The 125,938-nt window shown below is 37.4% G+C and overlaps 2 protein-coding genes and 1 long non-coding RNA gene across 3 annotated transcripts; 1 reads left to right on the forward strand and 2 right to left on the reverse strand.

Moving 5' to 3' along the window:
* Positions 1 to 4,045: 4,045 nt before the first annotated feature.
* Positions 4,046 to 65,934, reverse strand: LOC114313427 (DNA topoisomerase 3-alpha). Its single transcript, XM_082885674.1, is given in 26 exon segments — positions 4,046 to 4,453; positions 4,697 to 4,817; positions 5,272 to 5,436; positions 6,317 to 6,412; positions 7,273 to 7,338; positions 7,510 to 7,588; positions 16,165 to 16,203; positions 17,031 to 17,130; positions 21,669 to 21,721; positions 22,266 to 22,395; positions 23,567 to 23,601; positions 24,588 to 24,692; positions 24,842 to 24,931; positions 28,126 to 28,200; positions 50,610 to 50,738; positions 50,820 to 50,895; positions 50,897 to 50,994; positions 53,784 to 53,867; positions 54,935 to 55,051; positions 56,090 to 56,162; positions 56,249 to 56,370; positions 64,018 to 64,043; positions 64,046 to 64,139; positions 64,345 to 64,417; positions 64,507 to 64,685; positions 65,517 to 65,934. Coding segments are annotated over 26 exon segments (2,862 nt in total). The 5' UTR covers positions 65,919 to 65,934; the 3' UTR covers positions 4,046 to 4,218.
* Positions 32,757 to 36,334, forward strand: LOC114298249 (uncharacterized). The gene is made up of 4 exons (XM_028242777.2): positions 32,757 to 35,046; positions 35,145 to 35,201; positions 35,276 to 35,362; positions 35,445 to 36,334. The coding sequence occupies exons 1-4, from the start codon at positions 32,790 to 32,792 to the stop codon at positions 35,630 to 35,632; spliced, it is 2,589 nt and encodes an 862-aa protein (XP_028098578.2). The 5' UTR covers positions 32,757 to 32,789; the 3' UTR covers positions 35,633 to 36,334.
* Positions 65,935 to 120,099: 54,165 nt separating the features above from the next.
* On the reverse strand, positions 120,100 to 120,791 carry LOC145790018 (uncharacterized). Its single transcript, XR_014328574.1, has 3 exons — positions 120,624 to 120,791; positions 120,429 to 120,492; positions 120,100 to 120,340 (listed from the first exon to the last, which is right to left on the reverse strand). It is a non-coding gene; the product is annotated as an uncharacterized LOC145790018 (long non-coding RNA).
* Between the last annotated feature and the right edge of the window lie 5,147 nt (positions 120,792 to 125,938).

Raw genomic sequence — 125,938 nt, forward strand, 5'->3', positions numbered from 1 at the left:
GAAAATGATGGAGATGAAGATGTTGATGAGCTCAGATCTGTTGGAGGTGTTGATGTTTGAGCTCAGATTGTTGATGTTGTTGATGAATTGTTTTTTTTTTTTTTGTTTTGGCCGGGGATTTTCGGGTCGGGGAAACCCAATCCCCGTTAGGGGGCGGGGGTGGGGGCGGGGGCGGGGGCGGGGGCGGTAGTGGGTTCCCCGTCGGGGATCGGGGCCGGGGTCGGTGGAATTTCTACCATCGAGGATCAGGGACGGGAGGGTGATCCCGGCCCAGCCCCGCCCCGCCCCGTTGCCATTCCGAATTGGAATTAGGCCGCACGAGCAAAGGGCCAAGTAGAATGTACTCAAGGTTCGCCACACGTGCGCCAGCCTTGGTTGCACGTGCGATGGTTGGCCGCTCGTGCGGTGGCCTAGGACGTATGAATTGTGGCTCAAGTTAGGGTGAATTAGGTCCTGCAAGCTCATGTGGTCGATGGTGGCTGCTCGGGCGCCTAACAAGCAAAAATCTGGGTTGAAGGTGTTCTAAAGGTTCCTAACTTCAATTTCTTCACCTAAAAGCCTCAAAACATGATATATGATGTACTAAAACATAAATAAATGATGCATGATTCATAGAAACTCATTTGTATGCTAGGATTTCAAGAATACACTAACCAAAAATAAGATTTGATCCAAGAACTCTTTTAACTTTGTTCCTTCTCATACTTCCCTCATTTTCTTCATTCAAATCTTTCAAAACATGACGTTTGAGGCTTTAAAACATGAATATATGATGTGGATTTTGTAGAAAAACATTCATATGCAATGAATTCAATGCTAGAGCAAATCAAAACATGATTTTCTTGCAAATTCTTCCATCCTATTTCCCTTTTCCAAAACTTTCATCAAAACTCTAACTTTAATCCTTCAAAATCTGTCTTAAATGATTTTCTAACTATATTAGAACCACAATACATGAAAGGGGGTTGAATTCCTTATCTTGTAGTGAATTTTCATTAGTTTCTAGATTGAAAGCTTGAATTCTTTTTGATCTTTGTTGATTTCCTCTATTTTCTCCTTCAAGAACACTAAACTCCTCCAATTATCAAGAATTCTCTCCAAGTCTCTCTAAACTACTCTTTAATTGTAGGAATTGATTAGCTTAAGTCACTAATTGTCCCATCAGCTTAATTAACAAAATTTAGTTCTAATTAACCACACTTAATTCTTAATCTTCATTAGTCTAATTAATACTATTTAGATTTTAATTAATCCTACTTGACTTTTGCTAATCCCACTTAATTTTTAATTAAGTACTCATTAGATTTTGCTCGTTAGACTAAGACCATTAAGCTCCTCACTTGAGGTTTTTTAAGTCATCTAATTGTTCAATTTTCAAGTTTAAGACAGATTTTCCTAACTCTACATTGTCTTCCTAATTCTCAAGCCAAAGTTGCACATTCTAATTATTGTAGGCTTCTTAGGTTTTCTCTCAAGTACATGCTTTCTAAGGCATTCCTATTCTTATTCAATAATCTTAAGTCCTCTTCTAAACTAGCATATCACATATTCAACACAAGATAACATAATCAAATTCTCAATATGAATAAATGTACGAATGCAATGCATTGTCACAATTTGTGTCATTTGGATAAACTTTCAAATGAAAAATAAATATTTGGATAGAAATTTCCGAACGATACATATTGTCTGTATTGGGATTATGGTTCAATAGTGAAGGATATTAGATCCTTGGCAGGTAGAGCTTGTGTGTCCTTTAAATGGTGTCCCGGAGTAGCTAATATTGGACAGCTTGTGCGTGCTTAGATGAGGTTTTGCCATTGAATTGGGTTTCTTGCCTCCCAATGGCTCTTGTTAATACTATTTCTTTCAATTCTAAGTAATTGGAGTTGTTTCGATCCAAAAAACAAAAAAGAGAGAAAGTGTCCGGATAAAATAGAATTAATATAAAATCTGGTTATGGAAATTTGGAGAAAAATACCCCGTCTATTCCTTTCTTACTCGTCTCTATTTCTTTTCACTTAGCAAGTCTAGTCACCTATAACTCACCATTAGCTACCATTACCATACCCTCCCCTGCTATCTCCAACCCCTCCACTTTTGCCTCCTACCATGGTTACCACTTCAACCACTCTTTCCACCACACCCTTCACTTCTCGCTAGTCCAATCCCTTCCCACCCAACACAACAATCTCATCTCCACCTTAATCTCTATTGCAACCCCACACCCCTGCGTTGCTACTACAAGACGTGCTTGGTGCTAATGTCACACTTGTCACTTGCACCATAAATTATGTGGGGGTTGTCACACTTGTCACTTGCACCATATACATAATGCATTTGTACTGGGCACAAGTGGTACTTGCACCGAATTCATTTCACCAAAGTGGCTAAGGGATTTAGGTAGCTGTAATAGCTAGGGATTGAGTGGCCCAGGCTAAGAGTGGAAGTGAGTGTTGGGAAATGGTAGGGAAGATGGTAGTAGTGGTAGGGATGAAGGGAAGGGTTTAGGGAAAGGTTGGAGAGGAGCTGGGGATGGCAGGGAATGAATTAAGGGTGGCGGAAGAAGGTATGACAGTGCCGGCTAGTGGCAGGTGGTCAAGGACCTAAGATAAGGCAAAGAAGAGGGAAGTTGAGGGTAAATTTTATCACAGTTGCTCATTCCATATCCTTTCAATTAATTTTCAAGATTACATTTCTTGCGTAACTTTGAGAAAATATGACACCAATTTACAATTATTTTTTTGCTATTTTCTGCGGGGGGAAATGCATGGAAATTCCCATGAATCAAAAAGATTAGGGCAGAGCAAAGAAACAGAAAAATTCACAAACTAAACTGATCCAAAAGGTTTGGTTTGATTTTTTTAATTTATCGTTCGTTCCTAGTTTGAAAAATTGGAGAACCGGTCTTTGCAGATTGGTTTCGGATTTATGTTCATGGTTACAAATTGGTATTGAACCGGATCGTATAACTTAAATCATATATATTTATTTGTTAAATATTATGTTTATTTAAGTTAATGATAGAACAATATATATATATATATATATATGTTTATATTTTAAAAGTTTATGAGATTAATGAACTTAATGGACATATCATTATTTTTAAAATTTATTATAGCTTGATTTTTTTTTAAAATGTGATATGATTTTTTTTGTGAAGAGATTATCTGAAACAGTGATTCCAAACCAAACAAAATTGTGTTTAAATAATTTGGTTCGAATTGATTCCATAATTTTAATGGTATTGGCTCTGATTTCATCCCAAACCGCTACAAACCAGACTATGCTCATCACCCGTACAAAAGATCATATACATGCTCATCTCTACAATAGATCATATACATACTCATCTCTACAATTATTTCCGAAACTTGGGACGCTAATGCAGTACATAAAAGGAATGGATAATTGAAATTCAGAAGAAATTTTTATTGATAAGAACCTGTACGGAATAGTTATGTATCGGTATGTATTTTCTTTATGTCATGTCATTAGGAAAACAAAAAGTAAGATTCAAATTCAAGATTCATTCATGAACTCACAATCAGCAGTCAATAGTTAATGGTTCAAATTTCAAATTTGTAATGAATTCGGACTTCTGTGACTGAAAAATGTTTGATCTATCAATACAAGCAGAATCAACTAGACTTCTGCTAAAAAAGAATCAACTAGACTTGCAAGTTAGTATTGCATAATATCAAAAAAAGATACCCAAAAAAGAATATTTATATCAACAATGCTAGGTAGCTCAAAATTTTGTAACTCAAATAGCTCAAATCACTCAAAACGACGTCGTTTTGAGTATAAATGAGTGTAAAATGACGTCGTTTTGATATATTTGAGCCATTTGAGCCACAAAATAAAACGACGTCGTTTTGACATATTTGAGCCATTTGAGCCATAAAATTTTGAGCTACCAAACATTTTCCTATTTATATATGGAAAATGTCTCGTAGATCAAATTTTGTGGCTCAGAAATAGATCAAATTTGTGGCTCAAAAGTGGCTCAAATGGCCAAAACAACGTCGTTTTGGCCATTTTTATGTTGTTATGTACTCAAAACGACGTCGTTTTGGCCATTTGAGCCACTTTTGAGCCACAAAATTTGAACTACGTAGCATTGTCGTTTATATATTGTATTACAGCCCACAATCATTCTAAAATAAGCAGGTAAAAACATTTACTACTTTAAGGTAGGTGAGGGGTCATGAATCACGTATCACGATTTGCGCAAACATTCGCAAGGTGTGAAGGATCACCACAAACAAAGCACCTTCGACCAGATATTGGATCACCTGTTGCTGACACGAAAGTCGTGTCAACAGCACGTCCACTCCGGCCTCCTCTGCCACGGCCACCCCTTGCTATGGTATTGGATGCTGAGCTGCTGACATTTGCACGCAAAACACTTCTTCCCCTATTACTGTTGTTGAGGCTATCCTCCCATCTGCATTGTGAGGGACCAAATCAAAGTTTTAAATTGTGGAAGCAGACTTCTTCATCCCCATTAAAACAGATACAAATAAAGGAAAGTACTTTTGGCCAATTGGTATCTTTTTTAAAAACTGTTTTCATGACAGTTTTGCTTTGATTAAAAATGGGGGGATGGAAACATGGGAAGAAACATATAGTTCATATCAAGTAATATTTTATGCAAAAACTATGCAAATACAAGTCTAGATTGACCTACGCAAAGAAGTTGCAGCCCTGTGATTGACACGAGTAAAACTTTCTTCCTCTGTTACTTTCAGTATTCGCAGTACACAAAATGCATGGTGTACCACATGTATCACAAGGAATTGAAGATTCTCCTGCATTATCTGAAGGCACTATAAGATCAACCATGTATCGACCCCTCAATAGCGACGATGAAAAAGCTACTCAACACTATTCAACTCCCGCGTAGAGTAGTCAACCAGGGTTAGAAGCTTATGCGATAATTCAGTTCAGAATCTCTCTTAAAGAAGATAAGCTTTTGTGCCTTTGGGGGGGACGTGAGCAAAGCACAACTGGCACAAAGATACCCTAATCAGTCGTGTAACTCATTCTACAAGAAAGCAACGAGCCTCTTCAGGCATCAAAATATTAAAATTTTTGGTGCCAATTTCTGGTCCTGGTAATTTCTGTCTAAGCATGCATAAATATTTGGATGCCTGCTCACACATCTCCCTGGATGTATTTGTCGTGCAAGTCCTAATTTGATCATATAACGTGGAACATTAATTTTCTAGTGATAAGGGACAATCGAATTTACAGAGATCTTACCAGATTGCTGGTTCATTCCCTGAGATCGAGCCCTGGAAGAGCGAGAAGTCTGTGAAGGACAGTCATTTGAAGAATGCCCATATTGCCTGCAGTGTGTGCAAGCAATCTGCCTCGAATTACTACGTTGGACACTGCTGGAGGATGTAGCAGTTCCTTGACCACTTGCTGGAGAAAATATTACATTACTCAGAATTCAGATGGTGGTTGATTGCAAGAAAAGATATTAGAGTTTCTATAGATAGTCTCTCTTATGAGCACGTGAGTGCATAAGACAAGATTCAATTTGTAACATCTTTTGCTGTCTAACATTGTATAAATTTTTCTTGTAAAAATTCTTGGCAAAATATCAAATTAATGGGAAATGGGGGAACTAATTGCGCATCAATCTGAGTGCGAAGTTTTTATTGATTTGCAATTAGTTTCACATTTATCAAATATTCCCCCAAAATTTTTTCAAATCTTTTTTTTAAAAAGTGTTTTACCTGTATTGAAAACATGCAATATTTTTCTTAAGCCAAATTTATAATTTGTCTGAAACAGCATAGTTTCTATCCTGAATTTCTAACAAAATATCCTGCTATCAAGTTGCAATATTCATTCCAAAGAAAACAATGATAACCTTTGGTATACCATTCCGGCAGTCATACCACCATCTATTCATCCTTCACAAACTATATAGCACATGGAAATACTGTAATGTATGATTAGGATGGACTATGCAAACTATGAAGTATAATACAATATTACTTCCAAGTCAGCTAGTGTATATTATAATCAAATGTAGAAAAACATCTATTCCTTGTTTTTATCTCATAAAATTTGGAACTAGAAGGATCAGCATAGGAGTAGCATGTAGGGATGGTGTATTACTTTTAGACAATTGCATAATTTACTGGAACTATTCCTTTCAAGCATTTGTTATCAAAAGCAATATTGACGATAAAGACAGAAAATGAACATACAAACCATGAACTGGTTGTAAAATATAACATGCTTTCTTGCAATTTGTTCTAGTAATAACACTAAATAAGCATCTATTACACACCAGGTGTGATTGAAAGATTGCGGGAACCAGTTCCACAAATTTCTACCAACTGCTTCAGAATCTCATCACAGCCTCCAATGCAACCTGACAAGATATGTAGCAAAATCAGTGTTTATCATAACTACAAACAACAATTGCCAACTTAATTAATTGAAGACTCACCAGCTAAGAAACACAGACATGGACGCGAGATACTGTGATTTCAAAAAAATGGCATAGACACAGCAGGCTCATGGCAATAAATAAAAAAAATTACATATATTTTTATTTCCTATGTAAATTAATATTACGTCGAAAAGCAATCAAAATTAACAAAAGTCAACATTAATTCAATCTTGAAAAAAAAAAAAAAAAGAAGAAGAACTAGACTTAAATAATTAATAAATCATCAATGAAAAAGACAAAAACAATAAGAGTTTAACATAAGACAACGAACTTATCATCCAATGCATCGTCTGTTCATTACAATCTAAGCAAAAAGTGATTATACATTCAACACCCAACATCCATCAAAAGGACTAAAGAAGAGGGGGGAAAAGTTAGTTGGCGTGTCCCATATGTGTCCATGTTAATTCTTAATCACAAAGAGAGAATTAACTGCTCGCAATTTTGAAAATGAAATTGTTGTTCAACTACAACATCCCTGGTGACTGAAATAATTTTTAATAACAAAACTACTCATTTTGAAGAATATTCCCAACCCCAAGGTGAAGAAAGCAGCCACAACCATGAGTACACTGAAATGAAGTGTAAAAATGAAAACATTTATGTGAAGACTAAGTTCAAATAAAATTAAACGCACTATGTAACTGACAACAAGTTGAAGGGAAAATATCAATTAAATACATACAAAAAATTATGAGAAAAGAGTACTGCTTTATCATCATAAAATAAAGCCAATGCAACGATGAAATAAATCAAATCCCTATATGTCTTCGAATCCAGATATACCTAATGGTCAACATTGTAGTTTGGTGGTATCACCAGCCACCGAAACTTAAACTGAATCATGAAAACAGGACCTGTGAAACAATTGTCTACTATCAGAACATCAAGAAATATTAAATGAGTAAGTAAGCGCCTATGAATTATTAGTATTAATTGTCAAATAATTAAATATAACAAATGAAAAAAATGACCATACAAATCAACTAGGTTGCCGCATACAAAACACTAAGCAGAGTCTAGATAACCTGGAGAGCATACGATGCAAACATTAGTCGTAACAGTTGCTTCAGCTATAGATCCAGGAAGCCATACAACATTCCTACACTGCAAAGATGTGGTACAAAATAAATTTAAGTCACCAAAGGAAAAATAAATTCTCCAAAATTAGGCAGCATAAAATTTCTCAACTGGACTCACATTAGATTTCCATGAGAGAGAGAGAGTGTAATTTGAATTTCTCCTTAATCTTGATTATTCACCCTGTCACTTCACGCAGTAATTCAGAAGCATAGAGGGAAAAAATGATGTTTGAATATGGGGGGAAAATCACCAGCTGAAGATGATAATTCAGGTAACGACTGCAAGGGGCATGGTGGTGATAAATTATAGCAAAAGAGTAGCATCGGCTGTTGACTTGGTCTGGCCAAGGAAGGTCAAAACATCTATATAACTCATTCGTCAGCAAAAGTCTAGAAATTCAATCATTTGGAAGTTCGAGGATAACAAGATTGCTCAAGAAGTTGACAATCAAAATAACAAACATTAGCTAGTTCAATCTAGTTACCAGAACCCACTCAAAGTTGCTGAAAGTAAGTGACAGGCCTCTAGAGTTTGTGCAAATGCAGAAGGCTTAAAAAATTTAAGGGAAATTTTATAAGATAGCTCCAACACCAGCTTTATTTTAACTAATCCCAAGCTTCCTAACAATATTATGAAAGCTTTTTCCATTATATTTGCTAACTAACCAGTTAACCTCAGCCTGCCAAGAATGACAAGGCTTTCTGATATTGCACAAGCTTGAAACCTGCAGCCAGACAGACCTGCAAAAGGGGCCGGAGAGGAAGAGATGCTGCAAATTTTCCTCCTCTTGACTGCAAAGTAGACAGGTTGCATTGGCAATGACTCACCATTCAAAGAACTTGTCTTTGGTTCTGGGTTTGTCCTTAAATTCCATCCAGAGAATAAAACTGTGCATAGGAATGCATTCAGCAAACCAGACTAATATGTTTTTTTAGATTTATTTTGTTTGGTTGCACTTCAGATCTTCTCCTTTTGTAATGGAGGAAGGAATACCTTCTTAAACATGTACTTCTCTTATTTTTTTTGGTAATAAATACTCACAAAAAACAAACATTGTTTCCAAAAGAATACAAAAAGAAAAGGAAAAAGAAAGGTGTACAAAATGTTAGGCTGGATTATACAGGCTACAACAAACTAAAATTTAGAAATTAACACACTATTAGAAGTATATGAAGTACCAATCGAGGACAAGATAGAAGAATGATAATCTAAGATAAGGTTGTTTGGACACACTTCCAAGATCATTGAATGGACCAATAGGAGCAATCTGACTCAAATTTAAGGTGTCAAGAGCACAAGAGCAAAGCCAAAAAGGAAGATGATGAAGGAAAATAGATAGAGCCTATGATGCATGGACACGGACACGGGACACAACACGGACATGACACGGACACGGGAAAACGCAAATTTTCAAAAAATTGGGAACACGACACGCTAGGGACGCGTTCAATACATATAATATTATTTATTTATTATATGTAAAATTAAAAAATATAAATATGATTTATTTATTTTAATATCAACTATTATTCACAAATCAAAATTTTTCTATAAATAAAAATAATTTATTTAAGCAAATAATAATATCTAAAAAATAGGAAAAAAAAAAGAAAAGAGGAAAAAAAAAGATTTTTTTGTTCAAATATATATATCTATATTAGTATATAAATATATATTTATATATATTATCAGAAAAAGAAAATAGAAAAAAAAAAATAGAAGACAGAGAGAGAGAGAGAGGGATCAACATCACTCACTATATAAAGCAAAAATAAAAAATAAAAGAGCAAATAAAATCAGACAAAGAGAGAGAGAGGAAGAAGGAGAGAGAGAGAGACAGCGACTGAGAGAGATCGGAGAAAAAGGAGGACAAAGAAGAAGAAGAATGAAGAAGAGCAGCGTACCTCAACGAGTGACGACGAGACGAGCTACGACGACCGAGGACCGACGAGGACCGATGACAAGTGATGAGTGACGAGCGACGATAAGCGACGACAAGCGACGACAAGCAATGATAAGCGACGACAAGCGACGAGCAACCACTAAAAAGTGACCAGGTCCTCTCTTTCTCACCATTTCTCTTCTGTTCACCCTTTCTCTTCTGTTCTAATCGAATTAGGTAGATATTGCTCTATTTTTGTTTTTTACAAATCGACCCCAAAAAAAGTTTTATAAATTATGAAATTACCCCCGAACGTGTCCCCAAAGTGTCCAAACGTGTCCACAACGTGTCCGGATGTAAAAAAATAAAAATAAAATGGGACACTCTTTGCTGCGTGTCAGACACGTGTTCACCGCGTGTCTGACACGTGTCCGTGTCCGACACGTGTCCAACACTGGTACGGAGCCCTCGGAGAGGTGTCCGTGTTTCATAGGATAGAACTGAAACTAAAGGCAAGGTTGTTAAAATCGGGATCCTACGTTAGATCGTTAGAGATGTTTACAAGATCGGATCGTAAGATCCTACCGAAAAAGGCAAATTACGTAATAATTTAATTTAAATAAGCATTTCTTAAAAAGTATATACAAAATAAGCTTACATTCTATTAAAAAGAAGTGAAGATATTGTGAAAAATATAATACTCCATGTAAAATATACATAAAATATTATATAATAGAACACTCGATGGTAAAAGTTTTATATTTCATCAAAAAAGATGGTGAAGAAGAAGAATTCTATAAATACTTTACAATCTACAATAATGAATAAAAAGTAAAGAAAAAATATTTAACAAAGTTGGATATGAAAATAGATTTATAACTCAAAAGAGCGGCTTAACCGAATGATAAGGTTTGTCATCAGCATCCTAGTGGAACGGATTCGAGTCACAAAAATAGTCTCTCCAAAGATTGGGATAAAGTTGCAATCATCTTGCCCTCCTCAAACTCCACTAAAGTTAAGTTTGTTTTTCCAACTAGTTAGTTTTCTTAAATAATCGCAATATTTAAATGTTTGTTTCCTAATTTGTTTTTCTTAATCTATTGGATTCAATACTACTTAATTTTTATTATTTATTTTGATCACATAAATCAGTATTTAGACAACAAACATAAAATTTACAATAAAATATGTTATACAATACAAAACAAGGCTTGCAAATTGGATCGGATTTGGATCGAGATCCCATGATCCTATAAGATCCTAGGGTGACATACACTAACGGTCCCTATAGTTTGAGACTTGTGTCACTTTGGTCCCTGACTTTTCAATTGTGGCACATTTGACCCTGAATTTTGAATCTTGTTCCAAATAAGGACAATTGAAAATACCATTGGATTTTTCAAGGGCAAAATAGTCAATTTGATAAAATATAAACTAATTTGACAAAAATAAATGTCAAAAACATATTTTTGAATTTTTAAAAATTATTTCTATCCACTAAAGATAAAATTATGTAAAATCGATGAATCTTTTATACATTTATTTATTTAGGGGTTATTTGGGATGATCTAAATAAGTGCACTTTTTGACTTTTTATGAAATATAGGTTGGATTGGGTTGGATTTGAAGTGATGTGTTAGAGAGGTGATTTGACTTAAATAAGATGATGTGATTTGATAGGATACTGACTTTTTGACTTTTTAACTTTTTTCAAACATGCCAAACCAAGCCTTGTTTTAACAAGTTAATTTTCATTATGTGTTTGGATACTAATCATGTAAAATTAATTTTTAAAAATTAATCATGTAATTTTTATCAATTTTATCTTTGGTGGGTAGAAATAATTTTTAAAAATTTAAAACTATCTTTTTTATATTTATTTTTGTTAAATTAGTTTATATTTTATCAAATTGACAATTTTGCCCTTAAAATTAAGCAATGATATCTTTAATTGTCCTTATTTGGAACAAGATTCAAAATTTAAGATTAAATATATCACAATTGAAAAGTCAGAGACTAAAGTGACAAGAGCCCCAAACTATAGGGACTGTTAGTATAATTTGTCCAAGATCCTAATACCAAAATCGAAAAATCCTACCTATAAAGCATTTTTTACACGATCCGGATCAATTGTTCCCAAATGGATCGTAAAATAGTGAGATCCATATCAGGATTCTGGTAACCATGACTAAAGGGATAACACAAATTTATGTAGAAATCTTCATAACAAAAATAGAGATATTATTAACAAATTTTGATATGAAATTGTAAGAGATGCAACAGAGATGGCTATTTTACAAAGCAATGCCACAACTTGGGAGAAGCATGTACAATTACCCAATGCATCACTTGGTCATCCAACAAACCAGTGCAATCTTGACAATTGCAATACTCTTATGCAAAGAACCGAACCCTAAACTTAAAATTGCTAGTTTGTTCAAGTCAATTAAATAATACTCCCCCTGTCCCAAATTATTTGTTTGGCAAGGAAAACAAGAACTTAAAAATAATGTATTCTTATATTGAAATGTATTTCACTAATTAAAAGATCTCATTAAGTACTTTTAATTTGTGAAAAAAATTAAAAATTTTAAGACAAATGCATTATTTTTAAGTTCTTTAAGTGTTAGACAAACAATTTGGGATGGAGGTATTATCCTATAAGGTTTAAGGCCTGGTTTGGCATGTGTAAAAAAAGACAGTCAAAAATTTACTCAAAAAGTTAAAAAGTTATCACTATTCACCAAAAAAAAAATATTTAAAAATTAATTTTGTATTTTACATACAAAATTACAAGTCAATCTAACCGATTCAGATTTGTGGCTGCAATTTTTAAGAAAAATTGCACAGTTGAGGTGCAATTTTAACACACTGCTGTTCGGCCCGTGGGGCCATCACGAGTCTCGTTTTGATAATCTGAACCGTTCATTGTGTAGAACTCGTCGAGTACTATATGTCTATTAAAAAATCACATTGATCGGATATCGCTAACTACATGATCGAATCAGTTTTGTATAAAAAAAATAGATGGTGTTATAGTTAACGGTTGAAAAAAAAACTAATCTAATCAAATAGCTATCGATATCCGAAAAAAAAACTAATCTACTTGACGAGTTCTACAAATTGAACGGTTCAGATTATCAAAACAGGACCTGTGATGGCCCCCACGGGTCGAACAGCACCGTCCAGTGCAATGCCCGAAAAGTAGGCAATCATTTCTTAGTATCAATTCAGCTGCGCAGATAGTACGACCGTACAACTCACACTCCTAATCTTCTCCTACACTAATTTATACAATTTTTTAATATACATTTTTCCATGAAAAGTCAAAAAGTTAACTCAAACAACCATATTTTTTCCCTCAACCTTTTAGTCCAAAAAGTCAAAAAATGCACTTATTTAGGACATCCCAAACAATCCCTAAAGAGAGGGCCTTCTAAAATTTGTTATGCAAATATTGATTATCATTGTCACATGTTCTCGTTGACACTATTCCAAGTAAAGCTCCATTGCTTCTATTTTATTGTTAACCACTAGAATTTTTGGAGACATCCAACTCAAAATCAATTGGCTATAAGTTGAGGGGCCTTCAGATTATACAAAGCAAGCTTGGATGACTCAGAGAAGCGATGCAGGACACGTATCTAACACTTTCCCGCACATACAACCCGTTCGCATGTGGAGGTGACAAACAAATGCAAGGAAACAGACCCTAGGTCGGAGATTTAGCCCGAGAGACCACCGAAGACTAACTCTGATACCATGTTAGAATTTTGAAGGCATCCAACTCAAAACCAATTGGCTATAGGTGGAGGGGCCTTTAAACTATATAAACCAATAGCAACCCAAGCTTGCTTCATATAGTTTAGAGGCCTCATCACTTAATGCCAACTAATTTTGGATTAGATGCATCAAAGAATTCTAACATGGTATCAAAGCTAGGTTTTCAATGGCCTCACAACCCAAGTATCTGTCCTGGGTCTATTTCTCTCATCTCTTTATCACCTCCACATACACCCGAGTCACATGTGTGGGGGAGTGTTAGAGACTTGTCCCACATTGCCTCTCTAAGCCAACAAAGCTTACTTCATATAGTCTAGAGACCTCTTCACTTAATGCTAGTTGGTTTTGGGTTGAATGCCTCCAATAATTATAACATTAGCTTTAATATTTTCTTAGTCATTCTCTAAATTACTTCTATTTTATAGTTTTTCGTTTTTTTTTTTTTATTCTTGTGCTTGAGCATATGGTGCAAGTATCTCAAACACCATGCTCTAAGAGTCTTAGAGCATGAATTGATCTAATAGTCTTATAGCATGAATTGATCATCTTCAAGCCTTCATCCCATCATTTCTTCATCTATGGTGAAGTCCTTTGATGGATTGCCAAGGCATTTGTGAAGACCTTTAGTGGATTCTAGAGGTGGTGGTCATCTCGTAAATTTGGCACTTTGGAGATTGATCCCGAGAGAGCAATGAACGTGGTTTCAGCAAGAGTAACTTAAGTCCATAGAGCGTGGGTTCACCGAGGATTGTAAGAAACTCTCGTAATTGTTCATTTGATTAGTGGATTGACTTTCTGGCCTTAGGCCCATTGGTTTTCATCTCAATTGGAGGCTCTCCAATTGAGGTTTTCCATATTAAAATCATCACTCTCTTAATTGTTTAGATTGTGATCTAGCTATGGCTTGTTCATTTGATTGGTTGAATTGATCAAGTAGTTGATGACTTGACTAGTAGATCCATAATTGTGAATCAACCTCGTTAAGGAATTTCAGGCTTTCCCAAGAAGTCTCTTGACTTTCTATGAAAAAGGGTTGATCTGTAGGGGAAGGGCACATTTTGCTGAAGAGAATTCATACTTGAGAGGGTTTTGAGGATTTGGAGGACAAGATTTGAGGATTCAAACCCCGTGGCGCCTACCAATCACTTCATCACTGCTGCATCTGCAAAGAGGCTAGCATCTAAGCTGTTATTTTCCTTGTTGTCTAGAACTAGAAGACTACCATATTCCGGTATTGTCCCTTGGATTTCAAGAACAAACATCATTTGGTGCTTAATATTGGTTCTAGTTGAAATGTTATGCTAGAAAATTATGTTTCTTGGTTCTAGTGTCCTTAGGGGTTGTTTGGCGTGTCCTAAATAAGTGCACTTTTTGAACTAAAAAGTTGAGGAAAAAAAGATTGTTATTTGGGTTAACTTTTTGACTTTTTATGAAAAAATGTGTATTAAAAACTTATATAAATTAGTGTGTAGGAGAAGATTAAGAGTGTGAGTTGTACGGCCGTACCATCTGCACAGCTAAATTGATGCTAAGAAATGATTGGCTACTTTTCGGGCATTACACTGGACGGTGTTGTTCGGCCCATGGGGGCCATCACGGGTCCCGTTTTGATAATCTGAACCATTCAATGTGTAGAACTCGTCGAGTACTATATGCCTGTAAAAAATCACGTTGATCGGATATCGATAGCTATCTGATCAGATTAGTTTTTTTTCAACCGTTAAGTATAACACCATCCATTTTTTTATACAAAACTGATTTGATCATGTAGTTAGCGATATCCAATCAATGTGATTTTTTACAGACATATAGTACTCGACGAGTTCTACACATTGAATGATTTAGATTATCAAAACGGGACCCGTAATGGACCCCCACGGGCCGAACAGCAGTGTGTTAAAACTACACCCCAACTACGTAATTTTTCTAAAAAAACGCAGCCACAGACTCTGAACCTGTCAAACTGAGTTGTAATTTTGTGGGTAATTTTTTTTTTTTTTTTTTTTTTAATGAATAGTGATAACTTTTTAACTTTTTGACTAACTTTTTAGCTTTTTAACTTTTTCTAGGTATCCCAAACCGGCCCTTAATATCAGATTGTAGAAGCTGTTTGTGCTCAGTTTTTGCTATTTCTGATTTCAAGTGTCCAGGACTTCGTTGGCTGCATCCATTGCCTATTTGTTGCATCCATTTGCGTCAACTTGGTAGAAGGGCCCAATCTATTTGCATCAAACATTCTGCTTGATTTACATGATGCTACATCATATCCCTAAAAATAGTAGAGCCTTTTTTTATTGGCTAAAATAGTAGACCTTATACACCAATATTCAAAACAGCCTTGAATCCTAAAACCACCAAGTTTCATATTTATGTTTACTCCTTTGCACGCAAGCTCTTTTTTCTGACAATTCCCTACATTATTAGACCAGCATGTTTTTTTCATCTCTTTACCCAGAAAAATGAAGTATTTTTCATCCACAGTACATCATATTAATTTGGATACAGCAAAATCGAAAACATTCAGCTTACGTGAGTGGATTAGACTTTTTGCTATTCATAGTCGTGGATGGTACAAAGCCGTATGAAGTGATTGATAGGATATAGAGAACATAAATAAAGTACTACATAATCTACACAAGAAATGAAGCAATTCTATTTCACATTTCCAGATTTGCATAATGAAAATACAGTAATGTATTGCTTCATGCATGCAATTAGTAAATACAAAGTATTCAAAAGATCATCAGATGGACAACCCAACTTCAAGTCAACAATAACAACATTTTGCACAGATCAAGTTTATTTTAAGAAAAGAATAATTCATCTCATTCTCAAAGGTTCAGTGCAACATTGAATAGCTTGTCTAATATGTTAAACAGAATTCCAAATGTAGGATTTTTAATAAGTTAACAATATTAATGGCAAAAACACCTACTTGTGGATAACCCAAGCACCCAACCATGAAATTTCCATCCTGCATAGAGGGAGCAGATTGCTTAATATTTTTTTTTTTTATCAGCAAAAGAAATCTTTATTGATGAATTAGAAACCCGTACAATACAAGAGTTAAACATCAATAAAGGAGGGTGCAAAAAACATCATAGAAAGAAAAATGCCACAAGATCTAAGTTCAAAGAAAGAAAATTTCAATTTATGAAACCACAATCATATTCAAAAAAAAAAAAAGCAACCAAACAAAACAAAACAAAAAGACAAATTTCTTATTATATGACCGCGGGGGGGGGGGGGGGGGGGGGGGGTGTTCGGAGGGGAGAAAGAATGAGGTAGTAGCTCGAATTTGAATAGTAAGTTGCCTGGTGATATATGAATTAGAACCTAGCAGACCAATGCCCCACAAGCCCATGGTTTGTCTTTTTCCGATAGTTTACAGGAAAGGCAGAAATAAATATCAAAGTTCATCCATAAAATGCTTTGTTGATAAACAGACTAAAAGAAATAAGAGACTTTGTACCCTAAGAAAGACGAACCAAAATGTTCAATTAGCAGCACACTTCGCATGGTACTTCAAGATATTGATCCATCTAAAATAATAAAACGAACAGTTGATTATTCCAGAAATTGACCAGAAGCATATCAGATGTATTTCAGAAAAGAAACTGCATAGCAGTGTTATCTGTTAACAATATCTATTTATGCTACATAAATATACGTCATTTCAACTTCAATACATCTTCGCAAAACTTTTAGCAGAAATAGAACTACCCACTGCAAAACAAAGATAGTGACAAACATTTTAATTGTTTATTTACATCAACAAAAATCTAACATACAAATAGTTACCGGTTTCCGCTTAAGCACCATATCTGATTCCTGGCAAACACCACATCGCCGAACAGCATCTCCAACTGCATGCTGCTCATCTGCACCTGATCTACTATTGCTACAAACATAGCAGAAGAATTTAAATAAACTATATACTATTACGGCTGCAAATGAGCCAAGGCATGCCAAGCGGAGCTTTTTTGTGATTATGTTCAGCTCGCCTAAGTTGAAAGGGTGTTTGTGCTCGGCTCAACATTTTTCAATGAGCTCGAGCTTGGCTCGTTACAAAACACACAACAGCAGCTATGAAGGACAAAGAAGAAGAACAAGCCTTCATAACAAACCTTAAGCAAACATAAATTCTTTTAGTTAAGTAAAGACCAATCCAAACATAAATAGATAGATCATAGTAGAAAATATCAAAAAACTAAGGCCTTGTTTGGTTTGTATTTGAGAAACATGTTTTGAGATAAAAAGTACGAAAATTTGTTTGGTTTGATTTTTTTTCAAAAGATGTTTTGAAAAATTATTTTGAGAGAAAGTTTTAGAAAAAGTGATTGATTTGATGTGTATAAGAGAGAGATTTGTTTGGAAAATTTGTAAACCAAACAAGTTTTGGAAAAAAAATTTGGAAAAATTTGTTTGGTTTGATTACTTTTGAAAACTTATTTGTAGAGAATTTTTCCCAAAATTTTTTGAGAAACACAAACCAAACAAGGCCTAAATCTCTCTCCAAATACAAAAGGAAGGATCCTTTCGAGATTAAAAAAACTTCGAGATTTAGTGAACTTGTGCAGATTGATTTACACATATAAAAGAAAAAAGTAAAGATGAATACCAAGGAAAAGGAGAAAGAGAGATGAAGTAACTCCGCTGTGAATTGAATGAAAAAGGAGACAGTGGAATAGATAGCCAAAGAATACATAATCATCCTTCTTTCGTCTCTGCTCTCTCACTCTCTTAGTAGTGTTGACTACAAAGAGAATGCATCTCTTTTTGTTGCCTAAGACAGGTCGTAGGAAATTAGACATTTGGGGGTCAAAGATAATGATTAAACATAATTATTTTTAAGTTCAAATTCAAAGGCACCATAGATATATATCAACTCCAAGGGTATGAGTTATAACATGAAGCATATATATTATCCGTATGTTGAGACACGAACTTCCAAAAAATATCTTACGTACATTGAGAAACTAAACAATGGCATGTTTGGAAGACCCTTTGTTGTTAGTTAGCAAGCCAAGTCTAACCGAGCTGAGCTCAATCTTGCTCAAGCTCGGATCATATAACAAACGAACCTAAATGTTGAAATTGATGTATTTATTGATTGATTGTTGTTGATGTTATATTATGTATTACAAATCAGAGTGGCATTATATAGGATTATATAGGAGAGGGTTTGGGTAGTAGGTGAGGAGTAGTGGAGTGTAGTAGGTGAGTGTGAGTAGTGGAGTGTAGTAGGTGAGTGTGAATGGTAAATTCTAACAGCCTCCCGCAAACTCAAGGAGGATAGAAACTAACCAACTTGAGTTTGAAAAGAGGAACAAAACAAGAAAATACATAAAAATAAAAATAAAGATAGGAGACACTGTATGGTCGTGTCAGACCGTTGGTGAAGACACTGAAAGGTGGTGCCATAACGTGGTAGAGGACACTGGATGGTGGTGTCTGACCGATGTAGAAGACAGTTTATGGGGTCATGGCGGACCGTTGTAGAAGACAGTTTATGGGGTCATGTCGGACCGTTGTAGAAGACAGTTTATGGGGTCATGTCGGACCGTTGTAGAAGACAGTTTATGGGGTCATGTCGGACCGTTAGAGAAACTAACCGGAATCAATGTCGGGACAGTTTACAGAGTCTTGTCGGACCATTGTAGAAACTAACCGGAATCTATGTCGGGACAGTTTACAGAGTCTTGTCGGACCCATAAAGGAGCTAACCGGAATCAATGTCGGGACAGTTTACAGAGTCTTGTCGGACCCATAAAGGAGCTAACCGGAATCAATGTCGGGACAGTTTACAGAGTCTTGTCGGACCCATAAAAAATCGCATCCTCAAAAGGTGCGCTCAATTTTTCAAAAGGCGTGCCATCAAAAGGCGTGCCCAATCCATAAAAAGGCGTGCCATCAAAAGGCGTGCCCAATTCATCAAAAGGTGTGCCGGACATGATGGCGAGGCACGTGGGCGCCTTGGCTTGCGTGCCCGTTTGTCGGCTTGTGGCAAGAGGCGCGCGATGCGCGTGGCTGCCTCGGCTATTTAACCAAGTAGGAGCCTGAGGCCGAGGCAGAGGCAAAAAAACCTGCGAAAACCTCTGAAAAGTTCTGCCGTGTCTGAGAGAGATTTCTGAGAGAGATTCTGTAACACTCTGTTGTCTGAGAGAATGGCTTCATCGTCTTCCCGCGGGCTGCTCACCCTCTTTCCCGACCTCAACGAGTCAACGAGAGAGAGAACTGGTGCGGTGGCACTGGAAACTCAACCAAGCGCCCCGGAGTTTACTCCGTTGAACTTTCCGATGCGGTCTGTGGAGCAAAGAATGGCAGTGCTGTCAGATGTGGAGGCCAATCAGTATACTCTGAAGGCATGTGTGGAAAGCATGACGGCGGTCACAAATTTGTCGAACCGGCTGCAGAGTAGGGCAAATGAGGTGCAGCATGTAAACTCCCAGCTGGCTCTGCTCCAACGCATGTATAAGGATGCGCGAGCAGAAATAAGCGTGCTAAGGGCAGAAAACAAGGAGCTGAAGCGGAAGGCCACCGTGATGTTCCGATTTGGAGGACCGCCATATGCGGCAGTGGAGGAGCAGGGAGTAAATGTGCTCGGTGGCGTGGGAAATCCGGAGGCAACATCGTCAAGGGCCGGCCAAGACGGAGGCAAGAAGAAGAGACCGGCGGCAGAGTAGGTCGGTGGGTGGCCGTCTGCAGAAAAGAAAACAAGGCTGCTGTTGTTGTGATTTTTTTTTTTTTTTTTTTTTTTTTGGTGTAAAATGTGGATCAGGGTTGATCCTGATATGAATAAAATGAGTGTATTGTGCAAATCTGTATTTTTTGTTTTTTTTTTTTTTTTGTTTGTTTTTTTTTTTTTTTTTTTTTTTTTTTTTTAAATAAAAAAAGAAAGATAAAAAAAAAAAATAAAGAAAGTGGAGCAGACAACTGGCCCATTACTTTAGTGAAAACCAAAAAAGCAGACGAGCACGCGGTGGTGGTGTGATATAATTTTAATATGTCAGTGAGTGGGAGGCATGATGGGTTAGTATAAAAAAAAAAAAATGGATATAAAAATAAAAGAAAGGTGAAGAGTGATGATGTAAAGTAAAAAAAAACAGAAAATAAACTAAAAAGGAAAATTGGGTAGGTGTGCTTGGAATCTGCTGGGGGTAAAGGTTCGTGCGTGTGATGAGTGGGTTGTGGGAAAAAAATAAAGAAAAGAAAAGAAAGTAAAGTGAGAGACAGAGAGTGAATAAGAAAATAAAAGAAAACAGCAGTAAACACTCAAAAAAAAATAAAAAAATAAAAAAAAAGGAAAAGAGGGCAAGGGCAACTGCCCTGTCGTGGGCTGCCGTTGTAATAATCCACAGACGTGTAGGGGTTCGAGCTATTCCGAGTTTTTCAAGCACGCGTGTCCTGCTACTGTCACGTATGCGCATGATAGCCCGTCTATGATGCATGAGTGCTCTGCGCCGCGTGAGCTCAAGGTTATTTTAAGATCTGGGTACCAAATCCCCAACACCCTTTTCAAAACCGATCAGCACTGGTAAACAAAGAGATTGGATCAGATTCAGGATCAACAAAAGGTGGTGGTGCTGTTGTCAAGGGCTTCGAGGGAACGACCCGGTACGAGCTTCTTGGTGGTGGTGCCAACTCTGTCAACCATGGTTACACTAAAGGCGACGAGGAAGAGTCCGGCGAGAATGCCGGCGGGCCTCATTGCCGGAAGTTTTGAATTTTCCGGGGAAGAAGGAAGGGTTTATTATCGTGATTGGAAAGAGTGGAACAAACTTGGTGGGTGTGTAGAAACAGCCTACGAAACCACTGAGAAAGTCCACAGCATCGGCATCAACGATGATGACTGCGTTGAATGGGCCTGGGTTCTTGAGGAGCATAGCGTTTATGGTGACGGGCTGTGACGGTGACCCACTGAGCGACCGTCAGATGGAGTTTGCGAAGATGTTAGAAAAGAAGGGAGTGGAAGTAAGCTAGGGATTGAGCCATACTCTGTGGAGGTGTTGAAAAATTCCAGCGGGCAGCGAAGGCATGGTTGCCGGACGGCTGCCCGCCGGAAAGAAATGAATATAGGCCTAAATCTTATTGCTCTGATACCATGTTGAAATTGATGTATTTATTGATTGATTGTTGTTGATGTTATATTATGTATTACAAATCAGAGTGGCATTATATAGGATTATATAGGAGAGGGTTTGGGTAGTAGGTGAGGAGTAGTGGAGTGTAGTAGGTGAGTGTGAGTAGTGGAGTGTAGTAGGTGAGTGTGAATGGTAAATTCTAACACTAAAATTCAAGTTCAAGCTTGGTTCATCTATTTAGTGAACGAGCTTGAGTAATCCTCATAGCGAGCCAAGCACAAGTTGTTCATGAACAGCTCAGCTCATTTGTAGGTCAATATATTATTAAGGCCACTTGGGAAAGGTAAAGAACCACCTCTCAAAAAAAATTCCCATGGCTTCAAACAATTTTACTTTATTCAACCTTGCCTGCAAAAAACATCCAGTATAATCATCCGAAGGCATAATTATACATAATATGGAACGCATGGAAAAATTTAGAGAGTCATACATATTAGGAAAGAGAATTACAAAGAGATGATATTTGTTACAAAGCATATACCAAAACAAATATGTATCTGATTAACCATTGTGATTGTTACATGCAAAGTTTTCATTGGTCATAAAGAGATTTTATACTGTTGGAAAGATTTGGTTGTATGACCAATGCATGTCATGGTACACACACCATTGTAATTATTCAAGCACAAGATAATAGCAATCAACACAGTAAATCTATAGCACAATTACATTTCATACACTAACTAAGAATATAATGAGGCCAAGAATCAAAACTCACTTCAGGGGCTCACAATGTCATCTTATTATGAGTTTTTTTTTTTTTTTTTTAATAAATAAAGAACTTGCAAACAATATTGAGGCCATATTTGCATGGAAGAAATCAAGGCTACAGCATGATTTTGTTGAAATATATCAGGCATGGGTCTTCTCAAGAGGTCATGCATTAACTTACATCTAAGAAGCAAGCTTTCATCTGCTCCAAGCATGTTGACAAAACCTCAGCTTTTCTCTTTGTCCCTATGCTAACTGCTTTCATGTCATTCTCCATCATAGCTCGAAGATATGGTTTCCAAAGTTCATAACTGACAAGAAGAAAACAAAATAATTTATAATTCCTCATATTACCAGTAACAGTAGTATATGAATATAACCTACATTATGTACAGATTTGTTGCACTTGTTCTTCAATTAAAATAATACATGCTTGTGCTCTCCTTGCATGCCAATTATTTAGGCATTGTTGTGTGACATGAGGATTCACCATATCATTATAGCATGATCAATTCATTCACCACTTCTCAAAATGTTTAACTCACTGAATAATTCTTTTTCAGGACACAACAAATGTATAGGTAGTACACAATTTTTTTGTGACAGATTCATCAACAGAACCATTTCACATCAGGCAGAAACACCACAACCACTACTATGTGAAGGTATACAGCCTTTATGCCAAATCAGATGCATTCCGCCATGATATCCATATCCTTACAAGGATGTTGTAATGGCTATTAATATACAATTAAGACACTTCTCAATTTATGGTTGTACCAACTAAAAAATAATGGCTTCTATTTTCAATTAATTTCATCACGCAGCCATTATTTAATTACTTTGATTTATTTAAAAATTAAATAATAATTTCACTTCCATCCTTAAAATATTTTTAAAAAACCAATGGAATTTTAGAGGCAAAAACTGCCGAGCTTCAAACAGCATAATGAATGATGGTTGATAGTTGAGCAAGCAGTGCCATTATAACAGCTAATTATATTATTAATAATATGAAAATTTTGGAATAAATTCCTCAGGAGCAAATTGCAGTTTAAAAAATAATAATATACCAAACTATTTTTTAATGGGGCGTTTGGGAATTGGCTTTTTCAGTGAGTTTTGACTTTTTACAGAGCAGGAAAAAAGTAGAGAGAATGATTTGAACTTGTAGTGGCTTTTTGGAAAAAAACTCAAAAAACTCTACTTCCCAAACAAGGCCTAAGTATTGAAATAAAAATCTTAACCAGTTCATGCCACAAGTGTCCACAGATTTACATAATATTTGTGATCACCTTTTTTAATATAATATCCACAAAAAGCAAATTGCTAATTGCATTTGCACTTTCCTGAAGCAAAGAACTAACATGCCATCTAAAATCATTAGTCAGGTAAGTTTAATATCTCTATACACCCATAGAAGGGTGATATTGTGCAGAAAACAAAAAACACTACTAAAAGAAATTAAGCTTAAATAATTACCCCATGTCATCATATCCCATAACTAGTGCCTCACCCTGAAACCAAATCAGATTCATAATCAGTTAAAAAAAGAAACAATATTTTGTAGGAAGCAGCACAAAGTTTAATTGCACCAAATTATCAATGCTAAAGCTCACCCACACACATCTATAACAATGGAAGAGGGTAGCATATAAGGTACTCAAAGGACAATAATGATAAATCTGAACAAAAACTACATCCAATCATTGCCCACAAGAAATCAATGGCTTGTATGACAAACTAAAAATACTTCCATTTTGTTTGGTGTCTTGACATTTTTAACATGGTGAACTGATGTAGACGGTTTGTATAGATACAACTCACTAAGAAACGATGATCACTGAAGTCCAAAGAGAGTCTCATGCACCCTTAGTTTACCCATTCATCTTTATGATGAGAATAACCCAAGTCAAGTAGCCACTTGAGAGCAACAATGGGTTGTGGTGAGACACTAATAAGAACAAAAGAACTAAGAATAGTTTGGTCCATGCTCGATGGTATATGACACGGTCTTGGGTAGAACTCAACTGCAAAAGCTAGCTTGTGAAGTAAGGGTGTTCTCACGTTTATACACTGCACACCCTCTTTGTACCCAGGCAACGTGGGACTTTTTCGCACATCTACATCTTGATTTCTTGATAAATTCAATTCAACATGTCATATTCATGTCCCATGTCCATATTTGTGCCTTTTGGACAAGAGAGAGAGAGAGAGACAGAGACAGAGACAGAGAGGAGGAGGGAGCAAGTGGGGTACATGCTCTGATGCAAATAAAGCCACAGTTTTCATTTGCACAAAAGCACAGATCCACTTACACCTCCATGTTTTTAAATTACTTTCGCATCTTCCCACTGATTTGCAATTCCCCAACAAAAAAGAAGCATGTAATTATGGGGGAAGGGATGGGGGGTTTGAAACTACAATTAGCAGGATGAAGAAATATAATGCACAAAGAATGGTTAATAATATTTCATATATAGTTGAACTTGTATGAACATACAAGATTGGTTGGTGAGAAACGAGTGTTGAAGTCTTTGGTGGCATAAAATCGATCAAGCAGCTTTTTTATGTGATCATGCATTGTGGCATCTGCGCCAATGCCCACCTAAAAAAATAAGGGGGGGAAAAAAGTATTTGTTAAACCATAATAACCAACATATGAAAACTCATGACTAGTGAATTTAAACTACAAAACAAAGCACAGAATCAAAAGCAAATCAATTTAAGTTTAAATATCCTATAAGATTTCCTCACCTTGTCCATACAATTTAGTAAATCAGTTTCACTTAAAAGTGATGGTGGCCTCGTAACTCCTGAATCAAGAGTCAATGTTGTTGGAATAAACTGCAATATTACCAGAAACAGAAAATAGGAAATTAACATTTATTCCTCAATCTCTCTCTATATCATCATGGAGATGCATTAATGAACCAACCCAAACTAGTGCAATTCAAACAAAAGAGCATAAATTTGCTTCCTTATCTCAATTTCATCTTTTCTTTTTTCATCTCTTTTTCTATCTTAAATGAATTCTTCTAAATAAGAGAAGCATTTGTGCCAAACAATTGACATTTGGATAAAGGTATGGAAAATGTGTTCGACATGTATTTGGATATTCACCCAACAAGCTTGTTGAACAATTCGAGTTTTCCACATAGCTACGCATAAATCTCCCATATTATGCATGAAATGTTTTAGGTCACCTTGTAAACCCCATTTTATCCTGTAAAATTAAAGAATAATAATGAGAAATATAAAAGATTTTTGTATCCTTGAGTCTTTGGACATAGTAATTAAATGAATCTGACATAAAACATACTCGTACCCAATGCTCATACCTGAGTCCACGTAACACAGCAAGCAGTTAACACATTCTAATGTATTTTTCAAAAGGCTTCCTCAAACTGATGCTTATAATATCCGACATTGTTAAGGAGTCAACCAAATCTTTCAATTTCTAGCAATAAACCTGATGCAGTAGGATTTTATAATGAATAAGGGTTTGTTGTTGTATTACTTCAGCTCCAGCTCTTACACAGCTGTTCTACAACTGTCCTAGTGGTGGTTGTGTTAGTGGATGGCCAGAAGCTATAGATAAGGGGCTAATTGTCACTAGCACTCAGTTTTGATCATTTTGAGATTGCAATTTCAAAGCCCTAGCTCTTGTACCCTAGATTTGGGGATTATCTCTATCTAATACATTCAGTTTCTAGATTTGGTTGCATCAAAACCACTAAACTTTTTCCCCAAACAAAGTACTTTCACAATGATCAGAGTTCACTTTTCTTGAGCACATCACATCTCTTCTATTTTTACTTTATTTATAACTTGATCACAAAGCATCAAATGACAGCACTGGTGGTGAGGAATGTGGCAATGTTGATTGCAATGTAATGGTGATGACCACGGTGGCAGTGGTTGTGATCGGATAGTAAAATGGACAGTTGTGGCATGGTTGTAGTTGCAGAATAATGCTGTCAGAAACTATTGGCAGTAGAGGGTAGTGATTTTACAAAGCAGAAGTGACAGGCTGGCAATTACAGTGAAGTGGCAGTGTTCATGTTGGTAATACTGACATGATGGTTTTTCATTAAATATTAAAAGCTTATAGAACAAATTAGATGGAATTCTACTTAAATTAGATCTTAGTTGCACGAAGCGGGAGCGGGAGCGGGGAAGCGTGGCCATCTAAAGGAGTCGTAATTTGGGAGCGTTTATATATTTTTTTTATTGAAATATTTTTAATTTATCTATATAAACATTTTTTTTAAAAAAATTAATTAACATATATATGCTAGAAATTTTTTATTTTTATGTAATATTTAATTAATTAAATACAACATAAAAAATATTTTTTAAAAATGAATAACAAATAAAAGTAGTGGAGTGAGATTTTTTAGAACTCTTGTCATTATTTTTGAATAAAATTTATTATATTTTATTTAATAAACAACATTTATGTTTTATTTAAATATACTTTTATTTTTTTATCTTATATATTATTTTTATTGATAATACTTTTAATTTATATATAATTTTTAAATAATATATATAAAAATATTGTGAGATATAATTTTTTTCCTCCAATTAATATTTGAAATATATTATAACTATCATAAACTGTTATAAATTATATTTTATTTTGTGTTTTTACTTAGAATTAAAATCTATTTATTTTGTGGATATAAAAATTAATATTAACTTAATATATATATATAACCCATTACATTTATTTATATTTATAAAGGTAAAATAAATAAATAGAAAATATATTAGAATAATTATAAATACATTTAATATTTATATAAAATATAAAATAAAATAAAATAAACAAAAACAAGAGAGAAGAGAGAAGAGAGGCTCAGACAGAGGCGAGACAGAGAGTGAAGAGGAGGAGGCGATCGATCGATCGATCGAGAGGAGGACGAGACGAGATCGAGGGAGAGAGGAGACGAGATCGATCGATCTAGAGAAGACGAGTCATGAGATCGAGATCGAGAGAAGAGGGAGGGACAGACCGATCGAGAGGAAGAGAAGACGACAGATCCGCGATCAGATTCGCGTTTCTCTATCATCAAACTCATGATTCTTCTGCGAATCTGAGTCAGAAGCGCAGAATCGCGCTTTTGAGGAAGAATCGTGAGCAAGTTGAACGATTCCTGCTACTAAGAATTAGATTTGATTAGTTCATTTTTATTTTTTTCCTTCAATGTTATGACTTGTGAAAAAGGAATATTACTGGAATAGAGCATTCAGCTTAGCTAATGTTCTTTATAGAATAATAAAGAAGACGAGAGAATTTTGAGTATGCTATCATATTGAAATTGTCTTTAAGTAATCCAAGAACATGGGATCTGTTAATTACTGTGAATCAAAATACTCTTTTCTACTTAGGAATCAAGTTATACAGTCGTTTATGTGTTTATTTTAACGATAAAAGCACATACAAGCATGTATAACATTCCAATTCTGTGTGACAAGAATATATCAATGTTTGACTAAAGACTTGACAGATGATTTCATTTATACCCGAGCAAAAATACAAATTACTTCTCACTAAAGAATAAGCAGGCCACAACTTCATATTATACATGTGGCAACACAGGCTAATGTCACCAGCTATATTTAGAAATAGAATAATGGAGAAAAAGAAATCCATTCTCTCATCTCTTTGCTGTTCTACTAACCCCAAAATAATTTATTCTCCATTTCAACTTCCAGCCATTTCAAAAGCCAAAATCATGTGTTCTCTCCAGTAATTTAAAAGGATATTTGACGACTGAATGAAACCTTTTTTATTAGCATTAAAAGCTAAGTATATAGATATAATTTACAGATCAATTAGATATTTAGCATGGACGATGGAAGAAATAAAATGTTGCAGAAATAAGTCATCAAACAAATAAGAGATCATCAATCCAAATCCCCATAGGTTATCAAAAAAGTGATGAAGCATATACAGGTAAATTGAGAAATAATTAGTAACATCTAACTAGAAAATGCAATACAAGGCAACGAGAGATGATTTTGTAGCAAACCTGCTGCCCAAAAGTATATGTTGGGATCATTGAACCTCCCCATGATTCAAACCTGTAGACGTCCAAGTAATTTTTCTGGCCAACATGAAACGGAGATGTCAAAATAACAATAAAAGCATTTAATAGCATATTTAGTAAGCATAAAGATATTATCTCTACCTTCCCACATCTAAACAAAAATTTGAAACTGAATTTGGGGATACAACATGTAGGCAACATATTAAATGACATCTTAGATTGACATAAATTTTAAAAAAAATGTCAGTAACAGTAGACACAAATTTTAAAACATGAAGTGTTTAAACACATTTCAAAATTTATGTTACAAATGTCCACTGTTTAGTTTTTGGACTAAACAGTGTTGATTATTTGAATAGCAGGTTCTTATTTCCGAGCTGTATTTCAGATCGTTAATTACACATTTCATACAAATGAAACCTCCGATTAATGAAGAACAAAATAAACAACAAATGACAAATTAAAAAAAAGAAATATTTTATTGAGATTGTTATGGGTTTTGAACCCTTGAATACAAAATACAGTTTGGGTTTGGAACCCTTTACCTATTCATCGCCATTAGCGTAGGCTCTTCAGTTCTCTAGGCTTCTCTTCTTCTTTTTTTTGTAATGACTTCTTTAGCTCTCAATTTCTTTCTCTCTCTCTCTCTGATCTTTTCCCTTTTGATTTTCCAATCCCCGGTCTTGTGTGATGGTCCTCATATTTATGGAGGGCCATCAGGTGATAGGAACGCTTCATCTTCATTTTGAATTTCAAATTGAATGATATGATAACGCCATTTGAATAATAGTGCTATCTGATTAATCGTATATCTGATTAACCGAATTGATCTTTGGGGTTTCATCCTGTGTGGTGTCTTTGCGGTAGGCTCTACAGGTGTCATCTTTCGTAGGCTCCACGTGTCATTTGAGCATCTTGAATAACGTCATTAAGATACGACGTCGTTTTATTTATACACTTCAACGGAGCAAATTAATCATTTTGGGAAGTGATTGCCTACAACAATCTTATTGTAGGCTCTATGTGTGTCATTGACTGTATTTGAAATTTAAACATAAATTTGGTTTAAAATTTATGTGCCAACAAATGCCCCTCGTGACTTGCACAAGTGAATTTTCTTAACTGTGCGAGTCACGACAATTTGGCACTTTTATGTGGATGATCTTTAGGTCTTGGATGGGATTATTTCTTTGCTTTCGTCCCTAGCCTCTTTTTTTTTTTTTTTTTTTAAATAAAGGGTTAATTGCCCTTTATAGTCCATGGGCCATTTACTTCTGTTGCATGGGTCCTTTTTGTGGACTTGATTTATTTTTTTTTAATTTTTTTTTATTTTTTTAAGGGTCATGAGTAAGGTCCAAGATTTAATTGGACGTTTCCTTTTGTGGACCTCCAACTTGCCACCATTTCTTCTTCTTTTTTTTTTTTAAGGCTATAATGGACCTTTCCTTTTCTAGGCCACCATTTTAATTGGGCCTTTTCTTTTGTGGGCCTCCAACTTGCCACTATTTTTTTTGCAGTAAATTGTTTTCTAGGCCACCATTTTTTTTAAATTGGGCCTTTTCTTTTGTGGGCCTCCAACTTGCCACAATTTTTTTTACAGCAGATTTTTTTTCTAGGCCATCATGGATTTTTCTAGATCATCATGGACTTTTCCTTTTCTAGGCCACCATTTTTTAATGGGCCCTTTTCTTTTGTGGGCCTCCAACTTGCCACTATTTTTTTTGCAGTAAATTGTTTTCTAGGCCATCATGGATTTTTCTAAACCACCATCGACCTTTTCTTTTCTAGACCACCATTTTTTAATTGGGCCTTTTCTTTTGTGGGCCTCCAACTTGCCACATTTTTATTTTTTTTACAATAGATTTTTTTTTAGGCCATCATGGATTTTTTTTTTTTTTTTTTTTTTTTGTTGTATGGGCTTTTTTTGTAGACTTCACCTTTGTAAGCTCCACAATCTCAAAAATATACAACCTCTTTTTATATATATATATATATTTTTAGAATCCTTGTGGGATAGGGCTTTACACAAAACTGTTTTTGCATAAACCTGGAACTCTTGGAACAAGACTTCTATCCTATATAAACTATCCTTCTTAGAGAGACACATTCAAGCAAAACCCCTTTGCTCTACAAATACTCTGCCTTGCACACGTTATTGTGCACATAGTTTGGTAAGTCCAGCCATTCTCTCTCCTCTCCTTCTAGCAAAAAGAGTACCTTAAGGATCTTTTCATATTAGGTATGTTTTTTTTTTTTTTTATCTAATCTAATCAAAACCAGAAAAATATAAACAGACTTGTTTGTTTCTTCTTTTTTTTTTTTTTTTTTTAATCTAATCTAATCAAAGCCTAAAAAAATATAAACAGACTTGTTTAGATTTTGCCCATTCATAATAACTCCAATACGAAGTACTGGTTCTTTTCAACCGTTTTTTAAGTCTATGCCATTGAAATTCAATTAACAGGCAAATACAGCAGGACTTCACCCTTTGCCCTTTTTAGGTGAACCCCAATATAAATCTGCATGAATATAAAGATAGTTAAGATATAAAAGCACTCTTCTCCAAGTTAAGAAAAACTCACAGATGCATAAACCGAGAATCTTTACAGAAGAAAGTGAAACATTTATACCAGCACCTGAATCAACATATTCTCTCTTTTTTTTTTTTTTTTTTTTTTTTTTTTTTTAGATCTAATCTAATCAAAGCCAAAAATATATAAACGGACTTGTTTGTTTTTTTGTTTCTTTTTTTTTACTTAGTTTTTTTTTTTTTTTTTTTCTTTTTTTTTAGTTAGTTTTTTTTTTTTAATCTAATCTAATCAAAGCCTAAAAAAAATATATATATAAACAGACTTGTTTAGATTTTGCCCATTCATAATAACTCCAATACGAAGTACTGGTTCTTTTCAACCGTTTTTCAAGTCTATGCCATTGAAATTCAATTAACAGACAAATACAGCAGGACTTCACCCTTTGCCCTTTTTAGGTGAACCCCAATATAAATCTGTATGAATATAAAGATAGTTAAGATATAAAAGCACTCTTCTCCAAGTTAAGAAAAACTCACAGATGCATAAACTGAGAATCTCTACAGAAGAAAGTGAAACATTTATACCAGCACCTGAATCAACATATTCTTTCTTTTTTTTTTTTTTGATCTCTTTTTTTTTTTTTTTTTTTTTTTAAATCTAATCTAATCAAAGCCTAAAAAATATAAACAGACTTGTTTGTTTCTTTTTTTTCTTTTTTTCTTTTTTTTTTTAAATCTAATCTAATCAAAGCCTTAAAAAAAATATAAACAGACTTGTTTGTTTATTTTTTTCTTTTTTTTTTTTTTTTTTTGGTTCTTTTTTTTTAATCTAATCTAATCAAAGCCTGCCCCCTCGTGATTCGTGCAAGTGAACTTTAATTGTACGAATTACGATTTTTTTATTTTTTTATTTTTTTTTATTTATTTATTTTTTGTGTGGCAATTAGTTCACGTCTTTTTCCCTCTTTTACAGGCGACACGCAAGGCGTCAGAGTTTGTTTGCAGGTATCATTGCCCCTTCTAGCCTAATGGCAATAAGTGGCTTGAATCCTTGGCAGTGATTGTGTCTTTTCACCCCAATGGCTTGAATCCTTGGCAGTGATTGTGTCCTTCACCCCAATGGGTTAAATCCTTGGCAGTGATTGTGTCCTTCACCCCAATGGCTTGAATCCTTGGCAGTGGTTGTGTCCCTTCACCCCAACGGCTTGAAACCTTGGCAGTGAATGTGTCCGTCACCCCAACGGCTTGAAACCTTGGCAGTGAATGTGTCCGTCACCCCAACGGCTTGAGTCCTTGGCAGTGATTATGTCCTTTCACCCCAACGGCTTGAGTCCTTGGCAGTGATTATGTCCTTTCACCCCAACGGCTTGAGTCCTTGGCAGTGATTGTGTCCTTCACCCCAACGGCTTGAATCCTTGGCAGTGACCGTGTCCTTCACCCCAACGGCTTGAAACCTTGGCAGTGACCGTGTCCTTCACCCTAACGGCTTGAGACCTTGGCAGTGACCGTGTCCTTCACCCCAACGGCTTGAGACCTTGGCAGTGATCGTGCCCGTCACCCCAACGGCTTGAGACCTTGGCAGTGATCGTGCCCGTCACCCCAACGGCTTGAGACCTTGGCAGTGATCGTGCCCGTCACCCCAACGGCTTGAGACCTTGGCAGTGATTGTGCCCGTCACCCCAACGGCTTGAGACCTTGGCAGTGATTGTGTCCGTCACCCCAACGGCTTGAGTCCTTGGCAGTGAGTGTGTCCGTCACCCCAACGGCTTGAGTCCTTGGGAGTGATTGTGTCCGTGACCCCAACGGCTTGAGTCCTTGGCAGTGATTGTGTCCGTCACCCCAACGGCTTGAGTTCTTGGCAGTGACTGTGTCCGTCACCCCAACGGCTTGAAACCTTGGCAGTGACTGTGTCCGTCACTCCAACGGCTTGAGTCCTTGGCAGTGATTGTGTCCATCACCCCAACGGCTTGAAACCATGGCAGTGATTGTGTCCGTCACCCCAACGGCTTGAAACCTTGGCAAGGGGCTTTCGTCACTTTCGTTATATTAGGACATTTTGCCTCAACTAAACCCCCCCTTTTTCTTTTCTTTTTTTATTATTTTTTTTTTAGGAAGCATGGAAAAGACACTCGAATATCTTCGACGTGACGAGAGGAATGTATTGGATAAATCTGGTCCGAAAATAATTCGGCACAAACCTATCACTGCTTTATTGTCACCTACCGAATTAGACCCCTACATCCCTTTACATACGGCTTCTGAAGACTTGATCTATACAGGAATTCGAAATTGCTGTGAGATTCTCGAGAAAGGGCACTCCAAATCAATTGGTTCATTCCCTGTCTCAATCCTTCGTCCATTTTCTGAAGACCTTCACTGCTCCGAATTTAATACTCTTCTTAAGAGAATGAAGCATGAAAAACTGAAGTGGGATAATTCTTTTAATGTTCGTGGCATTTCTACCCATTTGCAATCCCCTATATGGATTTTTTGGTTGAATGACGTTCTTTCCACATTTGCCCCTATTTTGAAGAAGTGTGGGATTTATGTTGCAATCTATGTATCCCAATTTGCTTATGCTAGGAATGTTTCCCTCCTCAAAGGATTCTTAGAGCGATGGTCACCCGACACCAACACTTTCCACACTATTTACGACGAACTTGGGATCTTTCTATGGGACCTTCATCGCATTAGCGGGCTCCCCATTTGTGGCGAGTTTTATGAAGAGTTCACCCCCTCCAATGACATTTTATATTCGTCCCAGACATCCAAGGCGTGCCGTGGGCTTTTCAACATTTATGCCAGCTCTTGTCAATCCAAGAAGTTTAACCATTGGACTTTCAAATTCATTGACGAATCCCCAACTTCAATTAGTGGTTTTCAACGAAAAAACAGGATCCCTGATGATGTGTATCTTTCTGGTTTTTTGGCGAGCTGGCTTAGCGGATTTGTCTTCCCTCACTCTTCCGGGAAGATTCGTCCGACGACCTTTTATGTAGCCACCAAAATGGCAGGTGGAACCTTATTTAGCCTGGCCATCCCCGTCCATGCATACCTCTATCATTGTCTTGGCAAAATGGCATCATCATCTTCACCTGGGAAGGAAAATATTCAGGGTCCTTTACATTACCTTTTTGGATGGATTTCACTATATTTTGTCAAGACTTACTCTCATGGGGATCCACAGTCGATTTGTCCGATTCCTGATATTCATTTCATGCCATATCTTGGGTTTATTGGAAACCAATCGGCTGCCCAGTTTTTTACTGATAAATTTCCATTTGTGGACTCTCTCCTAACTTATCGTACGGAGTGTCAGTTTAGGGCTCTTACTCATGAAAGTGAACCTTCAGGCATTCTGGTCGACTCTGAAAGGATATCACCTTTCCACCTTGGATATCTTATATCTTTGAGGCAAGGGATTTTAATTTTTAAAATGGGATTTAATTTCATTTCTGAACCGTACTCCCCTAACCGATACGGTCGTCAATTTGGGTTTGCTCAAGCATGCCCTATACCGCTTAATGTATCTTGTCGGCGGCCCTCTGAATGGTCTAAATTTTATTACAACTGGCGCCATATGTTACGCTACGGTACAAAAGTCTCATTGGAGTTACCAGGCTCCCGATCTACTTCTCACGTAACCATGCCTTATGCCAATTGGTGGTTGGGAACTTCCTTTACCATGCTCCAATATGTTACTCATTCCCAGCCGAAATCTTCACGCAAGAGAAAATTGGATATGCCAATTAAAGACCGAAAGACGAAGAATCCTTCTTACTCTAGAGCTAGGTCATCATCTTCACCTATTGCTCTGGAAGCATCATCACTTCAAAGAATGGATAATAGTCGACCACTTATTGCTCCTTCTCGGTCTAGTTACTCGGTTTCAGATTTCCTTCATCTTTTCGAGGATTTGTGTAATTCTCAATTTAAAATGAGATTTAGCTTTGAGCAAGTAGATTCTGGCCCTCAATTTGCTTGTCTCGCAAAGCTTTTTCCAGAGACTATGTCTATCAGTGATTGCACAGGAACTTCCCAACCCACCGTAGCGACCAAAACCCCAATGGATCAATTTCGCACATACTTGTACTCTTTTCTTGAAGATAAAGATGAGAATATGATTCAAGAACTCTTTGAGGGAGATGGGTATGAATTAACTGCCTTGGGTCGTATTCGCATTAAGAGTGTTGAAATTTCTTCTCCTACCAAATCTTTTGATTGTTCTCTCAATGGAAGTAGCGAGAGTGAAGATGAGTTTTATGACTACACCCCTCTTTTAGATGGCACACCGACTAAGATGAGTAAATCGCCTTCAGCAAACGTAGCTTTTTCTTCTCCTTCGAACGAGTCATCCAAGCTATTAGAGAAAGGTATAAAAAAAATTTATTTTATATTCTTTTTTTTATTTTTTATTTTTTATTTTTTTATTTTTTTTATTTTTTATTTTTAATACCTTTCATTTTCTTAGGCACTGCGCCTCAAACTTCCCCAGCTGCCTCGCATATGCCATTGGCTACCTTTAAGGGTATTCTTATTCATTCCTTGTACCTCATTTTATTTCATCATGTATAGATACTCAAGGAACTCTTTTCTCTTTAGATCATGCCACATTGCAAAATCCATGGTCCACTTGTGGGAATCACAATTTGTCTCATCCATCTAAGTCTCTTCAAGCCGTACACCAAGGTATACTTCATTCATCTATATATATATATATATTGCTTTTGCCTTCTGCGTTTTCATTGAGTATCTCCTTCTATTTTCACAGAAAATACTTCTGACACATTGGAAGAGACAGACGAAATTACTTCTGATACCTCGGAAGAGGCCCAAATTCTTGCAGACTTACTTGAAGCAAATGGGGTTAACAAATTATTTGACAAACTTGAAGCACCCTTTGCTCCATCTAACCTTCTTTTGGGAACTTCTTCTAACGAAGCAGCCACCCATATTTAGAAAGGTCTTACTATTTCCCTCCAATCAATGTCGGATGTTAATGGCATGATTGCTGTAGCAAACAACGTTTTCATGATTTTGAAGAGTTTGGGTGTAGACTTCATCTCCTTTTATGAGAAGGTTAAGATATTCCTTGAGTGCTTTGCTTTGAAAACCCAACTTGCAGATTCTTCAAACTTGTCTACTGCAGAATTTGAGGCCCAATATTATGAGAAGAAGCTTCATTTCGACAAAGTTTCTAGCGAACATGAACAATTGTCTGCATCAATTATCAAGTCGGATGAGCACATTGCGGGTCTTAATCAAAGGATTATTCAAACTAAAGAGTTACTCAAACAACTTGAAGAGGAATTGTCATCCACCCAAGCGGAACATGCATCCTTTATGTGTGATTTTGCACAAGCTTCCGAGAGTGTTTCTAAATCAGAAGAAGACGTGCAAATTGCTCTGAATGTTTTGAGCCAACACAAGAAGAAGAATGGACAACACAGTGTTGTGGAACGTGCTTTTGAAAGGGCTAAGGCTTCTCTTAATGAATGAATGCACTTTTATTTTTTTATTCATCCAAACATAATGTATTTATGAAATTTCGCTAAATGATAGATTTATTTGTTACATGAAATTTCTCAATACAATACATTGATTTGTCTTATTTTAGCCATACACAATAGATTTATTTGTTTATATGAAATTTCTCAATACAATACATTGATTTATCTTATTTTGGCCGTACACAGTTTATACTCTTGCGGGCCAGGAGTATCCAATGTTTTATCACCTTAGATTTCGGTGAGGTATTTTAGCAGTTTAACCACATACAATACCGTTGGTGGTGTTTGACTTTTGTTTGGCCGTACAAAGTTTATACTCTTGCGGTCCAGGAGTATCTAACGTTCTAATGTTTTATCACCTTAGATTTCGGTGAGGTATTTTAGCAGTTTAACCACATACAATACCGTTGGTGGGGTTTGACTTTTGTTTGGCCGTACACAGTTTATTCTCTTGCGGGCCAGGAGTATCTAATGTTTTATCACCTTAGATTTCGGTGAGGTATTTTAGCAGTTTAACCACATACAATACCGTTGGTGGGGTTTGACTTTTGTTTGACCGTACACAGTTTATACTCTTGCGGGCCAGGAGTATCTAATGTTTTATCACCTTAGATTTCAGTGAGGTATTTTAGCAGTTTAACCACATACAATACCGTTGGTGGGGTTTGACTTTTGTTTGGCCGTCCACAGTTTATACTCTTGCGGGTCAGGAGTATCTAATGTTTTATCACCTTAGATTTCAGTGAGGTATTTTAGCAGTTTAACCACATACAATACCGTTGGTGGGTTTTTTTTTTTTTTTTTTTTTTTTTTTTTGCCCTAACTTTTGCCTAGGCCGCCCTTTCGGGTTTTCAACCTAGCAGGCTTTCTTAAGCGTAATATCTTTTCAAGAACCTTGCATTGGTCGGGGGAATGATTCTGTCACCATCCATCGTTATCAACAAATAGGCCCCATTAGAATAAACCTTCTCAATCACATAAGGTCCTTCCCATTTTGGCTCAAGCTTTCCTTTGGTTCTTCGTGAGACTACTATGGGTGTTCTAACCATTAGTACCAAGTCTCCCTTTTTAAAGGAACGAAGCCTCACTCTTTTATTGAATGCATTTGCCATCCTTTGTTGGTAGATTTCCAAGTTCTGTTGAGCATACAATCTTCTTTCATCCAGGGTCTCCAGCTCAGCCAACCTCACTCTTGCACTTTCATCTTCTGTTAAGGACTCTTGTATTGCCACTCGTAATGATGGTATTTGAACCTCAAGTGGTAACACTGCTTCTCCTCCAAAAACCAACGAATAAGGGGTTGCTTGAGTAGGAGTTCTGTGCGAAGTTCGATAAGCCCACAAAGCTTCTTGTAACTTTTCGTGCCAAGCTTTTTTGTTCTTATCCACCATCTTCTTAAGAATTGGCAGGTGCATGATATCTTGATGAATGGTTGTTTTTGATTTTGTACTTGGCAAATAACTTGTTCAAAGCATCACTCCTGAATGGCTGTCCATTATCCATGATGATACTTTCTGGAATCCCAAACCTGTAAATGATATGGGTTCGGATGAACTCGGAAACAACTGTGCTTTTTATATCCTTTAAAGCCACAGCCTCTGCCCATTTTGAAAAATAGTCAGTTGCAGCTAGGATGTATCGATATCCTGCTGAAGATGGAGGTACAAAAGGACCAATAATGTCCATACCCCATGCTGCAAATGGCCAAGAACAAGTTGTTAAATGTAAAGGCTCTGGGGGTTGGTGGAGAAAGTTCCCATGGAATTGGCAGACTTGGCATCTTCGAGCATAATTTATGCAATCTGCAATCATAGTCGGCCAATAGTATCCCAACCGTTTTAGCTACATATGTAATTTAGGACCACTTTGGTGTGCCCCACATACACCTGCATGTATTTCTTCCATTACCTATTGAATACGCTCCTTAGCTATACACCGCATGAACATTCCATCCAAAGACCTTTTGTATAACGTTCCATCTTTCCACAGGACGAATTTGGTAGCCCTGCGTCTCACTTCAATTCTTTTTACTTAATCTTCAGGTAGCCTACCATGTTAGAGGTAAGCTATGAATGGTTCCCGCCAATCCTTCTCGCTTTCTCCTTTTGTGGTGACAACCAAGATTGGAACCAAGTCAGAAACCTCTTTTAAAGGTTGTAACACCCTTCTTTCACCTACCGTGATAGTAATTGTTTTACTATCTGGTAGGGTGAGTGATGCAGCCAAACTTGCAAGTGAATCAGCTCGAGCATTTGTTCTTCTCTTCACATGGAAAATATGTGTTTTTCTGAATTGCGAAAGCAATTGATCAGCCCTTTCATGATACGGGATGAGACTTGTTTTCTTAACAATGTATTCTCCACGAAGTTGCTTTACCACCAGTTCCGAATCTCCATAAATTGAGAGTTCTTCAATAGGAATTTGTAATGCCAATTCTAATCCAGCAATTACAGCTTCATATTCTGCCTCATTATTGGAGCATCCTTCACTTAAGGCGAAAGAATGGGTGATTATAGCATTGTCTGGAGTCACAAACACAATTCCAATTCCAGCTTTATTGTTTTTAGGACTTTTTTGCTTTTTGCCATCTGGACTCCTTGAAGCTCCATCAAAATACATCTCCCATCCTTTCTAAATTTTTACTTGCATAACCTCTTCATCTGGTAAATCAATTACTAGAGGTGAGTCATCAGGTATAGGATGTGCTGCCAAAAAATCTGCTAGAGCCTGCCCCTTTACAGCTCTTTGGGGAACATATTCAACTGTGAATTGTTGGAGAATTACAACCCATTTTGCAATTTTCCCTGAAAGTATGGGCCGTGAAAGTATATATTTCAAGGGGTCTGCTCTTGATATCAACTTGACTTCATGTTCCAAGACATAGTGCTTTAGTTTTTGCAAGGCGAACACCAAGGCAAGACATGTCTTTTCGATAGGAGAGTAATTGACCTCTACCCCAACCAAAGTACGACTCAAGTAATACAAGGCATTTTCCATCCCATGCTCATTATGTTGTGCCAACAATGCCCCTAACGAACCATCCAAGGCTGTTATGTACAACAAAAGTGGTTTTCCTTTTATTGGGCTCATAAGTACTGGAGGCTTCAAAAGATACTCCTTAATACTATTAAAAGCATTTTGGCATTGCTGATCGCATTCAAATGGAACACCCTTTTTCATCAATCTTGAGAACGGCAAACATCGACTTGCCAAGTTAGAAATAAATCTTCTAATATAGGCCAATCTCCCTTGTAGCCCCTTCAATTCCCTTAAATTTCGTGGAGGAGGCATTTCGGCAATAGCTTTAATCTTGGTAGGGTCAATTTCAATCCCTTTGTTTCGAACCACAAACCCAAGAAATTTCCCTGATAAAACTCCAAATGCACATTTTAGTGGGTTCATCTTGAGTTTGTACCTCCTTAAACGTTCGAAGATTTTTCTTAAATCTTCCACATGGTTTTCCTTTTCCTTTGTCTTGACGACAAGATCATCAACATAGCATTCGATGGTGTCATGGAGCATATCGCCAAAAATTATAGTCATCGCCCTTTGATACGTGGCCCCAGCATTTTTCAGACCAAAAGGCATTACCTTATAGCAAAAGACTCCTCTCGGAGTCCTGAATGCAGTCATTTCTTCATCTTCAGGTGCCATTCGGATTTGATTTTATCCTGAATATCCATCCATAAAAGACAAGGTTTCATACCCAGTAGTTGCATCTACAAGAAGCTCAGTGATGGGCAAGGGAAAGTCATCTTTAGGACAAGCCTCATTGAGATCACGGAAATCAATGCAGACCCTTATTTGACCATTCTTTTTCTTGACCGGCACTATGTTTGCTAGCCAGGTTGGATATTGGACTTCCCTAATGAATCCTGCATTAATAAGCTTGTCGACTTCGGCTTCAATTTGGGCTGTAAGCTCTGGTCGAGTTCGCCTCTGAGGCTGTTTAATGGCTGTTTCTCAGGGTGAATTGCAAGCTTATGGACTGCAATCTCTGGATTAAGACCAGGCATCTCACTATAGTTCCATACAAATATGTCACGATACTCCCTTAAAAAGGAAATATATTGCCGAGCTTCTTCTTCCTTTAAATTTGCACTAATGAAGGTTGGTTTGTTTTCTCCTTCATCACCCAGATTTATTTCACAAAGGTCATCCACGGTGGCTTGGCCTCCTGCTTCAAATTCTGTTGGTGCAGGTTGAGCTTCATCTTGGTCAACATCTTCCAATACATCTTGAGTGATAGTCATGTTTACTGGAAATTTTTCCTCATTCCCCTGATAGCCTAACCCCTCTGTCCTAGCGGTGATAATACCGCCTTGCTGGATAGCCTGCCTCTGTGAAAGTGTTAATGCAAAGTCAAAGGGTGTCATTGTTCCTGGTATTTTTTCAGGATCTAAACCAACTTTTACCAACATCTGTGTGATTTCTGCACTGAAGGTAGGCTTCTCAAAACTCGAGATGTTTTCTTCTGGCATTTGTTCAACTTTCACTTTCTGTTCAACATCTCCAAGTGAGTGGAATATGATGGGTTTCGACCCTTTTCCTTTAGAAGGGACCACAATTTTATTATATTTCTCCACATAAGTACATTCTGTCTTCCTTAATGGCAACGTGAACTCACCCTTGAGATCCAAAATTGGATTTATTGGGGCTAGAGCCTTTGCCCCCAATTTCCTTTCGGACTTTGGCACATATCGAAAAGTTCTTTTTGTTGAAACTGGAATAGACTCTAGAGCGTCTTTGACATTCGGATTATCTTCAGACTTCTTCACATCTTTTCCCTTTCTTTGTGAAGTCTTTGTATAGAAGCGAGCATCAGCGTAGTAGGCCTCTACTTCTCCAAACGGATCATTGTCAGCCACAATTGTCCCCTCTTTTTTAGGTGAAGGCAATGGGTACTTAATACATTGGTGATAAGTTGATGGCACTGCATGATGATTATGCATCCATGGTCTCCCAAGCAAAGCATTGTAAGAGGTGTCTACATCAATGACCAAGAACTCAGTGCTTTCTTCAATATCCCCAAACTTGGTTCGCAATTCAATCTTTCCCATTGGGCGTTGTTCATTCTGATTAAATCCTTGAATGACCAAACGACTTGGGCGAAGTTGTGAAATTCGAACCCCTAATAAGTTTAAGGCCCTCCGAGGCAAGAGGTTTACCGCAGATCCTCCATCAACCAGAATTCGAGAAATTTTCACATCGTGGATAAGCCCAGTGATAAACAAAGGCCGATTATGGTCTGTCATTTCAGCACACATGCCTTTGTCACCAAAGGTTACCATGGCCATGCATGTAGTTGCCTTCTCTTGATTTCTACCCTCGATTTCTTTGTGGAAATCCTCTGGCTTGGACAGGGCATATATTAGAGACTTTCGAAGCTCTGGAGACATTTTCAGTGCATCATATACACTCAACAATACTGGAATTTTCTTTAGATGAGCTAGCACATCATATTTCACTTGCTCCTCCTCCAGCAAAACCTGTGGAACTTCTGACGTTTGAGGGTTTTGAGGATTTCGAAATTTCCTCCGGTAGGTCAAATAAGTCTGGCATACTTCGGCAACCGCCTTTTCGTTGACATCAACTTCTTTTATTCCCTCATTTATTTGGACCATGTTAACTGGTCCAGCTGCAGGGTGATCATCATCATCAGTCATTTCTCCATCTTCTTGGAGCTGCATTCTTCTCCCATTTCTTAGGTACCGGGAGTCACGCCTATAAAAGCATTGAGATTCTTCAAAACCATTCTTCATGGCCACCCAACTAGGCACCATGACTCCATCGAGGGAGCAATACCAGTCAAAGGCGATCCCCTCTAAGGAAAGAGGGAATTGTTTTAGGCAAAGTGCTTCATTTTGAGCTGTTTCCCCACACTGTTTCAAAAAACGCCTAATATGTTTTTGAGGATCTCCATACCCCTCATATAGGACAAAATTTGGAAGTTCATATCCTTCAGGAAATGGTGTTTGCTCTACCCATAAAGGGAACAAATCCCTTGGGCGATAAGTGCCCATCTCTCGAAGGTCAAGGGCAGTTTCAATCTTCTCCTCAATTGTGCCTTCTATGAAATCATATGTTTGAGAAGATGTACCTTCGTCATCCAAATGTTCTGACATCTCAATTTCTATTGGCCATGGTTTATAAAATGTCCTATAGAATCGATCAGTCATGGTGTCCCAATCTGGGATTGAATTAGGTGGCAGGCTAAAGTACCAATCCGCTGCCCATCCTTCCAAAGAAAGAACGAACTGCCGTAGAAGTAATGCCTGGCTTTTCACTGTGTTTCCACATTGTGCAAGGAAACGAACCAAATGGCGCCTTGGACAACCTATCCCATTATATAAAGGAAAACGAGGTACTGCATATCCTCGTGGAAACTGAACCCATTCGACCCAATTAGGGAAAGGGTGTCCAGAAATTTGACTTCTTTCAATACTCAAATTTTGATGGGCTTCAAAACCCTCATCTTTCAAAGAGACAGTTACTTTCGCCTGATGTTCCGTTTCCCTTCTAGCTTCAATTTTTGCTTTCTCATCATCACCTGGATTGCGAATGATATGTATTTCTCGCTCTTCAAAATTTACGTCCACAGTGATGACATTACAAGGAAAGTCAAAGTGGTCACTTGATACACTTTCTCCATCGTATGTCCTAGCTGGGGATGTGTATGGTGAACCATCAGGCGAAAAGTCAAGTTCCCAATCTTCATTAGGATCCTCAACTTGAGATGACTTTGCTTGTTTACTTGAATGCTTCCATACTTCATCATCTGACATACACCCGCTATTCACCTTATCATCCTTGAAGTGTAGTCGTTTTTTCGCCTTTTTCACAAGCTCAGAGTCGGACCTACACCCGGTGTCTCCTTGTTCTGCCCCCCTTACATATTCTGGAGTGCTTTGATAGTACATTGGTGGTACTGGCGAATATTTTGGAGAAAAGGCTTCTGTTGTGTTTTCCGGAGAAGCTGGTGTATACTCTGGTGAGGCTGGTGTGTATTCTGGAGAAGTTGGTGTATACTCTGGTGAGTCAGGTATACAGATAGGAGATGTAATGCAATCTCCTTCCCTAACTTTTGAACGAACTTCACCTTCATCTTCCTCGTCATCACTCAAAACAATGATGGTTAGGCAAGGGGCCAATGTAAACTTTTCCTCCCTTCTTTTATCAAAGTATGCCTGCAACTCCACAGATTGAAATTTTGAAGGTAGAAATTCCTCCAATGTGACTGGGACAAGAGGACCTTGCTCTAACTGCTCATCAGGGACCAATTTTTCCCCTTTTTCTTGCTTTGGATTCTTCTTTCGTTTTCTCTTACTTACTTTGGCTTTTTTCTGTTTCCTAGAAACTTTTGATTTTTGCTTTTTGGAAACTTTTGGCCCTTGTGTTGTTGAATCAACCACACTTCTAACTTTCACTGTGGCATTTTGTTTTTTCTTCATGCTTTTTGACTGATAAACAACCCATTCACCTTCATTATCATTGTCGATAGTGATTGGGTTAACAGATGCTTTCTCTTGAGGAGGGAGCTCGATGATCTTAGAGTCCAAAAGTTCTTGAATTTTATCTTTCAGAACAAAGCACTCTTTTATCGGATGACTAATCAAACGATGGTAGGGGCAATACTTTGGATCATTGGTCTTTCCTACCTCATGTGGTCTTTTCACCTCAGGGAGAGCAATCAACTTTTGCTCCAACAGATCTTCAAATAGGTCTTCGACCAGATCATCCATGAAAGAATATTTTTTCTCCAACCTCTCTTTCATAGTCACCTTTTTAAATTCCTTGGGCTTTTTAGCCCCTACTACAACGGGACCCTTCTTTCTGGTTTCGATTGTAGCTGCAGTCGAGGACTCAACCTTTTCAACGGCCCTAGACCTCCTTCGTTTAGCTAAATGCAGCTCCATATCATGAGCTTTAGTGCATAGATCATTGAATCCTTCAAAAGTTTGAGCCATAAGAGCCGTAGAGAGCTCATGTCGGAAGTTGTTAAGGCACATCCGAATTAACTCTAATTGTGTAAACTTTTGAGGACAAGCAAATATCAAAGCTCGCCATCTTGCAATGAAATCTGTAACAGACTCATTGTCACGTTGCTTGGTCTCAATCAGTTCTGGTACTCCAACTCGTCTTTGTGTGTTGCAGAACTGTTTAAGGAACTCCTTCACCATGGAATCCCAATTTAGGATTGATCCCTCAGGAAGATTAGCATACCAAGTAAATGCAGAACTTTCAAGCGATTGGACAAATAGTTGCAGGCACAGGGCCTCATTCTGGGCTATTGGCCCGCATCTTGAAAGGAAATGAGCCACATGTTGTCTTGGATCTCCTGTTCCATCAAACATTTTGAAATCTGGTTAGGAAAAACCAGAAGGGAATGGAACAGCATCTACCCATGCTGGGTAAGGTTTTGTAATTATTCGAAAATTCTCATCATCTTTTTCTTTGACTTTCTTTACTTGTCTCCTCACCATATCATCAATCATGGCCATGAGCATTGGATTCATACCACCACTGGTTAGATCAGAGTAACAAGGACCATTGCCCCCTGGGGCTAGTGTACTTTGTATGCCTACAGATGTCCCCACAATAGGTTGTGTCATTTGTTTGGGTGCACTTCCTGGTCCTGTCATTTGGGCCTGCAGCTGTTGCATTTGCTCCAACATAGCAGCCATTTCCCGTTCTTTTCTCTCGAGTTCTTGTAGGGCCACCACTTTTTCCTTGAGACTTTGGTCCTGTTGGACCTGCGAACTTTCACCTTCTTTCTCAACCTCAGTCATCATAACCACGACTTTGTTGATATCTTTCAATTCATTGTTTCCAATATTTGTTGAAACAAACGAGATAGAATCATCTTGTTCGTATAAAGGATTATCAACCCCCACAACATTACTCATATTTGAAGCATCTGATGCTTTGTTTTGAGCCTGACGGGTTATGGACCTTGTCACAGGCCCTTTTCTTATTCCCTCCATAGATAGTTCAACCAAAGTAGAAATATTTCCCAAGGGTTGCTTACCCTCCTCCACCTTAGATTTTCCAACAAAGACAGGACTTTCAATTTGTTTTTGGGGTTCATCTTTCGAGAGAGCCCTTTCAATAGCTCCTATAACATTTGTTGCCACTATTCTTAGTTCCAGTTTCTTTAAGGCCTTATTTCTTCTTCACCTTTGTCTTTTCGAAACTGGACCGGATGACATATCAAGTCGAGCCCCTAAGGGCATAGAAGGAACCGTTTGTGCCTTTGTAAATTCCTCGTGAATTTTCAAAACAGTCCCTACATTTTTAAAGCTGGTCAATTGATGTTGATTCAAATCCCGTCAGGCCAACAGGTGTTCCTTATCCGAAGCTTGTCGGGCCAACGGGTGTTCCTTATTCTGTCGGGCCAACGGGTGTTTCTCATTCGAACCCTGTCGAGCCAACGAGTGTTCCTTATTCTGTTGAGCCAACGGGTGTTCCTTATTTGAACCCTGTCGAGCCAACGGGTGTTCCTTATTCAAACCTTGTCGAGCCAACGAGTGTTCCTTTGGCTCCTGAGAGTTGACTGAGATTTGGTTTGACCGATTTTGTGTTCTGAACAGAACTATCGGTTCGTAGGCAGCAACTGTTTTTTCAACAACAGGGGCCTTTTTTCCATCAACAGGAGTTTGGGTCATTACCCTCCTCCCAATGGCCCTAATGATGGCCATGTTTTCAACAGAAGCTTTCTTCTGGGCAAACTCCACCATTTTAATGGAGTCTTCTACCCTTTCGAGTAGTTGGGCCACAACATTTTTTGTTGCCCCCCTTGAAGCTGCAACAAAAGTCGCAGTTGCAAACTGATTAGCCTCCTTTGCCTGAATTAGAAAGTTCTTCGTTCGGGCTGTGGCCCTCACAATTGCGTACTGCTTGGACGCTTTCACATAATCTTCAGTACTCTTTCTCAAACTTTCAGCTTTCTGGAGAAGTGTGACTTTCTTCGTCACACCAGTTACCTTCGGGACAGCCAAGAGCTTTCGCTCCGGAGCCCCTTGGGTGGCAGGGGAAAGAAGTGCATCTTTCCAGGATTTCGTTGGCTCTACCTTTGGGACAGCCAAGAGCATTCGCTCCGGAGCCCCTTGGGTGATGGGTGTTATCTCCAACCTTGGTGATTTCAGAACCACTGGAGTGTAGGTTTGTCTCCTAACAGTTGCTTCAGCATTCCTATAACAAAAGAATACGTCAGTAAGTTTTAACTATATATATATATATATATATATTTTTTTTTTTTTTTTGTTCTTCAAAAGATGGGAGGAGAAATAAGGTCCCACTGGGCGTGCCAGAATTTGTAGACACAAATTTTAAAACATGAAGTGTTTAAACACATTTCAAAATTTATGTTACAAATGTCCACTGATTAGTTTTTGGACTAAACAGTGTTGATTATTTGAATAGCAGGTTCTTATTTCCGATCTGTATTTCAGATCGTTAATTACACATTTTATACAAATGAAATCTCCGATTAATGAAGAACAAAATAAACAACAAACGACAAATTAAAAAAAAGAAATATTTTATTGAGATTGTTATGGGTTTTGAACCCTCGAATACAAAATACAGTTTGGGTTTGGAACCCTTTACCTATTCATCGCCATTAGCGTAGGCTCTTCAGTTCTCTAGGCTTCTCTTCTTCTTTTTTTTGTAATGACTTCTTTAGCTCTCAATTTCTTTCTCTCTCTCTCTCTGATCTTTTCCCTTTTGATTTTCCAATCCCCGGTCTTGTGTGATGGTCCTCATATTTATGGAGGGCCATCAGGTGATAAGAACGCTTCATCTTCATTTTGAATTTCAAATTGAATGATATGATAACGCCATTTGAATAATAGCGCTATCTGATTAATCGTATATCTGATTAACCAAATTGATCTTTGGGGTTTCATCCTGTGTGGTGTCTTTGCTGTAGGCTCTACAGGTGTCATCTTTCGTAGGCTCCACGTGTCATTTGAGCATCTTGAATAACATCGTTAAGATACGACATTGTTTTATTTATACACTTCAACAGAGCAAATTAATCATTTTGGGAAGTGATTGCCTACAACAATCTTATTGTAGGCTCTATGTGTGTCATTGACTGTATTTGAAATTTAAACATAAATTTGGTTTAAAATTTATGTGCCAACAGTAACCTGCATAGCATATCTTCTTCTTCTTCTTCTTTTTCTTTTTCTTTTTCTTTTTTTTTTTTTTTTTTTTTGATAAATAAACAAACTTTATTAGAAAAACATCAAGATGATGCAAAGAATACAAAAATCAAGCCTATCAACAACCCAAAAATCTAACTAATCAATTCCTCAACAAAATCTATAAAAGCCAACACATCCGGATCAACCATAACCGTGACCCAACCAGTGTTGTTAAAAGCGCGCCTAGGCGCAAGGCGCATCGAGGCGCAGCCTGTGCGCCTGAACTGGTCCCAGGCGAGGCGCTTTGCAGAAGTCGCACGCCTTAGGCGCAACTTGAAGCATACGAGAGAGGCGCAAGGCTTGCGCCTAGGCGTGACTGATGCTTACGCCCTAATTTTTGATCTAACGGCTGTGGTGTGTGTTCGGAATGGCTCTAACCACAGAGGATTACAACTTATATACACAACCCCAATACGACTGAAACGAAAACCCTAATCTGTGTCGTCTCTTCATCTCTCGACTTCGACTTGGACTAGGCTACAACTTCGACTTCGACTTCCAGGTGCGCTACAACTTCCAGGTGTGTGTTCGAATCCCTAATCTGCGCCATCTATTTTTTTTTTTTTTTTTTTTTCGGCTTCTTCTTCTTCTTCTTCTTCGACTTCGACTTCGACTTCGTCTCTCTCTCTCTCTCTCTCCCTCCTTCGACTTCAATCGTCTGATCTAATGGTTTTTCTTTTTTTTTTTCTTCTTCTTCTTCTCTCCTTCTTCTCTATTCTTCGCTGATTCAGTCTACTCTGCTCTGTTTTTTTTTTTTTTTCAATTATTTATGCCTTTGAGTCTATGTTAAAAACAAAAAATATAAAACAAAATAAATAGAAATACAAAATAAGACTTATCTTATTGATTGATTAACTAAAAAAACACACTAAATTTTTTTTTACAAATAATTAATTAACACACTGCTATTGGTCTCTGTTTTTTTTACATTGCATTATTTTCTAAATTGAAACATTACATTACATTAATTATTTTTTAAATTGACACATTACATTACATTATTTTCCATTACATTACATTACACGAAGTGTAATTTTCCATTACATTATTTTCCATTACATTGTATTAATTAATTTTCCATTAATTAATACACTATGCTAATGTGTAATTTTCCATTACACATTATTTTCCATTACATTACACAATTAATCACACTTACATGACACTGAAATTATTTTCCATTTATTAAATTTGTTGTGTAGAAAATGACATCATCGGAAAGTAATAAAAAAGATCCGGCATGGCAACATGCCCATTTGGTAGAGGAGAATAATTTAAACAAGTTTGAGTGTAATTTTTGTGGTAAAGTATCAAATGGAGGTGTTTATCGGGTGAAACAACACCTCGCGGGAGGTTATAGGAATGTCACTGCTTGCCCGAAGTGTCCAGCTCATGTAAGAGAAGAGATTAGAGAGTTCATGTCAAAAAAGAAGACACAAAAAGAAGAAATGAACATGTTACCTGATTTTGATGACATGGACATGGGAGATGAAAATGAAGATGAAGATGAAGATGTTGTTGAGATCAATGTCAATCAACGCAGTAAGTTGACAAGTAGCGGCCAAGGTTCATCCAAATCCAAAACCAACTTAAAAATGCCAAAGAGAAAAGGGCCTATGAATGTTTACTTCACACCCAATCCTAAATCAGTAGTGAAAAATCGAAGAGACCAAGCAAAAGGGAAGCAAACCAAAATTGGTGCGAATGACCCTTACAAAAAAGAAATGAGAGCTCGGGCAGTGCAAAGATTTGCAAGGTGGATGTATGATGCTGGTATTCCTTTTAATGCAGTAAATTATGAGAGTTTTGGACCAATGATTGAAGCCATTGGGCAATATGGTCCCGATATGAAGCCACCAACTTACCATGAAATGCGGGTTACCCAACTCAAAAAAGAGGTGAAACATACTGAAGATTTGATGAAGAATCATATAGAAGATTGTGCAAAATACGAGTGTTCCATAATGGCTAATGGCCGGACTGACAAGAGAGAAAGGACATTGATTAACTTTTTAGTTAATTGTCCAAGAGGAACCATGTTTGTTGAGTCAGTTGATGCTTCTAGCTATTCAAAGGATGAGCAGAAGCTATTTGAATTACTAGACAAATTTGTGGAGAAAGTTGGAAAAGAAAATTTTTCTATTTTTTACTAAGACTGTGCGCCTTACTTCAATAAAGCCCGCGCCTCGCCTTGCGCCTAGGCTCCGAGAGACCTTCAGCGCCTTAATGCACCTTGAGCTTTTAAAAACACTGGACCCAACTATGCAGCACTGTGCGCAGCCGCCGCTCCAGCCACGGAACCAAGCAAGACACCCCCTGAAAAATGCGCCTATTCCGCTCTAACCAAATCAACCACATCAAGCAATGACCCACAAGCATCCACCCCTTTCGGCACCTCTTCCTAACCCTCCCCCCAGCCCAACTTTGCAACACCACCAACACCTAACCCAGCGAAACCCACACCAAACCAAAAGTAGCAACAATGAGCATCCAAAGACAACAAGCTACCGGACAATGAACAAGCAAATGATCCACCGACCTCGCATCCCCACAATACATGCAGCACCAATTAACTAAAATGTGCCAACACTGAATCAAATTATCAATAGTCAGAATTCGCCCTAAAGCCGCTGTCCACACAAAGAAAGCAACTTTGGACAGACTCCCCACCGCCCAAACACTCTTCCATAGAATATCTTATATGAGTATGAGAACATGAAATTATTAGCATATAGGAATCAGACACTTTTTGAAATATGAAATTTTTCTCTTTTCCATTCTCACACTCGTATTTGCTAAATGAGTTTTAAAATCCGAAATTGTGTGAAATTTGAGGGAGGGAGTGAAAACTTGTTTTCAAAACAAAATAAAACACCCTTTTTCGGAGGTTTGAAAATTTTGAAAATAAAAGCAATCACCGATCGTGCTTTGTTTTCAATTTCCAAAAATTTTGAAAATGAAAATAGAAAAGAAGCAACTGAAAATGCTACTGAACGAGGCCTTAGTGATTGACTCATACAAAAACATTTCCTCAAACATTTTCATGACAAAATTGTACTCTCAAGATGCTTCTTTTTACAATGGACTGGAATTCAATGCTATGGTAATCATAATATTGAGAAACAAGTATACTCCCAGTTAATCAAATTCCAATAACAAGTTTGATATTACTTCAAATGGCTAAGGAAAAACGGAGAAACATGGTAGAAAACTTACTTCAAGTATTACTTTCCCAGATGCAGAAAACATTTCACCAGCAATGTCAATTTCAACTGTAGTTTCAGCTCCTACAGCTGGTTTGGAAACACAGGCCAGGAAATGGCGAACAACCAGCTCATACAATCTCTGTTATAGAGAAACAAATTTCATACGGTTATCCGAGTGATTAATTCCAATATTGCTAAGTTCCATAATAACTGTACTTACATGGTGATCCTGACTCCATCCAGATTGTCCACCAGAAAACTTTGTCGGGCGGATTGGAGGATGGGCTTTGTCATCATCCATTACCAGCGTTCCTCCAAAGTCCTTCTCCAGGGTCCAATAAGCGTTGAGCCTATGAACCCCATACAGGATGCCCCCCCTGTTCTTGCACAATTGCCTACAACAAATCAAGAGAACAGAAGTCCTTAACACAGCAAAAGCAGCCAATGCAATCATACAAGAGGTATTATCCAACATGAAATAAACTTAAAGGGTATATTAGCAACTCATAAACTTAAAATCCATATATCCCTCAAAATCTAGATTTTCGTCCACCTTTTTATCCATAAAACCCACAGGCTGTCCAAAATTTTAGCCCACCAGATAATTAACTGCAGACAGAATGACTCTTGCTTTTAGTTTTAGTATACTACGCCATCCATAACAGTGGTATTTCACCTATAGCATCTACCAACTAAAAAAATAATTCTCTGAGAAAGGAAAGAAGTGCATCCAATCGTTTTCTCTGTCCATTGCTGATGACAAGAAAGAGAATCCAAGTGACAAGTGTCATTTGAAGAAAGATGAAAAGGAGAAATGCCACAAGAAAGAACAAAAAATATCCGGTTACAAACACAAAGTATTCTCGAAATCAGAGAAATCAGCTTCCTTACTACTCAAGCCTAGCATTTCATGCATAAGGTGAGAATTCCAGAGGCCATGAAATCTAAACTTAACCAGGTTAGCATGACTTATTACTTTTATCAGGAACCCACCATTTGTGCTATAGTTTGAATCAAGCCAGACTATGCATGGATCCTTTAAAAGAACATTATGCAGGATTGCTCCCTATTAACACAGGACGTTAGAAGTGGAAAGACTGGAGCAAACCTGATCTTTGGTATTATTTGCTCAAAGTGGCTGCTCTCAAACTCACCCATGTTCTCATGCTTAGAAGCTCTCGCTTCTACCATTGCACCAAACAATGCCCCTATGCATGGAACTGCTCTCTTATGTTTTTTTATATATTTTACCCTTTTGTTTTCTTTCATTCTTCTCACCCTCATCTCTCACTCTAATCCAATGCTTTGGCACCTCTTCATTCTTCTTTCTGAAAAATAGATAACAAAAAAGACTAGATAGGTGCAATCTCAAATAATAATTTTTTTTTTCTTGAATGATAACAATACATTAAATTCACTCAAACTGCTAATTGTAAATAATTTCACAGTTAGTATCTGATTTATGGAGTGAGAAAATGGGAGCGAATGAGCTTTTTGTGAAAATATCTTGAGCATGGAAGCACCTCCAAAGCATGCATATGCATATAAAAATACATGTACATGTAACCTATGAAGCACGGACACGGACACGGACACGCATACGGACACGGACACGGACACGGGACACGGCAATTTCTAAAAAATGAGGACACGGACACGGACACGGCAGGGGACACGGCAAATTTTTTAATTTTTTTATAATTATTTTTATTTTAATGCACATTAATTATTTTATTTATTTATTATATTTTTAAATAATGTGTTCTAATTAATTTTTTTATTTTATTTTACATATGTATTTATTTATTTATTTATTAATAAGTATATATTATTTTATAATATGTATTATATATTATCTTATAAGTATATTTATGTTATATAATAACTATTATATAATATATAACCATTGTATTATATATTATCTTCTAAGTATATTTATGTTATATAATAACTATTATATAATATATAACCATTGTATTATATATTATCCTCTAAGTATATTTATGTTATATAATAACTATTATATAATATATAATTATAATAGTTATTAGTTATAATATATAATAATAATAATAGTTATTATAATAAATAATAGTTACATATATTATACTACTATATAGATAAAGACGGGGGAGACAGAAGAGACAGAGGGAGACAGAAACAAAAACGAGAGAGAGAGGGACCACCGATCGTGATCAGCGAGAGAGAGGAGCCCAGCGATTGCGCGATCGCGATCAGCGAGAGAGAGGGAGACAGAAGCGATCGCGATCGCAAGGGAGGGAGAGAGAGAGAAGGCGAGAGAAAGAGAGCTCTGCAAATGCGAAGCCGAAGGCGAGAGAGAAGCTCTGAGTTGAAGTGGACTGGATCGTCGAAATGGACTGGATGGAGGTCGATTGGCTCGAGATCAAAGGCTGAGAAGTCGCTGACCAGGTTTGTACTCACTTTCTCTTTCATTTACTCTTCTCCCGTGTCCCATGGCGTGTCCAGATTTGGACACGCGTGTCTCTGCCGTGTCTCCGCCGTGTCCCTCGCAAAAAAATTAATTAAATTAAGGGGACAAGCCAGATGCCGTGTCCCGTACGTGTCCCCGGCTTGTCCCCGTGTCCCCGGCGTGTCCCCGTATCCGACACCGCCACGGCTTCCATTTTGGCGTGTCCATGCTTCATAGCATGTAACACTTACTGAATTAATTCTAATTTTTTGCATCAGGTCTATGTAAAATTAATTAAATATACTATAAATATAATAGGCATGCAATATTTGAATACATTCATATAGTACAAAAAACAACTAATAAAATACATAAGAATAATTAGACGATGGAGCAATGGTCCAGCAGCAGGAATCCATTCCCCGCATTCTTGTGCTCTATGGTTCAAATCTTCTGAAATATGGTTTCATTATGTTTTCCCCTAATTGGAGGGTAATCTTCTTTGTGTGCCACTCATCATAACAAATACACATAGCAGGCAACTATCAATCGAAAACACGATTCACATTCGATCTGTGCAGTTGACAATGATAATCTAAGAATTTGACTGGTTTAGGCTCCCAACTCAGCAATCTGCAAATTGGAGCCCAGTCCGTCTGCCTAAGTTGACATAAATTCCACGTTGAGCATTTATAATTTCTATATAGCCAGGAAGTTAGTCATAGTTGTCAATGAACAAATGAAGTTACTCACACGCAAATCAGTCCTCTCTGAAAAGCTGTCAGTCTCTGTACGAGGATAACTGATGAAACCAGTTTGGTAAAGGTCTTCTGCCACCTACCAAAATCAATAAAAGAATCAATAATTTATGTAGTTAATAATATTAAAAATACCAGTTTCTAGAAGAAAAAAAGGAAAACCAAAATTCTAAGAGGAATAGTTTAGCCAACATCTTGAAATGGTATGACAGATTTAATGAGATATCCACCCCTAAAACCATCTGAACGCAAAGGAATTCCAACAAGGCAATAACGGTCACAATACATGACAAAGTGAATAATTTATCGAGACCTTGGTGATACTTTTGAGGGCGGTGAAGTGGCTTCCAGAATGAAAAAATCAGGATAGATCCAATGAATTTACACGAGCAACAAAAAGGAACAAATCAGCAAGGAAAAGCAAACACATAATCATGACATATAGCAGCCCTAAAATATTTTGATATCCACACCCACTGCAATCCACGTGCACATGCCTACTGTCAATCTGACATCGCAAGAATATAGAGAAATAGTGCCAAATGATAACTAAAGAGAGCCAGCTATGACAACTGTTTGATGTGCAACAACAAAAAATATGGCGACATTAGAAATATATTGAATGCTAAACCTTGAATAAAACGGATTTACAGACAACAAGCAAAACAGGTGAGTGCAAGAAGAAAAAATTAAGGATTTTGATTGTCAACATCTAAAAATATGTAGTTTCAAAAACCAAAAAGAAAAAGGATATAAAGCAACAACCAACGTCTTGGAAAAAATAAAAAAAATTGATAATGAGAAGAGAGAATCGAAGGAGAAGAGAAAAGAAACAAATTTCCATGGATAGTACTTCAAAAGCATTCGAAGGATGAATTCAAGAGCCAAAAACTTGTGCCCTAAACCTAATGCTTTTTGTTTAAAAATATAGAAACATCAACAGGCAAACTTCATTACTATGAATGACAATGTCCAAGCATAAGTCCAGGCTTAAAAACATCCAAAAATAAATAAAATGATTTTGGCCTTCTTGAAATATACATGTAATGAATTAGAATTCAAGGAATCAGTTTAATAAAGTGAAGATAATATTAAGAAACAGCCAGAAATCTGATGAAGCATCATTGCTGAGCTCCTACAACTGACCTTCATGGTTTGTTCGGAACTCATCCGGAAGTAGCGAGATGCACGTTTCTCAAGCTCAATAGTATTTAAAGGATGAGGAGGATACTTCAGTTTCTCCTGCTGTCTAACTTTTGTAACCTGAACAGAAATTATAACTGTGAATACCAAACTATGAAGATGAGATGCAGAAATGAAGTTGGTGTTAATATAATTCTCAAATAATTCAATTAATTGGCAATTGAAACCCATGTTAAGTATGATGGTAAACTTATTTATCATTCACCTTTGCCATCATTATTTGTTTTCTTTCCTCTTAATTATAATTTAAGCCCTGTTTGGTAGGGCTTATTTCTATCTTATTTCAGCTTTTAACTTAATTTAAGCTATTTTGATGTGTTTGGTTCAACTTAACAATACAGCTTATAGCTTTTTGTAAGTCAAAAATCAACTTATTCTTTGAGTGGGGGAGGAGAAGCTTAATTTATAAGTCAAAAATCAACTTATGTTCACAGCTATAAGTTATAAGCTGTTAGGCTATAAGTTATAATGACTTTCCCACAACTCTACCAAACGGGCCTTTATAACCAAATAACAAAATAACACCCAATTAGTACACATTAATGTGTGTTTGGAATGGGAAAGATTGGGTACACACCTAACTTTTAGCATAATACACAAAGTGATTGCCCCGCGACTTGAACCCATAACCTCAAGATTATTAGGCTAAGGTTTCACCATTGAAATGGTCACCCCTCTAATTATAACCAAATATTGCATATATTTTAACGAAACCTATTTAAGGTTTATTTTTGTAATTTCCCCGACCCATATATTTTTTCAGAAACAAAATCATGGTTCTACATTCCGGAGGAACCAAAATCATGGACCAGGTATATATGATATTCGATTTACTGTAGAAGTCTTTGATCGGCTGTTTAATATATAAGTTTGCCAGTCTTAAAGGTCAGATTACTAACCTAACTTTCTTTCTTAGGCCAAACATATCTTTATAGTTAGGTTTATCAACAAGCTTAGGTGCAGTTTGCTCGACTAGTCTCACTTTTCTATAATTAATAGAATGGCCTTAAATTGAAATCCTAATAACATTCATGATTATACTCGTATAGAGATCAGAAACCAGTATTAGTCATAAAAAATGACTCCATATCCACTCACAGTTGCAGTGGGTTCCTGAACACACATTTCGTATATTATTACAACGCAAGTATAATCAAACATATGCCCACGCCTGCAAAACCACATAGCAAGTTTAAAGCACCAACAACCAGATACGAAAAGTTGACATTGAATGCTGCAAAATCCTTAGCAATTTACATCTAATTGAATGTAGCAGTGCCTTCATCTGAATTGTGAGTGCAATTGATTGTCCAGAATTCTTCAGACTCGTGTGCTTGTATCTCCCAATACCGTTCCACAATAAAGCCTGGTGTAGGGAACTGCAGTGGTCAATAAAAAATTAGAATGATCAAGCAACATTGTAGCACTTCCGGCTCTAAATTACAAAGTTAAAGATTAACGGCCTTACACATACTTATTGATTGACTATACTTAACATGCAAAATTAATGTGTAGAATTGTTGATGTAAATCATAGTATAAAACATGCAGCGGATAAAATGTTTAGATCATACCTTTTCAATGATAGAACCTCGTGGATAAATCACGTGCTTCCAGAGTCTGATAAACCAACCCAGCAGTGAAGTGATATTACAGATTAAATATCACCCACACAAATCACAGTGCAAATGACTTGATCGTTGTTTTTGGGAGAGAGTCAGTATATGGGTAGAAACAGATCATACGTTGTTTCTCTCTTAATCACCCATAACCCATATTCCAGATATATAATATGTTATTATTATCTATCCATATCAGTTAATGGAGATAATATCTGTATCCTGAGTGGTTATCCTAAATAGGTTTGAATTCAATTTCAAAACCTATTTGGATAAGGTTCAAATTCAAATTCAAATGGTCATGCCACATGGGTGCCCATTACTAACATCTCCCACTCGCACATGAGTTGGCATGAGACTGCCACATCTCTATCTCAATCTCCCCAAAAATGAACAATCTCATACTAGCCAATGCACCGTGCGACCGCTGAAAACACCTGCATGTGGGAGCTCTATACTAGAAACTCAATATGAGTCAGCATAGAGACATCAACCCAAAAAGAACAGAAATAGTGTCTCATGTACCCAGACCCATCTAGCTACATCAGTCCAAAAACATCTCTAATCCCTCAAAGAGCATGTTTGACTCTCCTAGGTCCCGCATTATATTCACACCCAATCAGCATCCTATAAAGAGCGATGTGAGTTGTCGACAGTGAATATAGAGCAGAGATGTAGAACTAGATGATCTTCCCTTCACTCTCATATCATTCAATTTAAAATTGACTGCTTTCCCAGTAATGTCCCTTAAAGCCGAATCATACATGACCGCAGGCAACATACCAAAGTAGCTGAACATCAACTCCTCATCTTATGACATAGTCAAAGGTCACAAAAGGCACAAAGAGAAGTCATTTAGGGAAAAATGACTTTTAGGACTCACACGGTGAAAAAGCAGGGATCCATTCTTTCACCTCGCTAACGGGTCGATAAGCACATGCAGTATGAATGCATGTTATAGTGGAGTTACTCTTCCAAAGAGTGATGTTAAACTCACACACCATACAGATCTTAGTCTAGTCGCTCTTAAGCGCACGAGTCGCTTCCTAGCGTCTAACTCGAATTCTCTATTTGCTCGCCTCTCAGGCATCAAATGAGATCTCGCATCTGGCTATCCACAACAGACATATCATGGAAAAGTGGGTACTCTCATATCCATGGTCGGTCTCTAACAAGACCTCATCTTGGCTCCAACCAAGGCGACATAGCTAGTGGATAATTTTAGCTTCTAGTCTCATCCTTACTCGCTACCTAACGCTAAGGGCGATTGCTCGTGTGAGTGAGCCAATCTTGCCTGCTAACATCAATTTAATTATTTTGTGTATGCTAATTCACAGACCATTACTAAAAGTAGTAAACATAAATGTGTAATAGAAACAAGTATGAATACTAATGGCATAAATATCCCCAAAAAATGAGTTCAACTGAATACACATAAAAAAATATCACCACCAAAGCCCTAACATGAGTAAGATAAACATCTCTAGCAATGGGCTTAGTCAAAGGGTCCGCAACCATGCGACTCGTAGGGATGTGCTCCAGGATCACTTCTTTCTGTGCCAAAATGTCTCTGATAAAGTTGAACCTCACATCAATGTGTTTGGTTCTGCCATGGTATTTAGGATCCTTAGCATAAGCGAGTGCAGCCATGCTGTCACAATGGATAGGCACAGGGTCTGAAGTGTGTGTGACAACATCCAAATGCTGAAGGAATCTCCTCAACCACACGGCTTCCTAAACGGCAGATGAACAAGCCACAAACTCAGCCTCCATAGTCGATAAGGCGATACAGGATTGCTTCTTACTGCTCCAAGAAATAGCACCATCGCTAAGCATGAAAGCATATCCTGAAGTAGACTTACGCTCATCTAGGTCTCCTCCCCAGTCAGCATCACAATAGCCAACTAGATGTAGATCTGAACTCCGGTAGCAAAGTGTGTAATCTGCAGTCCCTTTAAGATATCGTAATATCCTCTTAACTGCTTTCCAATGAGCTGGTCCTGGGTTGGATTGGTAACCACTCACCAATCCGACTGCATAACAAATGTCAGGACGTGTACACATCATAGCATACATCAAGCTTCCAACAGCATTTGCATAGGGAACACGGGCCATCTTTTCATTTTCTTCTTGAGTCTTAGGACCCATATCAAGGCTTAGGCTCTCGCCTTTTACAACAGGAGTGTCAATGGGTTTGCAGCTCTGCATCTGGAACCGCTCTAGAATAGTCTTAATGTAAGTCTCTTGAGACAAACCAAGAAGTCTCCTAGAGCGATCCCTAAGGATCTTAACACCGAGCACATAGCTCGCCTCACCCATGTCCTTCATTTCAAATGTAGAGAACAACCACATTTTAGTGGCGACAATCATCTCCTTGTCATTTCCAGCCAATAATATGTCATCTACATATAATGACAATATCAGAAAAATGTCCTTGGACCGCGTAACGTACACACAGTGATCTTCATCAATCATCGTAAACCCATTAGAAACAATGGCTCGATGAAATCTCAGATTCCACTGTCAGGATGATTGCTTTAAGCCATAAATAGATCGTTGAAGCTTGCAAACTTTGCGCTCCTGACCTACTGCCACAAAGCCTTCTGGTTGATCCATATAGATCTCTTCATCCAATTCTCCATTGAGAAATGCAGTTTTAACGTCCATCTGATATAGCTCTAAGTCCAACTGAGCTACTATGGCCAGGATTAGGCGAATAGAGGCAAACCTTACAACTGGTGAAAAAGTTTTCTCATAGTCCACACCCTCTCGTTGGGTGTAACCTTTCGCCACTAGGCGAGCCTTATACCTTTCTATGGAACCATCCGCCTTGCGCTTGATTTTGAGAACCCATTTGTTCCCAATAGTCTTGCGCCCTAGCGGCAAATCAACCAAGTCCCAGACATGATTTTTCTTCATAGACTCTATTTCTTCATCCATTGTAGTACTCCATTCTTTACTAGCAGGGGATGAGAGAACCTCTTTGAGATTCTTAGGCTCCATCTCATCACTCGGAGCAATCATGAATGCTTCCCCTTCAATCTCAAAACGACGACGGGTTATAGCTCCACGTTTGCTTCTACGTAGTTGAGAATCCTGAGAATCCTCATCCATTGGATCTAATCCATGGGTAGGTAGATCGCTCCCGCTGTCCCTAGGAGCTTGAGGAATTATTTCCTCATTCTCTACTAATACTAGGTGCGCCTTCAAGTAGATCCTCCATCTCGTAGAATTCTACTTCTCTAGTTACCTCACCTCTGCTAGGGAAATCCTCCTCTAGGAAATCCACATCTCGCGACTCAATTTCAGTCACACTTCCATCCGGATGCTCCCCAACAAACACATAGCCCTTAGAATGCTCACTATAACGAATGAAGATACACTTCTTTCCTCTAGGGCCCAACTTCCCAAACTTATGAGAAGCGTTGTGTATGTAAGCTGCCGAACCCCAAGGCCACAAATTGCCCAAATCAGGCTTTTTGCCAGTCCACATCTCATATGGGGTGGAAGGAACTGATTTGGAAGGCACACGGTTAAGGGCGTAGGCAGCAGTCAACAAAGCATCTCCCCAATAAGAAATTGGAAGATTAGCTTGCGCCATTATTGATCTAACCATGTCAAGCAATGTGCGATTCCTTCTCTCCGCTACACCATTTTGTTACGGAGTCTTAGGAATTGTCAATTGCCTGATAACTCCTTTTTCCTCATAGAGCACTTTAAATTGCTCAGATAGATACTCACGTCCTCGGTTAGTCCTCAGAGCCTTAATGCTCTTGTCTAATTGATTCTCAACCTCATTAACATACCGTCTAAAGCAATCCAATGCTTCTAACTTGTGAGAAATCAGATAGACATGACCAAAACGCGTGCAATCATCTATAAATGTGATGAAATAAGGGGCTCCATGCCTTGCCCTCACATTCATTGGTCCACATATATCAGAATGAATAAGTTGCAATGGGATAAATGCCCTTATGGCTTTCCCAAATGGTTTCCTTGTTGCCTTTCCAGCAAGACAGTGCTCACAAGTAGGCAAAGTGACTCTAGCGAGTGAGCCTAAAAGGCCTTCTCTAGCCAATCTAGTCATCCTGTCTTGCCCTATGTGGCCTAATCTAGCATGCCATCTCATAGAATCATTATCACAAAAAGATGCAATATTAGAAATAGAGTCATTGGCATTTTTATTAAAACTAGAATCATCCACATCCAAAACTAAAAAACCATCTGAAAGATAACCAAAACCATAAAAAATTGTTCCCAAATAAATGCTAACACCATTATTCTCAAAACAAAAACTAAAACCAAGGCTCATCATGCTAATAACTGAAACTAAGTTTCGCCGAATATCCGGAGCATAAAGAACATCATGAAAATGCAAGGTGCGCCCTCGTCGCATTTCCAGCTTGAATGTGCCAATGCCAAGCACCTCCACACTGGACTCGTTCCCCATGTAAACTTTTCTGCTCCCAACAGGTACTCAGCGATACTCAACGAACCTTACTCTGTCCCTCGCGATGTGGTCTGTTGCTCCGGAGTCTACAACCCAAAAATGAGGAGAATGAGCAATTAATGCTTGACTAGACACAAAGCATTGAATGCGAGAAATTAAGTAAGGGAGTACCTTCTTCTGCTCAGGGCAATCCCGAGCGAAATGTCCTTCTTTGTTACAGTTAAAGCATGTCAATTTAGCCTTTGCCTTCTTACTACCTCTCTTGCCCCTACGCTTGAAATTTCTAGCGCCATTGGGCTTAAGCGCAGCCGCTGCTTGCTTCTTAGGGGCACCTTTTGCTTTTCCACGTTTGAACTGAGAAGTCCTACGTGAGCTTGACTCAACCACCATAGCAGAACCATCAGACTTAGCCGCCTCAAGGCGCTCAGCCTCTAGCTCCAAATGACGCGATATGTCTTCGAATGTTTTCACACTCTCATTATGCATCATGTTCTGCTTCATCTGCTCCCAAGAATTTGGCAGAGAGCGTATCACAGCCTGTACTTGCTGCTCTTGAGTCAAATTATGCCCAGCAGCCGCAAGCTCACGTATCATGGCTGACATGACTCTCAAATGCTGCTTCATCGAGTGATGCGCCCTTTTCTGATATGAGTCAAACTTCATAGTCAGCCCACGTAACTTTGCCAAAGAGGTAATACCAAACTTTTGCTTGAGAGCTTCCCACATCTCAAATGCAGTCGGGCAATGCTCAAACTCACTAATCAAGTCGTTGTGCATGCTGCTCAACATAGTAAAGCACGCACACCGATCTTTGTTACGCCAAGTCTGAAAGGCTTCAAGATCACGACGATGTTGAGCTGTATTGCCCTGCTCTGGCTCAACCATCACTTGTTCAAGTGTGGTCAACACTTCTTGCTCATTGAGAAGGTATTGGATCTTACGGCGCCATATATCATAATTGTCGCCATCCAATTTCTCTCCCTTAGTTAAGTCTGCCACCACTGTCTTAGCAGCCATTTCTACATACAGAGTAAACAAATGCGCAGGGGATATTAATGATAGCAACACAAAACAAAATATTTTGCAGCAAAAAGAATCTAAATTAAATAATGATAATTTTACACATGTCTCAAGATCGAAAATTTGCTATGCTCGTAATCATCTCTTGCGCCTCTAGTGATAATTATCAAAATTTAATTTCATTCCATGCGCAAAAAACAATCAAACAATCTCCCACTACTTATGGCATAAACAAAGCATGATAAATTCCATACAATAGCATCTCAATGTAAATTTACAAACAACTCATGCTATATTTATTTAATGATGGAATTCAAATAAATAAATAAATAAATAATCATGCTTCTTTAATTGCAACATATTAAAAACCCAAAAAATATGTTGCATTCAATATTCAGATTGTGCCATAATTAAAGTGTACAGCATTTTTGAAATTTTCTGAAATTTTCTGAAATTTTCTGGAATTTTAAATAACTAATAAACACACATAAAATTAGAAATAAAAAAATCCAGAAACTGATAAACAGAAACAATATTCAGATTATGCCATAATTAAAATGTACATCATTCTGAAATATTCTGAAATTTTTCTGAAATATTCTGGAATTTTAAATGACTAATAAATACACATAAAATTAGAAATAAAAAAATCCAGAAACTGATAAAATGAGACAATATTACCAGTAAATAATAAAACCTTTCAGAAGTCTACAATAAATATTTCAACCCCAGAAAATTATTTATGCAATACCAGAAGCATTTTAAAGCATAAAACATGAATTATTAACACAGAAAAAATATTTTATATTTTCTGAAAATTTTCAAAATTTTACAGAATGTAGAAAAATTAATTCTGAGTCTAACAGTACAAGCCACGCATAAAACAAATATGTAATGAATTAATTATGACCATTTAACGCGATTCAGAATTAAAAACAAAACAAACAGTGCCTAATACATCAGCAACCAAGCCAGCCGAGCCGGAGGAGGAAAACGGCGCGGCTCAGCACGCGGCTCGACGCGCGGCTCAGATCGCGGCTCAGCGCACGGCTCAGCCCGCGGCTCGATGCGCAGCTCAGCCCGCGGCTCAGAGCACGGCGCGCGTGCGTGGCGCGGAGGGCGCGCGCATGCGTGGCGCGGAGGGCGCGCGCGTGAGGGCGCGTGCAGGCGCGTCGGTAGAGCATCTGGCGCGTGGGAGCGCGTGGATGTGCGTGGAAACGGCTCACGGCGTCAGGTGGCGCGTGCAGACCACGCGCCACCTTCCAGGGTGTTTTCTGGTCCGATTTTTGTACGGCTGGACTCCTTTTTTTTCAAAAAAAACATTTATGGTATGCAAAAAGATATTAATGAACATAAAAAAAATATATTTATGCTCTTAATCTGATAAAAGTAGATTTTTTTCTCCTTCACAAATATTCATGTATATAATGTATACATATACATATAAAAGTATACACATGATTAAAGGAAACACGAAAATATCCATTAACTACGCTCTGATACCAATGTAAATCATAGTATAAAACATGCAGCGGATAAAATGTTTAGATCATACCTTTTCAATAATAGAACCTCGTGGATAAATCACGTGCTTCCAGAGTCTGATAAACCAACCCAGCAGTGAAGTGATATTAAAGATTGAATATCACCCACACAAATCACAGTGCAAATGACTTGATCGTTATTTTTGGGAGAGAGCCAGTATATGGGTAAAAACAGATCATACGTTGTTTCTCTCTTAATCACCCATACCCCATATTCCAGATATATAATATGTTATTATTATCTATCCATATCAGTTAATGGAGATAATATCTGTATGCTGAGTGGTTATCCTAAATAGGTTTGAATTCAATTTCAAAACCTATTTGGATAAGGTTCAAATTCAAATTCAAATGGTCATGCCACATGGGTGCCTATTACAAACAGTTGAGGTACCTGACAAGGACCATAACTTAGAATACATTTCTGTCATCTGCGGCAAAATCAAGATTGAACGCATCTCTCAACAGCATAGTCTGAAACCTAGTGAAAGAAGCACCAATCCGGAGATCTATTTCCTGTGCAAGACTCAAAATCAAATGAAAGGAAATATACAAATTTACATACAGCCAACTCATGTCAACAACAGCTAATCAGAGTGAGCAAACTAGAAGCAGTTTCTGTCTAAAATAAGGATTGTGCAAATATAAGCCAAGAAGAAAGTCACCAAAGTACTATAACAAGATTGACAAAGTCCCAACTGAGTGATTGGCAGGTACTCACTTGCCTAACATCAACAGCATCAGCAAACAATTGATTAGGTCGAACAAGAGCCTGGACCGACTCACGGATATCCCTGAGCATCCCAAAAGGTAAACATCATGAAATTTGAACTCAAAAACAGATAATCGGAGCTGAAAGAGAAAAAAGATTAGTCTTCCAAACCTCTCAATTAAGGCAGAGAAACGAGCCCTCCACACATTAAGATGACGATTTGCTTCTGTGCAGACTTCAACAACTTCAAATGCAATGTTTTCTCCTTCTCTATCACAATCCAACCACAACACAAGCCACTGGCACTTCCTAGCTTCCTCCTCTAATGTCCTCTTTATATCCAACTTATCCTAAGCAATTAAAGAGCTGTTTTAAGAGAATTGCTTACATTATACCATCACCAATTTTACTCTTCTTTTTTCATCAAATTTGAGTGAAAATGTGGTTAAAAGCTTTACCTGGTATGGAACACTCCAAACCTTACTTTCTCTTTTTCCATCAAATCTTTTTAAAAAATTCCAAATATATACTTATAAACCTGTTTTAACCATTTTTGATAAAAGAAAATCATCTCCAATCCTTCGCCAATTCTCTTTTGATGAATAAACAGCTAAAAATGAGCTCCAATCATTTCAACAAACTTGCATCCAATCAAGGGAGAGGCAAAATTTCGCCAAATCAAGGTTGAACCAAATCCTTTACCAAAGTTCCAACAGTCATATTTTTACTCAAATTTGATAAAATTTTAAAAAGAGTAAAAAAATGGAGGATTTCCCTTTAAAACGGGTTTTTAGTATAATTTGGAATTTTCAAGAAGATTACAGTCATATTTTTAATCAAATTTTATGAAATTATAAAATAGTATGATTGGAGATGATTTTATTTCATAAAAAATGGTTACAACAGTCCTAAATTCGTAATTTTCAAGGAGTAAGAATTATAGATGGGGACAAAAAAAAAAAAAAAAAAAACTGGTTTTTAGTATAAGTCTGTAGTTTTCAAAAACATTTGATAAAAAAGACAAAAAAACAAAGTAAGAATTGGAATGTTCCACACCAGATCGAGCTTTTAACCAAAATTTTCACTCAAATTTTATGGGGGCAAAAAAAAAAAAGCAAGCATTGGAGATGCTCTTATATATATATATATATATATATAGAGAGAGAGAGAGAGAGAGGAACCTCGGGAACGAATTTGCGGACAGGGGCTTGGTAGAGGAGGAGGGGATCGCAGGAGTGCCATTTACGATAGCGATCTTCGAAGTCGAGCTCCATGAGATGGCCGGTGACGGAGGTGAAAAGCATGTGACATTGTTGGCCGTGAATGGTGTAGGCGAACTCGAAGATCCTGTTGAACCTAGACCTACCGTCCCTCACTCTCATCCCACATTGGCTACTCTTCGACAGTATCCCCGCCACCGCCTTCGCCACCGACGGCTTCTCCGCCACGTTCAGTACCCTTATAGTTCCGCCTCCGCCTCCGCCTCCGCCTCCGACGCCGGACATTGCTTCGCCGGAAATTGAGGCACCGATTCGAGTGTATTTCGCTTCTTCGGTGCTGTCGAAAGCAGGGGAATGGTGCATAGATAGCTGTGACAGATTATTTTACTTCTTTTTTTTTTTTTTTTTTTTTGACGGTGGTGTTTGGGTAGTTTGTGGTTTGAGTTTTTTTTTTATTATTTTTTACACTAAAAGATAAATTTTTTGTAGAATAAAAAATAAAATAAATTCAAATAAAATATCACATCTAATTTTATAATTATTTTAATTTTTCTCTTACAAATATCTCATCTAATTACAAAAAAAAACTCAACTATCTTTCTAAATATTAAAAATTTTTTATCCAATAATATCTTACAACTAAAAAAATCTACATAAAAACTCACTTCCCAAACACCCACAACTTCTTATAGGTAGTTGTTTGGAAAGTGAGTTTTTTTTAAGTTTTTTTTAGTTGTAAGATATTATTAGAGAAAAAAAAAATTGTATTTTGGAAGATAGTTTGATTTTTTTGTGATTGGATGTGATATTTGTAAGAAAAAAAATGAAATGATTATGAGGTTTGATGTGCTATTTTGTTTGGATTTTTTTTTTTTTTTTTTTGTAATCAATTTGTCTTTTAGTGAAAAAAACTAAAAAACCAAGTTCCCAAACACCTAATAGTATAAAGGATATTTTAATATTTTAAAATTTTATAGTATAAAGGATATATAATATTTTTATAATATCGAAAATCCCTCAAATCGATTCAGAAAAAACTCAATTCAAAAAATTTCTCTAGTTTCAATCTATGACTTATAAATTTATCTGATTTGTTTACTATTTTCTCTACGTTCAACAACAACAACCATCTAGCTTTAAGTAAGTTCAAGTCCAATCTACCACTGTACTCTACATATATATTCATCATCTCCCGATAACAATCCATGAAAGTATCATCTATATTCATCATCTCTAAGTAACAATCCATGGAAGTCTCTCTTTTCAATCCAAAGAATTTCTCTGGTTTCAATCTAGAGAATTTATCTCCAAACCAGAGAAATTCTTTCTAATTTACTTATAATATTCTCTGATTTGTTTACCAGTTTCTCTACGTTCAACAACAACAACCATCTAGCTTTAAGTAAATCCAAGTTTAATCTACCATTGTACTCTACATATATACTCATGATCTCCAGGTAACAATCCATGGAAGCCACTTTCTTCAATCCAAAGAATTTCTCTGGTCCAAACTAGAGAAATTCTCTTTATTTGCAATAGAATTGTATTTTTATGAACAGTTCTTGGTGATCAGACATTGATCCAGGAAACCTTAACCTTAGATGTGTCTTCACAATCTTGAATCACATCTCATAATCAAGTTCGTGGGAGTGAGATTCCAATTCGCAATGACTCTGGCTAGCCAGCATCAAGTTCATTGAAGCCTAGCCAGTTGTGATCTGAGTTCACAATCAAGATCATCCAATTGCAAACCAATCGCGATATGAGTTCGGATTTCGCGATGCACCCTAGCCCCTCAAGAATTGAACCTATGCTTTCACTGATGTTCTATTATAATTCAACCTAGATTCAGAATCATAGCCCACATGCGAGTTGATCTTCCTTGGAACTGGGTCGCAATCTGACTCGAAGTTGAACCCTAGCACTTTTTGTTTCGAAGTTGCACCAGATTTTGAGTTGCAATCATATTTCACTTATGATTTTGAAAGCTCAACTTCAATGTCATAAAGAGGATGATTGTAGAGAAGAGGTACTACGGGGAGGCGGTTGAGAATTCGGAGGAAGAGAAAAGGTTCTAGGAGATTTGATTTGAGAGAGTCAAATTTCTCTATCATATATGGGTGTAAGGTTGAGGAACCTTAGATATCATAAAATAAATATTGTGAACCTTTTCTATTACTAAAAATAAAAGAGGAACCTTAGACTAATTTTTCCTTAAAAAAATAGATAAATTTATATGATAAATTATAATAATTTTTTTTAAAGTAAAATACTTGGTATCAAAGCCTCCTATTTAGTAGAACTGTAGGAAAGTGATTATAAATTATGACTTAACAGATTATAGATTATAATTTTAAACATAAGTTGTTAACCTGTGTAGTGCAGCTATGAGATTATAGATTTAATCAACAAAGTAGTATTTGGTTAAATAAGCTGTAAAATATAATGTTCTTTTTGTCCCTTTTTCATTTTATTTTTTTTTATATTCATTTTAATTATTTATTTCTATATTTATTTTCTTTATTATTATTAATTGTTTTTTTCTTTTTATTTATTTTCTTTTTCTCCTTATTTTCTTTTCTCTTCTTTCTTTTTTATCCCCCTCATTCTCTTCTTTTCTCTTATTTCTTTGTTAATTTTGTTTAATTTATTAATTCATTACATTCTATTTTTTTTATATTCATTTTAATTATTTATGTCTATATTTATTTTCTTTATTATCATTAATTATTTTTTTTCTTTTTCTTCATTTTATTTTATTTTCTTTTATTTTCTCTTTCTCGTTATTTTCTTTTCTCTCATTCCTTTATTTTTTTTTCTTCTCTTATTTCCATCTCTTAATTGTTTTTTCTTCTCTTATTTCCATATTTATTTTTTTCTTTTCTTCTCTTAATTTTTTTTTCTTTTTCTTCATTTGATTTTCTTTTCTTCTCTTCTTACATATTAATTATTTTCTTTCTTTTTTCTTATCTATTTTTTATTTTTTTTTTCTTATATGTTCTCCTATTTCACCCACGACGGCCAAAAACCCTAGAAATGGCTTGATTTCCAGCAATGAGCTCAAATCTAGTAATTGCACCAACACCAGAACGAGCCCCTAAGCCACCACGATCAACATGAAAAGAGAGAGAGAGCTCTGGCTCTGGTTCTGGTTCATGAGAGAGAGAGAGAGAAAAGAGAGATCGTGACAGAGCAGATTGTGATCATGATAGGGCAAATCACAATCATGGTGGCGCTAGGGCTTCAAATCAATCGCGAGAGAGAGAGAGAGATCACGATGGAGCAGATCGCAATTGCGGCGACGCTAGGGTTTCAGATCAATTGCGATGGTTAGGTTTTACTCCTCAATTAAGAGAGAGAGATGTTGATGAGCTTCTTACTGTGTTGTTGGGTTACAATGTAAAGGCCTCAGACATGGATGATGTGCTGTATTGACCCCTGATGGCCACACATTATGTCGCCAAAAATCGCCTCTTTCCTTTCGTGAGAGGGAGAGAATCAATGTGTTTTTGTTTATAACACTTGTAATAACTTGAAAGTGCAAAAGGCATTTAAGTATTTGATATTCAGCTTGCCGCTTGAGCTGAAAAAATAAGCACCCAAGTAACAGTAGATCTACTTTTCCGCCGTTTTGGGGATGTTCTATTTACCCCGCAAAAATGGCTCATTCTCGCTCTCAAATATTTATTTTTGTATTGTTTGGTAATGGGATTGGCTTGACTGAATAATAAAATAGGTTTACAAGCTAATAAGATAAAATATCATATTTAAATTATAATTATTTTATTTTTTTTATAAAAAATTTTAAAAATTAAAAAAATAAACTCGAACGAATTTTTTAACATAGATTATAATAGTAAAAAAATCAAAAAATTAACCCAACTTTCCAAACGAAGAAAGGTTTCACTTCTGTAGGAAATCCAATTTGAGATATTAATATTCACTCGGTTTTAGTATTCAGAATTAACTTTTTAAGAAATTTTACTTTTTTGTTTTCCTTTTTTTTTTTGTTTTTACTATTTTTTTAATATTTTAAGTAAATTTTTTAATTTTTAGACACGCTTAACATAAATATACTTAAAAAGTATAAATTTTACGAAAAAAATCTTTAAAAAATTCACTAAATATAAAAAATATATTAAAAAAAATGAAAATTTGGTATATTTTCATATTTTTGTGTATTTATTAATTTTCTAAAATATTTTTTCACAAATTTTTTATTTTTTAGATACATTCAAGTAACGTGCATCTAAAAAACTAAAAATAAAAATAAAAAATGCTCAAAATTTTAAAAATAGTCACTAAAAACAAAAATAAAAATACTAAAAATAAAAAGCTCAATTTCCAAAAAATTGAATTCAAAAAATTGAAACCAAACACACTGATTTGGTTTTTTTTGTTTTTTAGATAGGGAGATAATATTTGAGTAATGCTAAGGATCATGAAAATGATCATGAAATATTCTCCACATTTAGATTACACATACAATAAAACACCATACACTAATCAAAAGATAAAAAAATTTCATAAAGTATTTCATGATATTTTTTTCATGATTCCTAGTATTATTCATAATATTTTGATTTAGTAGGTGTATTGTGAGCTCAATTTCGAATTTGTTAAAAATAATTAAAAATTTAAAAATTAAAATGATTAGATTTTTATAGTTATACATTTAAAATACACTTGTATTAAAAAAAAATAGACAATTATTCTTGAAATTATATTTATGATCAATTTTTTTAAGGCAAATGTAATACAAATATATAGTTTCTGAAGTCCAATCATCTTGATTTTTTAGATATATTTATTCTTCTCAATATGTTTTAAAAAGTTAACAATTTTGATCACCAAAATTGGGTTCACTAAACCCAAATACTCTCTCAAGTTGGATTTTCAACTTGAAAGAAATCCAACTCTTTATTTTTGTTTTGAAAAATTACAGCCAAGCAACAAATTTAAATTGGGCTCAGTAAAAGAAAAGTTTGAAACCCAGACTTAAGCCCCCAAATTTTCTGTGTAAGTGTTTGTACAGTGGAAATTAAATTTATATAGTGTAGGGTATATGATAATTTTGAGTAATTTTTTGGTAGTTAAGTTTGAATTTGTAGTATTATTCATATAACAAAATAAATGTTGAATTTTTAATTTTATCAATTTAAATTATACTCTTTTTATTCCATTATAATTTAAATAATTTGTCTATTTTATATTTTGGGAACAACGTTAAATGCTAGCTTATTAACTTTTTGAATTTTTTGAATCACATCACCTCTCTATTTTTGTGTATGTTTTTTTAGAAAAAATTTAAAAAGTAAAAAAAAATCAGCTTTTAACCTACTTCTCAAAGTAAAATCAACAATATATATATATATATATATTTTACTTGTTAAACTCAATACAAATTTGTATTTTAAACATTTTATGTATATTTACATTGACTTTAACAGTTAAAATACTTTTTTAGTTCTAATTTTCTGAATTCAATGTTTTGAAAATTTATTTTTTTAGTGTTTTTTTTTAGTGAAATTTTTAAATATTTTAAGTAAATTTTTTACTTTTTTAGATGCGCCTAACCTAGATGTACCTAAAAAGTAAAACATTTGTACAAAAATATTTTAAAAAATCAATAAATACACAATAATATGAAATTGTATTGAATTTTTATATTTTTGATAGTTAGTGATTTTTTAAAAGATTTTTTCAGAAATATTATACTTTTTAATTGTCTTTATATTAAGTGTATCTAAAAAATACAAAAATAAAATTGCTTATAATATTAAAAAAAACACGAAAAAATCAATTTTTTGGAAATTAAAACCAAACAAGTTGATTTTTCCTTCAGTTTTACTTAGTAGAAATAGGCAAATGATTTAAATTGAAAATAATTAAAAAACTAAGGTCTAAATTGAGAAAATTAAAAACTCAAATGTTAGTTTTTTCTATAATTTCCCCTTTTTATTTTTATTATGGTAAATTTCACTAACCTCTCTTAAGATTGAGAGAAAATACCATACGTACCATAATTTTTACATAATATAATTTTCCTTTTTGATATTTTAATTCATATAACATTCAGTTCATTTCATCAATCATTTGTTAATTATATAAATGAAAAAAATGATATTTTCATTTCTTTTATACGAAAAATATATTTTTTAAGATGTTTATTTTTTTCGTTTTCACTCCATCTATATTAGTTTCGGTCATTTAATCTTATTAAAAGGAATATCAGTGTAATTATGTTAAAATTGTATGACTTATTAAAAGGAATATCAGTGTAATTGTCACATTCTACGACCAAAAAGTTTGATCGCCAAAAGGAATGTTTGTGCCAACATGTAACAAAATAAACCTATAATTCATAATAATCTATCTAATTCATTCAATACAATCTGTAATTTACAATAATCAATCAAACCAACAATTCACCTGAATCATGAACATTCGACAAAATATATAAATCATCAAATTCTGAACCTGTTTAATTAAAGTCAGCAACTATTATAAGTTTTCATCCACAAATAATTCCAAACTACAGATTCTTTCAATTAAAAATCTGCTTGTAATCTATATAATCATCCAATTCATATCCATCTAGCATTAAAATTTAAAACATATTCTTCAAGTGAAGAGTAGAACTCCCTTCACAGAGCATCAATAGCCTTTATTGATTAAGCAGAAAGAAAATTCTTTTAGCAGTATTCATATCCAGCTACGTCTCTTTCAGCCCTCATAAGCCCGGACAAGAGCAAGATGATCACTGTAATCACGTGAAAATTGTGCTTTTGCTGCTTCTGCTAGCTACAAAGAGAAAGACACACAAATCAAGTAGCGAACAGATAAGATAAGATACTCAATTTTCCAGCAAAAGCTATCTATTAGTGAAACCACAATGCCTTATTACACGTTACTCTAAATAATCTAGACAGGAGTTACAAGTTAAAAACTAGATACACATTAGCAGTTCGCGACGAAATGGCCAATGTTCAGAACCATGGCTAGCACCCTTTGTGAAGACTGCAAAGTGGCCCATTCAGCCACAATACCCACCAACCATCAGCTAAATAGCCAATAGAGTTCTTCATTTCTCAGATTTAGATAGGGAATCAAAAACCGTTTGAACAACTATATACCATATGCTCAACAACTTCCTAAGAAAATAAAAGAAAAAAGAAAAGGGTAAAAAGGAAAATCTTGAGTTTTATCTTGTAATTGGTTTTTAGAAAACTAAAATTCTACTGCACAAAGTTATAGTAAGCACAGTTGCAGATATACTTGTAACTCAAGTACTTGTACTGCGTCAAAACATGAAGAAGATACAAAGATACAAAATTCATTCTTTCTGTTCTTTCTCTCTCTCTCTCTTTTATCTTTCTTTTTCTTATGTCTGATTTTCTAACTTATCCTCAGATAGCAAGGTCCTATTGTGAATGAAACCAAAAAAAACCCTAGAACTAAAAGAAAAAAATTAATCTAATGTACTGATCTTGACAGTGAATTGAGATAGATGTGAAACCAACAAAAACTAAAACTAAAATTGAAGAAATTGACAAACTTCAATCCAACCACAGACAAATGCACTTCAATACATTATCTTTGTCATTACCTAAAAACCTAAAAAAAATATAGCCCCTGCTCGAATGAGAGAGAGAGAGAGAAAGAGAGAGAGAGAGAGGTGCTTACAACGGAGAGAATGAAAAATAATGAAATGAGGGGGTGGTCGCAGTGGACAAGACAGTGAGGGACGAGACAAAGGGAGGTGGTCAGTGGTTGTTGGGCACTTGGGAGAAGGAGACAAAGGATATGATATGGTGTGATTGAGTGCATAAGAAAATTAAGATGAGTGGTTCCGATGGATTACATATAGACTATGTGAATAGTCGATTTTACCCTTAAGTAATGATCATGTGACTTGCATATGATTATTTTCCATCCACAATTCTAACTTCTGTTATTAATTATTCTTAATTGAAACAAGTTATGAAATTTAGGGTTAAACGTGTTACAATTGAAATGATAAGGACCAAAATGACATAAGTGTTAAACTTGAGGGACCATTGTTGTAATTTGCCATAATGCCATGTTAGAAAAAATGTCCAAAAAATCATCAAGAGTTAAAGGTTGTATGGACTATATTCAATATAGTAATAGGCCACAACAAATTAAATTTTGATTTAGACCACACACTTACTTTTTTAATAGAATTTATAATAACAAAATATGAGTTTATATATTTTTTATTTTTAATTAGGCATCAATACAATTTACAGCTATTGAAAGAGCTAACATGACGAGCTTACAAGTCCAATACTAGATATTGCACACATAGGATTCATTAGACACTATTTCAATACAAACTTAACCACAGCCTTATCTCAACCCATTAAAAACATGATGGCAAAGAATTAGTGAAAATAATTAATCACCTTGAGTCTGGATATTGGAACTCACATAATCACATTATAATAAGTTATTCACAAGTTTTACTTATACTTTGACTAAAAACCTCAACTTGATATGAAATACTTTGATATAAGTGAATGTTAAATGTTGGAGCAAATAAAATTTTAAAAAATTGGATAAAAACATACGTCGCAAAAAGTTTTTTTCTTTTAGTACCGTGAGTTTCTAAGCAAGTGCCGTCTGTTCTTATAACCTAATTGCAATGCGCACTACATTCCTTGTCTGTAGATGTCGAAAGAGTTTTTTTCCCGGGGTGACCAAAGATAGCAACAGAAACGTGTAGTCCCCCAAATGTTGTCGCGGAATTTCCATTCTTGTATTGCTGATACTGGAGCACATGGATACCTAGATCATCATCTCCGGACTTGCAATGTAGAGTTACATTCAATCCCTCTCCCAATCTTCACTAAACACAAAGAGCAATGCAAGGAGTACTAGCAGTAGTACTGTAGGTGGAATGCATGAGTTCATCCTTGTAAAATGAAAGTAATAAATTTTTTTTTTTTGTTGGTGGTAGGGAATGAGTTTGTTTGCCTTGGTGTTGGATCTTTTTTAGTTTTATAGAGCAAAACAAAAAGTTACTCTTCATAAATCTAATATAAATTATGGGATATTATAATCTTATTATGTCATTTTGGTGGTTACCATTGCAACATAAAGGCCCTGCTTGGATAAACATTTTTATTAATTTTTGAAGAAGTTTAACTTTTGTGTAAAAAAAGAAAGAAAAAAACGCTAAACCTAAAACCCCATATATATATTTTATAAAAAATAATGTTAATTGAAAAACATCTACAAAAAACTAATCCAAAACAAATGGTTGAATCTAATTAGTGAAGATTTTCTCAGCGTCTACATACATCTAGATAAATTAATATATATCATTCCATGTTATACCATAATATATATGTCTTTATTAGATCCTACTTGATGCCATCAATTAAAAAAAAAGTTAAAAAATTTATTTTAATTATTAATATTAATAAAATTTATCATTAATTAGTAATTATTTTTTGAAACTAATTTGATATTTCTCAAAAAATAAAAGCTCCTGCGTAATGTAAGAGACATGCATATGCACGAAGAGATTTGAACAAGAAAACACAAATAGTAAATAGTAATCTTTATTCACTTATTCAAAGTACGTTGATCGATAATACTCCATTAATGATCTTCCAACATTCCCTTTCATTATCATCAAGCAAACTTTTAGGGTGAATTACATTAACAGTTCTAATAGTTTGGTACTTGTGTCATTTTAATTTTTAACTTTTCAATTATGACACATTTGATATTTTGATCATACATTTTTAATATTGTTTCAAATAAGGACATTGAAGATATTATTACTTAATTTCAATGACAAAATTATCAATTTAATAAATTATAAATTAATTTGACAAAAATAAATGTCAATTTTTTTTTTTAATTTTTAAATTATTTCTACCCACTAAAGATAAAATTATGTAAAATTAATAAATCTTTTAGACATTTATTTATTTATTTTACCAAATTAATTTTTATTATATGTTTGGATGATAATCATATAATGAGTGGTTGTTAATATTTTAATGTATAATCAATATATTTAATATATGAAATGTTTTTAATTTTGGATTTTTTAATTAATAAACTAATTTAATAATAATATCAAAATTGTCGCCATATTTGACTTTTGAAAAAATAGAAACTAATTTAATAAAAATAAAAACAACCACTCATTATATAATTATTATCTAAACACATAATAAAAATTAATTTGGTAAAAGAAAAAATGTCTAAAAGATTTATCAATTTTACATAATTTTATCTTTAGTGGATAGAAATAATTTTTTGAAATTCAAAAATATTTTTTTGACATTTATTTTTGTCAAATTAGTTTATATTTTATCAAATTAACGATTTTACCATTGAAATTAAGTGATGGTCTCTTCAATTATCCTTATTTAGAACAAGATTCAAAATTCAGAATTAAATGTATCACAATTGAAAAGTTAAGAATCAAAATGACATGAGTTTCAAATTATAAGAATCATTAGTATAATTCGCGTGAACTTTTATTATATATTATTGACACACACAAAAAAGAAAAAAGAAAAAAGAAAAAAAAGAAAAGAAAAGATCTTTATATAGCAGATGATTTATATTTCTATTTGTTGAATATCATCAGGGACAGAGCTACGCAGGGTTTGGGGGCACGTATTCCCTCTCAATTTTTTTTAAAATTACACTTTTACTACTAATTAGAAAAACAGTTTTTCATTTAACTTCTTTTTAATTTTCAAATATGTTTCAAAACATTTATATCTTATCTTTCTTTCTCATTCTTTTTAATAAATTTCTTATAATTTACCATCATAAATGTTTAATTTTATCAAAATATTCTCTTATAATTATTTCTATATCTCTTATGTCTCTCTTGTTTTTCTCCACATCCATCTTCTTATTTTTTTTCTTTTTTCATTTTTTGTATGTATATTATTACATTTTAAATTGTGATTATTATCATATTTAGGCCTCGTTTGGGAACAAATTATTTTAATAATTTTTTGATTTTTTGGCTAAATATGAGGTAAAAAAAACTGGTATGTTTGGAATGACTTTTTTATTTTTTACGAAAAGATGTATAAAAAGTAGAGAGAAAATGGAATCTTTAACTTTTTGGTATAAGTTATAGGTTTTTTTTTATTATTTTTGTAATAATTTTTTGACTTTTAGGCTAAAATTATTACCTCTCAAACGAGGCCTTTGTAACTAAAATAGTAAATAAAGTATCGGTTAATTAAAACATATTTACGATACATAATTTTGACATTATGTTGATCTTTAGTCATTCTATCATTAAATGAAAATTGAATTTGGTTAAATTTTATAGGGCAAACTTCACTTTACCCACCTGTAGTTTGGGCTGAGTGCGATTTACCTCTCTGACATTCGAAAATTACCACATAATCCCTGTATGGTGTATGTACCAAAATGCACCGTTAGTTTTTCTGTCTAAGATAACAGGCTGTGGAGTCACATGCCCATATAGAGAGTATGTCTACTTTTAGAACAAAAATGCCCTTTATACATCTTCAAATTTTCCAAAGAATGCCATTGTTGAACTTTCTCTTCCCTCACCCTCATCTTCATCATCAAATTTTTTTTTTTAATGTTTCCCAATCAATGGTATATATATATATATATATATACACAAAGAAAATATATATATATAAAATAAAAAGAAAATACACAATTTTTTAAACTTAATTTCTATATAATTATATTTTACAAATGCATACATAAATATCAATACTAAATTTATATATATATATATCTGCTAATTGTCCAGTCACTAAAGAGATGGCCGATCACGGAAGCTGCTCGATCTCCTACCGTTTGAGCCACCGACGATGACCTTCTCCTGCATATCAGCGCTGTCCTTTTTTTCGTTTTTCGATCTCTCCTCCTTCAAATTCTTTTCTAGATCTGGTTTCTTGTCGTCCATGAAGCACGGATACTCCGAAATGGCTCCCGTACGCATATCGGATACGTATCGGATACGGATACGCGCCCGATACGGCGGGATACGTATTAGATACAGGAAAAAAGTATCCTTTTTTTTTAAAAAAAAAATTGAATTTCAGATACGTTTGGGATATGTGAGGATACGGTCGAGATACTTTCAGGATATGGCGGGGCAAAAAAGTAATTTCAAAAACTTAAAATGGGGTCAAAGTATAAAATATCAAAATAAGGTAAAATAAAACAAAAAAATAAAATAAAAAATTAATCAACCAAACTTACCTAAGTCGAACAGCAGCCAGCCGCGAAGGAGGAGTTCGTCGTCGGCTCTTGTCTCGAACAGCAGCTCGACGGCCGTCGATAAGGTTCATCCCTCTCTCTCTCCCTCTCGCCCTCTCTCTCTCTCTCTCTCTCTTGCTCGATCTGTCTGGTCTGGGTAGAGATGGACTGATCTCGACCTCATGTCCCCCCCTCTCGGTCGATCGCTCTCTTTCACTCCCTTTTATCTATATCGTCTGTCGCTCTTTGTTGCAGTCACATATTTATTTATTTATTTTTATTTATTTATTTATTTTTTTGTATGTATACTCTGTAAATAAAATAAAATAAATCAAATAAGATAAAAAAACTTATTAATAAATAAATAAATAAACTTATTAATGAACTTTGTAAACTTATAAAATTATAAACTCTGTCTGGATAAATAAATAAATAAACTTATTGATAAATAAATGAACTTTGTAAATTTTTTCCCCCTTAATTTGAATTGCATTAATTGTTGAAGTTTTATTTTTATGTAAGTTACATTACTAAAAATTGTAAAACTAATATTTTTTATGAACATATCTCCGCCGTATCCGTATCCTACTTTTTCAAATTTTGTCGTATCGTCGTATTCGTATCGTATCGTACCCGTATTCTGTATCCGTATCCGTGCTTCCTAGCTCGTCGTCAGTATTAGTTCTTTACATGCTTTGCTTGGTCTTGCAGGTGCCCAACTGCAGAAATTACAAGGTATGTACTATGCTGGATGTTGTGTTTAGCATCATAAATTAATGTTTTCTTATGTTTCTTATTGCTTGAGCTACAACTTTGCAGCTCCATTACGCAAAGGTAGCAAGACTTTTCAATGGACTTGAAGCAGTTCATCCAGGTTTATGTTGATGACAACATGAATTCAAACAAGAAAGGTTTCACAACTATCCTTATTGTTGTTGCAGAGGTCTGATGATGTTTATCACACAAAAACCTCAGAGTGCTGCAAAAGTGTTCTAGGTATGATGAAGAAAAAGTTTGGACAGTAAAATGTGGGATTGATATGTACATATGCATATGTATATATATATATGTATAAAATGTGAGTATGGAGGAAGATGAAGAGAAGGAAGAGAGAGAGAGAGAGAGAATGAGGGTATAATTATCAATTTATAACTTCTGTTAACCGAATTTAGTGTGCATTTTGGTCTATAAACCAGTGAAATTATTCAATACTCCCGGAACACCACATGGTTATACTCCAAACCAATCACCAATTACTTAGCCCTATGTTATTCCCCCATCCTCAACATAAATTGTGGGCCTTTACACCTTTCCCCCAATCAAAACCTTATAAAGTACCCAATGCCCATGCTTCACTGAATAATTACCTTATAAACCACGTGGGGGTTATATGGTGATTTTCGAATATAAGGGATATGTTAGTAATGGGCGCCCATGTGGCATGACCATTTGAATTTGAATTTGAACCTTATCCAAATAGGTTTTGAAATTGAATTCAAACCTATTTAGGATAACCACTCAGGATACAGATATTATCTCCATTAACTGATATGGATAGATAACAATAACATATTATATATCTGGAATATGGGTTATGGGTGATTAAGAGAGAAACAACGTATGATCTGTTTTTACCCATATACTGACTCTCTCCCAAAAACAACGATCAAGTCATTTGCGCTGTGATTTGTGTGGGTGATATTCAATCTGTAATATCACTTCACTGCTGGGTTGGTTTATCAGACTCTGGAAGCACGTAATTTATCCACGAGGTTCTATCATCTAAAGGTATGATCTAAACATTTTATCCGCTGCATGTTTTATACTTTGATTTACATTGGTATCAGAGCGTAGTTAATGGATATTTTCGTGTTTCCTTTAATCATTTGTATATTTTTATATGTATATGTATACATTATATACATGAATATTTGTAAAGGAGAAAAAAATCTACTTTTATCAGATTAAGAGCATAAATATATTTTTTTATGTTCATTAATATCTTTTTTCATACCATAAATGTTTTTTTTTGAAAAAATGAGTCCGGCAGTACAAAAATCAAACCAGAAAACACCCTGGAAGGTGGCGCGTGGTCTGTACGTGCCACCTGACGTTGTGAGCCTTTTCCACACGCTCCCACGCCCAGCCACGCGCCCCCACGCGCCAGATGCCCTGCCAACGCACCTGCACGCGCCCTCACGCGCGCGTCAGTGGCGCTGTCCACGCGCACGCCTTCCACGCCACGCACGCGCGCCGAGCCGCGTGCTGAGCAGCGCCGTTTTCCTCCGCCGGCTCGGTTGGCTTGGCTGCTGATGTATTAGGCACTGTTTGTTTTGTTTTTAATTCTGAATCACGTTAAATGGTCATAATTAATTCATTACATATTTGTTTTATGCGTGGCTTGTACTGTTAGACTCAGAATTAATTTTTCTACATTCTGTAAAATTTAGAAAATTTTCAAAAAATATAAAATATTTTTTCTGTGTTAATAATTCATGTTTTATGCTTTAAAATGCTTCTGGTATTGCATAAATAATTTTCTGGGGTTGAAATATTTATTGTAGACTTCTGAAAGGTTTTATTATTTACTGGTAATATTGTCCCATTTTATCAGTTTCTGGATTTTTTTATTTCTAATTTTATGTGTATTTATTAGTCATTTAAAATTCCAGAATATTTTAGAAAAATTTCAGAATATTTCAGAATGATGTACATTTTAATTATGGCATAATCTGAATATTGTTTCTGTTTATCAGTTTCTGGATTTTTTATTTCTAATTTTATGTGTGTTTATTAGTTATTTAAAATTCCAGAAAATTTCAGAAAATTCCAGAAAATTTCAAAAATGATGTACATTTTAATTATGGCATAATCTGAATATTGAATACAACATATTTTTTGGGTTTTTAATATGTTGCAATTAAAGAAGCATGATTATTTATTTATTTGAATCCCATCATTAAATAAATATAGCATGAGTTGTTTGTAAATTTACATTGAGATGCTATTGTATGGAATTTATCATGCTTTGTATATGCCATAAGTAGTGGGAGATTGTTTGATTGTTTTTTGCGCATGGAATGAAATTAAATTTTGATAATTATCACTAGAGGCGCAAGAGATGATTACGAGCATAGCAAATTTTCGATCTTGAGACATGTGTAAAATTATCATTATTTAATTTAGATTCTTTTTGCTGCAAAATATTTTGTTTGTGTTGCTATCATTAATATCCCCTGTGCATTTATTTACTCTGTATGTAGAAATGGCTGCTAAGACAGTGGTGGCAGACTTAACTAAGGAAGAGAAATTGGATGGCGACAATTATGATATATGGCGCCGTAAGATCCAATACCTCCTCAATGAGCAAGAAGTGTTGACCACACTTGAACAAGTGATGGTTGAGCCAGAAAAGGGCAATACAGCTCAACATCGTCGTGATCTTGAAGCCTTTCAGACTTGGCGTAACAAAGATCGGTGTGCGTGCTTTACTATGTTGAGCAGCATGCACAACGACTTGATTAGTGAGTTTGAGCATTGCCCGACTGCATTTGAGATGTGGAAAGCTCTCAAGCAAAAGTTTGGTATTACCTCTTTGGCAAAGCTACGTGGGCTGACTATGAAGTTTGACTCATATCAGAAAAGGGCGCATCACTCGATGAAGCAGCATTTGAGAGTCATGTCAGCCATGATACGTGAGCTTGCGGCTGTTGGGCATAATTTGACTCAAGAGCAGCAAGTACAGACTGTGATACGCTCTCTGCCAAATTCTTGGGAGTAGATGAAGCAGAACATGATGCATAATGAGAGTGTGAATACATTCGAAGACATATCGCGTCATTTGGAGCTAGAGGATGAGCGCCTCGAGGCGGCTAAGTTTGATGGTTCTGCTATGGTGGTTGAGTCAAGCTCACGTAGGACTTCTCATTTCAAACGTGGAAAAGCAAAAGGTGCCCCTAAGAAGCAAGCAGCGGCTGCGCTTAAGCCCAATGGCGCTAGAAATTTCAAGCGCAGGGGCAAGAGAGGTGGTAAGAAAGCAAAGGATAATTTGACATGCTTTAACTGTAACAAAGAAGGACACTTCGCTCGGGATTGCCCTGAGCAGAAGAAGGTACTCCCTTACTTAATTTCTCGTATTCAATGCTTTGTGTCTAGTCAAGCATTAATTGCTCATTCTCCTCATTTTTGGGTTGTAGACTCCGGAGCAACAGACCACATCGCGAGGGACAGAGTAGGGTTCGTTGAGTATCGTCGAGTACCTGCTAGGAGCAGAAAATTTTACATGGGAAACGAGTCCAGTGTGGAGGTGCTTGGCATTGGCACATTCAAGCTGGAAATGTGACGAGGGCGCACCTTGTATCTTCATGATGTTCTTTATGCTCCGGATATTCGGCGAAACTTAGTTTTAGTTATTAGCATGATGAGCCTTGGTTTTAGCTTTTGTTTTGAGAATAATGGTGTTAGCATTTATTTGGGAACAATTTTTTATGGTTTTGGTTATCTTTTAGATGGCTTTTTAGTTTTGGATGTGGATGATTCTAGTCTTAATAAAAATGCCAATGGCTCTATTTCTAATATTGCATCTTTTTGTGATAATGATTCTATGAGATGGCATGCTAGATTAGGCCACATAGGGCAAGATAGGATGACTAGATTGGCTAGAGAAGGTCTTTTAGGCCCACTCGCTAGAGTCATTTTGCCTACTTGTGAGCACTGTCTTGCTGGAAAGGCAACAAGGAAACCATTTGGGAAAGCCATAAGGGCATCTATCCCATTGCAACTTATTCATTCTGATATATGTCGACCAATGAATGTGAGGGCAAGGCATAGAGCCCCTTATTTCATCACATTTATAGATGATTGCACGCGTTTTGGTCATGTCTATCTGATTTCTCACAAGTCAGAAGCATTGGATTGCTTTAGACGGTATGTTAATGAGGTTGAGAATCAATTAGACAAGAGCATTGAGGCTCTAAGGACTGACCGAGGACGTGAGTATCTGTCTGAGCAATTTAAAGTGCTCTGTGAAGAAAAAGGAGTTATCAGGCAATTGATAATTCCTAGGACTCAGCAACAAAATGGTGTAGCGGAGAGAAGGAATCGCACATTGCTTGACATGGTTAGATCAATGTCACGACCCAAACCCGGCCCTATGGGTTTAGCACCGTAACCGGCCAGTAATCCGAGATTACCGAAGGCCTGCTTAACAGAAATACAGCAAAACAGAGTACAGGGCCTGGCGGAAGCCAATACAGTAATTAAACAATGTCCAATGAGCTGTGACAGTCTGTATGCAAAAGATTTTCCATGCATTCATACGTAAACAGTACTGAACAGTATGTACAATACTTACATCCATTCAAACTAGGGACTCAACCCTACATAACAGTACAGAAACATTCCATCTGTACAAAACAGTACGGTCTATACAAAATTAACAGTCACACAGTACAGGGACCTAATCCCTGTATAACAGTACAGTAAACAGTCAGTCTATACAAAACAGTGAAACAGTACAAAAATGGGGAAATTCTAAAACACCCCTAAGCCTTAACAGTAGGCTCGGAACCTCGCAGTGAGGCACAAAGGCTGGCTTGACAAAACTGGAGTAACCCTGACGCCTCTAGCTGCGGTCTGGTGCCTGTACACCTACATATATATATAAGCAGTGAGCTAAAGCCCAGTGAATAACATAATGCGTAAAGGGGTTTAGAATGAATGTCCTTACAGTGATGAAAACAGTTCAATTCAATCAGTATTTCAGTTGTTCAGTACAGTAAACAGTCATATGTGGTACATCCATTAGCATAACAGTAACAGTAGGTCTTAAAAGACCGAACAGTAATGATGGCCATCAGTCAGTAAACAGTAGTGGTTCCTCAAGGAAACCGACAGAGATCTCTGTGACAGTAACAGTAACAGTAAACCGTAGATACTAAGGATGCCACAGTACAGTTCAGAAATAAAGGACATACATTCATTCAGTAAATAATACCAGTTCAGTAAACAGTTCAGTTCAGTATTCAGAAGATAATCAGTTGAACATATCTTTACACAATTGTTACTCACAGAGTTCTGGGCTACAGTACGCTAGAGCGTGTCTCCCCAGTTGCCAACCCTACACAGTTCACAGGTTGAACACACACTAAGCTACACAGTTGGGAAATATCATAACTTAATCCCTAATTTGCCTTGGTGTGTTCTACAACGATATCCTCATCTAAATGCCTTAAACTAGGCCTAAGAATACCTAGGATGGGATGAGGATGCAAAAATGCACATTTAAAAGCATTTTCAGGATTTTCAGAAAAACAGAGTCCCGCTCGAGCTCAGGTTTCCCCGCTCGAGCGTACAGGCAAACAAAGGTACTCGCTCGAGCGCAAACTTTCCCGCTCGAGCGTACTGTAAAGGTACTGGATGGGTGAAATCCCCGCTCGACGCCCGCTCGAGCTTGAGACATGACTCCGCTCGAGCGCCCAATCCTCCGCTCGAGCGGACTGTAAAACAGTGCGAGATGCTGGAAGCTCGATTTTCCCGCTCGAGCGGCACTTCCCCCGCTCGAGCGGACGACTGAAATCTGGAAATCCCAGATTCGATCTCCAGGTCTAAAACCAAGCTCAAAAGCATCAAAACCAATCCTCTTGGGCCCATTTTCTGGAAAACACTTAAAAACACATAGGATATCATGTTTCAAAGCTCAATTTTTAAGAAATCAAAGCCCAAGGGTGTTTAATTCAAACCCAATTTCAAACCAATTTCAAATCATTTTCAGGAACAATCTTCAAACATGACATGCATGATCTTAAATCGTTTTCAAAGCTTTAATGCTGTTTCAAAAGAGCTCAAGCCTTCAAAAACAGGATGAACTCATGGAGTATATTCAAAAGATGGACATGCATGTGAGGTATGGTGAACTACCACCTCAAAACTTCAATATATTTACATGCATGCAACACTTAAGCTTCAATTGATGCTCTCAGGAGCCAATTCTTTTTCAAAACATGGTGAAATCATGGACTTAAACATGATTATGAACATGCATGTAACCTTTTGCCATGAAAACAACTCAAACATCTACAATACAAACATGCATGCAAAGATTGAGCTTCAGTTCACCATTAATGGACCAATTCATGACTTAGCTCTACAACTAGACATGAACCATACAAGAACCAGTTCAAACACAAGAATGAGAAGATAAAATCCTTACCTAGAGCTTGTATTCAAGGTTTAGGAGTCCAATTAGGCAAATCTCCTATGATCTCCTCAAGCCTTTCAAGCCAATTCTCTAGAACAATTCTCTCTCTCTCTAACTCTCCTCTTGGGTCGGTTGAGTGCAAGAATGGGAGAAGAAGAGTTTGTTTTGATCAAGCACGTGGAGTGTAATAAGGCTCAAGAGGTGTGAAGTGGTGGCCACTAAGTGGCGAAACGGTAAATAAGTCAACTCTGCAATTAACTCATTATTTAATCTAATTTAATCACACCTAATCAGTTTTCCGATAATTATACCATAAAATCATATTAATTATGAGGGTCACGGAACATCAATCGGTTTCTAGTTCGGCCGCCGATAAGGCCTTCAATTAGCAGTTTAAACATATAAGTATGAACAGATAATCATACAATCAAACAGATAGAATGCAATTTAACTAACATATACTCAATCAATTCGGTTTCCAGTTTCAGTCAGTCAGTTCAGTACTTTTAATCAGTTCAATTATCAGTCATTATCAGTCTCGTTTAACAGTAACTGGTGATCAATCGGTCATTAATCAGTAAACAGTATGAGGGTTGTTACAGTCTCCCCTCCTTATAAAGAGTTTAGTCCTCTAAACTCGAGTTACCTTCATTCTGGAAGAAAACAGGATTCAGTGGAAACAGTTCAGGATATCTTTTGGCCATGTCATCTTCCCTTTCCCAAGTGGCATACACACCACCATGGTTCTGCCAGTCAACTTTCACTAGCGGGATCTCTTTGTTTCTCAGTTTCTTGATCCGTCTGTTAACAATCTGTATAGGCCGTTCCTCGTAAGTGTAGTCATCACTCAGCACTACACGAGTAGGCTCTATTACATGGAAAGGATCCCGAAGATAGTCTCTCAACATAGAGATGTGGAAGACGTTATGCATATGCTCCATTTCAGGAGGAAGCGCAATTTGATACGCCACTGGATTGATTTTCTCAATGATCTCATATGGTCCGACGTATCTCGGTGCTAACTTGCCTTTGACTCCAAAACGAGTCTGGCCTTTCATTGGTGTCACTTTCACAAAAACGTGATCACCCACTTCATACTCTCTGTCCCGTCTTCTGACATCTGCATAACTTTTCTGTCTACTCTGTGCAGTTTTCAGTCTTTGCTGTATCAGTTTCACTTTTTCAGTTGTTTCATACACAATCTCGGGCCCAAGCAACGGCCCATCTCCAACTTCTGCCCAGCAAATCGGAGATCTACATTTTCTGCCATACAATGCCTCGAAAGGCGCCATACCAATACTCGAATGGTAGCTATTGTTGTAGGCGAATTCAACTAATGGCAGATGACTTTCCCAGTCTCCCTGAAAATCAAGGACACACATTCTCAGTAAATCCTCCAGAGTTTGGATGGTCCTTTCTGACTGTCCATCTGTCTGAGGATGATAGGCACTACTCAGTCTCAGTTCAGTACCCAGTGCCGTCTGTAGGCTTTGCCAAAACCTCGATGTAAACTTCGAATCCCTGTCAGAAACAATAGACACAGGCACTCCATGCAGTCTAACAATTTCATCAATATAGATAACAGCCAATTTGTCCGCATTATAGATTGTCTTGACAGGTAAGAAGTGAGCAGATTTGGTTAGTCTATCAACAATAACCCAAATGGAATCCATACCTTTTCTGGAGCGAGGTAATCCAACGATAAAATCCATCGTGATATGCTCCCATTTCCACTCTGGTATGGGTAGGGGTTGCAATAGTCCGGCAGGTCGTTGATGTTCAGCTTTGACCTGTTGGCAATGAAGACATTTGGATACAAAATCAGCAATTTCTTTCTTCATTCCCGGCCACCAGAAATTCTGTTTCAGATCTTGGTACATTTTCGTATTCCCCGGGTGGATAGACAATTTCGAATTGTGGCCTTCTTGCAGAACTCTTCTTTTCAGTTCAGTATCATTTGGTACACACAGTCTTTCATGAAATTTCAGTACATTGTTCTCAAATTTGAATCCCGGTCTCGGTTTAGATTCTCTTCCTTCGATGATCTTCTTCAAGAAGTCATCCAGTTGCTGTTTCTCTTTAATCTCTTCAATCAGTGCCGGTTGAGCGGAAATAGCAGCTAAGGTTCCACCTTGTTCTCGTAAAACAATTTCAATTTCAGATTTTTCAAGGTCACAAAGTAACTCTTTCTGTCCGGTAAGCAAACAGGCTAAGTTTCCAATCGATTTCCGGCTCAATGCATCGGCAACGGTATTGGCTTTTCCCGGATGGTACAAAATTTGTAGGTCATAGTCTTTAATCAGTTCTAGCCATCTTCGCTGTCTCATATTCAGTTCTTTCTGTGTGAAGAAATACTTTAAACTCTTGTGGTCGGTGTATACTTCACATGTCACCCCGTACAGATAGTGACGCCAGATTTTCAGTGCAAATACTACTGCAGCAAGTTCCAGATCATGGGTCGGGTAGTTCTTTTCATGTGGTCTCAGTTGTCGGGAAGCATAAGCAATAACTCTCCCATTCTGCATTAAAACACATCCCAAACCCTTATGAGAAGCATCACTAAACACAGTATAACCATCCGTACCTGAAGGTAAGGTCAGAACAGGTGCAGTCACTAATCGAGTTTTCAACTCCTGGAAAGCAGATTCTCTTTGGTCAGTCCAGTCAAATGATGTCCCCTTCTGAGTTAACTGAGTCAATGGTAGAGCAATTTTGGAGAAATCTTTGACAAATCTTCTGTAATATCCAGCCAGTCCCAAAAAGCTTCGGACTTCAGTCACATTCGTTGGTCTAGGCCAGTTCACTACGGCTTCAATTTTCTGCGGATCAACAGAAATTCCATTTTTGGTAACAACATGCCCCAAAAACATAACATGGTCAAGCCAAAATTCACATTTAGACAGTTTAGCATACAGTTTCTGTTCTCTTAAGGTTTGTAGGGCAAGTCTCAGATGATGTTCATGCTGTCCTATGCTTTTGGAGTAAATCAATATGTCATCGATAAATACAACAATAAAGTCATCAAGGTACGGTTTAAAAATTCTGTTCATGAGGTCCATAAAAGCAGCTGGTGCGTTCGTGACTCCAAAAGGCATAACTAGAAATTCATAATGTCCATACCTTGTTCTAAAAGCAGTTTTATCAATGTCTTCCGGTCTAACCTTCAGTTGATGATACCCCGATCTGAGATCAATCTTAGAAAACACTTGTGCACCCTGTAACTGATCAAATAAATCATCAATGCGTGGTAATGGGTATTTGTTCTTTACAGTTACCTTATTCAGTTCACGGTAGTCGATGCACAGTCTCAGTGAGCCATCTTTCTTCTTGACAAACAAAACAGGAGCACCCCATGGCGAAGTGCTAGGTCTGATGAACTTTTTATCTAACAGTTCTTGCAATTGCACTTTCAGTTCCTTCAGTTCAGTTGGAGCCATTCTGTAAGGAGCTTTAGAAACTGGTTGTGTTCCGGGAATCACATCAACGGTAAATTCAATCTCCCTATCAGTCAAATCTCCTGGAAGATTATCTGGAAAAACATCTGGAAATTCCCTGACTATAGGAATACAATTCACATCAGTTTTAACACTATCATCAGTAGACACAGTCAGTATGGAACACAAATATCCCTTACAGCCCTTTCTAATCAATTTTACAGCTTTCACAGACGAAATCAAGTACGGAGGAGGTACTACTCCACTCCCATTAAACACAATTTCAGGTAAACCAGGTGGACGGAAAACAACTTGCTTGGTTACACAGTCAATGGTGGCATGATATTTTTGTAACCAATCCATCCCCAATATTACGTCAAAATGATCAATGTTCAATGGCAGTAAATCAATAAACAGATGCATATCCCCAACAATAATTTCACATGCGGGGTACATATAAGCACATGTCATGGATCCCCCTACAGGTGATGATACGGCTAGCAGATAGTTCATAGGTTCTAAGGGTCTATTCAATTTCCGTGAGAAAGCATGCGATACATAAGAATGTGTAGACCCCGAATCAATCAATACATATGCATTTTGTGTACAGATAGAGAGGATACCTGACACAACGGTCTCAGTATTTTGCACGTCTCCCGGTACTAGTGCGAACACTCGGCCTTGCCTCACAGGCTCTTTCCCGGCAGCTTTAGGGTTAGGCTTTGGTGGAGCATTTGATGCTGCGCCGCTGGCTGCAGCTTTGCTATTGCCTTGAGGAGTAGAAGGGCAATCTTTAACCATGTGGCCCACCTTGCCACACCTGAAACAGGCTCCAGATAATTTGTGACAAACCCCTTTGTGCCTGTTGCCACATACAGAGCAGGGTGGAATGAACCCACTCCCTTGGCTGGGGCTAGTCATTGATCCCGTGTTCTGTTTCTTATTGGCTGGGTTGTGCTTGCCTTTCTTGAATTTGAAACCTTGCCTTTTTCCATGCCATTCAGTTGTTGGTGTTTCAGATTGTTTCACCGCTGCAATGTTCGACTCGGCCATCAATGCTCGGTCGAGAACACCCACAAAAGTCGGTAATTTCAAAACATTTATCCGGTCAAGTATTGCCACATTAAGGCCACCTTCAAATTTTCTGGCCTTCTTATACTCAGTATCCACCATATGCGGTGCATAACGGGCAAGCTCAGTAAATTTTGTTTCGTATTCGGCAACCGACGTGGTGCCCTGTTTCAGTTGCTCAAATTCAGTCACTTTCCTATCCCTGACACATTGTGGGAAGTACTTTTCAAAGAAGGACTCCTTGAACTGAGCCCAAGTCATAACAGTATTTGTATCACGGATCAACATCCACCACCTTCTAGCCTCTTCTTGTAGGGTGAAGGTAGCTAACAACACTTTGTTCGCTTCTGAGCACGGAAACACTTCAAATAGTTTTTCTGTCTCAAGCACCCAAGCTTCAGCCTTTAGCGGTTCCAATCCTCCCTGAAAGGATGGCGGTTTCATCTTGCTGAATTTATGGGTGAGAGCAATAATATCCCCATCATTCACATTCACATTAGGTTCCGGTTGTACCGGAGGAGGAGGAGGTGGGGGCGGTTGGTTCTGTTGTTGTTCAAGTCTAGTAGTTATCAGTTCTATCATTCTTTCCATTCTTTCCATTCTTGCCTCAGTAGATGAGGACTCAGGTTCATTCGCATTATCCATTTCACTATAAGCAGTTATAACAGTTTTAAACATAAGCAGTCATTTGTTTAACAGTTTACCACATTAGCAGATATTCAGTCACAACATAACCACACACTTTTCAAGTTCATGAAATGCCCTAATCACTTTTCTAGGACACCCTTTAGCTCATTTGGACACGTGTGTGCGGTATAACTCGTGGTAAGTATCGCTCTGATACCACTCTGTCACAACCCAAACCCGGCCCTATGGGTTTAGCACCGTAACCGGCCAGTAATCCGAGATTACCGAAGGCCTGCTTAACAGAAATACAGCAAAACAGAGTACAGGGCCTGGCGGAAGCCAATACAGTAATTAAACAATGTCCAATGAGCTGTGACAGTCTGTATGCAAAAGATTTTCCATGCATTCATACGTAAACAGTACTGAACAGTATGTACAATACTTACATCCATTCAAACTAGGGACTCAACCCTACATAACAGTACAGAAACATTCCATCTGTACAAAACAGTACGGTCTATACAAAATTAACAGTCACACAGTACAGGGACCTAATCCCTGTATAACAGTACAGTAAACAGTCAGTCTATACAAAACAGTGAAACAGTACAAAAAGGGGGAAATTCTAAAACACCCCTAAGCCTTAACAGTAGGCTCGGAACCTCGCAGTGAGGCACAAAGGCTGGCTTGACAAAACTGGAGTAACCCTGACGCCTCTAGCTGCGGTCTGGTGCCTGTACACCTACATATATATATAAGCAGTGAGCTAAAGCCCAGTGAATAACATAATGCGTAAAGGGGTTTAGAATGAATGTCCTTACAGTGATGAAAACAGTTCAATTCAATCAGTATTTCAGTTGTTCAGTACAGTAAACAGTCATATGTGGTACATCCATTAGCATAACAGTAACAGTAGGTCTTAAAAGACCGAACAGTAATGATGGCCATCAGTCAGTAAACAGTAGTGGTTCCTCAAGGAAACCGACAGAGATCTCTGTGACAGTAACAGTAACAGTAAACCGTAGATACTAAGGATGCCACAGTACAGTTCAGAAATAAAGGACATACATTCATTCAGTAAATAATACCAGTTCAGTAAACAGTTCAGTTCAGTATTCAGAAGATAATCAGTTGAACATATCTTTACACAATTGTTACTCACAGAGTTCTGGGCTACAGTACGCTAGAGCGTGTCTCCCCAGTTGCCAACCCTACACAGTTCACAGGTTGAACACACACTAAGCTACACAGTTGGGAAATATCATAACTTAATCCCTAATTTGCCTTGGTGTGTTCTACAACGATATCCTCATCTAAATGCCTTAAACTAGGCCTAAGAATACCTAGGATGGGATGAGGATGCAAAAATGCACATTTAAAAGCATTTTCAGGATTTTCAGAAAAACAGAGTCCCGCTCGAGCTCAGGTTTCCCCGCTCGAGCGTACAGGCAAACAAAGGTACTCGCTCGAGCGCAAACTTTCCCGCTCGAGCGTACTGTAAAGGTACTGGATGGGTGAAATCCCCGCTCGACGCCCGCTCGAGCTTGAGACATGACTCCGCTCGAGCGCCCAATCCTCCGCTCGAGCGGACTGTAAAACAGTGCGAGATGCTGGAAGCTCGATTTTCCCGCTCGAGCGGCACTTCCCCCGCTCGAGCGGACGACTGAAATCTGGAAATCCCAGATTCGATCTCCAGGTCTAAAACCAAGCTCAAAAGCATCAAAACCAATCCTCTTGGGCCCATTTTCTGGAAAACACTTAAAAACACATAGGATATCATGTTTCAAAGCTCAATTTTTAAGAAATCAAAGCCCAAGGGTGTTTAATTCAAACCCAATTTCAAACCAATTTCAAATCATTTTCAGGAACAATCTTCAAACATGACATGCATGATCTTAAATCGTTTTCAAAGCTTTAATGCTGTTTCAAAAGAGCTCAAGCCTTCAAAAACAGGATGAACTCATGGAGTATATTCAAAAGATGGACATGCATGTGAGGTATGGTGAACTACCACCTCAAAACTTCAATATATTTACATGCATGCAACACTTAAGCTTCAATTGATGCTCTCAGGAGCCAATTCTTTTTCAAAACATGGTGAAATCATGGACTTAAACATGATTATGAACATGCATGTAACCTTTTGCCATGAAAACAACTCAAACATCTACAATACAAACATGCATGCAAAGATTGAGCTTCAGTTCACCATTAATGGACCAATTCATGACTTAGCTCTACAACTAGACATGAACCATACAAGAACCAGTTCAAACACAAGAATGAGAAGATAAAATCCTTACCTAGAGCTTGTATTCAAGGTTTAGGAGTCCAATTAGGCAAATCTCCTATGATCTCCTCAAGCCTTTCAAGCCAATTCTCTAGAACAATTCTCTCTCTCTCTAACTCTCCTCTTGGGTCGGTTGAGTGCAAGAATGGGAGAAGAAGAGTTTGTTTTGATCAAGCACGTGGAGTGTAATAAGGCTCAAGAGGTGTGAAGTGGTGGCCACTAAGTGGCGAAACGGTAAATAAGTCAACTCTGCAATTAACTCATTATTTAATCTAATTTAATCACACCTAATCAGTTTTCCGATAATTATACCATAAAATCATATTAATTATGAGGGTCACGGAACATCAATCGGTTTCTAGTTCGGCCGCCGATAAGGCCTTCAATTAGCAGTTTAAACATATAAGTATGAACAGATAATCATACAATCAAACAGATAGAATGCAATTTAACTAACATATACTCAATCAATTCGGTTTCCAGTTTCAGTCAGTCAGTTCAGTACTTTTAATCAGTTCAATTATCAGTCATTATCAGTCTCGTTTAACAGTAACTGGTGATCAATCGGTCATTAATCAGTAAACAGTATGAGGGTTGTTACAATCAATGATGGCGCAAGCTAATCTTCCAATTTCTTATTGGGGAGATGCTTTGTTGACTGCTGCCTACGTCCTTAACCGTGTGCCCTCTAAATCAGTTCCTTCCACCCCATATGAGATGTGGACTGGCAAAAAGCCTGATTTGGGCAATTTGCGGCCTTGGGGTTCGGCAGCTTATGTACACAACGCTTCTCATAAGTTTAGGAAGTTGGGCCCTAGAGGAAAGAAGTGTATCTTCATTCGCTATAGTGAGCATTCTAAGGTCTATGTGTTTGTTAGAGAGCATCCGGATGGAAGTGTGACTGAAATTGAGTCGCGAGATGTAGATTTCCTAGAGGAGGATTTCCCTAGCAGAGGTGAGGTAACTAGAGAAGTAGAATTCTACGAGATGGAGGATCTACTTGAAGGCGCACCTAGTAGCTTAGTAGAGAATGAGGAAATAATTCCTCAAGCTCCTAGGGACAGTGGGAGCGATCTACCTACCCATGGATTAGATCCAATGGATGAGGATTCTCAGGATTCTCAACTACGTGGAAGCAAACGTGGAGCTATACCCCGTCGTCGTTTTGAGATTGAAGGGGAAACATTCATGATTGCTCCGAGTGATGAGATGGACCCTAAGAATCTCAAAGAGGCTCTCTCATCCCCTGCTAGTAAAGAATGGAGTACTGCAATGGATTAAGAAATAAAGTCTATGAAGAAAAATGATGTCTGGGACTTGGTTGATTTGCCGCTAGGGCGCAAGACTATTGGGAACAAATGGGTTCTCAAAATCAAGCGCAAGGCGGATGGTTCCATAGAAAGGTATAAGGCTCGCCTAGTGGCGAAAGGTTACACCCAACGAGAGGGTGTGGACTATGAGGAAACTTTTTCACCATTTGTAAGGTTTGCCTCTATTCGCCTAATCCTGGCCATAGTAGCTCAGTTGGACTTAGAGCTATATCAGATGGACGTTAAAACTGCATTTCTCAATGGAGAATTGGATGAAGAGATCTATATGGATCAACCAGAAGGCTTTGTGGCAGTAGGTCAGGAGCGCAAAGTTTGCAAGCTTCAACGATCTATTTATGGCTTAAAGCAATCATCCAGACAGTGGAATCTGAGATTTCATCTAGCCATTATTTCTAATGGGTTTATGATGATTGATGAAGATCACTGTGTGTACGTTAAGCGGTCCAAGGACATTTTTCTGATATTGTCATTATATGTAGATGACATATTATTGGTTGGAAATGACAAGGAGATGATTGTTGCCACTAAAATGTGGTTGTTCTCTACATTTGAAATGAAGGACATGGGTGAGGCGAGCTATGTGCTCGGTGTTAAGATCCTTAGGGATCGCTCTAGGAGACTTCTTGGTTTGTCTCAAGAGACTTACATTAAGACTATTCTAGAGCGGTTCCAGATACAGAGCTGCAAACCCATTGACACTCCTGTTGCAAAAGGCGAGAGCCTAAGCCTTGATATGGGTCCTAAGACTCAAGAAGAAAATGAAAAGATGGCCTGTGTTCCCTATGCAAATGCTGTTGGAAGCTTGATGTATGCTATGATGTGTACACGTCCTGGCATTTGTTATGCAGTCGGATTGGTGAGTCGTTACTAATCCAACCCAGGACCAGCTCATTGGAAAGCAGTTAAGAGGATATTACGATATCTTAGAGGGACTGCAGATTACACACTTTGCTACCAGAGTTCAGATCTACATCTAGTTGGCTATTGTGATGCTGACTGGGGAGGAGACCTAGATGAGCGTAAGTCTACTTCAGGATATGCTTTCATGCTTAGCGATGGTGCTATTTCTTGGAGCAGTAAAAAGCAATCCTGTATCGCCTTATCGACTATGGAGGCTGAGTTTGTGGCTTGTTCATCTACCGTTCAGGAAGCCGTGTGGTTGAGGAGATTCCTTCAGCATTTGGATGTTGTCACACACACTTCAGACCCTATGACTATCCATTGTGACAGCATGGCTGCATTCGCTTACGCTAAGGATCCTAAATACCATGGCAGAACCAAACACATTGATGTGAGGTTCAACTTTATCAGAGACATTTTGGCGCAGAAAGAAGTGATCCTAGAGCACATCCCTACGAGTCGCATGGTTGCGGACCCTTTGACTAAGCCCATTGCTAGAGATGTTTATCTTACTCATGTTAGGGCTTTAGGACTACGTAGGTGGTGATATTTTTTATGTGTATTCAGTTGAACTCATTTTTTGGGGATATTTATGCCATTAGTATTCATACTTGTTTCTATTACACATTTATGTTTACTACTTTTAGTAATGGTCGTGAATTAGCATACACAAAATAATTAAATTGATGTTAGCAGGCAAGATTGGCTCACTCACACGAGCAATCACCCTTAGCGCTAGGTAGCGAGTAAGGATGAGACACGAGCAATCGCCTTTAGTGCTAGGTAGCGAGTAATGATGAGACTAGAAGCTAAAATTATCCACTAGCTATGTCGCCTTGGTTGGAACCAAGATGAGGTCTTGTTAGAGACCGACCATGAATATGAGAGTACCCACTTTTCCCTAATATGTCTGTTATGGATAGCCAGATGCGAGATCTCATTTGATGCTAGAGAGGTGAGCAAATAGAGAATTCGAGTTAGACGCTAGGAAGCGACTCGTGCGCTTAAGAGCGACTAGACTAAGATCTGTATGGTGTGTGGGTTTAACATCACTCTTTGGAAGAGTAACTCCACTATAACATGCATTCATACTGCATGTGCTTATTGACCCGTTAGCGAGGTGAAAGAATGGATCCTTGCTTCTTCACCGTGTGAGTCCTAAAAGTCATTTTTCCCTAAATGACTTCACTTTGTGCCTTTTGTGACCTTTGACTATGTCATAAGATGAGGAGTTGATGTTCAGCTACTTTGGTATGTTGCCTGCGGTCATGTATGATTCGGCTTTAAGGGACATTACTGGAAAAGCGGTCAATTTCAAATTGAATGATGTGAGGGTGAAGGGAAGATCATCTAGTTCTACATCTCTGCTCTATATTCACTGTCGACAACTCACATAGCTCTTTATAGGATGCTGATTGGGTGTGAATATAATGCGGGACCTAGGAGAGTCAAACATGCTCTTTGAGGGATTAGAGATGTTTTTGGACTGATGTAACTAGATGGGTCTGGGTACATGAGACACTATTTCTGTTCTTTTTGGGTTGATATCTCTATGCTGACTCATATTAAGTTTCTAGTATAGAGCTCCCACATGCAGGTGTTCTCAGCGGTCGCACGGTGCATTGGCTAGTATGAGATTGTTCATTTTTGGGGAGATTGAGATAGAGATGTGGCAGTGTCATGCCAACTCATGTGCGAGTGGGAGATGTTAGTAATGGGCGCCCATGTGGCATGACCATTTGAATTTGAATTTGAATTTGAACCTTATCCAAATAGGTTTTGAAATTGAATTCAAACCTATTTAGGATAACCACTCAGGATACAGATATTATCTCCATTAACTGATATGGATAGATAATAATAACATATTATATATCTGGAATATGGGTTATGGGTGATTAAGAGAGAAACAACGTATGATCTATTTTTACCCATATACTGACTCTCTCCCAAAAACAACGATCAAGTCATTTGCACTGTGATTTGTGTGGGTGATATTCAATCTGTAATATCACTTCACTGCTGGGTTGGTTTATCAGACTCTGGAAGCACGTGATTTATCCACGAGGTTCTATCATCTAAAGGTATGATCTAAACATTTTATCCACTGCATGTTTTATACTTTGATTTACAGGATAAATCGCACATGGCCCAAACCACATGCGATAAGGTGAAGTTTGCCCAAATTTATAATTGATATGGTTAAGGATTAATGGTGAACATCATGATCGACAACAACAACAGGAAGAGGAAGAAGAAGAAGAAGGCGGTCCCAAGGATAACAGAATTGTTTATCAAGCTTGAAAGACTGCAAACAAGGCTCTTCATCGGCCTTGATATACCAGTAACATTGTGTGCCACAGAGTTCGACGTCCCGGTTGTATCGAAAGATATCGCCAGTCCCGGTGTCTTTCGGGGATTCGAGGTAGCACACGAACTCGGTATTGCCCCAGATGTCGGGTCTGAAACGCCATTCGAAGAACTGGCTAAATTGGAGGGTGCGTGTGATAGCGGAGATTGTCCTCACTCGACCAGCAATGGATTTTCAATGGTATGCCATCTCCCTTTGCGTTTATTACTCGCACCACCGTTTTCAATGGCATCGCTTATGAGGATTTGATGAAGAGCAACAACGTTACCATGTTCTCGTCATTCTGCACCAACGACCTCGTCGAACTTCTTGCTTATTTGTTTTTTGTTCTTGTTTGTTTGTGGATAAACAATCATTACCAATATATGTATATATATATATATATATATATGGGTACCAATGCCAGGTATTCACAAAAAAAAAAATAAATAAAATAAATAAAATATCATAAATTATATTCAATATTCACATGAAAAGTCTAGGTACAGAGAGATAATCAAACACAGAACGTATAAATGTGAGATAATATATATACAATTATAAATGTGAATAATTTTTATCTCACATCTGTATATATTGTGTCACGTTCTCTTTATACATTTGGCACAACTAATAATCATATCAGTATTGTATAGAGTTTATGATAATTTTCTTAAGATTTTCTAGTATTTCTGATATGAAAAACGCTATATATAATAATATTTTTTGTATTTTTTTCTTCCCAAAAATGTTAAGAATCCATGATATTTAACTATAAAAATAACCACAAAAAACATTGTAGGGTTGAGAATTTGTAATTTTTTTTTCAACTCTCACCTGCATATAATTTCCCATTAATATTTATACATGCCCTCAATATTAGATGCTATGAGAATTGATTCTTTTCATGGTTTTAAATATGAACATCCACTCGAAGTGAAATCTTATCAATGTTTCATTTTTTACAATGGCTTCGAACATTACTATCAATCACGTCTTTCATTATAGGGTAAATTACACTTACCTTCCCTAAAGTTTCTAACAATTATAGAAATTTTCACTGTAATTTCAATAATTATACTAACTTCCATTGCTTTTAAAATTATTATCAAGATTCTCCTAATCCGTTAAGTTAACACAAATGACGTTACTTGGGTGTGTAAAATGACCATATTACCCTTTGGTCTGAGCGCTAAACCACATGAGAGGTCTCTGTAATTGTCAGAAATCTCAAGGGTTGTAAGTGTAATTTACTCCTCTTATCTTCTCTATATTTCTAGCTCCACCAATTAAATTTTTTTTATGACTAATTATTTCTCAAATTAAGTATTTTTCATAAAGAAAATTTAAAATAGCTATATGTAATTTTAAGATCAATTTTTATTAAAAATAGGTATTTTCAAAATTTTATGAAAAAACTCTATTTTCTCCAAATAGTTATTTTTCATACCAAAAAAAAAATTAAATCAAATATATATTTTAAATTTTTTATTCAAACTTTAATTTCTCAAGATAGGAATCATTAAAAAAAATTCAAATTCCTATATGTATTTTTAAATTTTTATTCAAACTCTAATTTCTCAAAATAGGTATTTTTGATTAAAAAAAAATTCAAATAACTATATGTATTTTTAATATATTTTTATTAAAAATATGCATCTTTTCAAATTTTTATTCAAACTCTAACATCTCAAAATAAGTATTTTTTGACATAAATTTTTTTTATTACTAATTATTTCTATGCATATAAAATATAAATTGGTGGTCTTTTTAAAAAAATAAAAATAAAAATCTTTTTTATCTTATTTTGTAATTTTCAAATAAAGGATTGTATTTAACTTAGTATAAGGTTTGATAGTGATCAATTTGTTGGCTTTTAATGTGTGGTTAAATGAAAGAAATGAAGATGAAATATTATAATAAAAATTAAAAAAAAAACTAAAGATTGATTGAAGTAAAGTTTAGTTTTAATTTTAGATCTAATAAATGACAAATTGTTTGAATAGTTTAATATTCTAAAAAAAAAAAAAAAGATCTTTCATTCTCTATCAACTAATTTTCATTTGTTATAACAAGGTTATATTTTTCTTTTATTTTTTTTTTATTTTTAAACTTTGCTAATAACTTAGAGAATATTAAGTGGCATTTTTTTTTAATTACATATCGATTGAAAATTTAAGGACTCAAATATAAAAATTAAAATTTGAAAATAATATAGAATTGTGAAATGATATGCGGTTTAACAATGATGGAGGAAACAATGATAAGAAAAATTAAGGAGAGAAGGGTAGAGCAAACAAAAAGTATATGGCACTATTATTGGTTGTAGCAACAACCATGAATAAAAGAAAGAAATGAAGAAATAGAAAGAAGGAAAGAAATAAAAACAATAAAATAAAAAAAGAGACAATGAAAATTAATTTACGAGAAATAGATAGATGGTTTAGAGAGGGTAAGTGGATCTTGCTTAAAGAGAAAGAAGAATAAGAAAAATGAGAGAAATGAGAAGAAAAAGTAATGAAGAAAGATGAAAAAAAAAAGGAAAAAGAAAGAAAAAGAAGAAAATGGATAAAAATAAGATATACACAGTAAAGAGAGGAACAATTTAGTGGGAGGAAAAAGATGATGTGGGCTAAGATCTATGTAATTTGGCCCATAAGAATAATAAATAAATGAGGCATTTAAAATCTATATATATAAGGAAAAGAGTCTTTTTAAGAATAATGATTGTGGAAACTCTTATAGTGATCTCGGTCTTGACCCGACTATTGTTGCATCTCGGACTCGGGTTTCATAGTTTAAATATTGTTATCCATGCCTTTCCTTCCTCCCAATCCTTTGGATTTTAGTATTGGAACGTCTTGGGCGCGTTTGGATCAGGTTGGTTGTTAGTTAGTCTAGATTGAAGTTGCCCAGATTTTGGCTTCCTTGCTCAAGCGAGGCTTCTTGCATTTGAGCGAGCTTGGTGATCTCTCAGTGTTTCTTTCAGTTCTGTAGAGTTGTTAGGAGGGTGTTGTTGTTCTCTCGAGCGAAAACTCTTGCGCTCGAGCGAAGGCCTTCTAGATTGTTGTTCGCTTGAGCGAGAACTCTTGCGCTCGAGCAATGGTCTTCTGTCTACAAAACTTTTGGGGATTTGTATTCTATGCTCGAGCGACTCTTCTTGCGTTCGAGCAAGGACTCTTATTGTGTCTGGTCGTTCGAGTGACAACTCTTTCGCTCGAGCGAGCCTCGAGTATATCAGTTTGCAACAACTCATTTTTACACAGAAATTTTATATCTTTTCACCTCAAAATCCTAAATCGGCTCATTCTCTCTCTAAAACTTCACTTCTCTCTACAAATACTCCAAGATCTAAGCACCTCTACCCTACTTCCTTTGACAAAAAGGTGTAGCATCTTGTGGGCTTCTATTTGATCCGAACAAAGTTGAGTTTGGGCATTCTTGAAGTTCTTCCTTTTCTACTTTGGACTTCTACTCTTGAGGTAGGGATATTCTACATCTTAATATGGTTTTTAACCTAGATATTTGTTGTTATGTATAAATTATGAGATTTGGGAGTGATTTTGGGTAAACTAGGGTTTGGGCTCAAATTAAAAAGAGGGGTTTTCCATGTTGGGTTACGAAATGAATATGGGGCTTGAATATGAAGCTCTCTCGTGATTAGATGGAGAAATTTAGCCTTTGGGTTGATATTTGGAAAAAAAAAAGAAAATTTGCCCTAATTTGTGTTGAATGATTATTTTGTATAAATAATGGAATTGTTATGGAATATGTAAAATTGGGAGGATGTATGAATGAATGGTGTAGTTGGATTTGTTAAATCACTCACCTATGGAAATTTTATAAATTATTTGTTATATAGATTGTATATCTATTTAGAAATATCTGTTTGGGCTATCGGTAGAGGATAACATGATTGTTGTAGAAATTACATGAGGATTAGATGAACTGAAACGAATCATTTAAATTATGTCATTGAATATGACGGTATGATTGAAACATTGATTGTGTGTTGTAGATAGTCATTGTATATGACAATGCTTTTAATACATTGTATATGTATCATTGTTTGGGAGAAGATAGGGGATATACTCCATTGTTTGGGAGGCGATAGGGGATGAACTCCATTTAAAATTAAGTTGGCCGGAGTGTCCAGGGTGAAAGTCCCGAAATCTTGTGTATATGTGGGTGCTGATTCCCTCGGGTGAAAGTTCTGTAAAATGACAAAGTTGAAGTGTTTGAATAATGAATGTTATTGAATTGTGAACCAATGAGTTGTAGTCTCATTTGGGTTGTTTAGAGAACATTGAATTAGACTCATGAATTGATTTAAAATGAATAATGGAAATGGATTGAGATGTGAATATCCATATTGAATGGTCATGGAAAGATGTAAGTTGATTATGCATATTGAACATTTATCTGACACTTATGTCTTAGTTAAACCTCATATATTGTGTTAGTCTATCTCAACTGGGCTTTGACTCACCTTACTTGGGAAATCATTTTCATGTGCAAGTGATATGCTTCCTCCAAAAACGTAGCTGGGGAGGACTTAGGAGCTAGAGGCTCTATTTTTGTTATTTTTGTGTTTAACTTTTTATTCAGGCCGAGGGTTTTAAATGTATGGATCTTATGACTCTCTTTTGTTGTAACCAAGCTATGTCTTGGAAAGATGCAAGCCCGTAGGGCGTTTGTTTTGTTGTTATTAATTAGTGTTACATGCTGTAGTTTCAGAATGAATATTTATGAAAGTATAGTGCATGTAATTTATTTTGTAATATAAACTCTGATATATGAAAAAATACTAATTCCATTTATATTCTCATCGCTTATGTAACGCCCTCAAAATAATACATAAAACCCATCACTTTAAACATGCATTGATATAAAAGAAACCAACATTTCTATTCATCAGAGTAATTCTTACACTGTATTACATGTTAACAACAAAAGCAAGTGCCCTATGGGCTTACAGCTTTCCAAGTCAACACCTGGTTACACAAAAGAAGAGTACTAACTCTATACAAAATAAGCCCTTGGCTTGATATACATGTAATACCAACAAAATAAACAAAAAGAGTCTTCAACTCTCATCATCATCCAAGCTATGTCCTTGGAGGTGGCATACTACCTGTACCTGAAAATAATGTCCCATAAAGGGTGAGCCAACGCCCAGTAGTGATATGCTAAACACAGTATGAGCAATGACTAAGACATTAGCAATTGATAAATGTTCAATTTCCATAAACCAATTCATAACCCATTTCCATTTCATGACCACTGTGTTCATGTTTCATTTCAATTTCCATTTCTTATCAATTTCACAATTTACATCAACGGCTCAGAACCTGGCCAACCACTTATATGGGATAGTGACTCATATTAAACATTTCCCATTTTTACAATAGATAAACATACTAGTTGTATCAACATCTCAACAGATAAGCATACAAGTTGTATCCATATTTCAACAGATATGCATATTAGCTATATCAACACTTCCAAAGATAAGCATATGAGCTGTATCAACACTTCCAAAGATAAGCATACGAGCTATATCAACACATTATATGATAAGCATATGAGCTGTATCAGTGGAGTCCATCCCCTATCTCTTCCCAAACAACATCCGGTTTAGAGGTCCATCCCCTATCTTCTCCTAAACCGTGGAGTACATCCCCTATCTCCTCCTATACACACAACGTATATACACAAAGGTCATATACACAATCAATCAATACATAACGTTAATGTATTCTATCAACCGTCATACTCTATGACATATCCAATTGATTAGTTTTAGTTTGCCTAATCATCATGCATTGTCTACAACAATCAAAACTTCCCTCCACCGGTAGCCCAAGCAATTATTTCTAAACAGATAATAAAAGCTCCAATAGATAAAATATCAATGTTTTCAAAAGTGAGCGATTAATAAATCTAACTCCACTATTCAACCATCTAATGAACCAATTTCATTATTTCCAACTCGATTCCATAAAGTCACAATTTTTCCAAAATTACGATTTTCCACCCGATTTTCAAATATTGACCCAATGGTCTAAATATCAACAACCAATAACGATATCATTATTTTGAACCCATAATACACATTTTAGACTCAAAATAACAAATCCTCTTTTAACATTTTGAAACCCTAAGTCCCAAAAGTACCCAACTTCAACACTTTATCAAAACAACCAAAAATCTATGTCAAAGACCATAAGAGTGAGTAGGAATCCCTACCTCAAATTCGGAGCTCAAGGAAAGAATGTGAAGAAACTCAACGTGCTCCAAAACTCAATATTCTCGGATCAATGTGTAGCCCTCGACGATTAACCCAACTCTTACAAAGGCCGAAGGGAAGGAAACACTCTAACTAGATCAAACCCTAGAGAGAAGGGAGTTCCTAGAGAGAGGAACTCTCAAAATGTCTTTTTAAAAAGTAAAAGAGAGATAGAGAATGTAAAAGTGATTTTAAAATGCCCAGCTGCCAACTGATATACGACATTCCCGCTCGAGCGGAGAACACAATGCTCGAGCGTCAAGAACAAAAAACTAGGTACGCTCGAGCGCAAGAAGACCCGCTCGAGCGCCAAGACACAAAAATAAAGTACGTCCGCTCGAGCGTGGATTTCCCCCTCTCAGAACTTACACCAAAAAGTACTACCTGCTCGAGCGCTAGAGTACCAGCTCGAGCGCAAAGAAACCCGCTCGAGCGTGAAAAACATGCCTGCAGAAGTTTTGCAGAGTACCAAAATACTGGGTGCGTGCAATCTCCGCTCGAGCGCAAGAAGACCCGCTCGAGCGGACCTCCTAAAAACTGGGCAACAAAGAATTGAAATCAAGGCTTAACCAACCTGTAACAACTCTGCCCAATACATCCTAAAACTCGAACAAATGGAATTAAAGGATGACAAAAAGATAGATACAACTACCAACTCCACGGAACTGAGTCCGGAATACAACAGAATAGTAAAGGGACAACTGGGATCGCTATAGCTTATGAGTTGGATTAATTGTATTATATTTTGGGGGCGTGACAACTCTAAACTTTCAAACTAATTTTGTTAATTTGTTAATTTTTAAAGAAATAAAAAAAATCTATTGATTAGTTCCTTAAATCAAAAATTCAAAAACAAAAAAATTTCTAATTATCTACAATTTTGAATTTTAAAAATTCAAAACAATATGATAAGTCACCTTCACTATTTCCAAAAATAATGTTAATAAAAAAAAATAAAGACACTAATTATTTATGATTTTGAATTTCAAAATTCAAAATAATATGGTAAGTCACTTTCATCTCACTCTCACATTTTTCGAAAATAATATAAATCTAAAATTTTAAAAACCTAATCAAATTATAAATTTAATACAATTCTCTCTTAAAATACTCAATATTTGATCTTTTTTTCCAGCTTGGTCAACTCCTTCCCAAATGTAATGATGTAATGATTATTCTCTCTCTTTGCCAATAGTTCATACTTATTTTAAGTTTTTTTGTTTGTGATTTTTTTTTTTTTGTAAATTTATATTTTCGTGTGAGTTTCCTCCGCCCTCTATATGACTTTTTATTTCCAATGTATTTTTTTCAACTAAATTAATAATAAATATATATCTGTTAACTATCTTTGTTTTGGGAGTTGATTTAAAGTTTTTTTTTTTTGGTGGATGTTTGTGTATTTTTTATATTGTTGTTATTATTTCTTTTGATATATGTGAATTGATAATATAGTTATGAGGTTTTTTTATTTTTTTTTATTTTTTTATTTTAGAATAAGACGTCTTATATTGTTCTTTATGATTTAAATTTCTTAAACAAACTTTTCAAATTTTTTATTTGTAAAAAATTAAAAACATTTAATTGACTTGCCTACCAATAAATAAAATTTTAAATAATGAACTCTATTCCGTAATTTATAGATTTAAAAAAAAAATTTCAACACCCATATATGGATTAAGAAAACCTAAAATTACGTATTTTTTTATTTTTTATTTTTAATCCTTTAAAACTCTATCGGTGCTTTTTTATTTCTGCAACATTATCTTTTATATTTACAAAGATAAAAAACTAGACCGGAGTTGCATAATGGTTAGAGGAGGTGGGGAGTATGGCAATAACAAAAGTGATGATGAGCTCGGCCAGAGCATTATTTAGGTGGATTTTAAAAATGTGAATATTAAAAGAATAGTAGATAGTTTGGGTGATGGATTGATTTAGAAAACTAATGTGTGATTGAGACTAAGTGTGAATTTTATCATATAAAAATTGAATATAGATCATATATTATTTTTTTATATATAATTTTGGGTACTTTTGTATAACTATAAAAAATTATTGTGATTACATGTTACTTATCATTTGATATATTATTGTTGTATAGTAATGAATTTTATTATTAATGTTTATTATCAATGCAGTAGTGAGACGTCACATGATAAATAAAAATATGCTTTGTTATTATTATTATTGATAATATATTTATTTATTTACCTTTTTACAATGTTCAAAAAATTAATTTATGTTTATTGTTAGTTTTTATAAATGAGAAGTCAAAAATAAATTTTAACCGAATTCAAGTTATAACTAATTTGAGATTGAAAAGGAAATTTCAAAAGAAATTATAATTATATAAAATTTTATTTTATTTTTTAAAAAAAAATACAAGGAAAAATTGGAACTATAAATTAAAATTATCAACAACCTAATTCTATAAAAAAAATTAAATGAAAAATTGATCAAATTTGAATTTATAATTATTAAATATTTTTAATAAGTCATTAATTTTTTATTTAGGTTCTAGCATGATCTAGTCTTAAATAGTTTTCAGATATAAATATATCTTACTATTGATAAGATCAATATTAGACATATTTTAAGAAGGGTAAATTATATCGATAGTCCTCGCATTTTGTCTCTTGTGTCAATTTGGTCTCTATAATTTTAATTAGTTTGATTTTTATCCCTAATTTTAGATTTTGTATTAATTTGGTCCAATTGATAATGCCGGTTAAGATTTTTGAAAGAAAATAGTTATAGAGTTGGTTGAGATTAACCTATTGAGTTGAACAAGTTTATAATTTTGTCTATAAAAGTATAACAGATGTTACTCATGTATGTATTTTCAATCGGACCAAATTGAGACAAAATTATAAATTTAGGGTCAAAATTGAGAAAATTAAAATTGTAAGGACAAAAATAACACAAGAGTTAAAATATAGCGATTACCAATTTAATTTATCCTTTTAAAAATAAGTACATAATTTCTTAATTAATTTTAAAATTGTTAATAAATATACGAAACAAATATATACATATTTCTTATTTTTGTTATAAAATTTTTAAAAAATATATTTACTAATTAAAAATTAAATAAATAGGTAGGTTTACTAACTCATGGATTATACATGAATTAGACGATTCTCTAAGGATTAGGCTTAAATCAAGAATTATTAGTAAAAAAATTTGACTTGAACTAAATTTTCTTGGCTACTTTTTAGTGTTTAATCCAATATTAGAACTCCCAAATTAGCTCATATCAGTCATGAACTGATAAACTAGGATATAATTGAAATATAAAATTAAAATTTATTAGGACTAGAATATGATCTACAATTTAGGGTGGCTTTATCTTAAATATTTTTTTTATACATAAATATATGTAACTATTCATTTAATTGTTTTAAACATAAATATATGGTGTTTTTTTTTTTTTAAACTATAGTTCAAACTTTTTAATAAGTATTGTACGGGAAGCAAATATTCAGGCAAACCCGTACTCCCTTCTTCCAAGCTCCGCTCCTATTTGATCACCTGCGTACACAAAGGCGGTGAGCTATCCGGCGGTGTGTGGCCGGAAAACCCCTCCGACGGTCAAGTTAGAACACACACCAGGGGATAGATAGAGAGAAGGGAGAGAATTGTGTTTAGTGTTTATCTCACCAAAAATGTCCTGTCTCCAACATGGGGGTGCAGACTTGCTTATATACCTTCTGCGCCCCAAATCTACTCCCAGTGATCTCTCGACACGTGGTTCTGTTATCCCATCTGTCAGCACAAATCTTGCTGAGCATCACCTAACGCAATTGCCAGCCCACTCTACTGGGAGCTGGGCAGCCGGGCAACATTATCTCGGCTACTAATGGCCATACTCCACTTCAAGCCCAAGTGCACTTGACGGCGTAATGCTCCTCCAACTGGGCTCATTTCTAGCCGTGCTCGGCTGCATTCCAACGAAGCCGAGATGGAGGTTGATCAACTTGGTCGTGCCGGGCTGAGGGCGCGTGTATTACAACCGAGCAACGCGCGAGCTGTGGAACCCTTACCTGACTGAACCTTAACCTGCCCGGTCTCTGTGCCAACGAAATCAGGTAACTTGGTTCCACAAGGCCTTTGCCATTACCGAGCAAGATCACAGCCCAATCTCGGAGCCAAATACCTCGGCCTAACCTCGTTCGGCCCAATCTGTCTGGCTAATTCCACCTTCCCAAATTCAGATCATTAATCTCCCTCTCAATTGCCCCTTAATTCCGTCTGCTGAAGCGCGACTGGGATTATTACCTATTCCGACCGGGGTATCACCTCCTCGGTCCTCAATTTACTAATCGGCAACCGGGCTAGTCGACATGCATGAATTCAAACTTGCCCAGTCTGACCTTCCTGGCTCTTCGGCTTGCTCGGTCGACGCCTCACCTGACCTTCCTGTCTCTTTGGCTTGCTCGGTCAACGCCTCACCTGACCTTCCTGTCTCTTCAATTCTGAGCTGCCATCAATGGGACACGTGGCGTTCTCCCATTGGTCCTCGAGCAGCCAACCAGCCGTCGCATGAAATTCGAATTTGGGCGGCAATTGGGGCTATATACGTGCCCCGTCTCTCTCTGTTTCATTCTCACTGACCATCTTCCGTCTCAAGCGTCCCAGAGCTGCTGCCCTTCTTCTCTCGCCATTCTTGAGTTCGTGCTCGAAGGAAAAGTCACTGCCCTTCACTGGTAAGTCCTTCAACTCCTCTTTTGTTGCTATCTTCTTTAATATTTCACACATTAGGGCACTAAAACATAGTTTCTAGGGCATTAGTCTTAAGAACCATCCCAAACCTCCCACTGTGAATGGTGTTCTTCATTTTTCCTGAAGAACACTGAAAATCTGGGGCGGACCGGGCTCCAGGTCTCCATTTGATCCAAAAGGCCAATCTGACCGAGCAGATAACCTGTTTGTCCCAACCTTAGTGGAAACCGGGGTAGGCAAAGGCTTTGGTCGATTGACCGGGCTAATATTTGGTCCACTTGAACGACTGGGCTCCTTGGCTAACCTTCACAACCGAGGTGGTTTGGCACAATCAATGACCGAGCTAAAGTCAAGCTCATTTCGCGCGACCGCGCTTCCTCTTACACTTGACAACCTTTTCCTGCAGAGTCCAAGGGGACCCTTGACCATTTCTGAGGCTCTCAAAGACCGAGCAGCCAACAATTACCAGTCAGTGCCGAACTTCCTCAGCCGAGCTAATTTAGCCAGTCGTTCATGGGGAAATTTCGATTTCTCGTAGATACTCCGGCTGCCCTAGCTAAGTTCAGGGAGGAGTACGGCATCCCGGCCGATGTCCACCTTGAGCTTGTAGAAATTGAGACAACACCTTGGGGCAGAGAGGAGTGCCCCTTCACCGTGCTATCAATTGTCAAAGGAGGCCTTTGTTTCCTACTCAACCCATTGGTCACCGAGTTCTTGCGCCGCACTGGGCTTGCACCCACTCAAGTGTCCACCAACACCTACCGACTAATAAACGGTGTGCACGAACTTAACAACCGGCTAGGCACAAACTTAGGCTTAGCCGAGATATTGCGGCAGTACACTCTTGGAGACGCCGGCGATGGTCTCGCCTATTACCTTAAGATTAGGCCGGGCAAAGAAAAAATAGTGACTGGTACACCGGACAAGGACCTGCACGATGACGATTTCTTCTGGGTGACTGGTAATTACGAAACAGCCAAGGTACCGGCCTGGTTCATAAGCAAGAACTTCGGTTCCACATGTAAGCCGGTCTGCTTCTGCTCGGTCAATTGTTCCTCTACATTATTCTGTACTTAACCATTTTTCTTGTTTCTCCTGCAGTTATTCAAGCCTTGCAAGCCAACTACCAATACCCCAACGTTGAAGCCATCCGCGCCGTGCTCCGTTACAACCACTGGGATTGCAACGAGTTGCTCGGCTATACGCCAGCCTACAGATACTCGGCACCACGCTGGAGTAAAGTAACAGACTTTCTCCGCGCTCCATCACCTTCTCCAGACCCAACTTTGCCTAACGTCCCACTAATTCGGTTGGCAGAAGCCGAGGAGATGGCAAAAAGAAGCCGCATCAAAAATTTGCTCACAGCCACCTCAGCCGAGATACCGAGCATCGCCACACGTTCCCCAGCTGCCGGCCAATCAAGCGGCCCCGTGGTCGCCCTGGCATCTCCAGCCGCCGGGCAAACCAAACAGGAAACCCGCTAGGCTGGCAAAAGGCCTCGCGCAGACCCATCTGTCGAGCTGGTTGCCGAGCTGACAACCGAGCAACCTGCCGACACGGTCGACCTCGTTCCAGCGTGGTGGCCGCAACTGAAACACCGGGCAAAGAGATCCCGGCAAATGCTTCGGTCAAAGGTGACAGTGAGCACTTGTTTGCCTTCGACCTCTCAAAGGCGCTGCTGCTGTCGAGCGACGTGGTTGGCAGCGACCACGTTCCTGACACCCGGCTGGTGAAATCAGTCGTGAAGTCTATGACCAGGGTAAGAATCTCAATCTTCTTCTCCAATTTTCACAAGTGTTTGCACGGTTTCTTCTCTGATCGAATTCTGTTCTTGCAGGCCATCCAGAAGCAGCACTTGGTCATGGAACGCATCCACCGACTTCGGCAGAAGGCTAGTGATACCGCCAGCCAAGTCTAGAGCCTCTAGATCGAGCTAGGCCGAGCAAAATTGTCACTCCAAGTCGCCAGTGCTGACAACAACAAGTTGCTCGGCCAGCTTAGCGAAGCCGAGCAAAAGAGAGATGCACTCCAGGCCGAGCTGGATGAGCTCAAAAAGTCCAGGGAGAAAGAACGTGAAGACGCCAATAACGCTGGTTTCAAAGAGGCAGAAGACAGCTATAAAAAACAGGTCTTTGCCACCCAGGACATCTATTTCAAAGCTGGATGGAAGGCTGTCTGTCAACAGCTCGGTCAAGGTCCTGACACCGACGTGTTTGCCTCTCCACCGGCTGTCTTCTTACCGACCTACCTCATACCATATGCCAACGACGTTTTCAGCGCGTTGCAGGCTGAGGCCGAGGAAGGACTTGAGGGAAAAGTCGAGGAAGATGCTAAGGGAGAGGACCAAACTGAGCAGGAGCAGACCGGCCAGACTGTGACCGGTGTCCAGGACCAGACAGCACCGGTCAACTTGGAAGCTGATGAGGAATTCCTAGACCTTTCCCCCTTAGACTAGTTTTGCATTTTCTCTCTTTTTTGTCTGCAAATGTAACCGGGCTAAGTTCCTCATCTCTTGTATTTACTTTTTATCAATGAAAAGCTCCGATTTCATCAACTGTCTGCACGGTTTTTTTTTTTAACTCTACCTTCAGCAAAACATCTCGGTTTAAATTACAAAGTTGAACAAATCACCAACTTCATCAACCGAAATAACCATCGCAGTTGGAAATCCCAAGCTGAACAAGTCATCAACTCTTCTAACCGGAATAAGTCATCTCGGCTGGGATCTTCAAAGTTACATAAGTCTTCAACTCTTCCAACCGGAGTAAATCATTTCGGTTGGGAATCCTAAGTTGAACAAGTCATCAACTCTTCCAATCGAAATAAATCATCTCGGTTGGGAATCCTAAGTTGAACATGTCATCAACTCTTTCAACTAGAGTAAATCATCTCGGTTGGGAATCCTAAGTTGAACAAGTCATCAACTCTTCCAACCGGAGTAAATCATCTCGGTTGGGAATCCTATGTCGAACAAGTCATCCACTCTTCCAACCGGAATAAATCATCTCGGTTGGGTATTTAAAAAGCAAAGAACAAAATGCTAAAGGCAAAGAAGACACTTCTATATATTGACAAAAAGAATTACATTCTGAAGTGTAAGCCAACAAATTTCTTTGCACAAAAAGAAGGCTAAAGCTAGAAATAATACAGTTTGAGGTTGGCCGTATTCCATGGCCGGGGTATTGTTCTACCATCCAGATCCTCCAAGTGGTATGCTCCCTTGCTCGCCAGACCGGTTATCTTGTAGGGTCCTTCCCAATTTACCCCTAGCTTGCCTTCTCCTGGCACTAAGGTATAGCCCATGACCTTCCTCAAGACCCGATCACCAACTTTGAACGGTCTGGGGTGCACCGTCTTGTTGTATTTCCTTGAAAGTTCTTGTTAATAGGCCACTACGTGGATGAGAGCCTTTTCCCGTCGTTCTTCCACTAGATCCAGTTCCAGGGCGATGGCCTCGGCGTTCAGCTCGGGCACAAAACTTTCGCTTCTGAGTGTGGGCATGCCAACTTCCAAAGGTATGACTGCCTCCATGCCATAAGCCAAAGCAAATGGAGTTTTCCCGGTAGACCGCCGAGGGGTTGTTCGGTATGCCCAAAGGACGGTGGGGAGTTCCTCAGCCCACTTTCCCTTTGCTTTCTCCAGCCGCTTCTTCAAACCATCAAGTATGGTCTTGTTTGATGCCTCGGCTTTACCATTGGACTGCGGGTAAGCCGGAGTAGAGTTGTAAAATTCAATCTTTAAATCCTGACAAAATCCTCTAAAGAGGCGATCGTCAAACTGGGTGCCGTTATCAGAGATCAGAATTTTGGGGACGCCAAACTGCGTGACCAAATTCTGCCAGACAAAGCGCTTTACGTCTTTCTCCTTGATCGTTACCAAAGGCTCCGCTTCAACCCATTTGGTGAAGTAGTCTGTGGCGGCGATGAAGAACTTCCGGTTGCCTGGTGCGGTGGGGAGCGGCCCCACTATATCTAGCCCCCACATCGCAAAGGGCCAAGGGCTGGTGAGGGGAAGAAGTTTCCTGGTCGGCTGGGGGATCTGGTGGGCAAACTTCTAGCACTTTTCACACTTGTGAACATATTTCTATGCGTCGGCTTGCATGCATGGCCACTAGTAGCCTTGTGAAATAGCTCGGTAGGCCAAGGACCTGCCCCCTATGTGACTGCCACAGATGCCTTCGTGAATTTCGTACAAGAAAGTCTCCATGCTGCTTGGGTGCACACATTTTAGGTAGGGACCGGTGAAAGACTTTTTGTATAAAGCGCCGGATGGAGAGAGCCAAAACCGCTCTGACTTCACCTGCACTTTATGTGCTTCTTTTTTGTCGGTTGGAAGAGTCCGTTCTCTAAGAAACAGGATGATAGGGTCCATCCAACAGGGACCTAGCTCGGCGCATAGTACTTCTGTCTGCCCGGCTTCCTCAATGCTGGGTCTCGGAAGGAATTCAATCAAAAGAGGGTTGGGAGATGCGCTATCGACCATGGAAGCAAGGCCTGCCAACTCATCTGCTCAACCATTTTCTTCTGGGCCAATCTGTTGGACCCTGATCGCTTGAAATCGCCTGATTTGGTCCCTAACCAGGGCTTGGTACTTCGCCATTCTGTCATCCTTCGCTTCGTAAACCCCAGAGACTTGGTTAACCACAAGCTGGGAGTCACTGTATACAATTAGCTTGGATGCTTGCATCTGAATCGTGCTCTTGAGCCCGGCCAAAAGCGCCTCATACTCGGCCTCGTTGTTGGATGCTGGGAAGCCAATGGTAATAGAGTGTTCAATAGTCAGGCCATCCGGCGAGATAAGAACGATACCTAGCCCGGCGCGGTGACGGTTTGACGCTCCATCAACGAAAAGTTTCCACATCTCCCTGACAAAGAGCTTCTAATATTCTGAAGGGGCGTGAGAGTTTCAAAGGTTGATGAGATCATGGTTGTTCAGCTGTTCGGCTGCACGTTCTGTGCAGACTGGTTCCACTTCAGCCCCCCTCGGTGATTCGGCACCGGACTCAGCAAGTTGATCTTCAATGCCCAAGTCCATAGGCGAATCTCCAGGTTGCGGTATTATGCCGGCCGCAGGCTCTGTGCTGAATGCTTCTATTTCTTCCCCCCTTTGTGATACGGTACCGGACAGAGCAGGTTGGTCGGTGATACCCAATTCCGTCATCGCATCACCAGGCGGTGGATTTGTACAGACTGAGGGTGTTCTAGAGGGGCGTGCAAATTCCGCGTCGCCAACTCCACCAAGTTGTTGTGTCTCGGTTGCACTTGGGTTCGCCTCATCATCTGCCGCGACAATGTCGACCGGGCACACCGGATGAGTTCCAGGTGAGAATTCCGCAACGAAATCGGCCAAGGTCTGGGCTTTTATAGCAGTGCGCGGCTGGAACTTAACATCAAATTGACCCAATTCGACCGCCCACTTGAGAATTCGGCCAGAGAAGTCTGCCCGTTCAAACAAGGCCCTAAGGGAAAACTCCGTCAGTACGATGATGGTATGGGCGTGGAAATAGTGTGCCAACTTCCTTGAAGCCATCATCAATGCCAACGCAAGCTTTTCCAACGGCAAGTATCTCGACTCTGCCGGCAGCAAGGTTTTACTGACGTAGAAGATTGAGAGGTGCTTAATTCCTTCAGTTCGGCTAGCACCGCACTAACTGCATGTTGTGAGACGGCAAGGTAAAGATAGAGTTCCTCGCCTGGCTTCGGTGTAACTAATATTGACGGAGAAGACAGATATTCCTTGAGCTCGGCCAAAGCCCGGCCACACTCTTCATCCCACGAGAACTTCGATTTCAATGCCTGAAAGAAAGGGCGGCAGCGATCTGATGACCGGCTTATAAATCGATTAAGCGCGGTGGCCATTCCGGCCAGATGCTGCACGTCCTTAGCCGAGCTGGGTTGTTTCAACTCCTGCACGGCTCTAATCTGAGAGGGGTCTGCTTCTATGCCTCGGTTCGTGACTAGGAATCCCAAAAATTTTTCGGACCCCACACCAAAGACGCACTTAGACGCATTCAAGCGTAGCTTGTGCTTTTTGAGAATGGCGAACATCTCGGCCAAGTCAGACAAGTGGTCTGCTTGATGCCGGCTTTTAACCACCATATCATCAATGTAAGCCTCCATCGTCTGGCCAAGCAACGGAGCAAACATCTTAGTTACCATCCTCTGAAAGGTTGCCCCGGCGTTCTTCAAACCAAAAGGCATAACTCAGTAGCAGAAGTGTCTCCTTGGAGTCGTGAAGGAGGTGATCTCTCGGCCGGGCCCATGCATGGCAATTTGATGGTAGCCGCGATAGGCATCCAAGAAGCTGAGCCTATTATGTCCAGCCGTCAAGTCCACGAGCTGGTTAATGCGGGGCAAAGGGAAGCTATCTTTCGGATAAGCTCGGTTGACTGTCTTGTAACCGACACAAACTCGCTATTTCCCATTCTTCTTGGGCACCACTACGGTGTTGGAAATCCATCGAGGGTAGTGCACTTCCTGAATTGCTCGTGCCTCGAGCAAGTTTTTCACTTCCTCCGCAACTACCTCGGCGTGATGCAGTGCTGACCTCCTTGTTCGCTGAATGACCGACTTTGCTCCGGGGAAGACATTGAGGTAATGACAGATAAAACTTGGATCAAGGCCGGGCATGTCGTTAGGCGACCATGTGAAGACCTCGATGCTGGCCATCAAAAACTCCACCATTTCAGTCCTTTCTCGGGTAGTAAGGCTGGAGCCGAGTAGGAAGAACTTGTCTGGATGCTCTGTATCAATTTGCACTTCCACTAATTCCTCAACGGCTTTGTCCTCTGCCCTGGTGCCCACATCCTCAAGAAATCCCTAGTCTCCCGGTCCTTCTATCATTTGAACAAAGCCTTTGGCAGCCCGGCTCCCGTTGACCGCCACGAAGCACTGCTTTGACATGACTTGATCTCCCCAAATTTCTTCGATTGCCCCCACAGCCGAGGGCAATCTCATTACCTGATGGTAGGTCGACGCCACGGCTTGCATCGCGTGAAGCCATCCCCTTCCAAGGATCAGGTTATAAGTGGATGGTACTTGCAGCACCCAAAACTCCACTTGCTTGACTACGGATCCCGCTTTGACCGGCAGGATAATCTTTCCCAAAGGCCACTCTGGTTATGAGTTGAAACTGACCAGGGGCGAAGTTGCCGGAGCCAAGTCTGTATCACGGAGCTTGAGCTGCTTGAATGCATCGTAGTACATGATCTCGACCGAGCTTCCCTGATCGATCAAGATCCGTTTGACATCAAACTCCTTGACGCGGAGCGTCACTACTAAGGCGTCGTTGTGCGGTGTCTGAATGCACTCTAGATCCCTCGAGGAGAAACTGAGCACATCTCTTTCTTTGGTCTTCCCCCTCTTGATTGCAGGCTGAACCGACAAGACTTCCCTCATGTGTTCTGCCTTCTTTATCATACCCCGGAGCTCGCATACCCACACCGGTTCCATTATGCCGTGAATGACATTAACAATTCCTTGTGGGGGTGCATCACGGTCATCCAGTCCTCGCGGATCAACCGGAGCTTGATTCGCCTTAACACCTCCATCGATGTAAAGGTCCAGGTGTCCGGCTGTGACTAACTCTTCCAAGTGTTGCCTCAAAGGCAAACAATCCTCTGTCCGGTGGCCGCGCTCTCGGTGAAACGTGCAGCGGTACCGCAGATTGAAGCCCTTCTGACTGTCGCCCAACTTAGCAGGAAATCGGACGTACTCCTCATCACAAATTTCACTAAGTATGCGATAGATCAGAATTTTGAAGACCGTGGTAATGCCCGTCCCGGCCTTCAATCTTCTGTTTGTGTCGGCCACATCATCCTGGGGGTGGTCATCCCGGTCATTCCGACGTCCCCTACCCTGGTTTTTGCAATTTGAGCCACGGTCCGATTCCTCAGCGCGGTCACTTGATCGGCTGGACTCTTGTCCAACTGCGTGCACTTTGCCAGCTGACCTCTTGTCTGTTGCCACCGGAGTCACCTTCGTGGTAGATGTTGACGCATCATCCTCTACTCGGATGTGCTCATTGATGCGCTGCATTAGCTGGCCCATGGACGTCGGCTGGTGCATGGTAAGTGAGTCCCGCAGTCTATGTCCGACCGGGAGGCCCCGCTTGTACTGAGTGATTGCAAGGTTGACTGGACAATCCAAGATCTCGTTGAAAGTCTCCCAATATCTGGAGTTGTATGCCTTCAATGTATCGCTCGGCTCCATCTTGACACTTAGCAGGTGATCAACTTCTTTAGGTGTTTTAGTGTTGGTTTTGAAACGCGTCACAAAGGCTTCGGCCAACTGATGCCACCTCTCAATACTCCCCTCTGGCAGCCGCTCGAACCATTTCAAGCCCAGCTCGCCCAAACGTGACGGAAAGATGAGGCACATAAGAGCATCATTCCGCCTATGTCCGGCCATGACCTGTTGGAAGTGGCTTACATGCATGTAAGGATCGGTTTTTCCGTCGTAAAGCGTGAACTTTGGCTGGTGGAAGCCTGCCGGAAGTGGTGTTGTTTCTATTTCCTGGGAGAAAGGGGTGGCGCTCAAATTTGCCAAGTCGGAATCCACAAGGAGTGGTGCCGCTAGGCGGGGTGGAGGCATTCCAACCTCCTCGCTGGCGTGAACCCCGTAGGATAACCGCTGGAAAGCCGGTATCTTCTGTGCCTCCCGCCGGCGAGCCCGTTCCTTCAAGACTGCCCGAAAATCTTCTGATCGAGTGGAATAGGTGTACCTCGACGTCGTCGCCGGACGTGAGGGCTGGTAAGTGCTATCTTGCGCACTGGACTTCTCTGCGCGCACATCGGAATCACCAACCTTGTAACTTCTGGTAATAGAGATGGACGGTGTGTGCCGCTGACTCTGACTACCTGAACGGCAGGATTGGGTGCGCTCACTGTGGTCTCCCACTCCAACTACACCCTTCCCTTTGACATGCCGCTTCAGTTCCTCCATCTCCGCCGCCATTCGCCAGATGACGGCGTCCTGGTCCTTCAGCTTATTTTCCAGACGTCTAACGTGTGAGTCTCTCCTCCGCCGGTGACCGTTTGGACTCCGTGAATGACCATGACTTCTTTCGCGCTTATCCCGCGCGTCTCCCGACTGTCCTCCTGGGACTGTCTCCAAGTCCCCCATCGGAGTAATGGTGGGGTGTCCCTCTCTCCGTCTGCCTGACTCCGGAGTGGCTCCATCGATGGCGGACAGCGGAATCTCTTCGTTGTTCGCCATAGAAAGAGATCAGATGAGCTTGGAAGACAAGGTTTTATCTGTAAAGATTCCCACAGACGGCGCCAATTGTATGGGGAGCAAATATTCAAGCAAGCCCGTACTCCCTTCTTCCAATCTCTGCTCTTATCCGATCACCTGCGTACACAAAGGCGGTGAGCTACCCGGCGGTGTGTGGCCGGAAAACCCCTCTGACGGTCAAGTTAGAACACACACCAGGGGATAGATAGAGAGAAGGGAGAGAATTGTGTTTAGTGTTTATCTCACCAAAAATGTCTTGTCTCCAACATGGGGGTGCAGACTTGCTTATATACCTTCTGCGCCCCAAATCTATTCCCAGTGATCTCTCGACACGTGGTTCTGCTATCCCATCTGTCAGCACAAATCTTGCTGAGCATCACCTAACCCAATTGCCAGCCCACTCTACTGGGAGCTCGGCAGCCGGGCAACATTATCTCGGCTACTAATGGCCATACTCCACTTCAAGCCCAAGCGCACTTGACGGCGTAATGCTCCTCCAACCGGGCTCATTTCTAGCTGTGCTCGACTGCATTCCAACGAAGCTGAGATGGAGGTTGATCAACTTGGTCATGCCGGGCTGAGGGCGCGTGTATTACAACCGAGCAATGCGCGAGCTGTGGAACCCTTACCTGACTGAACCTTAACCTGCCCGGTCTCCGTGCCAACGAAATCAGGTAGCTTGGTTCCACAAGGCCTTTGCCATTACCGAGCAAGATCACGGCCCAATCTCGGAGCCAAATACCTCGGCCCAACCTCGTTTGGCCCAATCTGTCCGGCTAATTCCACCTTTCCAAATTCAGATCATTAATCTCCCTCTCAAGTACGCATAAAACAAGTCCATATTTCTTATTTTTATTATAAAAAAATAATTACAAATATATATTTACTAATTTAGGGGTTGTTTGGGGTGTCCTAAATAAGCGTATTTTTTGTCTTTTTGGACTAAAAAATTGAGGAAGAAAATATAGATGTTTGGGTTAACTTTTTGACTTTTTATGAAAAAATGTGTAATAAAAAATTGTAAAAATTGATTTGTAAGAAAAAATTAGGATTGAGAGTTGTGCAGCCGTAATTGTTTACTTTTGGTGAATAGTGTCAACTTTTTAACTTTTTGAGTAACTTTTTAGCTTTTTGATTTTTTTGCAATATGCCAAACTTGGCCTTAATAAATAGCTAAGTCAAATGATTCCTATAAGGTAGGAACAGAACAAGACAATTTTTAATGATTAGGTGAATGACAAGTTGGCGTAAATCTAATATTAAGCCCAAATTTAATATCACAAGTAAATCTTAATTCATTTTTACGTAAATCTTATAACATGAATTTTTAGAATTTTCATATTTTTAAATAATTAAAAAACTTTCTATTGGTTAACCCAACTAAAAAAAAAAAAAACTCTAATTATCCTTTAAATTTGAATGGGAAAAAAAAACTTTAATTATCCTTTAAATTTGAATTTAAAATTTTAAACATCCAACTAATATAGAAAATCATTTCAATTAAAAACATAAAAAAATAAAAATGATCTATGCATAAAAAAAGATCTATACATTTGAATTTCAAAATTCAAAAACATATATCCCACTTAATATGAGAAGTATTGATTTCTTCTAATATTTTCTTCTTAAAAATGATAAAAGACCTTTATCTTTAGAAACTCTAAACAACTTAAAAATCCAATATAAACAAACTCCATATTCAACCTCTTTCCCCAGGCCAACCAAGTCTCTGCAAATCTGTGTAAAAATGTTAGTCTCTCTCATAATGCTAATAGTCTAAGTTTGAAGTAGTTGAAAATTAAAGAGTAGCAATGAGTTATGAATACGTAATTGTTATATATTGAACCATGTAAATTTATCTATATATATGAATACACATGTATTTAGTTATCTTTGTTGTTCTCACATGTACAATTTTATAGATAAAAAAATAACAATAATCAGAAAAGCACTACAAAAATTCCTAAAATTAAAAGGATTTTTTTATTCATCGTATTTATTTATTAGTATTTGTATATACAACACATATAAAATTATTCATTATTTTGTACTAGTTGAATTTGAGTTTATTTGAGAATTTATGAAAGCTCGACTAATTTATTATCAATTAATGGCTAATCATAATTTTAATGGCCAAACAATAGGATGAATGGTAGAGGCAACTTAAGATTAGAGAAGAGAGGTCACAGGAAATCTTTATATTTATTTTTAAAAATAGAAGAAGTTAATATAATTATCAAAACTATAAGAAAAGTCCATGTCATTGCTGAAAATTTTGAGAGGAGGTAAGTGTAATTTAGGCTTCGTTTTGGAACCCTCATTTTTAGCTAAAAAGTAAAAAAGTTACTAATTAGCCAAAAAATTAACAATCCATACTAAAAAGTCAAAGATTCTCTTTTCTCTCTACTTTTTGCACATCTTTTCGTAAAAGTCAAAAAGTCATTCCAAACATACTAATTTTTTTTAACTCATATTTTAACTAAATAACAAAAAAATTACTAAATTAACCTCTTCTCAAACGAGTTACCTTCATTATATCATCCATCTTCCAATTTCTATGTACTTTTTTTTTAAAAAAATTTAATCTTAGTTTTTGACTTCTACTAGAAAAGAAAAACACTAAACCTAAAACCCAATAAAAAGAAGGGTGCCAAGCAATTAGTCATTTTCTATATATTTAACCGGCCATAGATTCACGCGATTTTTGTTTAAGTTCAAAAGGACACTGTCAGGTTAAGGGTGGTGTTATATATATTAATTGACTAGCGTATGCCCGTGCCTAAAGGCACGGTGTAAATAATATTAAAATTAAAATGTAGTTATAAAAATATATTAAAATATTTTTATTCTTAAAGAACTTGTAACAATTTTGCTTGTATTACATGCTTTACAAAACTTAAATAAGATAACAACTCCCCTAATCTTAATGCAAATTAAGAAACAAACATATCAAATTTATAATATTCACCAATATTGGTAACCCACCCCATTAATTTTAAAACGGACCAAGCTTCTCTCATCATGTATGGTTTCCTGACAGGCTGATCCCGGCACTTCCTTTGATAAGTAACCATGTGTGTAGTGAATCCTGCATAACAATATAATTTAAATTCTGAAAAGAAGAGCATAAATGAAAATGAAACAACTATTCTTGCAAAAGAATGCAGTCTACATACTTGGTGCCAGGAATATTCAGATTTCAACCCCTCAAAAAAAGAGAGGTTTCTTGCCCACCCACAACTGCCAAAGGAGACACTGATATTAATTCTGGAGGACGCCTTAAAAAAAATTGAAACCAAAATGAAATTAAAAAAACAAAATAAAATTATTCAACAACAAAGAAAAAAGCATTATTAGCATATGCATATTACCTTCATGAAATCTTCAATCACATCTGCAAGTAACCAAATTATACGATCAACTCTAAAACAGAGGCATCCAAAGCAACCACTTGTTCACCAATGTTTGATTATGCAAAACACTTCTATTAAGTAACCGTGTGTGCAGTGAATCTTGCACAACAATATAATTTAAATTTTGAAAAGATTGTACGGTGGCCAAATAAGCTACTTTGACCACCGTACAATCACTATTGTTCCAATAAATGTATGAAACTTCACATGCCAAAATCAAATCATGATTCATGACTATAAGATAACCATGAAAATTCTTGAAGCACAGATCTTAGATCCCAAATAATCACATGATCACACCCTAGATCTCTTGGAAAATATATTCACTATTTAAGGTCAACCTTCTTAGAATCAATACACTTGTTTCCGAAAACTACTTTCAAGAAAATGTTCTAAAATCAACCCATTTTTTAAAAAAACATAAAAACAAAAAAACTTATTTTCAAATTTTCGAAAATTGTTTAAGCACATAGATCATATTATATCCCAAATAATCATATGATCGCGCCCTAGATCTCCTGAAAAATATATTCACTATTTAAGGTCATCATTTTGAGAATCACTATACTTGTTTGGCAAACTATTTGCGAGAAAATTTTCTAAAAAAACCCACATTTTAGAAAACATTAAAAGTTTAATTTCTAATTTTCGAAAACTGATTACGCACAACTAAGGATGTTTTTGAAATTTTTGTTATTTTGTTTCTGAGAGCGTGAAAAATGAGGACAAAGAAAATGAAACACCACCAAAAATCCTCCTATTAGAGACGTCAACTTGAAATTAAAGGTCAACCTTTTGAGGATCATTGCATTCATATCAGAAAGTTCAACAGAAATATATATATATATATATATATGTATATAAATTTAAAAGAAAGAAAGAAAGAAAGAAAGAAAGAAAGAAAAGAAGGCTATATCTCTAATATTTACACATGCTACCTTGATGATCATGAATTAACTCAACACACACACATACATGTATATGATTTCATAATTGTCATAACCAAAAAGTCATAATAATGTCATATACAGGCTGATTAAATCAGAAGTAGTTTCTTACAGCTGGTGTTGCAGTTTTAATTGTAAGAGGAAAGAGTTTAGTCCCTGCTCCTTCACCCAATATGATTGCAGCCACATTTTTTGGGTTCGCTCTTCGTCACTCAACCCGGGGTGCATCTATGGTCTGAAATTAGATTAAAACTCAAAAATGAGATTAATATATCCAACAAACACATATCAATTGAAATTCAAATCACCAAGATCTTAATGGGTATACTAAAGAGTGAAGACATAATCAGACAACCTTCCTCTTATTTGAAATCCATATAGCAAAAACACATCAAACCCACAAGAAATTATGCTATTGTGATTAAGCAAAAACCTATCTACTTCCCAAAATTGGATACTGTTAAGATTGATCAAAGAATGGAAATGACTCACTCACCAAAGTCTCTTTGCCATTGTCTGATGTAATAACAGAGCAAGAAACGCTAGGTCTGATCTTCCTCTCCTTTCTCTCATATCTCAAGCCTTTTGCTAACTGATTAACCCAATGACGACTGTTCTTGTTGAGACTCCCTCTCATCCTCTCCCCCCAAAACCCATTATCACCATGACTCAGACCACATTTGCTTGGGTTTGCCAAGTGGGTATTGGCTCTCAAGGTTGCACAGCAAGAATCCATTACAAATGAGTTGATTAACAGAGGAAATACAACTGATCCAGAAATCAATAATGGTGAGGATGCTAATCCCAGTAAAGTAGATGTTGTAGACCTATAATATAAATAAAGTAAAATAGATCACCTGAATATATTACAAAGAAATGGGGAGAGAATACCCATATTCAAAGCTTGACATGAAGAAATAAAGATAGATAATCAGAAAATACCGAAGAAGAACAGGCCTGGAGTGCAGAGAGATAAAAGAACATTTAATCAGTTTGTGAATGAAACTATGATCGCAAGAACAATTGAATCAGTTTACAATTGAAAGCAATTGAAATAAGAAAATAGTAGAGTGTCGGTTTTATATCACAATCACAATCAGAAAATAGCAGAGTTGATTAACAGAGGAAATACAACTGATCCATAAATGAGTTGGTCCCAAATAACTTCACATGGTATCATAGCAGACAACATTTAATTTTAATTGATTAAATGTTTTGATATACTACATTGATTAAATGTTTAATAATATCTCAATATCTAACATTTAATTTATAACACATGGGTCAAACTATAACGGATAATATTAATGGGTTAAAGCAGAATAACTTCATTACACAGATAATATCTCAGGCCATGGGACTCCATTATTAGCCTAAAGGATAATATCTCAACATATAGTCTCTCATGTGTTAGGAAGTAGCTAGGGAGAGAGATAACTTCAATTAGTTTTAATTGATTAAATGTTATGATATACTACATTGATTAAATGTTTAATAATATCTCAATACCTAACATTTAATTTATAACACATGGGTCAAACTATAACGGATTAAGTTAATGGGTTAAAGCAGAATAACCTCATTACATAGATAATATCTCAGGCCATGGGACTCCATTATTGGCATAAAGGATAATATCTCAACATATAATCTCTCATGTGTTAGGAAGTAGCTAGGGAGAGAGATAACTTCAATTAGATATTTAGTTATGATATACCATTATTCTGCCCGTTATCATTATTAGAATAATGTATAGAGAGGTAGAATAGATTGTATTTATTCATATGGTTAGGGGCTCCTTATATAGGAGACGATTTACAAATTGTAATGATGAAAATCTAAAGCACTAACATTGCACTATACATAAAGTCTAAACCACTAACATAAAGCTAACACACTAATACATAAAGTATAAACCACTAACATAAAGCTAACACACTAACAGCCCCCCTCAAACTCAAGGAGGATAGGAACTAACCAACTTGAGTTTGGAGAGAGTAATAAAACGGGAAAATAAACTACAAACAAAATAAAATAGGATAGGAGACACTGTATAGTCGTGTCGAACCGTTGTTGAAAACACGGTATGGTCGTGTCGGACCGTTGTAGTAGGACAGTTTACGAGGTCATGCCAGACCGATGTAGCAGACACTGTGTGGTCGTGTCAGACCGTTGTTGTAGAAGACAGTTTATGGGGTCATATAGGACCGTTGTAGAAGCTGACCGGAATCAATGTCGGGACAGTTTATGGGGTCATGTCGGACCGTTGTAGAAGCTAGTGGTGGTGCACCAAGGGGGCGACTTAGGGAGTGCGCCATGGGGTGGCTTGGGTGGTTCCCATGGTGTGTAACCATGCTCACCATGATACATGATATATGTATAACCCCCCCTCTCAACTCAAATAGGTGTGAAGATAGAAACCTATTTGAGGTTGAAACAAAGGGAGTGATAAAGCTGACCGTTGTAGAAGATACTGTATGAGTGTGTAGATAGGCTGCCCAAAAGATATACATGTAGATAGATATATCGAGCCCTCAAAAGGTGTGTCCAATCTTTCAAAAGGCGTGCCATCAAAAGGCGTGCCCAATCCATAAAAAGACGTGCCGGACATGATGGCGAGACACGTGACTACCTTGGCTTGCGCGCCCGTTGTGTCGTCTGGCGTCAAGTGGCGCGCGATGCGCGTGTCTGCCTTGGCTATTTAACCAAGGTTGAGGCGGAGGCTGTGCAAACCAGGCTGAAACCTCTGAATATTGGCATTCTGAAACACTCTGTAAACACTCTATAACCAACCCTTCTCTGAAACACTCAGCAACCCATAACATGGCCTCTTCTTCCCGTCCAGCTACCCAGAACATGGCCTCCTCTTCCCGTGGTCTGCTTACGCTCTTTCCAGAACTGAACGAGTCCACAAGAGAAATAACTGGTGCGGTGGCCCTTGAATCGTAACCAAGCGCCTCTGGGTTTGCTCCGTTGAACTTTCCGATGCGGTCGGTGGAGCAAAAAATGGCGGTGCAAACTGATATTGAGGCCAATCAGTATACTTTGAAGTCATGTGTGGAGACAATGACGGCGGTCACAAACTTGTCGCACCGGCTGCAGAGTAGGACAAATGAGGTGCAGCAGTTAAACGCCCAACTGGCTCTGCTCCAACGCATGTATAAGGATGCGCGAGCAGAGATAAGTGTGCTAAAGGCGGAAAATAAGGAGCTGAAGCGGAAGGCCACCGTGATGTTCCGATTTGGAGGTCCGCCATATGCTGCAGTGGAGGAGTATGGGGGAGTGAACGTACTCGGCGGCGTGGAAAACACAGAGGCAGCACCGTCAAGGGGCGCTCAGGACGGAGGCAAGAAGAAGAGAACGGCTGCAGAGTAGAGAAGAAAAATTCCACCTGTGGATGTGGTTGTTTGTGTATTTGGTTTGTTGGTTTTTTTTTTTTTTTTTTTTTTTTTTTTTTTTTTTTTTTTTTTTTGTAATCGTGATCAGGGTTGATCCTTGAGATGAAAAAAAAACGACAAGTTTGTGGAATGAAAAACCGAGGTGGTTGTAACTGGATGGTTTTGTGTTTTTTTTTTATTTTTTTTTTATTTTTATTTTTATTTTTATTTTTTTGTTTTGAATGGAAAAAAAAAACCATGTGGCAAAATAAAGTTGGGGTAACGCCCAGCAAAAGGAAATGAATTGGGGAAGATGGATGTTGCAAAATAAAGGTGAATGATGGGTTGAAAAGTAGACATAGTGATGGGTGTCCTTGAGTAGAGAGAGAGAGAGCTCTCACTCATGTTTCAGATATATATATATATATATATATTTAAACAAAAAAACAAATTGTGTGGATGTTGATAGATTAATAAAATATGAGAGAGTCGGTGGAATAAAGTAAGGGGAATGATGGATATGATTAAAGTGGGTCTGATGATGGAGAGAAAGAGACCAGATAGAGAAAAATAAATAAATAAATAATAACGTAATGGAAAGCAAAAAAAAAGAAAAAGAAAAAAGAGACAGTGAGAGTGGAGTGACTGGTGGTGTTGCCTGGAGGATGGTGAGGAAGGTGGCGTTGAGCAGCAGTGGAGGAGGAACTTGGCGTCCTTCACATCAAGCTGGTTCCCGAGGCTGACCCATGCGCCGTATGAGAGTTGGCTCTCTTTAAGCCTTGATCGGCCCAGATTGTGGGATGTGGTCAGGACCATCGGATGATCCCCATGTCCCCACGAAGACTCCATTGACGACGGAAGGGAGAACCTCTCAGACCACAGTTAGAGAGAGAGAGAGAGATTGAGTGGGTGCCCTCCTCAAAGAGAGAGAGAAACCCTTGTGCGTTGC

The sequence above is a fragment of the Camellia sinensis genome, chromosome 1 (genome assembly GCF_055761805.1).
Source record: "Camellia sinensis isolate YWXY chromosome 1, ASM5576180v1, whole genome shotgun sequence".
NCBI lineage: Eukaryota > Viridiplantae > Streptophyta > Magnoliopsida > Ericales > Theaceae > Camellia > Camellia sinensis.

Bases quoted from the DNA above. Each gene is read 5' to 3' on its own strand.
- LOC114298249 (XM_028242777.2), top strand. From the start codon at position 32,790: ATGGAAAAGACACTCGAATATCTTCGACGTGACGAGAGGAATGTATTG. The intron at 35,047-35,144 runs GTATAAAAAAAA...TCATTTTCTTAG, and splicing joins ATCCAAGCTATTAGAGAAAG to GCACTGCGCCTCAAACTTCC. The intron at 35,363-35,444 runs GTATACTTCATT...CTATTTTCACAG, and splicing joins TCTTCAAGCCGTACACCAAG to AAAATACTTCTGACACATTG.